Source organism: Desmodus rotundus, chromosome 7 (genome assembly GCF_022682495.2).
Source record: "Desmodus rotundus isolate HL8 chromosome 7, HLdesRot8A.1, whole genome shotgun sequence".
Lineage (NCBI taxonomy): Eukaryota > Metazoa > Chordata > Mammalia > Chiroptera > Phyllostomidae > Desmodus > Desmodus rotundus.
In genome coordinates, this window is record NC_071393.1 from 12,148,118 (window position 1) to 12,269,585 (window position 121,468).

The following is a 121,468-nucleotide window of genomic DNA, read 5'->3' on the forward strand; positions in this document are numbered from 1 at the left end:
AAAGCTTTCTCTCTTTTAGAAAGTAATCCATGCACGTTGTAGATGTTTTTTCCTCTGTTATTTTGCATTATGTTCTATTTATTTTTTATATAGTGGTTTTAATTTCAAATGATTACAAATGTTCTTTGGGGCTGTCTTCTAGGATGCTTATAGCTTCACTCTTGAAAAAAACATTTCAACCGGGATTTATTTTGGATATTATGTTATTCAAGCCTCACAGCAGCCGAGCCATTTGTTGCCATCTGGGTGGAAGACTGGGCCTTTGTCCCAGTTTGTTGAAGGAGAGAGAGAAGTCCTGGGAGGATGAGGGATTTGCCTTGGGCCATTTGATGAATTGAGAATTTGAACATGGCTGTTGCAGCCTCAGTTTGCGTCTGCATCTTAGGACCTTGAATTTGGGGTCTGTGAAATGCATTTTTTTAAAACCGTCACCCAAGAGCATGCTTATTGATTTTAGAGAGAGGGGAAGGAAGGGAGAAAGAGGAAGGGAAACATCAATGCAAGAAACATCGATCAGTTGCCTCTCAAAAGTGTCTGGATGGGGGACCAAACCTGCAACCTAGGCATGTGCCCTGACTGGTAATTGAACACATGACCTTCTGGTTTGTGGGTTTGTGGGATGATGCTCCAGCCAACTGAGCCACACCAGCCAGGGCTGTGCAATGCATTTTGATTTTTTAAAGCTGCTATGGTAGAAGAGGAAAAGGGGACCCAACTGTGACCCCGAGGACTTCCAAAATGCCCCCGCTTCCTTCTCAGCACGGGTCCTTCTCTTTGCCACCTGCTCTGTTTCGTGGTCTATTCCCATCTTAAATCTTTCTAACTGGGAGAGTCCGCAGTGTTTCAGCTCTTGTCCCCAGCGACCCGAAGTTGTAGGTCCCAGGATGTGCAGTGCAGTTGTTCCTAAAGGTGAGAAATGCAGAACGTGCCCCTGCTCATCAGTAAGAATCCACGACAAACGGAACGGCGAAAATCAGTCATCCAAGTGCTGTGAGTGTCGCTCAAGGGTGTGTTCGCTGTGTGTGGAGAAGCACGGAGCCGACCCTGTGAAGGCCACGTGGGCGGGGGAGAAACCCTCACCGAGGCTGCGGCAAGTGCAGAGGCCCTGCCTCCCTGCCAGGGGCAACCACCACCCCCCTCTGGCTGATTTTGCCCTGTTTCCACACGGGCCAGGTGTCGCCCCATCGTCCTGCTTTTTTCCAGAAGCCAGAAATCTGCTTTTTAACATGACGTCTCTGGAATTCAAAACTTTGGCCTCTGGGTAGATCCGAACGAAGAACATGACTTGAACTGAACAAAACACATCTGCAGGCTGGATCCTGCCAGGAGCTGCTGGTTTCTGACGGCGAGTTACAGCAGCTCTGATGACGGTGATGGTGGTGGTGATGCTGACAGCGATATTGTCTCAGAACTTTGGTATCTCAGGGCCTGTTCTAAGTGCTTTCTAAACATTAATCGTTTGTTCCTCAAGACCTCCCTCTCAGGTAGGTATTATCATCCTCATTTTTCAGATGAGGAAAGGCACAGAGAGGTGAAGTTATTTGCCTCAGGCCACACAGCTAGTAAGTGTGGAGCCAAGATCCACGCCCTGGAGTCTGGCCCTAGAGCCCACCCTCCTCCGCCTCCTCTGCCTCCTCCACCCGCCCCTGGCTCTCCATGTGGGATGGCTTGATTTTTGTTTAAACATAAGCACCAGGTCTGGCTGGAGATACCCAAGTATGCTGACTGCTTGTTTTATCTTTGGGTGATTTTTTTAGGAAAACATCTGCACTGAACCGTTTTTGTACACTGAACATAAACTGTGTAACAATGAAATAATCAAGGTCAAAGAAGGCCAAAGGACCTCGTTGTCTTCTTTCTCATCCCTGTTGCCGTGGAGTCCCCATTCCCATGCCTCTCCCCAGCTGTCCCCGAAGCTGTGTGGCTACTTGGTTTGGGACACCCCCAGAGGTGTGTGTCTCCATTCAGGCCGCAGGCTCTGCCTGGCTCTCACTCTACCAGGACCTGCGGTGGAAAACCAGCCTCGTTGTAGGACGTTCGTCTTCAAGGGGCCTTGGTCTTGGGCCAGGTTTCCCAGAAGAAGACCTTGAGGCAGGATTTACGAGGTCTGTCCAGAAGGTATCATGTAATATGAAAAATAGAGACGTTTATGGAAGAAAATAAGATACAAGAAACGTTGTACATAGGACAATGATGCTTCGGTCCCCTTTGAAGTAGGCACCTTGGGACCTCACACAGTTCTCCCAATCGCCATTAGCTGCCCCGTCATATTTCCCCGAATCTCATTGACTATCTGAAATCTCTTCCCTTTAAAAGGCAATTTTAGTTTTGGGAAAAGCCAGAAATTGCAAGTCACCAAATCTGGGCTGTAGAGGGGCTGAGTCACCTGGGTGATTTGAAGTTTTGCCAGAAAACTCGGCACGAGATGTGATGCGTGAGCGGGCACATTGTTGTGATGAAGCTGCCAATCACCAGCTGCCCGTAGCTGTGGCCTTTTGAATCATCTGAGTAGTTTCCATGGAGAGATGTTCAAACTTAACGCAAAATTTGATGCAGATTCCGTTGCTCTACTCGCTCAGTCACTTTGAATGCAATGGCATCTACCGTCCCCACTGACCAGTACAATGACGTTGTCATTGTTCGCACACGCTCACTCCAGTCCATCCTCCTTGGCTGCCAGGTTACGTGGATGTTGCACAAACTGTTCTCGTTATATTAACAATGCTGGACTCTTCCCGGACAGACCTCCTATGTGTCCCATGGGAGATGAGAAGGGAGCTGGGGAGGCAGGACAGGGAGGGTGAGGAGGCACAATTTCAGCCACATCCTGTCCCCTGGAGAGTAGCCTCAGCTGATCCTGTGGGCGTGGCCTGCCTGGAGGGTGTCACCTCCCAGAGTTACCCAGGCCTGGGAAAGGGCACTGGCTTCACACACAGGCACCCGGCAGCCATCAATGAAGGGCTGCCTGGGAGAAATGCCCAGGCATTTCTGGCCCTTCGAAAATGCCAGTGGATAGCTGCCAGCAGCCCTCCGTTGGAGGCTTGAAAGAAAAGTCCCCAGAGACTGCTGGGGGCGGTGAATGCCCAGAGGCCGTATTGTCCAGGGCAGCCTGGTTTAAGGTGGGAGACGCTGGGATGGGATGTCCCGGAAAGAATGCTCGAAAAATCCAGGATTGACCTGGGGCTTGTTCTCCTTCCCCAGGTGACCTCAGGCCAGGCTCTCAGCCTCTCTGAGCCCTGGTCTTCTCATTTGAGAAATCAGGCAAAGATTTGTCCCTGCACCCAGGGCTTGTAAACTGTAAAATAATACACAGTGTAATTGACTTTTCTCGGGGTTGCAGATTGATTTATGTCACGTCTTTCTCTGCATCTTAAATCGAATGGGACTGGGTACTGTATTAGTCAGCTGGAACAAAATGTCGCAGACTTGGGGGCTGAAAGAGCGGACTTTCATTTACTCACAGTTGTGGAGACAGAAGTTCAAGATCAAGGGACCACCAGGGTTGCTTTCCGGGGAGGCCTCTGTCCTTGGTTTGCGGATGGCACCTCCTGTCTTTGACATGGTCTTTCCTCTGGGCACACATCAGAGGACAGTGGGGCGGGTGGAGGGCTCAGGAGGGCTTTTTCTTTTTATGAGGATGCCAGTCCCATCTGATTAGGGCTCTCCCCTTATGACCTCATTCTACCTTAATTACCTCCTTAAAGGTCCCACCTCCAAATACAGTCATGTTGGGGCTTACGGCTTCAACATATGAATTTGAGGGGACAGAATTCATCCCACAGCATGGATATAAAATGCTCGCATACCACATAGCAGGTGCTCCCAAAATGTTAACCCCCCCCCAATCTCTTTTTCCCCTCGCCTTCACTCCCTTCTCTTCTTTCTAACGAGTATTAGTTCCAGACCCTGTCCTGGGCTGGGGGAAAAAGTGGTAAATAAGACAGACCCAGTTCCAGCCTGCATTTGCTCTGAAAATATCTGACCCCTCACCCATGGTGAAGCAAATGCATGAAGTTCAAGATTGGGCCTGAGATCCCTAATGCAGCGTTTGAAATCAGCTGGTACTCGCAGGCCTACAGCCAGGGAAGCCCCAGAATGTGCTTAAATTAAAAAAAAAAAAAAAAAATAGTACCTAACTTGGAAATATGACTTCACTTCAAAATGCCTATTTCCAGCTGCCCTTGAGATAATTAGCTGAGCCGGCAGCCCTGGGCCGGCACTCTTGGGAGGCCTTCGCCGGCTCAAGCTGAATGGCCGCCAAGCCGCCCCTGGGGAGACAGGGGGGGTGGTTTCTGGCTCATTCCACTCCCTGCCTGGTCTGGCTCAGTAATTATTACCTGCCTGTCTCCTGTAGGTATTAGGATTTGCAACTGCTGGCTTAAATAAATATGACTCTGATTGAAGAGCCTGACTTTGGGCCCTGACTTTTCCCAGAGGGAGAATGGGGTTCGTGGGGTTTTGTTTGCTCTTCTTTTTCCTTGAGCTAAAAGCCCATCGGATGTGGGGTGGGGCCTGGGGTGAGGTGGGGGCTGGCAGGAACTGGGAACCAATATTATGGGAAGCTGGTTGCATGGAAGGTCCCTGTATCCATGCCCTCCCTGTATCCATGCCCTTTGTCCTATAACTCCTAACCCCTCCTAATCTGGGCTTGACCATGTGACTTTCTTTGGCCAATAGGATAGTAGCAAACAATGCAAGCAGAGGCTGGAAAAAGTGCCTGCCTATTTCCACTTGCTTTCTTGGACTTCAGCAGTCACCATGAGGATGTGCCCGGGGTTGGCCAGAAAGCATGTCCAGACCCAATGTGAGAGACACAGGCATGTGGGAGAGAGTCCGGCTGACTCTCAGACATGTGAGCTCAGCTGAGGTTGACCTGCTGGCCAACCTGCTGGCCAACCTGCAAACTTGTGAGAAGTAATTAAAATAGTAGTTGTTTTAAGTCATTGAGTGTTTGGGGTCATTTGTTACATAGCATTTTTGTAGCAGTGGATAACTGATACATTTACATTCTATACAGACTCGCTTCCACCTTCCTTCCTGGTCTTCCTCCCTCCCTCTTCCCTGATATTTATTAAGCAATTACTCTGTGCCATGGATACAATGCTGAACAAAACTAATATGGTCCTTGTCCTTTGGCTGTTTACAACATTGCTCTATTTCTGTCGCTCACTTTGAAAGACTAAACTTCAACAAGAATGTGACCTTTCGTGGTCAGAACAACCCATTCTGCGCTAGGCTGGCGTGAGACGGGTTTCCTTCCCACAGGGTGCTTTGTTATAACCTCCCTCTTTCCTATTTCAGTTGCTCCAGCGGCCACTGCCAGGGCCGCTGCTGCTAGGAACCGTCCTTCCCAGAACAGAAGTCCTTTTGAAAGGGTGTGTGCAAGGGGGTATTCTTAAGTAATTTATGTAAAGGGTCAGCGATCCCTTGTATGTTATTATAAGGTAGGGAGAGTTTTATGTACTGTGAAGTTTGATGTATTGTGATAAATTATGCTTTGGTCTCAGGTCTATGCAGAAAAGCACAGTGTTTCTCGGAGTTCTGGGAAATATACCATAAATAAAAGTGGTGGCTTATTTCTTGGCTGGCCATTTTCTCTAATAATGTAAAGAGATGTCAACATCCATTTCTTAAGGGCAAAATACGAGGTTCCCGCCACAGAGAGGGAGTGGCTAGAGCTCGCTGGGTTTGTCAGACCCTTGAAGGAGAGGCGGGCAGTCTAGAGCCTGTGTCCTGGCCAGACGGTGGTTCCCCAGCTTCCAGCTGACCCAGCTGAGGTTGGGTGAGTCAGGGAAGTTGGCACCAGGTGACCCTAGGCTCGCCCCACCTCCCCCTGCCGTTTGGGTGTCCTCACCAGAGATGTGTCAGCTCTGAAAAATGCCTCTGTGGAACCGGAGAGGCCAGTCACGGTCCCGCTCCCAGCCTCAGTTTCCCCATCTGTTAAGTTACCCCATGGTAATTCACAGCCTCTTTAGCTGCACAGCTCTACCAAAAAACCTGGTGTCATTCCTTCCCAGGGCTTACGCTTTTGTTAGCATGTCTTCGAGGCAGAAGACAGTGAGGAATGGGTCCCTAATGGTGGCATTTCAGACAGTGTGATGGGGTGGAGAAGGTCACACTTGAGGGATGCTGCTCGATGCTCCTCCAGGGACATGAGGTGGCTGATGCTGTCATTGCTGGCCTGTGGAGGAAGGAACTCTGAACCAGGCACGGGTCCTGGTTTGGTCCTGTATTGTGTGGCCTTGGCAAAGTCAAGCCCACCCTCTTGGCCTCAGTTTAGCCCTCTGATATTGTGGTGCTCTCCCAGCTCTGGCGTCTGGAACCGATGGAAGCCAGTAACGTCCTTGCCTGTGTGTCTGAATGTGAGAGGGGATTTTCGTCTCGTCTTGGGAATAGAATCCAGAGTGTGAATCAGGATCATTTTGATTGAAAGCCTTAAAAACTGAGTTCAAATTGGCTGAACCAAGGTAATTTGCTGGCTGAAAATCCCAAGCACTGACTTTAGGCATGGCTGGATCCAGGTGTCCTTTAACTTATCATCTTAGTGACCCTGATAGAAAGGGAGAACCTTTTCCTCAGGTGTTCTAGCAGAAGTCCCATGGCTGAATTTCATTGGCTTAACTTCAGTCACAGTCCCACCCCTGAGCCACTCTGATTGGCCAGACTTGGGCCATGTGTTCAACTTGGAGTTGGGGGCAAGGTTAGCCCCATCTAAAACCACCAACGGAGAGAGGCCAAGGTTCCCCATAGGACGATGAGGCCCTGCAGGCAGACGAATGGGGAATGGGCGCTGAGCGGTGGACCCACCATCAGGGCCAGGCTGGGGTCTTCTAGACAGAATCTTTGCATTTTTTCTTCCGCGAGTCCTGGATGTCAGAGCTAGGTGAGAGGTCAGGTACTAGGCCACTCAACCCCCTCCTCACCAAGCCTGCATTTCACAGATGAGAAAACTGAGGCTCGAGGAGATGAGGCCATCGGCTGCACAGTCCCTGAGTGTGAAACACCCGATCGTCACAGCCTCAGAGGGCGGGTGGTCCCCATTCCAATATCTTCATGTGGCTCCCCCACAATGCCTGCTGGGAGGGTCCTCACCCAGCACTGACCCTTCCAAGCAAGCAGCACCCTAGCACAGGTTGCCTGCCGCCCCTTACTCAACATGTGGCCCAGAGATCAGCAGCCTTAGCGTGTGCCGAGCTGGGTAGAAAAGCAGGATTCTAGGCCCTGTCCCAGACTTGCCGAATCGGGGGCCTGCATGTGAACACGGTCCCCAGTGACAGGGTGACAGGGTTGGAGTGTGAGAGGTGCTGGTCTACAGCACGGAGCATGGTCTCCAGGGGACAGTGAGATGCTCCACTCTCGCACCTGGATTCCAGTCAACCCAGAAGAGGGCTCTCTCCTCTTCCAGAGGAGGAGGACGTAGTAGACAGTTGTTGATTATAGAATGCTCTAGAAGGTCCTCTTTGAACCTGACCTGCCTCCTTCCTGCTGCTGCCTGGGCACGGTTGCTGTCAGACTGGCCTTCCCAGCATCACCACCAATGGTGTGGGAGGGGACCAGGGGTCCCGAGATCTGGGGTCAGGATCTGGGGCTTCTGCAGGCTGCATGAGTTGGGAAGCTCCGCCTCTGGTCTCTGCTCTCCCCTTCCATCAACGAAGCGAGCAATCCTTGCTTTGCTCTGCTCCTAGACCCAGCACAAGGGCCAAGAGAGGTCAAGGACATGGATGCGGGTGAAAAGCCTGACGCACCGTGCAGATCCATGGTCACATCCCTTTACCCTGTAGTGTGGGTGAAGTTGCTTCTGCGGGTCTCCTCTCTCTCTTCCTCTCTGCACTGGACTCACCAGCAGCCTGGCCGGGTGCATGTCACTGTTACTGATATGGCCACAAAGAGCGCAGGCCATTAGGAAGAGCTCTGCTGAGCATGAATTACAAAGCTCGAGTCACATGTAGTGGGGGCCGAATGTGGATTCTTTCCTGGGCCCGGAACCGCTTCTGGGAAGCAGGAAGCCACGTGGTGTTTTATCACTTGTTTATGGCTATTGGTTTGGGGTGGTGGGGTGAGTTTACGAAGCCCCTGCAGGCTGAGCCCTGGGAAATTTAATTTCTTGTATTTGACTCAGTCCTCATCATGCCGCCAGCCATGGGATTTACGGGGCTGTAGAGTGTTGAGTACATTGCAGGCTGGAGGCTTTGCTTCTGGCTTCCAGCAGCCTCTGTCCTCCAGGAGCCCGGGGCTCCGCTGTCTGCTTGTGTCAGAGACGCAGGCCTCAGAGCCACCTGCAGCTGGAAGAGGCAGGCAGGGATTCCTTCCTAGAGCATCCAGAGCATGCAGTGTCCTACTAACACCTGGATTCTGGATGCCTGCCCGCGGGAAGAGTAAGAGAGTGCGTTTCTGTTGTTTGAAGCAGGGGGAGTGTCGGGGCCTAATGGGCACTTAGCTCTCAGGGTGGCCTGAAGACTAATCACGGGGGCTGGAGTGCAGGGGGTGGTACTGAGCCGTGTGTCCAGCACCTGCCGGACACAGCAGGGGACACAAAGAAATCAGAGGTCAGTGCCAACTCCAGAGACACTGGGGTCTCGCTGGGGCGACAAGACTTAACTTAGCCAGAGTTCAGAGTTGCGGTCCAACTAGCGGACAGAGATTCTGAGATGAGCTGAGGACATCAAGTCAAGGAGAGCTTCCTAGAGGAGGTGAATTACGTATGCTGAGCTTCCTGGTGTCTCGTCACTTGACCCGCTGTCTGACCGCAAGTTGGGCCGGAAGTTCCTCCCACAATCTCATAGTGGAGAATACATGCCATTCATCATCTCTCAAGAAATGATCTCTGTTTGCATTTTTCAAACTGGGCAAAGGAGTGTTCCCTCCAGAGAGGCGTGGGGCTGAGGCCGGCCCCTTCCATGGCGGAGGTGCTCTCTGCTGGCCCTGTTGTCCCTTATACAGAACACAGCAGGCGCTGATCAGCTGGCCTCGCAGTGGGCATTAGGGAAATTGTCTTTGGCTTGAGTACAGTCCCTGGCTGTCCCCAAAGAGGTGAGACAATAGACCCAAATCCCTCTGGCTTTGGGCCTCCCTGCCCCCACCCCCACGGGCATGCACCTTGCCCAAGCCCTTGTTCAGTCGGAGATGGCTGCTTAGAGCAGCTGCGGTGACGAAGGGTCGGCTGGGGAAATTCGTCACAGGGAGGACTGTGCCAGGGGACAGGAGGAGAGACACAGCTGAGCGCTGTAAGTATTCATCGACGTGACTAGGCGTCTTTGTAAAGGACCCGCCTTTGTAAAGGTTTCCAGGGGGTGAGGGCGAGAGGAGCCCTGCAGATAATCCTGGGGACCACAGGGCAAGGGTCATGTGGCAAAGGTCAGGTCAGCCTGGGATGTGTGACTCGCTGCTCCCACTGGCTGCCTTTCTTTGAAAGCTCAGAAGCTGGGTGCGGGTGCCCCTTCCGGCGGGATGTGCCCCAGCGTCGGTCCCAGTGCATGTGCCTGTGCCGTGCAGCGTGGTAGCCACTTGTCACGTGTGGCTCTTCACTGTCACATCAATAAAAATGCGAGGAAATGAAACATTCAGTCCTCCAGCCACACTAGCCACGTTTTAAGTGCTCAGTAGCTACATGCGGCTAGTGGCTGCTGTGCTGGGCAGCACAGGCTGGAACCTCCCGGGAAGGTCTGTTGGATGGCCCTGGTGTCACCCGCTGGGGAGACTTGAAGTGGAAGAGCTTCAAACCCAAAGGGGGGCCTTTACTGACTCTAGTGTAAGGCACCTGTATGCCCCCACCTCTGTCTCCCAGATCTCATTTACTCCCGGAGCCCCCACCTTTGATGTGGAACACAGATGCCCCGAGGCTGCTCTGCCGTGGCTCATTTTACTCAATAGTTCTTGGGTGGCCGAGCTGTGGAATTAATTGGCGAACTCTGACAAGTCACTGATTGAGGGGCGCTCCCCCGTAGGCAAAGGCGGCATGAAATCCAGGCCCTGCCCACCTGCCCCAAGCAGCCAGGGAAAGACCCGGGCAGGAGGGTGGGTGCTGGCAGAGCAGTTGGGGGTTAGACCAGGCCCCCGGGCCTGGCGCATGTGGGGGCATGAGGAGGGCACCCAGAGTGGCTGCTTCAGGTGGCAAGAGAGTCGGGGGGACACTGGACCTGCCACTTACTAGATATTTGGCCCCCGCATTTTCTCTTCTCGCCCCATTTATTCTCTCTCCACAGTTAGGGAGTCCCTGTAAAACATGAGCCAGGCCCTGGCCAGTGTGGCTCAGTTGGTTGGGCATCATTCCACAAACCAAGGGTCGTGGGTTTGGGTCCCGGTCAGGGCACAGGCCTAGGTTGTGGGTTTGGTTCCTGGTTGGTGTGCCTATAAAAGGCGACCAATCAGTGCCTCACTCCTTCTTTCTCTTTCCCTTCTCCTCCCTCTGAAATCAATGGGCATGTCCTTGGGTGAAGCTTTAAAGACAACGAACCAGACTCTCCTGTTTTAACCCCACTCATGATTTCCCATTGATTTAGAATCAGCTCCAAGTTCTGCTGAGGCCCACCAAAGCCCATGCTTCCTGGCTCAGCCCCGACACCCGACATCATCTTCCTTCAAAGCCTCTTGTTCGAGCCTTCCTGGCTCTCCTCACCACCTGCGGCCGTCTCGTTCCTTGTTCGCTTCCCTGGTACTGCCTAAGGCCCCCCTCCCTGCTCCCCAGCTGGAAACTCCATGAGGGTAGGGTATACTGACTGACTCCTCACTGTGTGCCCGGTGCCCGCACGGTCCCCAGAGATGTGAGAAAGCCTTGTAGAAGAGCAGAAGTAACGGCCTTGTGCACGACGCTTAGCCTCCTTGACCCCCAGTTTCCTCATCTGTAAAATGGGAATAAATTAGAAATACTTTGTGAGGTTACTTTTAGGATAGACATGGAGCTATGACAAGTGCACCTCACACAGGAGGCACTCCAGTTGGCAGTTGTTATTATTATTATAGAATAGTTGCAAGTTCAATACAAATAACTTTTTTCCTGAGTCATTTCGAAGAAAGTTGCCAACCGTCACCCCAGAATTTAGTGCAGTTGGCTCTCCATGCATTCAACCAGCCGTGCATCAAAAATATTTGGAAAAAATGTTACGTGGTCGCTGATGTATACCACACGGTCAGGCTTATGGTGGTTGCCTCCATAGCGAACACGTGCAGGCATTTTCTCCGCATCCTTATTTCCTACAGTATGCTACAACAACTATTCACATACCGTTACGTTGTATCAGCTGTTATACGTAGTCTAAGATGTGATTTAAAGTCCACGGGAAGATGTACATAGGTTACGTGCAAACACGGCGCTATTTTATAGTAAGAGATTTGGGCATCTGCAGACTTTGGTATTCATGGGGGTCCTGGAATCAGTCCTCTGTGGATACCCAGGGACAGCTGGGGAGTCGATGTCCTTAAAACAAAAAGGCTCCCAGATAATCGCAGCCGAACCGTTTGGGTCGGGACATTAGCTCTGATGCGTCGCCACCATCTAGCACTCGGGCCCCAGTGAAGGCCCGCCCTCCGTCCCAGCAGCGTCCTCTGCGGTGGGAAGGGTCAGTTCAGGATCACCTGCTGCGTGTAGTCGTCCCGTCTCCGAGTCTCCCTCAGTCTGGGACATTCCTTAGTCTTCCTTCCACTCTTGTGACCGGGACACTTTTGAGGGGGACGGGCTAGTTCCTTTGCAGAATGTCCCTCAGCTTGGGGTTGTCTGATGTTTCCTCGCGATTAGATTTGAGTCGTGTGTCTTTGGCAGGAATAGAGCAGGAGCGAGGCTGTGTCCCCACTGAATCCCATCAGGTGGCACATAATCGTCCCATCGCTGGAGATGGTCACTTTGGTCATGTGACTGAGGTGGTTCTGCCAAGCCATTCTACTGTGAAGTTCCTCTTTTTCTCTTCATAAAATACTCCATGAGTAAGCGTTTTTGTGGGAGGTTGCTTTGAAACTATTAAGTATCACCGTCAAACATTTACTTTTGTTGCTCATCTCTTCACATCAGCACGAACTCATTCTTTGCTGTTTTATTCAGTGGGTTGTAATCCATTACTATTACCATTTATTCCGATGCTCAGAGTGCCTCATTGTTGGCCAGTGGGAGCCCTTCACGCTGCCTGCTGTGTCCCTGGCTCTGGCCCCCGTTGTACTGTGAGCACTTCCTTGCTTTCTGGCACAAAATGTTCCAGGTTCGTCCTGTTCGCACCATCCCTGCACCAGCCCTGGATTCAACCATTCCTCAGAGGAGCCCTGATTCAGGTTAGTGGAGGATGCCTAGAAAAGAAGATCTGGGTGTGAGCTGTGTTTATTCCTATTGGGGTGTCACAGCTCCGAGGGCCCCTGATGGACAGAGCTAGGGCATATGTGTGCATATGTGTGCATGTACACACACTGGTACACATGTTTACACATGTACTTATTTCTAGATTTTTTTCTATATAATGAAAACCATGATAATTCTGATTCTAATCCATCACCATCGAGTTCCTTCTGGTTTTCTTTCTTTCCTCTTCAAAAGATTTTATTTATTTATTTTTGGAGAGAGGGGAAGGGAAGGAGACAGAGAGAATATCATTGTTTCAGTTGCCTCTTACACATGCCCCAACCGGGACCTGGCATGCAACCCAGGCATGTGCCCCGACTGGGAATCAAACCCATGACCCTTCTCTTTTTCAGGCTGGCGCTCAATCCACTGAGCCACACCATCGGGGCTGCTTTCCTTCTTTTCATGTTTGTAACTCCCATCTCTGATGGTGAGAAATATGGCCGCCGTTATTCTCAGTATATTTAATTGATTGATCAATGAAACAATCCCCCCGTTACTACTGTCATTTGTGTCTTGCATGGACACCCTGGTCACCCTGCCTCTGCTCTTATCCCGTCTTGGCAGCACCCTCGAGTGGGCCCTGGTAGCAATCATTATTGTTATTGTTGTCATTATTATTATCCTTGCTAGTTTGGGGGGGGGTGCCACGGAGGGCTGCTGCTCTCATTCAGACCACCTGCTTTTATGTAGCCAAAAGGGCCGATCCTGGAGTCTCGTGGGTGCGTTTTTATATTCATAAGATACTTCTCTGCAGCCCCCTTGAAGAGGTCAAAGCAATTAAAAACCCTTAATTATGACCCACCATTCAGCAACCGATGGCTGATTTCGAGTGCCGTGTCTCATCCTCTTTCGCACTCCCACCCCCCCGCAGAAATCTAAGGGAGCAGAAGTGAGCAGGGCTGACATGATCCACCCCCTGCACTCACGTTCTATAAAGAGGAAAATCAGCCGCTCTAATAATCATGAATATTAATGTATAGACAATTTCACTCAATTAAAGTGATGATCTGTAATTTTGCCTCGGAGCTTTATGGAGGCCATTTCAATGAGTACTGAGTGGAGTGGGGTGCTTTTCAAAGTTTATGGGTTTGGCTTAACTCCCTCACCTCCATCACTGGCCTCCCGGTAGGATGGACCTTGAGTTCTTCCCAGGCCAACTCGCTCAGTGCTCAGAGGATACGCTTCTTCTGCTTTCAGGGCCCAGGACGTAGCATTGTCATGGCCAGTTTATGAGACTCGGCCAGTTCACACTGATTCCCTATTTCCTGAAAATTCCGCTCCTCCCACCCTGTTCCTCTGGTGCACGTGGGCCCTGGCGTGCTACTCAGCGGCCATAGTTGTTCAGTGAAGTTCCTCTCCTCTTGGCCAGAGCTGATCAGCCAAAGGGGGAGATCGTAGCCCCAGATGGGCCAATTAGAGACTCTTCTCTGGGAATTTGGGATTGGGACTAGGAAGGACTCATGTCAGAGGGACGCCTTTGAGCAGACCTGGAAAACTCAGGAGCTATAGGCAGCTGTCATGTCTGCTGTCTCATACACTGGGTGGCCCGTGTGTAGAGAGGGAAACAGGCTGAGGGGCAGAGCTGTACAGGAAGCAGGTGTCCTGAGGGCCATCTGCCTGCTTGTCCGGGTCTCTCCTGAGTCCCGCCTTGTCCTCACCCTGGGCTCCTTGGAACACTTCTGCATCCTTATACCAGAGTCTCCTTTTAGAAGGCTTCTGTAACTTGTACCCAGAGAGTCCCAGTGAACCCAGAGTCAATGGACAATGTTCTTATTTCTGAGGCCTGAGCGTGTGTTCCTGCCAATCCTCGCTGCTCACAGCAGCTGTCTTACCCAGAAGAAAGACCCTGGCAGGCCAGGGAAGGGAGTCCTAGCTTCCAGCTCTCACATTCTATTTCTACCTACACACGGAGAGCTCTGCTTTAAGACGAACAAGATCGGTCCAGTGGAGAAAATCCCTCAGGAGGTTTGGTAGCTTTGATGACAAACAGCGGGTTGCCTGACATGTTATTTTGCAGCCAGTTGTTTGGGGCTCTTAGTGACACAGCTGCTGTGTGTCGTTGGCTTTCTTTGCTGTTTCCTAACAGATCCTGTCACTCTCCACCCCCTTACGCAGCTGTATTCTTCTTAGCACTCGTCACTGCCTAATACGGGAACACCTGTTCATTTGTTCATTGTTCTCTGATTGCCCCCACAACTTCAGCAGGGACCTCGTCTATTGTGTTCACTGCTGTGCTCTAGTATCTAGAATAGGGCTCGACACACACTAGGTGGCCAGCAAATATTTGCAGAATGAAGAAATGAATGAATGAATGAATGAATGAGTGAACTGAACCTTTTTTCGGTAATTCCCCAAGCAGAGGCTCTGGCTAGTAACCAACAACATCATAGGGGCATGAATGTCCTTTTGCCTAACCTACGTCCTAGCATACAGAGGCCATTCACAAGGACAAGTGCCTTTCCCTGGGTGCATCCAGAGCATGTGGCTTGGGGCTCACCCTTGGGAGTGAGCTTGCCTGGGTTGGAATCCCAGCTCTGCCACATGAGCCGCGTACCCTGTGGGCAAATTATTCAACCTGTCCCAGCTGCGTTTCTTCTTCTTTGAATTAAGGACGCTAGTAGTTTCTACTGTACCTGATTATTATTGAGCCAACAAATGTCAGTTTCTTAGCTAATAAATGTCAATTTCTTAGCCCTGTAAGTGGCATATGGTACTTGCTCAAGAAATGTGAGTTTTTATTTTAGTTCCGCTAAGAGACATCATTCTCCCTTGTTGAGGAACACTGGCTCGTTCATTCATTAGCACACGTTGATTAGTTAGTTCAGCCAGCATATATTGAGTGTCTGTGTGGGTTGCGTCCCAGGGTTGTGAATAGGGTGGTAAGATTTGCCTCTCCCAGGAAGAACTGGCCTCACAGAAGAGAACTCTCAGAATGATGACTAAGGTGTGATTACCTCACTCACTCTCCAGGGCACCAGCAGAGGCCCTTAGGGTAGGATTTGGAGCCAGGACCCAGAACAGAGCTGGGGGGGTTAGACAAACCTTGGAGTTGGGAGATATGGGGTTCTGGGTCCAACTTTGTCTTTAAACTTGGGAAATACATGTCACCCCTACTAGCCCACTTTCCCACCTGAAAGATGTGGGTGTAACACAAGATCCTTTAGCCTCCAGCACTGAGGTGCACCGGAATTATTTGGAGTGATGGGTCCCAGTACACACCAGGGCTCTGCCCTGCAGAGAAGGAGTCAGATGTCGGAAGGAACTGTGCTCCAGAACACATTCGAGCACCTGTGAGCTAAATGACACTTGAAATTTCCTCTCTGTGGTCTAGCACCCTTAAATACAACACAGTGCCCACCTTTAGGACTTGGCCTTCTGTAGAAGTCTGGGAGATGGAGTATCCTCCATTGCTCAACCCTTAACTCCATAGGGAGCTTTCCATGGTCCTGAAGTCAGTTCTAGGGCTCTGCAGAAACCCCCCTTCCCTTGTTGGCGTCTTCTGAGTGGCTGTTCCTTCACAAAGGGAGAAAAAAAATATCAACGGCAAGGTCTCTCACCTGCCCTGAAGTTGTTCCAGCCTTTCCTCTGCTTGGTGAAAGAAGAAAACTGTGTTCTTATTTCCACGCCAAGTTGCCAGTGAGCTGGTTTCCATGACAGCAGAGAGAGGGAATAAAAGCCAGGCTCTCACCTACAGAGGAATTAAAGCTGCCCTCTTGGAAAACAAACAATGATTGCAGAAGAGTGCTGGAAATTGTGGAGTGTTGGTTTTCAATCCATCCGGCCACATAACATGGGGCTCCTCAAAGGAGAAGGTGTGGGAGGCACTGAGGGAGAGCGGGGTTTTGTAAGGCCTTTCATGGGGAGATGGATACATAGCAATGACAATGGCAATGATTATATCTCACAAATCCACTGCACTTTAACTTTCTTGACTGCCACTTGAGACCCTCAATACATCCTATGTATTTTACTCAGACAGGAACGGGGACCTCAAGTGGAAAAGTGATTTATTCCCTACTTTCATGCTGTCTCTTCAGCGCCTGGGGCTTCTCATACTTGGCCAGGACTTCTCCAAGCACTGAGATGCCTCCTCCTCCTCCTCCTTGTCCAAATCCACTAGTCCCCTGTCCCATCCCCTCCCATCCCTGATTTCTGATGCACTTGAGAAGCCAGTCTTAGCTAGAGACCAACAGTGAATGGAAGGACTGTTCTCTCAGGTCCAGTTTATTTCTGGAGGCAGTATCCTAATCTAAACCAATGAGTATATTGGAAAAAGAACTGACACTTTGACAGATTAGGAAGGAAAAACAATTGAATACAGGTGCAATTCCCCATTCTGCTTCCATGAAGGGTTGCTCTCACATAACCTGGGTGGACCAGTTTCATGTTCTGTGTATTCTCAGGACAACGCTATGGTAGGAACTATCGTTGTCCACATTTTACAGGCGAGGAACACGAGGCCCAGAGAGGCTAAGGAACTTGTCCAAGTTCACTGGTAGGAAATGCCAGAGCTGGTGTTTGAACCCAGGTCACTGACGCAAGTGTGCAGTTCAACTGGGCAAGAGTCAGGATAAACCCCTCCAGGCGCCTTGCTTCTTGAGGCCAAGGGCACTTCTGGGGCTCTGCATTGGTTAATTTCAAAGTGCTTTCCTTAATCAGGAGGATTTTGGAACGTAGAAAGACATCTGGAGAGAAGGGTTTTGGGGTGGGTTCACTTTGGAACAGTTGCCCGCATAGGGTAGGTTGAGTCCTGAGGTGGGTGGTCAATGCAAAAGGCTCACAGTCCCAGGGAGACTTTATTTCATGCCTTGCCCTCCTGGGAGGGGCTGATGGCATCTTTGCACTTATCTCTTCAGACACCAGAGGGTTAGTGGCACCATCAGAATGAGATTTAAGCTTTGCAGAGACTCCTGTGATTTGGTCTGGCGAAAGCATTAGACTCATGAGACCATAAGAGGTCAGGATCTGCATGTCTCAGAGATGAATAGGACCTAGAAATAGTCAAGCCAGATGTATCCCAATGTGGAGATATAGATACAAATATAGATACAGATATAGATATAGATACAGATATAGATATATGGCCTCTCCAGAAAGTATCCAGCCATATAATATCAAAAACAGAGACACTTACTGAAGAAGATACAAGAAGCATTGTACACAGGACAATGAAGCCTCGGTCCTCTTCAAAGTAGGCGCCTTGGGACCTCACACAGTTCTCCCAATCCCCATCAGTTGCCCCACTGTATTTTTCTGAATCTCATCAATGGTCTGAAATCTCTTCCCTTGCAAAGGTGATTTTAGTTTTGGGAAAAGCCAGAAGTCACAGGGCACCAAATCTGGGCTGTAGTGGGGCTGAGTCACCTGGGTGATTTGATGTTTCACCAAAAAACTCTCTATGAAACATGGTGCATGAACAGGCGTGTTGTCAGGATGAAGCTGCCAATCAGCAGTTGCCCACACCTGCGGCCTTCCGATCATCCGAATAGTTTCCACGGAGGAATGTTCAAGCTTCACACAAAATATGATGCAGATTCGTTGCTCCAGATTACATCGATGTCGTGTAAACTGTTCTCGTTAAATTAGTGATGGTTGGACTTTTCCCAGACAGACCTCGTGCTGGATCAGTCAGGATAAGTTTCCTAATGCCGCAGTAATAAGCGAACCTAGAAGTCGTTGTGGCTTGTCACCACACAGCCTTATTTCTCCTACACAAATTCCGACGCAGGTCTGACCTTGTGGGATGGTGGCCCTCCGTGCAATGACTCGAGGACTCAGGCTGCTTTGGCTTTTGTCACGCTGCCATCTGACTGTGCAGCCTGCAGGCCATGACAGTGGAGGAAGAGAAAATTAAAGGGCTGCATGTGTTGCAGAAAAAATGATTACAGACACAGAATTTTAAAATCTTTGCTCTAAACCGGAACTGACTTGCAAGAAGAAAGGAGAGTGTTCTTCAGTTAGGGGCTTGGGACCACCACTCCCCTTTCCTCAGCTTATCACAACTGCAGACCTTCATTTATCTCTGCATGTAACCCAAGACCGCCTCCAGGACCGCATGGCTAACTCTCCAAAGGCTATTTGAAAGGATGCAGATATCATGTCTTTGAAAGATGCGGTCAGAGACAGAAACACAAAAGTGTGCACCCACAAAGGCACACAAATGTAGAGGCCAATGCACACAAAGACACATGACTTACACACACAGGCACACCCACAATGATACACTAACACTTGCTGCCTCTGCGCGTGTGACTAATGTCCCCAAGGCTAGGGGGAGAGGCCGAAAGTTCCCCAAGGTCCTGTGAGGGTTGTGAGCGAGGCCCAGAGCGCATAAATCAGGGGTTGGCAGAAGAGTGGGTTCACCCACCCCCATCTCTCTGTGCTGGCATCCCTTCAACCTCGGCCGGCCCAGGCCGCCCTTGCAGCAGCAATCTCGGCTGCCACCTCCCCCAGGTTTATTAGATTTAGGTGCCAGAGTGCTTTGTTTTGTCCCCAGCCGGCAGAGCCTGCCTGACAGGGGCCAGTTTACCAGCCCGGAGCCTGCAGAATCCATGCTGCTTTCTCCTCGTCCAGGGGAGAAGGTGGGATTTGGGGGCATCAGGCATGGTCGGTTTGACCTGGTCCCCTCTTCCTTGCAGAACAGGGGAAGGGGTTTCTGGTGCAAGGGGTGACCGACCCTCTCCCCAGCTCAGTGTGAGCGATCTGGCCACCCATATACCCCAGAGGCCTGGGGGTGAGGAAATGAAGATAGAATCCAGCTGGTAGACTTCTCCATGACATCTCTCGCCCCGCGGCATCCCCAGTGTGAGTAGAAACCCGTGTGAGGGTGAAGGCGCCGACTGTGTGCTCAGCCTGCGCCCGGCTCTCAGCCCAGCTGCTCCGCAGCTCTGCAACCATGGGCACTCTGCACCTCTGCTTCCCCTTCTGCAGAATGGGCCCCATAATGGTGCATCCCTCGCAGGACAGCTCGGGCCCGGTATGTGGCATGTAAAGCATTTTAGCCCAGGGCCACACACTGAGAGTCAGGCAAGGGCCACAGACAAGAAGTGTTCACAACGATATTACAAGCTTCAAAGAGAAAGTGGCGGATGAGTCCCCATCCTTCTCAGTAGAGGCTCTGGCCATTCTGAATACACCACAACCAGACTCCATGGGGCACCACCAACACCCATCACCCACTGCGGGTGTATCGACAGAGGGTGGGCGCGGCTTCAGGGGCTGCTGGCTTGCTGGTAGCAGTTCTCATTCGAGTGTTTGGTGCCTTCACCACCCCCCTTTCTGTCTTCTCAGATATTTATTGAGCACCTACTCTGTACTGGGTGCTTGAACAAAGTCGATCTGGCCCCTCTCCTGGTAGTGTGATTGTCTGGGAAGACAATCAACCAATAAACAGGTGACCATGTGAATTTCAGATTGTGGTAAATTCTTTGAAAGAGTAACCCAGCTCATGAGATGGGAATGGCTGAGGGGATTTAGATGAACCCAGGGAGGACTTCTTGGAGGAGGTGACATCTGAGTTGAGAACAGAAGGGGAGAGAAGGAGCCTGCTCTGCAGACACCCAAGGGGCTGAGAATTCCAGGGTGAGAGGACAGCAAGTGCGAAGGCCACGGGGTGGGGTGGGGTGGGGAGCTGGGCTTTTTCCAGCAATAGAAAGAAGGTCAGGGTTAGTGAGGGGACTGCTATAGGGGAAGAGGTCTGAAGTGCAGATGGGTCATGTCTGCCTTGTAGATCAGGGTGAGAAGCAGAGGTTTTATTTTGAGTACAGCCAGAACTCTGCTGGAGGCTCCAAGCCTGGGAGAGACACACGCTCCAGTTGCTCTTATAGAGAAGACTCTGGCTGCTTGGTGGGAACACCAGTGAAGGCACAAGAGCAGAAGCCAGGAAACCAGGGAGGGGCTGGCTGCAGAGACTCTGGTGCCTTGGGTGGGGGCAGCCTCAGTAAAAGAAAGATCTGGATCCCCAACATATTCTGAAGGAAGAGCTGATAGAACTTGCTGGCAGGTTGGATTGGGATAAGGGTGATAGACTTGAACTTGTCTGTCTCAATTTAGGTCCAGTTCTATTTTAATATTAACCTTCCTATGATGATTAATATTACTGTGCCTCAGATTCCTGGGAGGGCAGGAGAGATGAGCTGTAATAGAGACTCAGATGGAAGTGATGTCAGAGATCTGGGTCATCGCTGGTCTCTGCTACTGTCTGGTTAAGTGATGTTGGCCAAGTCACGCCCCCACCCCGCCCCTAAATATGCGTGATCACAGCGCCGGCGCGGAGGGGTCTTTGAGGAGAACACCCGGAGTGTAGAGAGCAGTAGAAATAGACATGTGTGTGTTAGGGTTTCATCAGCAAACATCCCTGTCTTTGCTGGCTGGCCTGCCCCTGCCCCCTACTGTCTCACTGTGGTTCTGAGGACACTCTGCTGCTCTGTCAGATGGCACCAAACCAGGGGGACGGATGACAGGAGGATGCTACATGGAGACATGGATGGGTGTCAGAGTCCCTGGGTGCTGCTGTGATTATTCAGCTCAGGCGGCTATGCAGGGAGTGATGCTACCCCAGACGGAACTTCTGAAACTTGGGAAGGGCCATGCTACCGATAAAACCTCTTCTACATGGGTTTCCTTTGCCTTTTAGCCAGCAGGTGGTTTATGCATTAGCCTTTGGCAGCTCTGATTGGGCCTCCAGGATCCCTCTGGTGTGTTGGGATGGTGGGGTAGGGTCTTCCCTCTTCTCACTGCTGGGCGAGTTGCTTGCTCCCCACTTCCCCTTGCTTGTCACCTTCCCTATCTGTCTGTGTCACTCTGAACCCAGGAGGACTCTCTACCTTCCAGAGCGACAGCTCATTTTTGGGTTCCCTTATTCATGTTTCTATTTCACAGGTGATCACGGTGCTATTTCTCTGAAGTATTTTAACAGGGAACACCGTGTTCAATCCAGTGAATGACTCTAATGGAGAAATACCAGGTATTCTGAGACACCAAGGGAGAGAATAAGTTAGAATTCGGTAGCTGTTCCGATTGATTGTTAAATAACATTTTTCTCCTATTTATAAGAGTTGTGCATGCTCCATGCATAACCCTTGGAAAACACAGGATGCAAAGAAAATTAAATAACAAATTCCTCTAGTCAACAATTACTACTAGCAAAACACACACACACTACATATAGGTATTTACCAAAAATAGCATACTTTGCATATTCTTCTGTAGTCAGTTCTTTTCATGGAGTAATATTATTGTGAGAATACACCACAATTTCAAACATTCTAGCCCATGCTTTTTTATTAAATGGAAAATTGTCAAACAACACCAAACATTAAAGAAACGATGGACTATTATCACAATTCTCAGTGTAACTGTGAGCACTTTAAATATTTTTTAGGCTTTTTTTCTATGCATATATGCACTTACGGAGCCTTGGCTGGCTTTCGCCACCCCTGTGTCCCTGCACCTGGAAGACTCTCTGGTATATATTAGGTGCTCAGTAAATATTGTTGAACAAATGAAAGAATAAAAATGCATATTTAATAAGGTGCCTGAAGTAGAGTCAATCTGCATGTTTTTTTCCCCAAAGCTTGGAAACCCTCATTTGGCCCTGACTGGGTGGCTCAGCTGGTTGGAGCATCAGCCGGTACACTGAGGGGCTGCGGGTTTGATCCCCAGTCAGGGCACATACTTGGGTTGCAGATTCGATGCCTGGGTTCGACCCCTTGTTGGGACATGTCCAAGAGGCAGCTGATTGATTTTTCTCCCTCTTTCTCCCTTTCCCTCTTTCTAAAATCAATAAAACATATCCTCAGGCAAGGATTTTTTAAAAGTAGTTTTGTTTTTAAAAAAGACCCTCATTCATTTATTTATTTTTATTTTTAAAGATTTTATTTTTTAGAGAGGGGAAGAGAGGGAGAAAGAGACGGAGAGAAACATGAAGGTGTGGTTGCCTCTCACATGCTCCCCACTGGGGACCTGGCCCGCAACCCAGGCATGTGTTCTAACTGGGAATCGAACCAGTGACTCTTTGCTTTACAGACTGGCACTCAATCCATTGAGCCACACCAGCCAGGGCTCAAAAGGCCCTCATTTAATACAATACATGCATTTTCTGCTTTCCAGGAGACTGGCACTTACCTTTGAGAAAGAGCATCCATTGATTGTGGGTGTGGGCACTTGGTGGGCAGAACGTAAGAAAAATATCTATCCACAGATCTTGGGGAGGCCCTGAAAGCTTGAGTGCTGAAGCCACAGATGGAGTGGTTAGATATTCTAAAGCAAACTGTGTGTGCTGGTGGGCCATGCCCTGCAGGGTTGGAGAAAAACCTGTTTCCAGACTTGGAGTTCGGTTGCTCTAGCCCTGAATGTGCTTGTTGGCTCGTGAGAGGTGGGGTGTGTCTTCTCCTCCAAGCATTGGCTCACCGGAGTTGGAGTCGGGAATCCAGGGCCAGAGGGTGGTGGTGTCAGGAGGTGGAGCCTAGGGGAGGTGATTAGGTCTGAGGGTGGAGCCCTCATGAATGAGATTAGTGCCCTTATAAGGGACCCCAGAGAGCTCCCTTGCACCTTTCTGCCAGGTGAGGGCACAGCAAAAAGTCTGCCATCTAGAACCAGGGAGTGAGCCCTGGCACCTTGTCCTTGGACTTCCCAGCCTCCAGAACAGTGAGAAACAAATGTTTGTTGTTTCATTCACCCAGTCTGTGGTATTCTTGCTATAGTAGCCCGAGCTGCCCAGGACAATCGGTGAGGCCTATGCAAGGTGGGAGAGGAGCACTCACAAGGGTGTGGACACCAGAGGTTCTCGGGAAGGCAGGAATCATGAGAGACTGTCCCGGAAGGTGGGTGCCACAGCCTGGCAGATTTGGGTTTCACAGGTGTGTGAAGGAGAGCTCAGGGGTCTGCCTTGTTAACAGGAGCCTCTGTGAACCCAGGTACCGGAGTGGGGTGGGGGTGGGGGCAGGGACACTGTTGCATTAGCCTAACACAGAATTACTGGCTCAGTGATCAGTTCCCCCTCCAGGTGGCTCCTGAAGTTTGCCTTCCCTGGGATGTGGGAGTAAGGGATGGGGAACTCTGCTTGAGTCCTTTGGTTTATGTATACAGTAGTCCCCCCAACCCCTTATCAGTGGGAGATACATTCCAAGACCCTGAGTGGGTACCTGAAACCACAGCTTGTACTGAACCCTACATCCACTATGCTGTTCCCTATATATATACACATATTTATGATAAAGTTTAATTTATAAATTAGGCACAGTAAGAGATTAACAACAGTAATAAAATAGAACAATTATAACAATATACTGTAATAAAAGTTATGCGAACACGGTCTCCCTCCCTCCCTCTCTCTCTCTGATAGCCAAGTGACTAGTGGGCAGTTGCTTGGAAATGCTGGACAAAGGGACAATTCACATCCCAGCGGGGACAGAGCAGGACAGAATGGGATTTCATAACACTACTCAGAACGGTGTACAATGTAAAACTTATGAATTGCTTATTTCTGGAACTTTCCATGTGATATTTTCAGACCATGGTTGACTATGGGCAATGAAGTCGCGCATAAGGGGGACTGCTGTACAGTAGAAGAGTTTGGACAAATCACCCCCGGGCCTGTAAATGCACTTTGTAAGAAGTACATTTGAGCGAGCAGATCTGCTCAGTGGTTTATGGGTCTCCCACTTTGGAGTTGAACAGATTGAAAATTTTGGTGTTACTTGACCCTTCTGAACCCCAGTTTCTTCCTCTATAAAATACAATCATTATTATGATGGGTGTGCATGACTTTGACATTAAAAAGAGTAACAAATCAAAATGATTATTTTCTGGGATCCCAGATCCCCTCGGAAATCAGAGAGATGCTATAGCTGGGGATCCTGCAGCCGCAGTGAGCTGTGCGTGCGGCCTGGCATACCGCTCCTCTATTTTGTAACAGCACTCTGAGCCAAAGGGGGTTGGATTAGCCCCATCCCCGCCTCCCCTGATAAGGTAACATTAGGCCTGGCCAATCAGAGCACTTACTGGATTCCCCGGCACAATGATTGGTTCAGGCAAGTCACATGAGTCCAGAGCTGGTCCAATCACAGTGAACTGCAGGACTTCTGAGAGAGATACTGATATAGGGGAATTCTTTTGCTGCTGGGGTCTCTAGTTGCTGGGATATGAGCAAGAAGCTGCTGTCTGTCACCTGGGGAAAACACCTGTTAGTGAAACCAACACAGAGATTTAAAAAATAAAGGAACCAAATCTCGAGGCATGTCAGGTGAGCACCTGGATCAAGCCACACTTGAACTTCCAACTCTTGTCAGTCAGTAAGTTCCCCTTTAGGCTTAGTCAGTTTGAGTTGGGTTTCTGATACTTGCAGAATCCTGTGTAACATAGCAACTGAGTGAAACCCTTTTGAAATGCTAAAAGCCCCAAATAGATGCAAAGTATCTGTATTAAATGCATTTTCATGCATTTGATACCTTTTATGGAGATGAGGCAAGGTGATATCTTCCTGGATCTCTTTCCTCTGCCCTGGGGAAAAGAAATTATTTTGGTTATTTTGAGAGGCCAGACATCTGGCCACTGCTGGAAAAATAACACAAGCGTTTCTGAAAGTATGGCTGTGTCTTTAGAATGGCATGTCTGCGCTGTCGTGCCGAACATGCGCGTACCCAGCACTTTCTGTATACGAGACACCCCTCTGTAGAAATTAACTTGTTTCCAATTCACAGGGGGAAAAACCCCAATCATAACCCAAATCAATAGAATGTATAGTTTTGGCTCTTTCCCCCCATTCTTTTCCTGCTAGATCATTGGCTCTTGCTACTGGCTTATATCAGAATTTGGTATGAGATGATAACTGATTTAGCACAGAATTTTGTGTCAGGACAATTCATCAGGATACTCATTTGTGTTTGGTTTTGCTACAGGAAAAGAATCAGAATGGATGGGAGTTATTTGTAAATTCTTCCCTGTACTGGACCCGGTTAGGAAACGGGAAAAGAAAATGGACATTAATTCAGGAGACGTGATGTCTCCTACTCTTGGCACTCAATAAATGTTTGTTTCCATCTCTCTCTCCCCTTCTGGCCTGGAAGACATCACGACAAACCTCAAGAGCAGTCGTCTGCAGGCAGAACTCCCCCAGGGAGAGGCAAAACCTGCTTTGTGTCCAGTGGCCTGCAGACAAAGCCTGTGAGTTTATAGCCGGCAGAGGACTGGGCTGGTGAGAGTTTTCAGGGATGCTGTAGGAGAGGGCAGGGCCCTGATTCCATGGTCTGTCACAGAAGGTCAATGACAGGCAGCCCAGACGACACTGGCAGCCCAGGATCTCAGAGCCCCATTCCAAGAAGGCCCTGTGTTGTCTCAGGGAGGATGCTTGGTCCATTCTCTTTGTCCTTGAGTTTACAGCCGTGGCCGATGTCTCGAAGGGGAAGAGAGGGAGATGAGTGACTTTGAATGGGGCAAAGGCAGCAGCAGGGGGAGTGGGGGGAGATGCCTTAACGCCAGAAGGAAGTTGGAACTCGGTGGGTGCCAGGTGCCACGGGATCCTGGGGAGATGGACGGTGGCTGCGATGGGGAGGCATCGGAAACGGATGGGGTACACTGAACCTCAGACATTGGGGCTCAGCCTCCACAAAGATTGCTGTGGCCAAACTCAGATGATTCTGCAGAGCTGGGTGAGGGTCCCCTGGGGAGGTCACGAGAGACTGAAGACCAGAGGCCCACCCTGAGTCCCACATTAAGCCTCTCAGATTCCAATGGGACCTTAGAGAAGTGGAAGGACTACCCCAAAGTATGGAGACTGAATTTCTTGCCAACTCCACAGGATGGGGAGCATGGTATTTAATTGCATAATTGATTCTGTAGGCTGGGGCTTTCAAACAGGGCTGTCATTTATTGGATGCTTACTAGTGCCAGGAACTGTGCTGAATATTTTAACTTATGGTATTGTCTTTACCCCTCAAAGCAACCCCATGATGTCAGATGTTGTTATATTTTATACGTGAGGAAACTGAGTCTCAGAGAGGTTAGGTTGCTCGCTCTAGGGAATGTTGTTGGTGCCCCGCCTCACTTACCTATTGGATCTTAGAATTTTGGGGTCTGTGGGCTGGACTTCCAACCCCCAAAGCTGCAGCTTTTTGCCTGAGTGCTCTCACTGACCACCAGGCCAGACGTACCAGGGAGTTAATGGCTTCGGGGGCAGCCCTCAAATAATGACTTATAGGAGTTGGTGTCCTTGGATGAGTTGCCACCGTCAGCCAGTTCAACACTGGCTGCCAGGGGGCTCCAGCAGATTTCAACTATCTCGGCAGCCCCTTGGATGCGTACCCTGCACTGGTTCCTTCTCTTTCCCAGCTCCCTGCTGGGGCTTCAGCAGGTCACTTTCTGAATCAGCTACTTGCACTAGAACTTTGTCTTAGAGTAATTGTCTGAGGGAATTCAAGCTGAGACACTTGCTCTTGATAAGTAGTGAATTGGGGAGCCAGGATTTGAACCCTGTTCTGCCTCTCTCAGATGCCTGGGTATTAGTGGCTGCTCTAGAGTTTTCCTTTTAAGCTTGACACATCAACATTCGAGTGTCTGCAAGGACACCATGGTGTTCAAGTTCACTGTCCCTCAACATGCTTGCAAGCAGTGATCCCCCTGGACGTGCACTTGTAAGGTGAGCATGTTCAGCAGACCCCTAGTCTTTGGGATGAAAGTAGCAGGGAACGAGGCTTCCACAGGCCAGCCCCAGGGTGGGGTTCTGCTCTTGGGTGGGAAGGAGGAGGGAGACTGTTCTGCTGCGAGGAAGGGGGGCCTGTGTGCTGGTGCTCACTCTAGTTAGCATGCTGCCTGAGTACCGTTCCTCCAAGCTGGCCATCTCTCAGTTGGGCGATAAAGTAATTTAACTAGGGCTGTCTTCCAGGCTGGAGCTCCTGGAGATTGCTCCCCATTTATCACAGAGGGAAAAATCTGGATCCGCAGCCCCTTGGCTGCCGACATCATCAAGGCTGCATGTCATTGATCTTTGAATGGTGAAGTTCTGCTGTGGGTAATGGAGTCAGAGCCCTTACGCTCCAGCAGCCGTGAAAGCTCTTCTCCACCCGGTCCTCTGCCTGATTCACAGGCTTCGTGTCTTGTCCTCGGCACTGGCGTGAATGGGGGTTGATGGGCCTTGGGAAGATTCTTCTGCCTACAGATGCCGGCTCTGCTGCTTTGTCATGAAGTCACTCAGCAGAGAAGGGATGGTGGGGGGAAAGAAGTATGTTTTGAATACTACTGCAATGGAGATTACATGTTTGCCTACCTGCAGGGGTTTGCAAGTTTTTCCTGTAAAGAACCCAAGAATAGATATTTTAGGCTTTGCAGGCCAGATGGTCTCTGTGGCAACTGCTCAACCTCACTGTTGTAACATAAAAGCAGTCTTAGACACTATGTAGATCAATGAGTGTGGGTGTTCCAATAAAACTTTATAAAAACAGGGCTGGATTGGGTAGGCCAGCAGATCCCGGTGTATAGCATCCTTTCTTCCTTACTCTCTTTTCTATGATACCTGATTTTCATTCCACCTTCATCGTGCTCCTGGGAGACTGACTCCACCCCCAACCATTGGGGATGGATTCTGATTGGCTTAATCCAATCAGCCTATTTCATTTCTCTGACACTGTTTGGTTCAGGGGTGGGCATGTGACCTAAGTCAGTCCAATCAGAGTGAATGCGAGGACTGTTGCTTGTAAAGTTGGGGGGAAGATATTTTTTTTTTGTGGATTGTGTGGGTTTCAAACATGAGGTCTGGAACTTCTGCAACTATTTTCTGCCTTTATGAGGAAAGCCTTTTTGTGGATGAAGTCGACCACAGTGAGGAAGTAAGGACCAAGAGAATTAGAAATGAAGAGTGGGCCCTGAGACTTTCCAATTAGATTACTTTTTAAAATGCCAGTTTGAGATGAGTTTTATGAGGTCTGTCCAGAAAAAGTCTAGTCATTTTTAACATAAGAATGGTTTGTGCGACATTGATGTAACCTGGCAGCCAAGGAGAGTAGGCTGCAGTGTGCATGCATGAACAGTGACGACTTCACTGTACTATACTCAGTGGGCGCCACAGACTCCGCTGAGTGAGCCTGTGTACTGTGCTGCCATTGATTCAAAAAGACTGAGCAAGTAGAGCCACAAATCTGCATCAAATTTTGTGTTAAGCTTGAACATTCCTCCGTGGAAACTATTTGGATAATTCAGAATGCTTTTGGGGATGACGCAATGAGTGCAGCACAAATAAAAATGTGGTCAAGAATCTGTTGAAAGTGATCCAAATTCTGGAAGGCCTGCAACAAGCAGAACACCTGAGAATGTCGAACGTGTACAGGTTGCAATCAACGAAGATCGGTGACTGACAAGTGCGAGAACTAGAAGCTGCTCTGGGGATTCAAGAAACTACTGTGTTTGAGATTTTAACACAGGATCTTGACATGAAACACATCGTAGCAAAAATCATTCCGCAGCTTCTGCTACCGGAGCAGAAAGAACATCATGCTGCAGTTGCTAATGACTTGATTCAAACTGCTACCAATGAACCAGATTTCCTCAAGGTCATAACAGAGGATGAATTGTGGGTCTAAGGCCATGACCCAGAAATGAAGGCCCAGTCTTTCCAACGGAAGTGGCCTGGTTCTCCACGCCTGAAGGAGGCACAGCAAGAACAAGACCATGTTAACTGTGTTTTTTGATGGGGAAGGTGTTGTCCATCATGAGTACGCCCCTCCAGGCCAAACAATTAATAAGGAGCACTACCTCAGTGTTCTTTGTCGGTTGAGAGATGCAACACAACAAAAACGGCCACAGCTATGAGCAACTGGTAACTGACAGCTTCATCACGACAACGCACCCACTTGTGTATCATGGCTCATGCAGAATCTGTCGGTGAAACATCACATCACCCAGGTGACTCACCGCCCTCCCTATAGCCCAGATTTGGCACCCTGAGACTTCTGGCTTTTCCCAAAACTATGAGTAAAATCACCTTTGAGAGGGAAGATTTCAGACTATCGATGAGATTCAGGAATATCTGACAAGACAGCTGATGGCGATTCCAACAAAGGATTTTGCAGAGTATTTTGAACAGTGGAAGAGACACTGGGAGAACTGTGTGAGGTTCCAAGGTGCTGAGGCATCATTGTCCTATGTACAATGTTTCTTGTATCTTCTTCAATAACATCTCTATTTTTCTAGACAGACCTCATAGGTACTTGTGCCAGTAAGGATCTTAATAGACTTTTATGTGGGTGAACATCATGCTTTACAGATGTCATCTAATTTCGTAATCCTAACAACTCTGTTCAGAAGGCCTTCTAACCCCTGTTTAAGAAAAACTAGGACATAGAAAGAGTAAGTGGCTTGTCTAAAGTCACAGAGCACCGACCCTATCCTGCACGATGCAGAAACTATTATTTTTATGACCAGTCTCAGAAGTCACATGTCATTGTTCTATTTATTAAAAGCAAGGTACTAAGTCCAGCCCACATGCAGGGGGTTGGAAACTAGTCTCTACCTTTTGAAACGAGTATCAAAGAACTTGTGAGTATGTATTTAAACCACCCACAGGACTGATTCTTGGGTCAGGTTTTCACCCATTTTTATCAACTGTGACCAGAAGCAGGTTCATGTTATAACATGGCTGTTTCCTCACAATCTTGTGGAAATGGGGAAAAATTTGTAGAAAGGGGAACTGCAGAGAGAAGAAAGGGCTCTTTTCCTCCAGTTCCAGAGAGAAAAATCCCAGGGAAGGATTCTGATTGGTTCAGCTTGTATCACATGACCCTCACAAGAGCCATCAATCACAGGGGCAGGGTCTGGTGGTAGAATAAGAATGGAGAATGAGGTTCCAGGAGGTCATGCACAAAAATTATTTACTTATGCTTCTGATAGATGTTACAAAGCAAAAAAAAGTGGGGGAGGGTGGAGAATATATAATAAACTCTCCAAGGAGGATACAATAAAACAGAGACTCAAAGGATGAGTAAGACTTTGTAAGTAGAAGTGTGGGAGGAAGGGCTTTCCAGGCAGAGGGAACAGCAAATGCAAAGGCTCTGAGGCAGAAAGGAGCCTTCTGAGAAACAGAAGGCCAGTGTGGCTGCAGTGGGGTGAGCAAGGCTGGGGGGAGGGGACAGGGAACAATGCAAAGCAGGAAAGATGGATAGAACCAGACCTTTTTTTTACTTTATGAAGTGTAAAGAATTTGTCTTTAACTCAAAATCAATGGAAAGCCATTGAAGGATTTTAAAATATAGATGCAACATAATCAGATATGTGGTTTGGGAAGGTCCCTTGGGCTGGCATGGAGCGCAGCTGGTAATGGAGATGGGAAGAGGTGGATGAAGTCCAGAAAGATTTTGGAAGGCGGGTGGAGAGGGGGACTTGGCTGTGGATGGGGTGTGGGGGAGGCAGAGGAACTGTTGAACTCCAGGCATTGAGGGGTGTATGGAGACAGGGAGGGAAGCACATTGAGCGGGGAGGTCCGGAGTGGGGCTGAAGATGATCAGTTTAGCTTTGAGGCGTCTGGGAAGCATCCAAGCACTGTGGCTGCCATCAACCGACAGGTTGTCCGTCCCCCTGCAGGGTGAGCGATTGACAACAACCGAGGCTGACTTTATTACGGCCATCAGGGAGCTTATGGGGGAAAAGGCAGACAACCCCGACTGTGCTGTGGACACTCAGTTTTGTTCAACTCTAGCCGCCCTGGTAGAGACTTGTCAGGAAAACACTCCCGCACCAGTCCCATTCTTCAAAGTCTCTAGGGGAGCAGTCACCGGGTTCAAGGCAATTTAACTGAAGTCTACAACGCTATTGAGTCCCTGTTTGATGGCAGGCTTCATGGCGTACATCCGGTCCTGTCTTTGTCTTCGTGCCTCCCTGGAGAAGACTCGGAAGCCATCTCTACGTGGCCTGGACTGGAGAGAACTTATGTTTGAATAGAGGCAAAAACAAACAAACAAAAAAGTAATCAGAACAAGTAATCAAAAGTAAATTAAATCCACATGTCTGAAGCTCCGCCAGCTCTGCCAAGTGATTAGAATTAAATAGAAATATCTGTTTTCTTTTGCTCTCCCCCCACAACCAACCTTTTCCCAGAGTTGGTTTTATCCCCCTTGGAAAGTAAAGAGAAGTCTTAACAAGCACCTCGGTGAATGATGCGGAGTTCTCTCAGAGTTTTCAATTTGGCTGTATTGATTTATAAGGTCGTTTCAATTACTGAATTCTTCTTGGTGGCGGTGCGTACGTGACAATCATGCTCTATTGATCCCAGGTACTTCGAAAGGGGGCATTTAGGTGTCTGCTTTAGATTGATGAAGTTGCAAATAATGAAGCCTCCCACGCAACATTTATTAAATGAAAATCTAGGATTCATTAACACGAGAACTTGTCTTATATTAGAAAAGAAGGGGGGGGGCTTGAAAAAAATAAGGACTACAGTAGTTATTGTGAACATAATATATGAAGCAATTTGAATTCAAGGGAAGGCAATTTGGAATCTTATTAAATTTTCTTCTCTCCTTTTATTGTGTGAGCATGGTTGGGTGGCTCCTGGGGAGTCATCGATCAAAACACAGGTCCATGGGGAAGCGGGGACTGGAAAAGAGACCAGTTCCCAAATCCTTGCTGTAGTTAAAATGGGAGTGCTTTCCATTGCCTTATATCCTGCCCCCATTAGGAACACAATAAATATGGATGATAGATAATGAATGAATACATGGATGGATGAGGATTGGAAGAGACCGTTGAACATTAGCCGTGGTTGCCAAAGAGGCTGACACGACTATTTAGCTTAGCTTTGTCAGTCTCTGTTTCCAGTTCATTTCATTCATTCATTCACTCATTCTCTCACTCACTCAACACCATTTGTTGAGAACTGACCACGTGCGTTGTACTATGTTGGTCACTCTCACTTTCCCAGGCCTCTCCTAACAACTTACCACACACTGCCGGTAGGTGGCTTAGAACAACAGAAATTTCGTTTTTGACAGTCTAGGGGCTGGAAGTCCAACATCAAGGTGCGGATAGGACTGTACCCCTCCGAAGGCTCGAGGGAAGAATTCTCCCTTGCCTCTTCCTGCTTCTGGTGGTGCCGGGGGTCCCTCGGTTTGTGACAGCATCACCCCCCTCTTCGTCTGTGTCTCCACACGACCGTCCTTCCTGTGTGTCTGTGTCTCGAGATCTCCCTCTCCCTTTCCCTGTAAGGACGCTGGCCATTGGATTTGGGGCCCACTCTAATCCAGGGGTGCCTCCTCTTAACTTGGTAACATCTGCAAAGAGCCTATTTCCAAATACGGCCACATTCCCGGGCCCCAGGTGAGCATGTCCGGGGCTAAGATGAACGGGGGGGACAAGAGACACACAGGCGCTGGGCCATCGCTCTCTGTGTCCAGTACCTATTAAGATACTTCAATTAATACCACATGCCATTCTAGACATGTGACCACTGATTGCATTCATTCAAGAGGCCCCTGACAAGATCCTGATTCAGGTGTCCTGTTCCATGTGAGTGACTCAGTGGAGAGGGGAGTGCCAGGTGGCTTAGAAGTATCCTCGTCCCTCAAGTGGTGGCTGTGTGGGTAAGAATAACTGCTGTTGATTGAACACTTCTTATGTGCCAGGCACCGTGCCAGACATGGTCCGTGCATTCTCACAGGAAGCTCGAAGCTGCCCAGTGAAAAAGTGCTGTTACTCATTTCCGTTTCATCGATGAATGAACTGAGCCTTATAAAGGTTGAAGAACTTGCCCACGGTCATCCATCTGGTGGCGACAGAGCTGGGATTTCCTCCCGAGCGTGTTAGACACCAAAATCTGAGCACCTGCCCTATATATACCACATTGCCCAGAGATGGTGAAAGACTCACCAAAGTCACACAGCACGCAGCGATGCAGCCAGCCACTTCCTTCAGTTCTGCCTACTCTGCACCTCGGCCCTCTCGCGGGCAGACTGAAGCCCACTGCACTGTGCCTGGAACCCTTTCAAAGCCCCAGGGAAAGACAGAATGCAGGAGTGGGGTTGGGAGGTTTCAGCTGTTCCCCTCATACCCCCACTGTGGTTGAGGGGCTTTCTAGGTTGAGTCCAATTTCCAGTCAGAGCTGAAGTGTGTCAGGCATTTAGCAGTGACCAGCCAAGCTGGGCCATGTGTGGTGGGAATGGAGGGGGCTAATGATTTGCCAGTGTGTCCAATTACTAGCAAATTGTCAGGACATGTCAGCCAGAAAGATGGCGTCAGCGATGGCTCCAGGTCTGGGCCAGATGATGGGAGAGGAGTGAGGCGGGGGCGTGCATTCCCCTGGAGCCTCGGTGGTTGCCCCGAGAGGGGGCTGGCAGGCCCTTCCATCTTGGACATGGAAGGCAGCAAAGGAAATGGGGGGAAAGTGTATTTGGAACAGAATCATCACATGTGCACGGGAGGCAGGATGAGGTCGTGGTTCAAAGAGATCTTTGGAGACAGGGCTGGGCTGGCCTAGCTGGGTGACCTTGAGCTTACATGCTTTGACTCAGTTTGTTGTTTTTTTTTTTAGAGGCCCTAATGAAGCAATAAGTTGCAATAAGTGCTTTTCTGTTTAACCACATTTTCCCAGCTTTATTGAGGTGTGATTGACATACGATTAATTGCCCATACATAAAGTATGTGAGTTTGTGAATGTTGACACATGTTTACACTATGAAATCATCACTACAATCAAGACAGCATGTCCATCACCCCAAGGTGTCCTCCTGTCCCTTTCTTTGTCATCTCTCCCCACCCTCCCTGTGCCAGTTCTTCCCAAGGAAACACTGGCTTTCTTTCTGCCACTGTAGACTAGCTTGCATTTTCTAGACTTCTGTGTAAATGGAATGATAGGGTGACGCCTCTTTTGTTTGCCTTTCTACAAGCCGCATAATTGTTTTGAGACTCATTCATACTATTGAGTGTAAGAAGCCAGCTCCGACTCCTTCGTGGGTTTTATTTTGGGAGGCTCAACTAAGGTAACGGGTGGGCAAAATAACGTTTTAAATAATACAGCCACGTAGCAGTTACATGATTCTTAAGTCACTCTCTGCCTAAAATATCTAATCCCCCTCCCACTTCTTTGCCTGGCGATCCCATTTTCATCGCCTCCCCCGGTACACTCATCCCCGCCGATGCAACTGCTGGCGGCTGATGGCTCACAGCTACCCCGAGCTCGGCTGAGTTGCCTTTGTTGAGCGAGAGCTGCCTCCCCCAGCTCCCCCACCCACAGAGGTGGCTGGCAGCCAATCACTGATCAAGGTAGGACACTGTTGCTATCTCCCGTGTATGGCATCATCCTTGAGCTGAGCAACCGCATCACTTGGTGACAGAGATTATTATATCAGACCCTTCCTGACATGCTGGACATCCTGACTGAGACTGACGTACATTCCAGGTAGGTATGCGTTTGCCTTCCCTGCTCTCAGGGCCTCCCCCAGCACCACCATTGGAGGGTTTATACACACATCATCGTGAGATGCTGCAAAACATAACTTTGGGTAAAGTGCTGCCGCCGTGGGCACACGGCCATGGGGTCCACTGGTCCTGCCCTGTCCTTCCCTCTCCGGAAGTGGTTGAAGGAACAGCTGATATGTTAGCTTGGAAATGACCCTCTTGAGGTTGGCATGCTATCTTTAAGGAAGCAGAATATTCCTTAAATCAATGGCCATTGTGTGTGGCTGTGTCCTTGAGCCTCAGAACCAAGAGATGCAAAGGAGAAATTGCTCCACTCTCTGTAACTCACCGTGGTCTACTTGGAGGATTTCTGTGGTGTCCCCAGGCTCTGTGAATCTTAAAGTCCAGTTTCCATCAGGGGGCACAGTAAGAGTCTCAGTAAACATAAAACTGTGCCTGCCGGCTTGGCATTTTGGGCAGACCAGAAGGCCGAGTCACCGTTCTGGCAGAGACTGTTGACCCTGAGCATCATGGGAGGTAGGGCTGCAGCCACAGGGTGAGAACAGTGGGTCATATTCTTGGCGTGCAGGTGAATCGCCTAGTGCCCCATGCCTAATTATAACTGAAAGTGGACGGGGGTCTGTGCCGCCCCATCAGGCCGGCCACCTAGCGCAGCAGAAGTGCTAACGGGGAGGGCAATCTGGGATGCGTGGTGGAGGAAGCAGATGATGCCTCTTCATTTGGCCACGAGACTGACTGCAGTCGTGGGGCTCTGGTTCATCCCTCTAGTCTTATTCTTTTTTTAAAAAAGGTTTTATTTATTTATCTTTAGAGAGAGAGAGAGAGAGAGAGGGACAGAAACATCAATCAGTTGCCTCTTGCACATGCCTCAACCGGGGACCAAATCGACAACCCAATGCCCTGAGTGGGAATCGAACCAGCGACCTTTTGCTTTGCAGGACAATGCCCAACCAACTGAGCCACATCGGTCAGGGCCCACTAATCTTCCTCTTGTTAAAATTTCCCCAAATTGTGACCAACCAGAGTTCTGTAGAAGCTGTGCCTTCATGGAGTGAACTCAATGTGAGAAGTAGTGAACCCAAGTGGTTCAAGGGGTAGACTGTAATAGATACTGTTGGTGTCCATCTTGATTCCTTTACTGGGCAGCTGGACCCGTCTTCCAGGTCCTGTGGGTGCTGGCGCACGGCTCACGGCTGCCTTGCTCTCTGGGGAATTTACTTCAGCCAATGGGAGTCCCTCTGTTACCTGAGATGGTGACAGCCAGTGATAGGCTGACACAAGGGGACAAAATCCAGACCCCTTGCCTGGACAGATTGTTTCTGGGACGATATTCATACCCCAGCACATCCTGTGGGATCTCAGCCTCCAGCTGAGACCACGCCCTGGCTTAGCTGTTACTCCCCGCCCTGCCTGGTCCCCTCCCCCCTTTCTTTTAAGAGTATTCACTTGCATAAAAGACAGCACCAAAACCCATGAAACACAGAAATTAATCTACCTAAAGATGGAAATACTACCATCACATCAGGTAATTTCTTGGAATTATCAAATAATTCCTTAATCTCCTATAATTTCCTAAAATCATCAAATGTTGATGATTATAATTTTTAAAATATGGTTTGCTTGTTTGGATCTGTATTCATTTTCTAGTGCTGCTGTAACAAATTACCATGAACTTGGTGGTCCCACAGTACAAATATATCATCTTACAATTCTGCAGGTCGGAAGTCGGTCATGGCTTTAGCTGGGGTCAAGGCAATGCCAACATTCCTTCCTGGAGGCTCTGGGGGAGAATTCCTTTCCTTGCCTGTTTCTAAGGCCTTTCTTGTGTCTCTTTCTGATGACAGCCAGAAAAGACTCCACTTTTATTTAATTATTTTTTAGAGAGAAGGGAAGGGAGGGAGAAAGAGAGGGAGAGAAACATCAATGTGTGGTTGCCTCTCGTGCGCCTCCCACTGGGGGTCCGGCCTGCAACCCAGGCATGTGCCCTGACTGGGAATTGAACCAGTGACCCTTTGGTTCACGGGCCAGCACTCAATCCACTGAGCCACACCAGCCAGGCAGGGCAGGACTCCACTTTTAAAGGCCCACCTGGATGATCCAGAATAATCCTGCCATCTCACAGTCCTTAGCCTTAGCCATGTCTACAAAGGCTCTTTGTCATGGAGGGGAACACAGTCACAGGTTCCAGGCCTGAGAAATGGACACCTTAGGAGGCTGTGATTCTGAAGTCCATATATTGTGTTTGCTTGATATATTTCTTCAGTCTTTCAAAATCCATAGATATCCTCTATAACTCCAGGTTCTTTTTTTCTATGGGGCCCTCCAATCTTGACTTTGCTCTATGGCCTTCTGGTGTTTCAAAAGTGTTCTTCCGTTCTGTTTTCTCCTGTAAATTGGCAATTGGGTGTAGAACTTTTATGGGAGTTATGTTCATTTCTTTCCGTAAGACTACATCATAGCAGGTATTTTGTATTTTTTTTTGTAATAATAGTAGTCTATAGATACTCAGTACACACATTTATTGCTTCTATAGGGGTTTCAAAAGAGTGATATTCTAATTCTACAATCCTGCATTTATTCATTAGTTGGAATAAATCTACAAAGTGTCCTCTGCTCTTTGGTTAGCCTGAGATAGAGTTCTTTTAGGAGAGGCAAGATAGAAGCTGCTTCTTTCCCTTTATTTTTTATTTTTTCACAATAAAGAGTTGGTTCACTAGCATCCTCCATCCATGACCAGTGAGCTTCGTTTTGAATCATTACGAAGTCAAGGACTTAAGCATGTCTGATGTCAAACCCAGACCTCTATTTTGGTAGGAGAACAAGGGTACCTAAACTTCCTCTCGCCAAGAATCCAGCTATTCTATCCCCAAGACTCCTTGACTGACAATGTTTGGCTCATTAAATCTACTGCCTAAAATAAGAATGAATTAGTTGATTAAATGTCGGTAAATTAAGACATAAGCAAGAGTCACATAAGGTTAGGAGTGATAGGCGAGTCTCCACGTGGTTGTACTGGGTTGCCACTACTCCATTCAAAATAAAAGATTCACGAATCAGCGTGGCCTTCTCTCGTGCTGTTAGCCTCTCTATACTGAAAGCACCTGGAATCCCCTCACTCCCATTATTGGCTCCCCAAATCCGTTGTTTAAAACCGTCTACTTAATAATACCAGCCAATATTATTGAGTTCTTACTGTGGGAGAGGCAGGGTTCTAAGTACTTCAGTATATCGATTCATTTAATTTTCACAATCAACCTAAGAGGTAGACATTATTTTTTTATCTCCATTTGTGAATGAAGAAATTGAGTCTCAGAGAGGTAAGGTGACTAGGCTGTGGTCACACAGCTGATAAGTGACGGAGCTGGGACGGGCAACCCTGGGCGCCTGCTCCCATGTGGCAATTATTGGCTGAGTAGTAGCTGCCTCCTTGAGACCTGGCATGTGCCCTGCATTTCACCCTGGTACGTGCCTGGCCCTCTTTACTCACTGATGTTGCTTGCCTGTCCTCTGCAGGCATTTGAGTTTGAGATCTCTGACATGCCTCACCACCCCTTTCCAAGTCTTGCGATTCTAGGGAGCTTTAAGTGGGTTAGTAATAAGAATGCATGCCTCATCGGAACCTGTCCAGGGACTAGTTTTATTTGTCCTGGATCCCATGCTGGGCTGGATTTATCAGCGCAGAATCCCAGTGCCAAATTCAGCAGAGTAAATTGTTTCCCAAATGTAGGCCAAAGGGTCTAATTTGAGCTGTAACTTAGTAACTGTGTGTGCAATTACCCAGCGAAGTGATGGGTGAGGGACGCATTCAAGATGGGATCTGAGAGCCCTGGACTAAATAAATTCTTTCCTCTTTTTTTCTTTCTCCTGCCACAAGAAACAATTGTCTTTCTCGTTGACTGTCTTGGTGGATTCAGCTCTTCCTTTGGTCACTGGAGACAACATTGAAGGGGAAGCTCGAAGACCAGACATCTGTCAGGAGACTATGAAACACAAGCCCTGCACCACAGTGCTTGCTGTGTGACTCTGGGTTACTCTGTAAGGCTCTCTGGGCCTGTATTCTTAGTAACATAAAAAGCCAGACATATTTCCCTCATCAAAGAACTTTGGTTCTATGAAATAAGTGGGGGCTTGGGGACTGGGTGGATTTCATTTCCATACAAGTTATGGCAATGCCCTTTAATTGTGCACTTACTATGTGCAAAGTATTTTTCATACATTCTCTTGTTTGGAATGCAGGATGATGGAACACCCACCAGCTGAGGCTCGGAAGAGTTCAGAGATCAGTCCAAAATCGCACAGCTAGTGAGTGGCAGAGCTGGTCAAAGACCACTGAAGCACGTTCATTGGGAGGTAGAGGACTTCCCAATTAAAGGTGGGACAGTGACTTGGCTGGGATAACAAGGGTTTTAGCCAGTCAGCAGAGAGTCGTTTGGTTAAATCCCCTCTCATTCCAATATTCTATAAACTCAAACTCCTGTGATAATGGAAGCAAAGCCTTTTTGGCCAGGCTGTGGATTATGAAATATTGAATACAGTTTCTTTAAGCTCCTGGATAAATTGGGCAAAAATGAATTGATAGGAAGAACTGGTAGAACTAAAGAATAGCTGAATAACAAGTCCCAGAAATGGAAAGGACTTTGGTGCCCTGGGGGTCCAGGCAGCAATAGGAACCAAAGGCTTCAGGGCTAGGTAATGAATGTATTACCAGGTAATGAATGTATTAGCTCCACCTCCTTCTAATCTGTCTTCACTGTGCTTAACATCCAGATTCCTAGGAGAGAGTGATTGGTTCAGATCAGGTCATGGGCTCGCCTCATCAGCCAAGAGGTGATGGGCACTTTGATTGACAGCTCCTGGATGTCTGCATACAATGGGGATGGATGGGCAGGAATAGGTCCGTATGCAAATCAAGGTGCTCAGGCAGGCAAAACTCAGCAGAGGCCTGCAGTAGAGGCCTTCTTGGGGATGGACGGGGTGCTGCGGGGTCTGGGGCAGCTCTTAGGGAGCTGGGATAGTGATTGCCGGTCTCGCCATCTGCAGAATGACCATGTCGGGGTGCACAGGCCCTAAGGGTTTCTCTGTCCCATCCCCCTCTGTTGCCACTTAAGACTCTCTGGCTCCTTCACTTGGTTTCCTGGCCTCCTGCCTGGGTGCAGTCCTGTCTCCTAGGTCTTCCCCCTCCCTTTGATGATTAAACACCTTGGTGAGAGGTGGGAAAAGGATCTTTAACATTGGATATTTAGTGCCCATAGAAATTCTCCCCCTGCCCCCCACTGCATGACTGTGTGCCCAGTTTAACCCTCACCGGGCTTCACTGTCCAAGGGTGATGAAGCAAGGTTGGAATTATAAAGTGATAACGTTCAGGAGTGGGCTGAGTGGTTTCTGGACTCAGGCCGGGGTGGGCAGTGCCTTCTTGGCCACATAAGAGCTTATTTATTGGCTGCCTTGCTGCTCAGTCCTTTGCCTCGTTCAATTCTACCTCCCTCTTAGTGTGGTCAGAGCTCAGGTTCTAAACCAACCGTTCTCTTCCTTGGCTGCAAGTTGGGAAAACTTCGGGGAGCTTACCGTATTGAGATCTGGGGTCCCAGCCCCCAGAGAGTCTGATTTAATTTATGTCCGTGGTCACCTTTAACCCTGTGGAGGTTGTGGCTGATGTGAGATACAAACAAACTCTTTTCTTAAATATTGCTACATATATTGGGTGCATAGGTTCAAGGTCATGACTAGCTGTGCCTTTGTATGTGACTGATGTTAAGCCGTAATGTTTAAGCCGTCAGTTTAGCTATCACATGTGTATGTATCTCTCAGATACATGTGACCTACACTGTGACTTTTTTGACCGCCAACTCCGAGTTCGTGTGTTTCAGCCTCCCCAGGTGTTTCTACGTGCAGACAGGAATGAGGACCCCTGACAGGTTAGGGGCCAGAACTCCAGGCCACTGGGTCTCCCTCCCCTGCTGAAATGAGGATTCTGGGACGGTAGCCTTGGGTCATGGGCCTTTGGAAGTACTTCCTGGTGAGAGTCATTCTCTGCCACAGTCTCAAACCAAAGTGAAGAAGTTGCAGGCACTGCGGTAGGGAGATATTTCTGATCAAAAGAGCTTAAAAAATCATCCTGTAGGGCTGCTGGGGGGCTCATGTTGACTTCTCTCTTTGGGACTACGCCCACTGTCACACTGAAAGTCTCAAACAACTCTATGTGACAGGTACTTGACAGGTACTATCACTTTGCACATAACGAAATTGAGATTCAGAGAGGGTAAGGAACTCGCCTACGGTCACACAGCTTCTGCAGAACAGAGTCTTCTGAAGCCTGCTCCAGGGCTCTGACTCCTCTGCTTTTAGCTGACTTGGACCCAGGAAGTAACCCCCAGATAATTCCTATTCCCACTGCAGGGGACGAGAGGGAGGCCACTTTGCACGCCCCCCCCACCCCTTCATTCTATACTCCTTCCAGCTGGAGTGGGGGCATGTCCACTAGGGGCGCTCCCAGGGGCTGCACGCCATGTGGCTGTACATAAACACTCGGTGGTGATGCTCTTCTCTCCTCCCTGTACAGTTCATTGGTATTCACACGCAGGCTGGGTCCTCGAGTGCGTGGGCTGAGTGGGGGAGACCAGACGAGAGCACACAGCGGAGATGCAACAGGAGTGCTCCCCAAAGCCTGGGCGCCGAGCGCTCGCATAGAACCTCACGTAAGCAAAGAATGAAAACCTCACGCCATCTCAGTGAAAGGGCTGAAGGGTTCTTTACGATACAAAGAGTATATCGTGAATAGTCCCCGCTCCTCCCAAGGGCCTCACCTTACTTGACTCAAGGGGGATTCAAGGAGTTGGGGTGAGAGAGAAGCAAAACCCACATCAGATGAAAACAGTGGAAGAAGTTGAAAAAATGGGCAACAATGGTTCAGTGGTGGGAGGAGCTAGGTGAGGAGGACCAGTGTCTTACCCCCTGGCCATTGGGGACACGCCAGAGTGGTCCTGAGCAAGGGGGTGAAGTAGGAGGATGGGGATGCTGATGATGAGGGTTCGTCCACATTGAGAGCTGTTCTGTTCTATGCTGCACACCGTGTGAGTTCTTCCTAAGCAGCGTCCCCTTAAATCCTCTAGCTGTGCCCCACGAGTCCATCTTTTTTAGAGTTAGGTGCATATGAACTAAAATTAAAATTCAGTTCTGTAATTGCAGCCGTCACATGGCAAGTTTCTGATAGCCACACGTGGATGCTGGCTGCCACGTTGGAGGGGGAGATACAGCACCGTCTCGCGCCACATTCTGTGGAGCGGAGCACTGCTGGTGCCGATGCTGTCCGCTTGGAGTGCGGTCCGCCAGTGTCCCCGAGATGCTTGTCAGGGAGCCAGATGCTAAGCTCTTTCCATCTTTCCACAAATCTATGGAATAGCTAATTTGGGAAGATTTTGGACATTATTTCTTCAAATGTGTTCTTTTTTTCTGCCTCATTTTCTTTCTGGAATTCTAATTACTCTTATTTTAGACCTTTTAATATTGTCCCACAGCCCTCCGAAGCTCTGTTCATTTTATTTCTCAATCTTTTTTTTTTTTCCTCTTTTTAAGAATAGACCATTTCTATTGGTCTGACTTCAAGTTCCCAACTTTCTTTCCTTGGACAGCCTATTTCTAAAACTTCCACTTGGTTGTTTTTCACGTTTTCTCTCTTTCTGCTGAGATTCCCCATTTTTGACTCGCGATGAGCATCTTTTTTTGTCACACGACCAGACGTAGGTGTGAGCGGTTTTGAACCCTTATCTCATAGCTTCAGTATCTGGGCGACCCGAAGATTGGCTTCCCTTGAATGTCTTCTGCTTCAAAATGGGTCGCCTCTCCTGTCATCTGCATGTTGAATCCTCTTGGATGTTACCCGGGATGTCGTGAATGTTTTGTTTTGGAGACTATGAATTCTCTTATATTGCCCCAAAGAGTGTTGACTTTTTTTTTTTCAGCAGCCAATTACATTTGTTAGGTTGCCAACTCTGTCTCACCTTTGTGCACAGAAGTTAAAATCTTAGTTGAGATCTTTACTCCTTTAACATTTCAGGCCATTTATTTTACAGAATGTCCCTCAGGGTGGATGTGTCTGCTGTCTCCTTGTGATGAGACTGGAGTTGTACATTTTGGGGGGAAATGGCACAGAAGGACGTCGTGTCCGTCCCGGTGTGTGGCAGCCAGAGGTGCGTGGTGTTGATTTGTCCCAACGTGAATGCCGATCACTTGGTGTCTGCCAAGGATGTGGGAGCTCTCGGTGATGTGTTTGCTATTGTTCTGTATGTCTGAAATAACTCTAACAACTTAAGACAATAATGTAATAATCAAAAAGGACTTGCCTTGGCTGGCTGGTGTGGCTCCGTGGACTGAGCGCTGGCCTGTGAGCTAAAGGGTGGCCTGTTCGATTCCCTGTGGAGGCACATGCCTGGGTTACACAACAGGTCCCCACTTGGGGGCGAACAAGAGGCAACCAATTGATGTTTTGCTCCCTCTCTTTCTCTCTCCCTTCTCCTTTCTCTGAAAATAAATAAAATTTAAAAAACCCCTTAAATTCTCAGTCATAGCTAGGCTGTATTTTCTTTGTAAAAACTATCTTTTTTTAATTCTTATTACATTCCAGGTGCTGGGCCAGCACAGTCTGTGAGTCCTGTCTTCCTCTTCCCCTGAGTCCTCGCAGGGGTCCCTTGAGGGAGGCAGAGTTGTCCTGTCTGACAGACAAAGAGACCAAGGACTTCGTGAATTTGTGGGGAGTCACTCAGTGAGCCGGTAGCAGACCCAGGATCCCACCTGGCATCCAAGGGGGTCACTCCTTCCTCGGGGGGAGGTGGGGCCAGCAGTGGTGGGTTAGAGTGGTAGTTCTCAAAATGTGGTCGGCCCCAGACCAGCAGCAGGAGCAGCGCCACCTGGGAACTGATTATAGGAGTGATTTCTTGGGTGTCACCCCAGGTGTCCTGAATGGGCACCCTGAGGCCATCATCACAGGAAACTGAGAGGCAGGACAGGCAGGAGAAAAGCCAGGTGATGAAGGGAGGTGCTGTGCCTACCTTGAAATACAAGCCTTCGTCATCTGCCTTGTTCTCAACTCGCCTACAAGTTGCCTGGTTTGTGGGACCTCTGAGCCCATGGGTCCTTAGTCTCTCTGTCTGTGGGATGGGACAGCAGGACCTGCCTCAAGGGGCCGTTGTGAGGACTGAAGATGATGCTCCTGAAGTGCTCGGAGCCACGCCCATTGGGCGATTCTGATACAATTGCAGTTTCCTGGCTTAAAAGGCTGGCGCTTGCTGCCTGGTGGCAAGTTATCAACTCTGTTTGTCATCTTCTGCATTATTTATGAGGTTTTATTAATATGCAAATTTCTGCCAATTGACTGGCTTGCCTGGCATGGTTCCATGCATGCCATAAATCAGAAGCTGCTGTGCTTTGTCATTTAGTAATTCTCTAACTGTGGACCATTCTGTAGCTGCAGTGGGATCCATAAACTCTCTGCTCAGACGGGAATGGCCCAGGCTGGCTTCCATTTGCCCAGAATTTCCACTGCCTCGAAGATCCTCTGGGGCCCACGGAATCGCCAAGGGGCCCCTGGAGTCAGTGAATCGAGGTCCGCCTTTCAGTTCTGCCAATACTGTCTGTGCGAGGAGAGCGAGCCACTTCCTTCTCTGCGAGCTGGCGGTGGTAGCATCTTAGGACTGACTAGTATAAAAATGATTGGTCCTTGCTTTCTCCCAGGTGCACCTCTGAGGCGTCCAGTGACTTGCCCAAGGTCACACACAGCTCTCTCGTGGTGGAATCAGGCTAGAAGACAGGTGCCTGGGTCCTAGTCCAGCTTCCCCTCTCCCGTACAAGGTTCTCCGGGCCCTCCGTGGTCCACCCAGAGGCCGGTGTTGTCAGGACAGCTCAGTTGTTCTGCTGCTGCCACTGACTGTGGGGGACAGAGGGGTCGGCTCCTGGAGACTGGGCTACCTTTGGAAACTGAGAGGCAGGACAGGCAGGAGAAAAGCCAGGTGATGAAGGGAGGTGCTGTCCCTACCTTGAAATACAAACCTTCGTCATTTGCCTTGTTCTCAACTCGCCTGCAAGCTGCCTGGTTTGTGGGACCCCCGAGCCCATGGGTCCTTAGTCTCTCTGTCTGTAGGATGGGACAACAGGACCTGCCTCAAGGGGCTGCTGTGAGGACTGAAGATGATGCTCAAAAAGTGCTCCGAGCCACACACATCAGGGGACATATCCTCCCTGACTCTCCCTGGTCTCATCTGTGAAACAGGGGCCACAACAGAACCCGTGTCAAAGGGGTTGCTGCGATTCTTGCTGTTGTTACTGCTACTCCATTGTTTGGGTGTGTCCTGAGCCAGTCCCCTAAGCGGGGGACTTCCAGGTTGTCACCACTCTTCGCTAGTACAGGCCCACTATCCCTTATCCAAACCCTTGGGGGCGCCTGTGTTGGGGACTAATTTTTTTCCCTGAAGGCCAAGTGCACATTTTATTTACTTGTATTTTTTAAATAACTTTAAATTTTATTTTTCAATTACACTTTACATTTAGTATTGTTTTGTATTAGTTCCAGCGTAGTGCTTAAACAGGTATACACTTTACAAAGTGTTTCCCGCAATATTTCTAGTACCCCCGTTATCGAAATAGTATTGACTGCATTCCCTGTGCTCCCCCTGTATCACCACGACCACTCTGTCACCCCCAGTTTGTACTTAACCCCTTCACCGCTTTTGCCCAGTGTCCTGATCCCCTCCCCTCTGGCAACCAGCAGTCTGCTCCCTGTGTCTACGGGGACTCAGCATTTGGGGACGTCAGGCGGGTCATAGGGCACATAAATCATCACCCTGTAACACCACTGCAGGAGGGGGTCGGGGGCAGCCCCCTAAAATCAAATGCGCTAACAAGTTCCCCAGGGAAACCCCGGAGTACTCCCACCAAACGGGATACGTGAAGGCAACGGGCAGCCTCGCGCTGGTTCAGGGCCGGTTTTACTGACGGGTGAGCGTTGGCTCCAAACGTAGGGAAACACCTTCAGTTTCCGGAGCCTCTCGGATTTTCGAATGACTGACAAACGCCTGACTATGTACTTGGGCAAATATTTCTATGAAATGAATTTCTGGAAAAGATGATGCAGGCTTGAGGAGTCTGTCCATTTTAAAACTTTTTATAATTGTTTAGAAATTCCCGATTGTCCTCTGAGCAGCGTTGGTTCTGAGCTGGGAGCACTATGGATGGAGGCGGAGGCCCGGGCGCTTGGACCCTGGGGTGAATGGCGGTCTGTGGGGGGTGGGGAGGGTAGCAGGGCCTTGCCCACCCCCTGAAGTCCGTGTAGAGAGAGCTGAGTGGAGGCTGCCCTGTGCATCTGCCAGGAAGGTGGGACTGTGCCAGCGGAAGGAAGAGCTGGGCCTGGAGCAACTGGAGCTCCAGGAAATTAATCTGAGCTTCCTGTGGCTTGTAGGAGAAGCAGGGACAGGCCCGGGGGTGCTGGCCTCAGTGCCCAGGACCTGGCCAGCTGGTGTTGGAATTAGCTCTGGCCCTGTGCCTGTCCCAGTGCCGAGAGCCCCAAGGCAGGGGCTGGGCTGTGTGTCCCTCCCAGTCTCTCCCTCTGTTCTTCTCACAGGGGAAATATTCCTGAGTGGAGACTGAAGGCCTGTTGGGCCACTGCTGCTGGAGTGGGTGGCCTGGGCCTGGTGTCAGGTGGGAGTCCTGGGTGACCTGGGAGGGTGCTGGGTGCCCCCTGTCCCGGGGAAACAATGCGGGGACATGGAAGAAGCAGGGATGGTCTGTGATCTCCTTCCCATGGTGGGGCTGGAGCCGGCACAGTGCCCAGCTCTTAGTGGGGACTTTAAATGTGAATAGACGGGAGGAAGAACAGAAAGAATAAAACAGGAAGCCAAGTGGTTTTAGCAGGTCAGAGCTAAAATGGTCTTTGATCATCACGCCACGTCCCCATTTGACAGGTAGGGAAGTGGAGGCCCAGGGGTGTCCAGGGGCTTGCCCAAGGTCACCCAGCTGGTGCGCCCCTCCAAGCCCTTCCCAGCCTCTTCTGTTGAGTCACCTCACCTCTTGGCTTCAGCTTCCTCATCAGTCATATGTGTGTCCCGCTCCTGACCCGCTCTGTCTGCTGGGTGGGGTAAGACTCAGAGTTGATCACATCCCCCCCTTGGATAAAACCCTTCTGTGGCTCCCCATTGCCCTCAAAATAAAGACACGCGTCCTTGATGTGACCAACACGTCCTGTGTGGCTCGGCCCCGGCGGCTCCCACCCACTCTCCTTTTAACATCGGCTGTGCCTCACCCCCTCCCACCTCTGCCTCCAGCCCCCTGCCTCCGGGCAGGCCCCCCACCACCCACACTCCTTCCCCCCACAGGGCCTTTGCACAGCCCTCTGCCCAGTGGCTGGGCAGCTGTGTGCTGGAGCTTCCATCCCACCTCCGTGCTTCCCTGCTGGGTGGCCTTGGCAAAGTGTCTAATTAGTTCCACCAATTCCCCACTCCCTAAACAGGAAAGCTGGAGATGTTCTGAGCTTCCCTGTGGGAGGAAAGGGCCCTGGTGGGCTCTGAACGTGCTGAAGTGGTTGACTTTTGAAGGACAGTTGGGGGAGAGACAACGATTCAGGCATGAAAACTAAATTACTTGGTCATAAATCCTTGGAAAGTGGCTATTTTCTCTCTCCTTCCTCTCCCCCCGACATCTTACCAAGTCACAAGATGCTCTTCAAAGCTTAGTAACACTACAGGATCCAGGGCAAGACACGTGCTGAAGGGAGGGCAACCCTTGTTCCCTAGATGCTGTAAAATGTGCTGATCGTCCTTGATCTGGACCTTGAGTTAGAAGTATGGGGACTTCTCATGAACTGCACAAAACCGTTGGGTTTTGGAAAAGACGAGGGCACAAGCCTTGAGACCCGCCCTACAGGCCCCAGCCTCCCCTCCAGCTGTAAATGCGGGTCAGGCCTGCAGCTTCCGGAGCTGCCCACCACGGACAAGCCTTGAGGGTTGTGCCTGTGAGTTTGGAAGAGAACTTTTCAGGAGCACCTTTTCTCCAAGGATTTCATTTAAAATAACACAACCTGCTTGCCAAGACCCTGAGCGGCCAGCTCCCTGTCCCCCGCTCACGTCCCACCTCCTCCGTTCTCTTTCACTCCGCTCCAGCCTCGCTGGCCTCCGCGCGAGTCCTCAGGCATCACGGGCCCTTCCCAATGTCAGAGCTCCAGGGCTTTCGGTTTCCTCTGCCCCAGGCGCGTCCCCACACGTTCCCACCAGTAGTTCCTTCTCTTCCTTCAGCTGTCCGCTCCGCTGTCACCGCCCCAGAGAGGCCCTCCCCAACCGCCTCATTTGGGGTGATGCGTGTTCTCCCATTACCTTTTTTTCTTACGAGGACTTGAAAGGCCTAGTGTCTTAGCAACTTTCAAACACGCAACGCCTCCTTGGTCACTGTGGTCACTGTGCTGCATGTTACCCGGACCCCTTTCCCCCCACCCCGCGCCCCCGCCCCGTCCCCCCCCCCCACCACCAGGACTTACTTATTGTAAAGTTGGCAACCTTCACCCACTTCTCCCAGCCCCCCTTCTGCCACCTCTGGCAAACACCGATCTGTTCTTTGTATCTATGAGCTTGGTGTTTTTGTTTTTTTGATTCCACATATAAGTGAGAGCATATGGGATCTTTTCTCTGTCTAACGTATTTCGTTCGGCAAAATACCCTCGAGGTCCCTCCATGTTGTCACACATTTCCAGCTTTCATTCCTGTTGGTGGCCGAATGATGTCCCACTGAACAAATACCCACCACATCTTCTGTGTCCATTCATCCACGGACGGGCACTTAGGCTGCTTTCGAGGCCCGGCCGCTGTGAGTAATGTCGCGTGAACAGTGGGGTGCATGTGTCTTTGCAAGTCAGTGTCTTCATTTGCTTCGGAGAAGTTCCCCCAGGCAGAGCGGCTGGGTCACACGGTGCTTCTGGTTTGGACTTTGTGAGGAATCGCCACACCGTTTCCCACAGTGGCTGCACCGCTGTGCTGTCCTGCCGACGGGCACAGGGTTCCCTCGTCCTCTGCACGTTGATTTTCGATCACACCCCCTGTTTTTCCCCTCGCAGCATTTATGGCAGCCTTTAATTAATTAATTAATTAATTTCACTTGTTACCTTTTTTTTTTTTTCCTTTCTCTGTGTTTTTATCCTGGTTACTACTGCCTGACAGAAGAGAGAAGAGAGGTGTGGCTGTGGACTCTTTAAGTCGAGACAGACAGTTTCAGGATGGGGACTCCCGGGGTGGCGTCCTCCGGGCACCGGGCAGCCCCAGCGAGTGTGTTCACGTAGATCAGTGGTTCTTACGAGGGGATGATTTTGTCCCCACCCCCGGGGGACGTCTGGCAGCGGCTAAAGATATTTTTTATTGTCACAACTTGGGTTAGGGTGGGTAGAGCCCAGAAATGCTGCTAACCCTCCTATGATGCACAGGACACCACCCTAAAACGTCAGTAGTGCCGAGGCTGAGAGAGCGTGGCTTAGACTACAAGGTGAGTGTTACCTGTGTGTGTATGTGCCTGGCCTTCGGGTGGATTCGAGCACTGCCCCCGCCCCACTCTGCCCAGCTGCTGGGCGCTGTCTGTGGTGCTGATGGGAAGCTGACCTCCTAACCCCAGCGTTTCCGGACCCCGATTCCACCCCAGACTCTCGTAAGTAGAAATATACCGTATCAGAGTGGGGAGGGTCTTTGAAGTCAGCTAGTCTAACTCCCCTCTGTTGCAGTGAAAGAAACCGAGGCCCAGAGTCCAGATTGGCCATTGCAATGGAAGGTGACGTGGAAACAGAACACCGTTTACCTGCAGCTTATGAAATGCAGGTGTCATTTCCCTGCCCCGCCCCCACCCTGCGCCGAGCACAATGTGGCCAGTGACATCGTGCCATCTGAGGACTGTTAATGGAGTTAGCCCTGATTGCGAAACTCTATGAAGTGTCTTGTCGCTGAGTCACATCAGGACCGGAGAGAAAATGACTCAGCAGATCTGCCCCTGCGGGACAGCCGGGGTGGGCCGGCCGTTGCTCGGTGCCCCGGTATCAATGTCCTGTCTTCCAGGGAGCTAACTGATTCTTTAGGTGAGCATGTTCTGTGTGTGCGCACAAATCCGGGCATCCGTTCTGCTTAGGGTGACCCCGGGTGTCCCCATGAGCTTAGCCCCAGGCCTTCGCTGCTGACTTCAGGGAACTTTGTGAAACCGTCTGTTCCCCCGCCCAATAGAAAACTGACTTCCAGGAGGCTCTTTTGTTGGTGGTGGTCTTTACTGAAGGGATTACTTTTATGCATCTTGAGGGAACGATCACCTAAAGCTGCCTTCAGTTGAGGGCCTACTAAGTGTCAAGCGCTTTATATATTATTGCCTCTGACCTTAGTAACCCTGTGCAGTGGATGTTATTTGCCCCATTTTAGGATGAAAAAACTGGGTCTCAGAGAGGCCAGGTAGCTTGATGAAGATCACACAGAAAGAAAATGGTAGGGTTGCAATCGTCACTCCATCTTTCCTGCCTTTGCCCAGATTTGTTGTCTGCACAGTGTGGTCTCTGGGCCAGCGGCATCGCCAATACTGGGAACTGGTTAGAGAAGCAGGTTTTCAGCCCCCACCCCGCACCCGATGAGTCGGAACTGTGAATGGGGACCCGGCAACCTGTGTTGTACGAAGCCTTTCGGTGATTCTGATGCTTATTCAAATGTGAGAGCCCCTTCTTTAGAGCTTCCTTCCTTTTCCTCCCCACCAGTACTTTCTCCTAGAAAGAGAGAGGAGCCTCGAATGAGGAATTAGCTGGTATTTTCCGAGGCAGGAGCATTGAAACACCCAGAGCCCATGTTCCCAGGAGCAGGTCATTGGGCATCCCCGGGTTTGGTGTTATTGGGGAAAATTCTCCACCTTGTCCTGAGAGGAAAGCCTTATAGCCATGCGGCTGCCTCCGTTTCCCTGGTGTGGCTGGCTTCTGAGAACCAAAGAAGCCCTTGCCTGAGCTCCCTGGTCGCTGGGAGCTTCCTTGTCTGACTTGCCCGCCGCTGGGTCTGGCTCACCCTCCACGCTCAGTAAATAGCTGAAGGATGCAGGTGGGGCAGACCAGCCTGGGGGCTTGGGGGGACGCAGCCACAAGGGCATTTGTCCCCTCTCAGGATGGCCTCTGGCTCCGAAATCCTGGAGGTGCCCTGGCCCACCCTGCTCCTCATTGGCCCATGTGACACATCACCAGGCTTCCAGGGAGCGTCGTTCAGGGCATCACGATGTCACATAAATCAAGGAGTCTTCCCCTTTCTCCTTCCTGCAAAGAGCCCAGAGGCTTCGTGGTGGCAGCGCACCCCTTCCTGGCAGTCACAAATCTTTCCTGGGTTGGGGCAAGTGTGGCTGGCAGGGTCTCCTGTCTCTTGGGCGAGCTCTGCGTGTTCCAAGGTCTTTTTGCCGATGGGAATTTCTACGGCAATTGCTAATAACATCCACTTGCTCAGGGCCTGGTCCTGGGCTCCTGGGCCCCGCAGCACCGCCCTACAAGGTGGGGATTATGGCGCTCCACTTTCCAGGTGAGGAGACAGAGGCTCAGGGGAGTCAGCTTGTCCGAGGCCCTGGTAAGTGGCTGGGCTGGGGACCAAGCCCTGGTCGCTGTCACCCAAGTCTGCTGTGGGTCTCTGTGAAAGCGACTATGTTGTCCTGTTTCACAGACAAGGAACCTGAGGCAAAGGGCCCTCTACTCACACAGCTGGGGAGTGACAGATGCAGGATCTGAATTCAGGCCTTTCTTTTAGAAGCAAAAAAGGTCTGTGTTTTGGGGTCTGTTTGGCCTACAAAACCTGGGGCTCAGTCACAACAGATCTCTAAAGGGAGCCTAGGTGGGTCGGAAGACAGGGCAGTGTCTTTAGGGTAGTGGGTATGTCTTGAGCAAGCCATTTCACCTTGCTTTCTGCCTCAGTTTCCCCGTCTCCAGTTACACAATTACGTTCACCTCCGGTGCTTTCATTATAAGCCACCAAAATTTTAACGGCCCTGAGTGACATTTTCGTAGCAACAGTAGCAGTGGTTCTGCTTTACGGAGGACCTACTGTGTGCAGGCATGACGTCTGGAGATGTGTGAGCTGTGTCTCCTATAATCCTCGCCCTGTGAGACAGGTGCCTTGGCTCCTCGGGGTGAGCTCCCGGCCTCAGTTCCTTCATCTGCCCAATGGGGATGATGCTGCAACTGCCACACGGGGTTGTTTGGCCATTAAGTGAGTCCATGTATATAAGCGACTAGAACGGGCCCTGGCACACAGCAGGCTCTATATAAGTGTCTCATCACCACGTGCATCTTGCATCTGGGGAAACCGAGGCTCAGAAAACTAAACCACTTGCTCAGTCTGAGAAGTGGCTGACCCAGGTCTTAAACCTGTGCGTTGGGATGCCAGCGCCCACTCTTTCACCTTCTGTTTGGGGGCCCCCGCCTGGCAGGGAGCCTGGTTTGCGAGGGCCTGCTTCTGCCCTGGACAGCGGCGTGGGATACCCCACTCTCTACGGCTTTGGCCTGTCCTCTCTTAGGCCATGGAAGCTCCGTTCCCACTCTCTGAGCCTCCGGGGCCCTGGAAATAAACTGCAGAGCCTGGGAAATAAATAAAAAATTAGCTCCACACTCCCAGTGTCCAGGGGCTACGGCAGGCGTTGCATTATTCAGGCTGTTTGGGTGTGAGCTGTTAGTTTTCTGCTGTTCTCGCCTTGATGGCCGCCCCGACAGATTGATGAATGAGCCAGTAAAACACTCAGGGGCCAGGAGGAAAATTCTTAATCATAACTCCCTGATGGTTGCGAGTGTTTTTTGTCTGCCCTGGCAGCTCCGGAGACTCGGCCTGGCCTGGGACCTCCCTCGCCTTCCTCTAATGAGGCTGGAGGTGCCAAGGGCAGAGTCATCCTAGCAACCGGCTGAGGGCCTGAAGCGGGGCTCTTAAGCATGGAGCTCTTCCTTCATTTTGTTTTTATGCTTTTATTATTAAAAATGAAGGTATAATTGATATAAAAGGCACACAATCTTCACTGTGTAGTCCGATGCATTTTTACATTCACGGACCTGGTATAACTGTTATCAGACTAAAGGGGTCTGTTTTCCTGCAGGCGTCAGAGCCAATCAGACGTGCACGGGGGTTTGCAGCAAAGAAAGTAAGGGCTCACTAGCTGAGGACGTGGCCCAGGCCCAGAGACACAGGTGAGCTAACGCCCGAAGACCTGGCTCCCCCACGGCTTCCAGGGGATGAGTTACACAGGGGACAAATCATTCATCATGGTGACTAAAGGAGTTGGGGTCAGGGTCAGGGTCGTGGTCTCTACTGATTGGTCAGTGCGAGCATAGCGGGTAGCTGGTCGACGCATCTGGTCCTGATGTCAGCGGTGGTGGCGCTTCATCTGGCTTCTCCGCTTGCCTGGGTCTGGAGCTAAAACACAACCGAGGCCTGGGTGTTATTTCAGTTTGACCGAAACTGCCTCTGGGGTCCACAGACATGAGGCTTTGTTCCTGCGATGGGCTGATGTGGGTCAGAACCTCATGTCCCGAGGCCTTAATGACGAAGGCAGTGGTCTGCAAGGGAGCGGGGGCACGTAGGCTAGGGAGCTGGCTGCGGCCAGTTTGAATAAAAAGGAAAGAAAGGCAAAAAGGTCATATTAAAGACGTAAAGTTTCTGTGTGGTTACATAACCAACCACTCAGCTCAAGACAGGAAACATTCCTATTCTTCCAGAAGGTTCCCTAATACCATCTCTTCCCCAGGCTTCTTTCACTAGCATTTGTTGTTTTAGGTTCATACATGTCATTGCATGTACTGATAATTGTTCATGTTTACTGTTGAGTAGTATCCCACTGTATGAATATGCCACCATTTTTAATCCATTTGTCCTATCGGTGGACATGTGGGACGTCTCCAGACTTTGTCTGTTATAGATAAAACTGCTAGAAACATTGGCACGCAGTCTCTGGGTGGGTGTGTGCTTTTATTCCTCCCGGGTGAATCCCTGGGAGAGAGATGGCTGTGTCTTAGAATAAGTGCCTGCTCAGTTTTATGAGAAACAGCCAGACATTCTTTCGAAGTGGCTGTACCTCTTAAAATTCCCACCAGGAGTATAGGAGAGTTCTTGCTGTCCCACATCCTCAGCAGCACTTGACATTATCGGGCTTTTCAGTTGCAGCCCTTCCGTGGGTACAAGTGTTGTCTCGTGGTGGTCTTATTCTTCCCATGTCCTTATTGGTCATTTGCCGATCTGCTTTTGTGCGGTATGTTGTCAACTCCACTTCAAGCCCCTGCAGCTCTGGCCTCTGCTTGAAGCGCCACCCCCGCGCCAACTTGGGAGCTGGCTGGCTGGTCTGGAGGTGCAAGAGTTAACACCTGGTGGGTAGGAGGGGAAACAGTGGAGATGGAATTTAGTACGGAAATGACACAGCTTCTCATTCCTCCTGGGGGCTGACTCAGAGGTCTGCTTCCCATTAATTCTCAGAAGGGCCCCAGTGGCACTGAGCCCAGTTGTCCATCAAGGTCACCAGCTCATTAACACACCCTTTATTTTGTTTCCCTTCCCCGTCTTACTATCCCTCTCCCTCACTTGTTCTTTCTGAGATGCCTGCAAACACTCTGTCTTCACTCAAGTGTTTGTTTCAGGATCTGCTTTGAGTGCAACCCAAACTAAGCTGAGAGACATCTCAGAGTTAACAAAGCAGGAAGTCCTTGGGACCAGAGGGAGGGGTGGTGTCACTGGTACCCAGGGGGTGGGAGCACCTGGATGAAGCTGGAATTACAGTGGGTTTGTCCTGGAGAAACCGATGCTGCCAAGAAGTCCAGCACTGTCAGACTCATGCTTAGAGCAGAGAAGGAAGGGGAGAAGCGCCCTGGCTCCCCCCCCCCACCCTTCTCAAATCTCCTGCCTGAGTTTCCCATTGGTGGATCCAGGCAGAACCCAGCTGGGGCAGGAGCCTGGGAGATGCAGAGCTGAGCTAAGGAAGGGCCAGGCCCCCACTACAAAGAAACAGGCCCAGACACCGTGGGAAGCAAGGGGCTTCTTCCTGGGGGCCTCCGATGACCCACTGTGCTTTCCCGGTGGGCTCTCAGACCACATGCAGGAACCACCCTCTCTGCTGCCCACCCAGCCCCACAAGGCTTTGTACAGGATTCTTGGTCTCTCAGCCACTGGCATCCTGAGCAAGGCATCTGTCCCTTTGTGTCTGGGCCTGGAGCCCCTTGTTCCTGGGCTTTGAGCTTTTGCTTTGCCAGGGTGGTGGGACACTTAGGTGTCAGTTGTCTGCGAGATTAAAACCTGCCCAGGTGGAAAATGGCAGGCGGAGTGCCAAGCAAAAGGATGCCTTCCCTCCGCAGCGGTAAGGCAGCCCTCTGAGCCGGTGCCAGGGACGCAGGATGTCTCTGCAGGCCAGGCCCCTGCCGGCAGATGGCATTGAGAGACCCCAGTGCCCTGCGAGGGAACGCAGGAGGAAGAAATGCAGACTGGGGTCTGCGTGCCCATCTGAGCCCACCCACTAGCGGGCCAAGTGACTCAGTGTGAATCATCTCAACTCCCCCCTCCCCCCACCCCAGCTTTGCTGTCTGTCAAATGGGATCAGGATGCCCTCCCTGTTCACTCTTCTCAGGGGGCGTGGAGCAGACTCGCGTGTAAAGACAGGGTCTGTTCACAGGGCGGTAAAAAACTTTAACTCTGGCCCCTGTCCGTTCTCCTAATCAGAAAGGTATCTTGGTGAGAAGGTGTGGCAGGATGTCCAATTTGTCTTTAGCACATTCGTGTGGTGGCAAAAGTCTGAAGTGGCCTCTTATGATTAACGATCGGTCATGAAGGTGCTTAATAAATGTTCGCTGGATGCATGAATACATCAACACCAGCCCCTTACCACTTATTCAATCAGATCTAAATTAATGTTAGGTAGCCCAAGCTGCTATGTCTTGTCCCAGCCCTTCCTACCTAGCTTCCTTGCCCCCTGCTCCCAGCATGCCGCGGGTACCTCCTGATGCCTGTCATCGTGCTGTCCGGCTGCGCTGTGGCGGGGCACAGTCCCCTGAAGGCCACACAGTCCTGTGTTCTGTAACTGGTTCCCCCACGGCCCCCAGGCCTTGCCCGGGCCAGCTCCTGCCTCTGAGCCACTCCCTCCCTCCTACCTCAGTGCCTGAGAGTTGGGGAGGGTCAGGCTAAGTGGAAGGATTGAGGGGAGCATTCTGGAAAGGGGGCGCTGCATAAAGGAGGGCCCAGGGGTGGGGACAAATAGGGACAAGATGGGTCTGATGGAAGCGGTGGTTAGTGATGGAGTGCCAGTTTGGGGCCAGGCACGGTGCCAAGCTCATCCCACACAGTCCCACATGAGCCGCTGTTTTGTCTGACGGTGACCCCTGGTCCTGGCTCATCCCAGTGGCACGACCTTGTAAGGACTTGACCTCGCTGCCCTGCAGTTTCTCTGGAGGGAGAACTGGGATTATAGTACCTACTCAGGGGCTTCTGCGGAGAATTAGGAGTTAATACGTGGGACGTGCTTAGAACAGGGCCTGCCACACAGAGCCTTCACTCAAGAGATGCTAGCTCCTGTTCGAGTCTCTGGGCTGGCACTGTCCAACCTGGGAACCACGGCCACGTGTGACTCTTTAAACGAATTAAAGTCCAGTAAAATTCACCATTCAGTTCCTCATCGCATGAAACACATTTCGCATGCTAGGTAAGCAGTGTTTCGGGGCGTGCAGCTGTGGAATGCATGCCTCCGGCTCTGGAAAGTTCTACGGGACGGAGGTGCTGGAGGGGAGGCTGGAATGGTGGGGACATCTGGGGCAGAACCTGGGAGATGGTGGGGGTGGAGCTGGCGGCAGGACTCTTTCTTTTGTGCATTTGGACATTTTTTAAAAAATTACGAGCATTTATAACTTAGCAAAACCCCAAAATGTACCTTACAGCAAACCTTTTTCTAGAGGAGACACTGAGGCTCAGGGAAGGTCCAAGGCCGCGTAGATTGAGAAAGTGGAGCTGCCGAGGCTGGAACCTCCTGTCTGATCTAGAACTTGAGCTCTCAACCACCAGACAGCTAGGCGGGGATCTGAACGGAAATGGAGATGCCCAAAGGCAGGCGAGGTTCAGCTCTGGAGACTCCCAGGACCTCCCTCCCTCCAGGAGTCCTGACCAGGGACCACCTCGAGAAGCCCCCAAGGGAAGCCCCCAGTCAGATGCTTGGAGTGCACATGGTGTGGGCTGTAGGGAAGAGCTCAGGCTGTGGGGGCAGATGGCGCTGGTTCAAGTCTGGGCTCCTGCACTTAATGTTCATGAGGTCTTGTGCCTCGGTCTTCTCATCTGCCAAATGGGGGAAAGAACCGTTCCACACTTACAGGGCTTCCGCAGGGCAACGCGAAGTGTTTGGCTCACAGTGAGCCTGTAATATTGCCGAGCTAATGTATTGTTCTTCTTACCATTTTATTAAACCTTCCAGAGAGCTGGTCCCTGAAGGAGGGATATGTGAGGGGAAGCCGTTTATGCTCCCCCACACCCCCGCCCCACCCCTTCAGACTTTTCTCTTCCCACAGCCCTGGGAAGGGTGAATGAAGAGGGGGGCAGGGAGGAGGAGGCCTGAAATTCCTCTCAATTATCGAATAGCACCCATCCCTGGCATGTCCCCCTTGGCCTTGCAAAGCGTGGACAGAAACACTCTGGTTCTGATAACAAAGGGTGTGACAAAACGCGGGAGTGGCCTCGAGGAATATTTATGGGCCTGTCACATGGGCAGTCTCCAGATTTCCCTGATAGTCCCAAGGTGAAGAGGCAATTTTGTGTCCACCATTAATCTTGCAAATACCGTATTTTTCAGACTATAAATACACACTTACCCCCTCCCCTGCAAATTTGGGAGGAAAACGGGGGTGCATCTTACAGTCTGAATGTAGCTTACCTGGCTCCCTGGGGGTGGGGGTACGGCAGTGGAGCGGGTTTCTGCCCCCTATTTTCCTCCTCTAAAACCTAGGTGCGTCTTAGGTTTTAGAGGAGGAAAATAGTCTGAAAAACACAGTAAGTGCACGAAGTGGCTGAAGCTGGGAGTTTTCATATTAACTGACTGGCTTTGGAACCGAGTTCAAATCAGACAGGGCTGGGAGCGGTGGGCCCACTGTGCTCACTTGGCAGTCGTGGTTGCTGTGTGGCGCGTGCCACTGCTGTGGCCCTGGACTGTTACTGCTGACGGTTGCTGCTGGGGCTCCCCACTGGGGCCAGGACTGGCATCCAGCACCCCAAATGGAAGGAGAAGGGGCTCCGGGGTCAGAGAACGGCAAGCTGTGGAGGACCTGGTGTGGCTCCTACGCCTGAACGATCTCAAGGCCGTAAAAGAGGGTGAAGCTTATACTTGGGGGACTAGGTTCAGGTTGGGGCCCCCGACTCTCCAGCTGTGGGACCTTGGGTCACTGCTCCTCTCTGAGTCTCAGGCTTGTCATCTTTTAGATGGAGATTATACCAATGCCTAGCACAGACGGTGATTGTGAGGGTTACATGAACTGCACCCTTAAATGCAGGCCAGAGTAGATTCTGCTCATGGGATGTGGTTACTGGGACCACAGCAATCTTGCCTTCAAACCCCAACCCTTCTGCAGTAGGATGATGGAAATGCACCCACTGACGCCCCACCCCTTAATTATACATATATTTGCATGCACATAAATGGCGTGTCATCTGTCCCTGACACCAGGGTGGGTAAAGGACTGAAGAGCAGGGCTGTTTGGGGGCAGGGGTGGGAGGACCCAGGAGGCACAGGGAACCTCGAGGGAGTGGGAGAGGACCGCTGGCACGTGCATCGGGCTTTACAGTGTGTCCAGGACACTCATGTCCATCATCTCGTGTGTCCACCTCCCAAGAGAAGAAGTGAACGAGCAGGGTCTGGCGACAATTGCTTTGCTACGTTTCCTGCCTTCACTTTTACTGACATCTCTGAAAGGCCGTCACCTCTCCCGCTGTCTCTCAGGCCATCTGCTCGGTGCCTCTTCCATCGCAGGCTTACTTCACATCTCGGGGCCTTTTCCGAAGCACAGTGTTTGCAACCACTCACTCAGCTGGTCACTCACGTTCGACCAGCCAGTTAAGTCGTCACACAATGAATCAGCCCATCATCTAATCAACCAGCTAGCCAATCAATCAACGAACTGACCATCTGACCAGCTAACTAACCATGAAATCGAGGAATTGAAGAACCAGCTAGCAATCAACCAACTGACTGACCAACCAACCAACTAATCAATGAACTAGTCAACCAGACAACCAGCTACTCAACCATTCAATGAGCAACTAATACATCGTTTAACCAACCCACAGACCAATTAACCAATCAAATAACTGCTAACTAACAAATCCACCAAAATATACCAGTTTGGGGCAAACGCCCACCACAAGACTCTGGCTTGACACAGGAGAGGGCCAGCTGCCTCCTGTCTGGGCCTCCAGCAGCCCTCCGGGAGGGGCCTCACTCTTGCACTGCCTCCCTGAGTAGCCCTGGGCCAGGCATTTTCTCTGTGGACCGCACTATCGCGGTGGTTTGCAAACTGCATTGCCTGGGGCTGGGGGACGCCTTGGGGGCAGGGGGCAGCCAGGTGGGCAGGTACTGAGATTGTCTTCCCTGTTTTCTACATTGGGATTTTGAGTAAGACTTTGTTTGAAGAAAAGTTAGATGTCTTTAAAAAGTATTTTTTATAAATGTTTTAGCCCTAAAGGCCAATGACGGTGTCTTTGTGGGTGTGGGGGAGTCATGAAGAGACCCTGGGCTCTGCACCTGGAGTTCCCAGTGGGCAGGACATGCTGAAGGACAGAGGCAGCCACCGCAGCCTCCCCAGGATGTGGGCCCTCTGAGTTCCGAGGCAGGGTGGCTGGGAGCCGCATGCATTGTACTTACAAAATATAACCAGAGACATTGAAGTTAAGAACAATCTAACAATAGCCAGGGGGGAGTGGGGTGGGGACAGTGGGTAGAGGGGATTACAGGAACTACTATAAAGGACACATGGACAAAATCAAGGGGGAGGGTGGAGGTGGGGGAGGGAAGTGGGTTCAGCTGGGGTGGGATGGAGGGATGGGGAGAAAAGGCAGACAACTGTAATTGAATAACAATAAAAATTAAAAAAAAAACAAAACTCTTAGAGACTTCCTATGTCAGTGAGGGGCTGGTACAAGTCACCCCTGACTGCATCTCCTCACCTGTTTCCAAGCACAGCCTGCTTCCCACCATCCAGGGCCAGCTGGAATGTCCAAACAGCTCCTGGCTGGACATGAGATGACCTTGGAAGCAGCACCCACTCTGAATTGATGCCCAAGGATCTTCGGCCCCAGCAGGGGCCGCCTATCTGCCTGTTTCTCAGTCACTGCAGCTGATGGAATAGAGTAGGAATGTGTAGGGAGACTGTTCATAAACTGCCAGACTCCTGGGCAGGGTGGGACTTCCATGGGGTTTCAGCTCCTAATAGCAGAAAAGCAGCCAGATAGGGCCCAGGGTTCTCCCGTCGGGGAGAAGGCCCGGCATTGGCGGTCAGGCGCTGGACTGAATCCCGCCTTGCTGTGAGACCTCAGGCAAGTCACTTCACCTTCCTGAGCCTCTGTTCCCTCCTCTGTAAGATGGGATCGGTCAGTGGTCACAGCTGAAAAATACAAGACCAAGAGTAGGGCACGTCTCTGGTGGGACCCCCCTATTCCCACTCCGTACTTCACAAATGGAGAAACTGGCCAAGCAGGGGATTTTTGGAAAAACTGGGATTATAATTGAGATTTGAGTTGATGTCTTTTTTCTTAACCCTGAGACATCTTTTCCTCTCTTTTCAGAGGCCGTTTCCCCCAGCAAGTTAGAACGCAGCCCTGCCTGGGAAAGCTGCTGGATCTGTCCAAGCCCCCAGGCCTGACTCCGGCAGCCTCTTGATCTCTCTAGCTCCCTGTCTTCTTAGCAATGCCCGCCCCACCCGCCATCAGGGCGTGGGTTTAGATCTCTCCCAGGCTGCACTGAACATCCCCAGATGGCCTGCCTGCTGATCCGAGGGGCTATCATTTATTCAGACGCGACACCCCCCTTCCTGATTTATTGGTGACAGGTCAGCTGTGTTCTGTAGGCAGCTACGGCTGTGCCATTAATTTTTCAGAGATTAAGAGCATGATGGGGAAGATAAATTTAGTGATTCTGGGCATCGTGGGAGAGCGGCTCCTAGGAGGGGCCCCCTCACCCCTTCAGGCTCACCTGGCAAGAAGTGAGTCCCTTTCTGCTGCTTTTCAGGGTGAGAAGTGCCTTGTAAGGAGGGGCTTTGCTCCCCGACTGGATGAGGGTCCTTCTGGGGTCACAGGGCAGCCTCACATGGGAATCACGGGCTGTCTGACCTGAGAGTCACAGGTGGTCAGAGCCGATGAGTCCTTAAAATTACTCGGTCAGCCCTTTCGTTTTACTGATGGAGAAACTGAGGCCCAGGTGGGGAAGCGACCTCGCTGCGGACAGACAACCGGACAGACAACCAGAGGGTGCACCCCGACTGCCCCTTGGTGCTCCCTTGGCGAGGCCTTTCTCCTGGGGGTGGGGCTTAGCCGCACGGTGGAGGAAGGGGATTTCTGAGGGGAGCTTACCTTTTTCTGAGCACCCCCACTTAGGGAAAAAGAAGCCAAAGTCCAGAGAGGACCTTTGACCTCTTGATTGTAAATTGCACAGGCATCCCTGATTTTGTGCTGCTTTCCTCACACCCACCTCAGTGCTTAGAACATAGCAGGTGCCACAAATGCTTGGGAGAAGAATGAATGTCAGCATTTCTGGAACCAGAGCCTGCACTGGGTCTTGGTGGCCAGTCTCGGCAACAGCGGCCTGGTGGCCCCACTGTCTGTCCTGTTTCCTGCCTGTTTTTCCCACGTCGTGATGAGCAGTGGGCGGGGAAACGAAATTCCCACAGGTGGGAGCTCCACCTTCCAGAGAGTGGGAATTTTCACCTAGGGCTTAGCTTTGGGCAGGTAACCTGCTCCTCCTGTTTCAGGGGGAGCCCACTGCTTGAGAAGTTACTCCGGATGCTCCATTGAGTAAGACAGGCTTCTGGGGACACATCTGAAATAAATCCCAGGAGGGGGGCCTGCGAGTTGGAGTGGGTGGTGGGGGAGGAGCGGCAGCCGGCTGGGTGGGGGGCAGTGAGACATAAGTAAGAGGCTGCAGAGGCTGTAAGGGTGGCAAAGGGAGGCCGGGGGGCTCCTTCTGTTTGCAGACGGTGCCTGGGTGATTTAGCACCAACTGAATGAAACGATGAGGACATTCCCCCTGGCGAGGACCCTGCCCCAGCAGAAACCGTGAGCCAGTTCTTGCAAGAGAAGCATAAGGTTGGTTAAAATGATAGCAACCAATTCTAGTAGAGCCAATTCACAAAGACTTAGTTGCAACGTAACAGACATTTCCTGAGCACCTACTGTGTGCTCAGCTCTGTGGGAATTAAAGAGACACAGGGCTGTGAATAGTTATGAGAATGGATTCTGTCTGGAGCCAGGCCATCCAGGTCTGAATCCCAGCTCTCCCATTTAATAGCTGTGTGACCTTGGGTAAGTCACTTAACTGAGCCTCAGTTTCCTCATCTGTAAAGTGGGGAGAATAGTAACAGGGTTGTTGTGAGGATTAGACAAGGTAGTACCACATATAGAACTTGTACATGTCAGCACGCAGCATGTGCTCAATAGTATTGTTCTATTATTACATAAATGATAGTGAATGTCCTGGGTGTTATGCAAATGAGGCTATAGGGACAGTTAAGGCCAAATTACAAGGGCTCTCAGCCCCTACTCGCAGGACCTCACTTGCCCTCAGTGTCTCCCCCGGGGTTTCCGGAGGTCTTTAGGGGCACTTCCCTTGTGTTCAGGAAACTGCCCACCCCCATTCTGCAGCTCTGAGCATCCTGAGGAAGTCCTGGCCCACAGGCCGTTTCATTTTCCAGGTAATGCCCATGGCCCGGTCTCTGCTGCAGAGGTTACGCATGGGCAGTCTGCGTGCCATCTGGGGCCCTCAGACGTATTTTGGTGGATGGCATGGTGTTATAATTTGAGCCAGCTTCCACAAGCCAGGAGATTTTGTATTTAAAGAAACTATATTTTTAGATATTTTCAAAAACGAAAGGAAGGTCTGGCAAATCTTCCCCAAATGCACAAATGGGTCTGCATTTCTGCCCGGCCACGAGGGGCTGAGCTGCGCAGCCACCACTCTACCCTGTTTGTTAGGGTGGTCGGGGACGTGGCTGTGACTGGGTTGGGGACCACAGGCTCCACTTGGCCCCAGTCCCGGGGCTCCCTCTGTTCACCTCCACCCTAGGTCCACCCGTTCCTGTGAGTAGCCTGGCCTCTGTAAGTATTCTGCACCCCCATCCATTCCTGCCTGGCCCTGCTGACCCCTCTGTCCCTTCCCCAAGAATTCACTCCTGCTTCTGACTTCAGCCCCATCCCTCACCCTTGGAGTGCAGATTCTAAAACAAATGCAAATGACTTGCTGAGGACAAGTGATTAATCAGACACAAAGTCTCAATCGCTGCAGGAGAGCCTCCCAGCCGCTTTGATCTCCGAGGCCCTTGAATTTCACTGCCTTTGGGGCTGCGGTGGGCAGATGGTCTACTAGTAACGACAACCCAGCAGCCCTCTCCCACCCCACCCTCCTCTCTTTCTTCCTAAAATTTGCCCCATACTCTGGGATGTGTGGGGGGTGGGTGCTGGGGGCTGTGACAGGATTTTGGAGCCTGGGGGACCCGCGTCCACATCGGGCAGGCTGCATTTGGTCCTTTCCCCATGCTCGGTTACGCCTCCGGGGGCTGCACAGGACCGTCAGAGGGGTGGAGAAGCGGTGGGGAGAAGACACAGGGCCTCCTGACCAGGAAACCTTGCCGCCCACAGGCAGTTCTTGGCCCAGCAGAGATGGGAGGGGGCTGTAAGAAGGGCAGACTCTTGGGCCCCAACGCAGACCTGCTGAGTCAGAACCTGCATTTTAACTGAACCCCCCAGGGGATTCGTGTGCCCAGAGCACTGTTTGGCTGGATCTGGGCTCCGGCACACATCTGTTGAAAGTGGGTGAAGCCTTCTGTAGTGATTCTTAAATGACGGTGGGATCTGATTCTTACCACCCCCGTCCCCCCCTGCCCAGTGCCTGGCTTATAGTAGGTGCTCAGTAAGTTTTTGTAGATTTGAATCTTCTACAGGAGTCAGGTTTCCATGCAGTTCTCAGCCTTGGCCACACACCTGGACTGCCCTGGGGAGATTTAAACATTAGTGGTCTCAGGCCCCGCCTCCAGGGAGTCTAATCGAGTGACCCGGCATGGCCTGGGCGTGACCTGGTCATGGAGAGTTGGAAGCTCTCCAGAGCCCCAAGTGCAGCCCCTGTTGGGAACTGCTATGTTGGTGCCTATGATAAAAATTCTGAGTGGTCAAAATCACTCTTTCAGCCCTGATTGGTGTGGCTCAGTGGGTTGGGCATCGTCCCACAAACCAAAAGGTCACCAGTTCAATTCCTGGTCAGGGCGCATGTCTGGGTTCCTGGCCAGGCCTCTCACACATTTCTCTCCCACTCTTTCTCCTCTCTCCCTCTTTCTCTAAAAGTTAATAAATAAAATCTCACAAAGAAAGTATCTTTAAAAGAAAATCCCTCTTTCAGATCCCACAGGGAGGCTGATGTTGGAGACCCCACTCACCATCTCTATTTTTCCTCGGTGTTGGGATTGGATATCCATGTCCCCACTAAAGACCCCACCTGGCTCGAATTTAGGGGCCGAGACACGGGGAACACATGTCTTTGAACGCAGGGATCACTCTTGGGTGATGCCCCGGGAGAGATGCTTGCGGGGTGAGGGGTCGCCCAGGGCGTGAGAGCTCGTCCTCTTAGATGGATGCCCTGCCCTTTTAGCTTTCCCTCTTCTCCCACCCCTTCTGCTTAATTCCTATTCCTGCTTTAGGTCTCAACTTGGTCACTTTCTCCAGGAAGCCTTCTGTGACTAACCCAGGGTTGGCAGGTTTCTCTGTTATATGTTTGCAAAGAATGGCGCTCTTTTTCACAACGCAGTTGGCAGACACTCAGACGTGTGAGGTTGGGTGCGATGTCTAGCGCCCCCTTCTGGACAGGAGGCTCACTGGGGTCCTTCATTGTATCTGCAGGGCACATGGTGGTCTCAGTTAAAATGGCAGTGAAATGATTGCTCATATGACTAAATGAGTGGATGAATGAGTAAGAGCGGTTCTGCGTGCACAGGTGGTTGAAGGTGTCGCAATTGAGGAAAGGGTTCTTCCTTTCCATATGGCTTCTGTGTAGATGTATTTTGTCCCGTTTCCATGAGGGACCCTGTGGTGTGCAGTGAGGCATGGCTGTGCTTCTTAGTTCCATAATTTTCCAATAATTAGGCTTTCAGGCATGTATGTCTTGTGGTTTGAATATGATTCAGTTATAGCTCTGTTGCTAAAGTAACCGCATACGTAAGCCCTCAAAAATGCGCTTTAATAGTGATGGGCTACTGTGAATTTGTGCTATTTAGGTAACTTGCAATATACTTTCAGGGCAATATAATTACATGGCTGGGTTACTTTTAATTTCATGGGGCAGCGTTGCTCAAGCCTTCGTCATTCCAGTGCCACCTTTTGGATTTTTGCCCTGCTTATGTACCGCCTCTACGGTGTCATGAATTTAATATATATATATATTTAAAATCTCATTTAAAATGTCAGTAAAGGTACTCACAAAAAATATCAGTAAATGTGGCTCAAAAGGAAATTTTAGAGGACTACAGTAAATAGAAAACCAGTTATGTTATTGCTTTTTCTCCAAGAGCAGGTGACCATACACTAGCTCCCACCCGGTCAACAAGGAAAATGAAACAATGTTATTAAATGTTAGCTAGATGCAGTTGCCTGCCCACGGCTCTGAGGCTAATAATGCCTGTTCTTTGTGTCAGAAAGGGAGATTGGGAAGTGTTGGAGAGGGTGTCAAAGGCCTGTTAGCACTAAATTGAGACTTTTTCCTAGGCGCAATGAGAAGGAGTGGGAAAGAATCGAAAGAGTATGATTTCTGCTATGATTCAATATTTATTTAGTATCTTGTTCGTATTCCAGGGCATTACTCTAGCATAAGAAGTCATCTGTATGAGCTCATAGTTTGCTCTTAGAAAGCCAACAGCAAGCTTGGTGTTTCCGCATCACGTTGGTTTCCTCCGGTTCTTTCTTCCAGCCAAATCAAAAGGGTTGAGGTTGAGTGAGTCTTAATTAAGGTCTTCTTTTCCCCCCCACCTAAACTGTAAAGTGAAGAACTCCTGACAAATCACAGGTACCTTTGAGGGGCAACTGACCAGGGTGGGAACCCTGGTTCCGCTACTTGTTTGCTCTGTGAACTGGGGCAAAGCTCGTCACTTCTCTTAAGTCTCCATTTTCTCCTCTGGGAAATGTGCATAATAGTACCGGTCTCAAAGGACTGACAGAGGCTTATGAAAACAGTATTATATGTGAATCCCCCACTCGAACAGGACAGGTGGTCTGTAATTGGTAGTCGTTGTCCATCTTGTAAGCCTGAGAGAGCGGGACAGGGTCTGTCTGACTCACGGCTGCGGCATCAGTGGCTGGCACCTGCTCGATGCTCAATAAACACCCTCATGCTTGACCTGGTGTGGGGTCTCAGCGGGTGGGGATGCTGTTGGCTCACTCTGCCACCTTCAGAAAGTCTTCTCTGATTAGGGGGTTTGAAAAGTGTCACCTGTCAATTTAGACAATCTGCCCCTTTGCCCCTTGAGGTTCTGGGGGCAGGGGCTGTGCGGGGCAGGCAGTATAAAGGGCTTCGAACTGTTTGTTTACGTGGATGGTGGAAACAAAGCAGATGTGCGACCACAAAATCTTAAGCCATCAGGACTAGAAGGACCGAATACCCTTGTTTTCCAGAGGGGGAAACTGAGGCCTGGAGAGAGCAGGTGACTTGACTACGATCATCCAGCCAGTCGGAAGCAAAGGGGAAGCTTGCAACCATGTCTCCTGATACCCACCCGGTCCAGAGCTCTGCCCTCGACATCACGTCCAGGGCTGATTTGCCTCCTCCAGCTGTTGTCGTGTAATGGTGATCTGCTTGTCTTTCTTCCTGGAACTCGGCAAAGCCTCTGGCCTCATCTCTCCTCTGGGAATACATCCACACTCTGCGCCAGCACCTGCAGAGAGCAGGGGGTGCTGGGAGCCTCCATGTGTACTCATGCCGTTCTACTTAGGGCCCAGCTGCGATCCCTGGGGGTGTGCGCATGCGCACGCCAGAGCGCGGGCTTGCCAAGCCATCTCAAGAAAGACATTGCCTCATGTCTTCCCTTCTGTGTCTCATCTGTTGGACTAAAACATTTTTGTTCTTTAATACTATGCAACCAACCTTCATGAAGAATATGGAAAAGGAAAAAAATATTAAGAAGTTAAAAAAATCGCAATCCCACCATCCAGAGAGAACCACTGCTAACACCTTGGCACATTTCCTTCCAGTCTTTTTTCTCTTAATATATATGTATTCTCCCCCCCCCAGGACACTCCCATCCTATAAACAGAGCTTTATACCTGCTTTCCCCCCACCCCCACCTTTATGTTATGATCTTTTCCTGATGTTACTAACTATTTGTCCTTTTTTCCCTTCTTTTCTAAATATTTCTTCTTTTTCCCTAGAGGATCAAGGATTTGTATTCATGGACTTGGAGAAAATAAATTACTTTTCTATTAAAATGAGCATGGCCACATTTTGAAGTGGAAGACCAAATGTGCCTGAATTTCGTACCTGAAACACAAGGCTTCAACGAAAAAGGAGGGGATGAGCTTAGGCCCTCAGAGCTGCGCGCCCACGCTTCTCCGACGTTTGATGGGCAAGGGCGAGCGGGGTCAGTCTCCTTCAAGGCTTTTCAAGAGGACTTTTGTGAGTTTATTGGAGCCAGACTGATGACGTATGCTGGGGAACAAGATCTCAGATGCTCCTCCAGACATTTTTAAACATAGTACTCACCAAGTGTCATTTACTTAATATGTGTTACATATTCCAAACATATAATGTACTTAATAGATACTTACACATTGTGTAGTATATACAATATACTTCAGCTATAACATGTATCACATAATTATATACAAAATAACTTTATTTAGATATAATTTACATGTCATACAATTCACCCATTTAAAATGTATGTTTCCATGGTTTTTAATATGTTCATAAAAGTGTGTAACTATCACCACAATCAGTTTTAGAACATTCTCGTTGCCTCAAAAAGAAACCCTTTACGCATTAGCAATTATTATCTGTTTCTCTCCAACTCTGACAACCACGAACCTATTTTTGTCGCTATGGATTTGCTTACTCTTGACATTTCATATAAATGGAATTGTGCAATATGTGGCATTTGCTGTCTGGCTCCTTTCATTTCTATAATGCTGTCAAGGTTCATCCTAGTTGTAGCAAATATCAGTATTTCCTTTTACTGTAGCTGAACAACAGTCTGTTGTATGGATATACCACATTGTGTTGACTCCACTTTTAGCCGTTGCGACTCACGCTGCTGTGAACACTTGTGTACAAGTTTTTGCAGGGACGTATGTTTTTACTTCTCTTGGTGTCTATCCAGGGGTGGAGCTGCTGGGTCACGTGGTAACTCTGTTTCTCCTTTTGAGGAACTGCCAGCGTGTTTTCCACAGTGGCTGAGCCATTTTCCTTCCCACCAGCCGTGAGTGAGAACTACCTTTCCCACTGTGCCCAACACTCGTTATTACAGTCATCCTCGCGGGTGCGATTGGTTTTTCACTGTAGTCTGGATGTGTGTTTCCCTAATGACTAAGGTCGCTGAGCACCTTTTCATGGGCTCATCGGCCATTTGTGTATCTCCTCCAGAGAAATGTCTCTTTAGATCATTTTCTCATTTTTAAGTTGGCTGTGGAGTTATGTTTTTGTAGTGAGTTGGAAAAGTTCTTTTATGTTCGAGATCCAAGTGCCTTCGATATATGGTCAGATATACGGTTTGCAAATATCTTCCCCCTCCCTGCGGGTTTTCCTTCCACTGTCTTGGTGATATCCTTTGAAGCACAAAAGTTGTTTTGGTTTTTATGAAGTTTCAAGAATATTTTCAAGACACGATTTTATGAGCTAGTTTAATGTCTCATATGGGTATGCCAGAATTTAACGCATGTGTTCCCAGTTGATTTATTATTATTATTAACTGTGTTCCCACCACCCACCCTGGCAGTGCATTCGGGAGCCTGTTCGCTGCATCCTCTGCTGCTGTTATTTACAAGGAAAACTTCCTCTCTGGATTCACCGAAAACTTACTGAATTTCACTGAATTGTAAGATGAGCGTCTAGCTGGTCTGGGTTCCGCTGTGCAAGAACCTTGTCTGGGAAAGAAAATTTGAGCTCCATCAGAGGTAAGTCCAGGTAGAAAGGATGGCTAACCAGATTCCAGAATACCTTTCAAGAGACGCAGTCTTATTTATTTATTTATCCTCATCAAGGATATGTTTATTGATTTTTAGAAAGAGAGAGAGAAACACGAATCGGTTGCCTCCCATATGCGCCCGCACTGGCAATCGAACCCACAACCCAAGTATGTGCTCTGATCAGGAATCGAACCCAAAACTTTCAGTTTCCAGGAAGGCGCTCCAACCACGCAGCCAGGGCCAAGAGATGCAGTTTTATTCCTTTCCTGTGCAGACAACAGCTCTCTGGGAAGAGAAACCATTTCTTCTGGAAAGTTTTTGTGGGGAGGCTTTTGCAAAGCACGGGGCAGGAAACAGAAACTCCGAGAACATTTTGCTGGCCAGCGGTGGGCTTCATTTCACATCAGTCACCACTCATTCTTCTTGGCACCATTAATTCACCCCTTCCTTCCTGGTGTCAAAAAAGAGTCCATTCAGGTTATTCCAGATTGGCGGGGTTTGACTGTACCAGGAAGTGTGTGGCTTTCAACAGTCATTCGGTGATCGATTTACCCCACGAACATCTCCTAGGAATCCATTATGCACCCGCCACGGAACTAGAGGCATCACCTTGGATCAGGTTTGTGGTCTCGTGTGTTTACCCATTTAAGGTTCCGGAACCCTTTTCAACTGTTGGACCTGCCTGTTCAGAAAACCTTGTGCCACGCGCCCGCGCGCACACACACACACACACACACACACACACACACACACACACACCTATACCTATGTAAGTTTTACATGTTTATGGCCCCTTTGGAGACCTTCAGTAGATTTCCTGGGGCGGGGGGAGGGGTGAGCACGGGTGCCAGGCTCAGGGTCAGGGTTATATTCTAATAAATGGATGTCTAATAAATAAGAGATGTCATTGTCATAGTTGTGTCATTATAATGACATAACCCCTTGAAGCTTGACCCATAATCAAGGATTTCCACTCGCAGACTTTGACATTTGAGCAGCAGCTGCAGCAGAGAGTCCAACAGATGTGGTCCCAGGCCTCACGGAGCCCGCAGTTCTGGAAGAAGTCCTTTCCTGTCCCGGACTGCCCCAGGGACATCTGCTGAATCTCAGCAGGGCATTTGTCCCCTGGCTCTTGCCAACAGTGTGTTGGGAAGGAATAGGGGTGAATGAGCAGAAGAGGGGAGGCCTCAGGGAGCCTGGATCTCACCCGGCTTGGCGACCTCCCGTCAAGACTGGGGCTACGGGTGGCTGGCTGTGTGGAGCTTGGTCTCGGATGATGTCAGAGCCCCATTAGGGTTTTGGGAACCCAGCGGCCTCAAACAGCGAAAACCAAGGTAGACATCTGTGGGCAGGAAATGAAGCCAAGAGCGTGGCCACCCATGATCGTCAGATCGGGGAGGTCTGCACACCGCATGTGACTGCTTGTGCAGTTTTCCGTGACACACGACCCCAGGCCTATTCAACCAATGGAGACGGGCAGATCCTCCCCGCCTGCCTCCTGCAGGGGTGTATCACCTGAGGTAGGAAGATGTCCTTCAGGGTGAATGATTCACAGGCTCCCTTTGCTGAGTTCTGGATGAGCCCTTGGGCCCTCGTCTCCTCTCTCTCTCTCTCTCTCTCTCTCTTCTCTCTCTCTCCCCAACACCATACACAGGGCACTTGCGGAGGATGCAACCAGGAGGCCGCCAGCTGCTTCGGGACAGGCAGGAGAGTGGCACGGAGGGAAATCTGATTTATGAACCCTCCACGTCCTGGCGCCTCGGAGGGGGCCTGTCTGGGAAGGGACACGCCCAGGAAAATGGAGAGTCTCGGAGTGCTGCAAAGGATCGGAGACAGGAAATGACTGAGTCTGCTGTGTCCCAGGGACTGTGCTACGTGCCTTCTGTGGGCTAACACAAGTCATCCCCCCACCACTCGCTGTTACTATTATTGCCTCTGGGCCCTCTATGATAACCTCTGTGGGGCACAGAGAGGTTAAGCCACTTGCCTTAGGTCACACAGCTAGTGGTAAGTGGTGGGGCAGGATTGGAACTTCCACTGTGCTCTCGGCCTCCCCCAGTCGCTACCTTGAAGCTCTCAGGCTGGGAATAATTTCTTGATCATCCGATAGGACCTGGGCCCTCATCAAGTGAAGGGGAGCCCTGAGGCAGGACCCAAGGCCCCCTGCTTGACACTTGTTGCCTCTCTAGCTCCGGGACCATGGGGTGGTCCTAGGAGAGAGGGTCCTCTGTGCCTGGGGTTGACCAGCTGCTCAGGAAGTATTTTCCTGTTTACAGAACCGGTACCAGTCCTCAGCTGTGTGCTGCACGCTGGGGCTGTTCTGAGGAGGCAGGCCAGGCTGGAAGCACGCGGATGACCCAGCGTGCCCGGAGGCAGGCCCGGATGGTGACCAGACACCCAGGGGCACCTGCGTGCCTGGAGGACGTGCCAGTTGAGTGGGCTGTGAGGTCGGAGACCCCCGGACGTCACCCACCCAGACCCAGGGCCAGGGCCCCCACCCTCCCGTCTCCTCCTCGGTGGCAGACTGAGCTCCGAGCTTGTCTCTGAGTCAGAGGCCCCAGCAGGAAAATAAACTTTCTGTACTAAGAGGAGGAGGGAGAAGCTCTCTTTTCAAAAATAGGAGAGGCAGCCCTGTTGCTATGACGAATTTCTCGTGTTGCTCCGTGTTTTTTAAGTTTTTTTATTTTTTTAATGACCCACATAAAAAGGTACATACGGCCTCCTTATAAAAATCCATGGAAAAACCTCCCTCTGACGCCCGATTTGAGGGGGGCTCCAGGAGACGGGGGCCGGGAGAGCAGGTTTTCAGGCCTTTGAAGGCCCTGGCATCCTGACATTTTGGGGACCCCACCCCACATCATGGCAAACCTCGAGATGTCCCTACAAATCCCAGTACACATACGCACTTCTTACAAAAATATCTGGAAAGCTTCTAAAATAATTCATACTACATAGTTTTACGGAGACTAAATTATTCATCGTGTTCTTGCGATCTGGGCTGTTCTATTTCTAAAGGCGCAAGTGCTGTGGACAAGCAGTTGACTCGCTAATGTGTTGTAGGCATTTAATCAGACACTTATTAACTTCAAGTTTTCAGTCACCTTTTGGTGTCCTGGGGCCGACTTGCTTGTGAATGCGGGTGTCAGATCTCCCCGTGGGCCCTTGATAAGCTGGTGGGCTTCGGGCTCTGGGCTTCCTGTGGGGGCCGAGGTGCGGGGCTCAGGAGTAGGTGTGCAGAGAGATAGAGAGGGGAGGGAGGCTGGGAGAAAATGAGGAGATGGGGCAAAATATAAAGAATCCATGACTTAGGGTGAAGGCGTATAGGAGTTCTTGATACTTTTTTGTGAGTTTAAATAAAATGAAAAAATGAAATGATATCCAAATAAAAAATGAAAATGTGCCCGCACCCAAGGTGATTCTGGCGAGGGTGGATGGGAGGGGTCAATGACTTAATTGGAAGATTTTGGGGCAAGGAGGGGCAGAGGGGTGTGGCTTCTGGTTCTCTTACCCTCTAGCCAAGCTTGTCCCTTTTCATGTGCCTTGTATTTTGGGGATCCATACAGATTCTTCTGGAAGAAAGGGGCAGGTCTGAGGAGCTGAAGATTCTAGGTCCAGCCATCTGGGAGGCCGTGGGCTTTTCTAATAGTGACGGGGGAAGACGCTGAGTCACTGGTTGTAGGTTGCTGGAGGGGGGGTGGGGGCGGGGGGGGAGGGCAGACAGGGAGGAGAAAGAAGTGGCACCCATGGTGAATTCAAGTCTGCAGACTAGCACCTCATCGGCCTAGTAGGACGCTGGGCGCTGCTCTGGGGGCTTTGCGAGCACCCAACCCCTTTAATTCTCACAACACCCTGTCAGGCAGCCCCATGTTAGAGAGGAAACTCAGGAGGCTCAGTGAGGTGGCATCACTTCCTCGAGTTCACACAGCGGGGGTCTAGAAGAGCCAGGATGAACGCTTATAGCACAGCGAGAGCGAAGACTTTGGTAGGTGCTGCAAGGCCAGAGGCAGGAGGGAGGGTGGGAGAGATGGGCTTCCAGCAATGACCCACAGCGTTGACGCAACGCCGTGTATTAAGCGCTTGCTGTGAGCCCCACTCCATACCTACATCACACATCCTCTCGGCAAATGGCCCCCCCAGCCTCTAGCAGTGCCCCGGGAGAGGAGAGGGCTGCGTTTGCAAGTGGGGCCTTTCTAATGCCTACGAGAAGGGGGGAAATCCAACATTCATTGAGTACTGTGTGCCAGGTTCTGTTCTAAGCATGCTGTTTGTATCGACTCACTTCCTCTTCCCAACGGGGGTGGGAGGCGGGTGGTTTGTTACTCCCGTCTGAAGAGAAGAAAGCTGAGATTCAGAGAGCTTTGGGATTTGTCCTGGGTCATGCAGCGAGCAAGCGGAGGACCCTTGGATTGGTCCCACCTGGATAATCCAGGATAATCTCCCCATCTCAAGATTCACAACTTAATCACAGCTATAATTTAGTCATGTGAGCATCGAACGAACCAGATGGCTTGCCCAAGGCCACACGGCCAGTCACGGCTGAAGTGGTCCTCATTCCAGCGTGGCCTGTCTCCACCTTCAAGAAAGTCCAAAACAGGCACAGTTTGGAGTTACAGAGAATCCTCGTGCCACAGAAAGGGTCTCTGAAGACTTCCTATGATTCGAGAGCCTCTCTGGCTAGCCTAGTTTAGCCACCGATGATTAGGGAGACAGAGGAAACCATTTAGCTTTAACTAGTGTGAGGAACCCATGAACACCAAAGATCAATCAGAAACACCAAGGGCAGTGGGAATTAAGATAATCTACACTAGGGTTGGCCAGTACATGGGGCGGGATGGGGCAGGCAGGAACCAGCCCCCTGGCCTCTGAGACCAGTGGGGTGGACTTTTGTTGGAGGTCAGAGCGGGATGAGGAAGGCAAAGCGCCCTGCCCCAGGTCCAGGGCAGGCATTGCTAATCAATCATCGTGTGCTTTCCAGCCAGGCCTGGATGTGGTCCCCTGATCCTTGAACACAGAGCCCCAGGATTCCAGGCGCTGAGCATCAAGGTGAAGCTTGATCCACCGTCTTGGAACTACCTAGTCTCCAAGGGAATAGACCGAGGCCTCTTTCAATACTCTGTAGGCCGCTGACTCTCAGGCCCAGGGTCCTGTAGATTTCAAAATCCTATTAAAAAAAACACCCCCACCACCCCACCCTCCCCAACCCTTTTTAACTGCAAGGGGGGAAAAAAAAAAAGCCAAACTTAGCCATGTTCAGAATGGTGGCCAAGGACCTGTGGCTTCTGATTGTCTTCAGTGTAGCCCAGCTCCACCTGTTCCTTCCTGGGGGCTGGTGGGGCTGTATGCTTCAGCCCCACCTCTGGCATCCAGAGACCTGCTTGTCCTGGAGCCCAGGGTCCTCCTTCTGCCAGATGCGGCTCCCAGCTGATAAAACCCAAACCTCCTTTCAGCCTCAGCTTGGCTTGGGAGGCAAGGGGCCTCCAGGAGGCCTGTGGTAGCAGCGCATGCTGAAGGCGGGAGAGGCAATTTCCACAAGTCCGTCCAGAGACTGGATTCACCTGGCCCCCTTCCTGGGTCCCCACGAGTGCTTGATCTTCCTGGAACGCTGCCTCCCCCGCTCCCCCGACTTCCCCTCTCCCTTCCACTCGTTGCTCTGCTCTTCCTCTTCCCCCTTCTGGTCTCCTCCCCTCTCCTCCTCCCCACCCCACCCCTCCTTACCCACAGTAGATAAGGAAAGTGAGGTTCAAGGTGGAAGGACTTGCTGCGGTCACAAGGCTCACAGCGGTGGTGACAGGGATTCCATGAGATCAGGTGGGTCTGATCGCAAAGCCTCCCTTCTGCACCGCTATTCTGTGGGTTGACTAAGCAGCTTGTTCTGGGACCCAGAAGGTTTTCCTAACGGAAATATCTCTATCAGTGGTTTTCAAACTTGAGTGAACTCTAGAACCTGCCAGCAGCTTGCTAACCTGCAGCTGGTTGGGTGCGGCCCCCCGAGGGTCAGATTCTGCCGTCTGCAGTGAGGTCTGAGCGTCTGCAGTTCTAACAAGCCCCCAGGCAAGGCTGCTGCTGGCCGCTTTGAGACCACTGGTCTCTGTTTATAACGACCTTTAGATGGAGATGTTCGGGAGCCCCGTGGCGTTGTGGAAATGCCCTCTCCTTTTGGACCAGGAGACTCCGAGGCTGCTGCTCTGCTGCCAACTGCTGGGTGACCTTGGGCGAGTCCCTCGCCTTCTCTGGACCCGATGTTCACATCTGTACAATTAAGGCAGGTGCCGATGCTCTCAGTCCCCTGGGCAAGCATGGCAGGGCAGCGGGGAGAGGGCTTTGGAGTCAGGCTGGGTCTGACTTTTGACTCTGGGGAGTTGTGTGACCTTGGGCAAATGACTTAACCTCTCTGTGCTTCCACTTATCTTGGAAACAAATGAGTTAGACTAGACAGTGTTAAGTGTACATTTCACTGAATAGTTGAGGATGGTGGGGAGAGAAAGATGAAGTTCTAAGGCTGGTCTGATGGTAAAGGACACGTTCCCCCAGCTGCCCAAGCTTTTAGGCCCCAAAGAGAGCAGGAGAACCTCCTCCCTCCTTTCTCCCCTGGGTCCTTCCTTCCTTCCCTCCTTCCTTCCTTCTCCCTTCTCTTTTTTCCTCCTCTCTCTCTCTCTCTCTCTCTCTCCCTCTCTCTCTCTCCCCCTCTCCCCTCCCTGCCCCTCTCCTCTCCTCCCCTTCTCTTTTCCTTTCCACACAAGTTATTTTCTGCAGCCTTAGCTTTGGAATCAGACCTCGGTTCAATCAGATCTGTGGGCATGAGCTGGACACCCTTGGCAAGACGACTTCCCTCCGTGGCCACGGCGCCCTCATCTGAAAATGGACACGTGACCCCTCCCCCGGTGTTGGTGGCGGTCCGCACGATTGATTCCATGGGAAGTGCCTGGTCCAGGACAAGCACTCAGTAGGTCCTTCTGTCAGTGCCTTAGTGTGGGGGCGAAGGGCTGGTCCCTGAGCCAGACAGCCGGGTTGGAATCCCAGCTGTCCCCCGACCAGCTGTTGGCCTTGCACAAGTCACTTAACCTTTCTGCGTCCCAATTTCCTCATTGGTAAAATGGGGACAGAAGTAATAACTGCTTCCCAGGGTTGCAGTCTGGGTAGGTGGCAAGTGCCTAGCATGCTGCCCGGCTGTCAGCTACTTTGATGATTCCTCTGATGCGGATGTGACGATGGGGTGATGCAGACGATAAGCCAGGTGCTTAGATGGGGACAGAACAGGGGACAAAACACATCCCTTCCCCAAGGAGTTCCCAGTGCCAGGGAGAGACACCCTAACAGGCAGGGACAATGTCCCATTGGTTCCCCAAGGGGCCCAGGGGAACCCGGAGCAGCCCCCAAGGGGTAGGGAAGGCTTCCCAGGAGGTGGTCCCCAAGCTGAGACCTGAAGAGGAAGCAGAAGACCTTTGAATAATAAATATGTTCTTAAGAGTTTTTAAAAAGAAGATAATTGGGCAAATGTGGTTATTATAGCTACAAAGTTGAAAATAATCTAATTGGCCACCAAGAAATATTGAGCAAATAAGCTATGGTACCTGGCTCATGAAATAATTAGCAGCTATCGAAACAGGGTTATATGTATTATTTATTTATATATATTGATTATTTATATGTATCTACATATTATTTATATATACAATTATTTATACTATATATTTATATATTTTATAAATATAATTATATATGTATATTATATATAATTATTTATATATTTATATTATATATATTCATGCATTTATATTATATAATTATACATATTTATATATACATATATATTTATGTAAAATCATTGAATGAAAAAGGTTACAACATGGTCCATAGGGGCTCACTGAGTCATTTTATATTTATATATAAAATATATGTACGTGTATGTTCATACCAGAGTGTTGATAATATTATTTACCTTGGGGATCAGGGTTTGGGATGAAAGCAGAATTTATGTTTAAACGATACAGGGTCTGAACATAGTTAAAGGTTCCGATGCATTTTGTCGGGCGGCTCTCCAGAATGGCACATCAGTGCATAATCCAATTATGCATGTCATTTTTGCTCCTGTATAACATTTTCTAAAGTCAAACATTATGAGACATTGTAATCTTTGTTCATTAGATACTTTAAAAAGAACCCTCATTGTTGTTTTAATATACAAAAGTAAAAGAAAAGGAGGGAGCCTATTCAGCAGGAAAGGCGTCACAGGGGAGGGAACAGCGTGCACGGAGGCCTGGGGTGAGGAGGCAGCCCAGAGTGGTTGGCTCTCCTCCTTACTCTGTTCGCGCTCCTGCGGCCAGTCGTCTGGAGCTCCTGGGGCCCGTGTGGGGGGCACAGCCGCCCCAGCCGCTTGTGCTCCTGGTTTGTCCTCAGACAGTGGGCAGGGCTCCCAGCTGGGCTCGGCCACTGGGGTGGGGGGTGCGGGTCGTCCCCAGCAGGCATTGCCACTAGCCACCGCCCACCAGCCCGGTCCCTGGCTGGCAGGGACGGCCCCCCCTGGCAGCTCCTTCTCCATGCAGCTGGCCACCCCCACCCTCACTAGGTCCAGTTTCCTGCCCCTCCCTCCTGCTCTCCTCCCTCCAGCTGTTTCTCTGGCAGAGTCTGCTCCCATTCAGAACCACAGCCCCAACCAGCAAGGAGCTCAGGACAGACTGAGGTCTCCCCAGGAGCCTCTTCAGGGATGAGGGTGTCTTAGGGGTCAAGCTGGGGCTGTGCTCTGTGGGATTCGAGGAAACAGAGGAACTGCTTTCTGGGCAAACAGCCACAGCCGAAGACCGGTGTGATCGGGAGAAAGAAGTCAGGAAGCACAGGTCTCCTGCACAGCCCTGTGTGGCCTGAAGTATTGGGGAACCTTCCGGAAGACCTAGGCAGATACCAGCCTCAAGGTACCACGCTTGGCTTTGGCACCATCCGGAGGGACCGGGGAAGGGGAATACTAGTTCAAGAGAGTGGTTCCCTGGCTCTTCTTAAAATTTAATTTTTATCAAAGTGGACGTAATTCTATGATGATTTTCAGATTTCCAAAGTAAGGCGTGCTAATTGTTTTAAAAAAGTGAGGTCTCCAGAAGTCTAAAAGCAGTGAGCTCAGCATTTTCCTTGTTTCTCTGCTCCTGCTCACAGCAGTCCCACAAGGGAGGCAGGGCTCCCAGCCCCCATCCCCAGGTGAAGAAACTGAGGCTCAGAGAGGGGAGGGCACTGGCTCAGGGCTGGGGGGCTCGAGATCGGGGTGACGTGAGGTTCTGCAGAGCCTACCTTCTTTGCCACTAGCTATACTTACTCTCAGGGCAGAGGCCAAAGAAGGGCCCTCACCCAGAGGTGGCATTTCAGGTGCCCCTCTCCCTCCCCAACTCACTGACTCGTCATGTTTGCTGGGTGCCTGTGCCGTGCCCAGCGCGTGTGTATGTAAATGTGGATACACACCTCCACTTGTCTCCCCAGCGCTTTAAATTGAATGTATTGGGGTGGGACAGGTTAACGAGACCCTGCAGGTGCACGCCCTCTGAGTAGGGCATTGCGCCTCCCTCCGCGGGGAGCTTCCGAGCCCATCAGCCCGTCCCTCCACTGCACCAGCACCCGCAGGGAAAACCTGTCGTGGGACTTGTTCAGTCATCTCTCGGAGTGGCTGTTTCCTTCTTTTTCTCCCCCAGGATTATACATAGTACAGAACTGCAATAGTATAGACCCGCAGTGACCATGCTAGTACGTCATCGTCGGGCGTGTGTTCTCTGGACACCTTTCCAGGGGTGACGTTGCTGGGTCCAAGGTTGGCCTGTTTTTAAGGCAGTGGAGGCTTTTGGCCACATCGTTCCCCAAGGCTGCGCCGCCTTGCGCTCTCCCAGCGCTGTCCTGGGATGAGGTATTCTCCCAGCGTCACCCCTGCTGGTTGCTATCCAGCTCTTAAAACTTCCCTGATAAGCCCTGGCCGGGTTTCCCAATGGTTTGGTGCGTCAACCCAGTCAGGACACATACCTAGCTCGGGAAGAAACTGATAGGTGTCTGTCTCTCTCACATTGATGTTTCTCTCTGTCTCCGCCCCCCTGCCCCCCTCTCTAAAATCAACGAACAAAGCCTCCCCCCACCATGAGAAAGGTGAGGGAACACCTGGGGCCTCACTTTACATTTCTTTTTAATGCTGATTTGCCTTTATACTCATATTGTTCAGTTTTCTTTTATGATTACCTTGTTTAAGTCCATTTCCGTTTTTTTTCCCTGTTGGCTTGTTTATCTTTTTCTTGTTGAGTTCTTTGTATATGAAGGATATGAGCCCTTTACCCGTATTCTCTGTTGAAAATATTCCACTCCCCCCTCTGTTTTCAGACTAGCAAGTTTAAATGGGTTCGCCATAAAGACCAGCTTTGCGCAAAATTACAAGCAAACAACACTTAATAATGAAGTACAGTCAGCCCTCTGTATCGCAAGTTCTGCATCTGCAGATTCAACCAACTGCGGATCAAAAATCTTTGCCCCCCCAAAAAAGAAAGTTTTGTTATTGTTGACACGAACTCTGTAGTTAGACCGACGATGGCTGTGTCTGTACTGACCATGTAAGCATATGTTCTTGTCGTTACTCCCTAGACAATACAGGACAACACTATTTATAAGACGTACCATTTACGTTGTGTTGGGTATTATAAGTAATCTAGAGATGATTTGAAGGACATGCAAGGATGTGTGAAGGTTATATGCAAATACTTCACCGTTTTGTGTAAGGGACGGGAGCATTTGGGGTTTTCCTGTCCGTGGGGGCCATGGAACCCAGTCCCCGTGGACACGGAAGGGTGGCTGGAGCTGCTCTTTGATGTACGTCTGTTCACTCTGACCTGTGTGGTTCGGAGAGGGCGGTGAGACAGTGGTCAGGCGCTGAATCTGCTGTCTCTTCATGCAGGGCCTGGCCCTAGTGTCCCTTTTGGAATCCCCTACTTCCTTTTCAAGACCATCCTCCTTGTAGCTCTTGCTGTCTCTCCTGCTTCCTCCAACTTTCTCAAAGGAAAAACTTCTCTAAATGCCCCTGCTGCTGAAATGAACAGGATGGGTTAATTTGGGCCTCTGCCAGCAGGAGGTGGGTGGCTTGGCATTTTCTTAAGAAAGAGGTTTAACTTAAGCTGTTGACACACAAGTGGTGGGGCATCAGACACTGGGAAGCCCACGGGAAGGATTATTTATCTCTTGGTACACAGGGGCCTTCTCTGGACTCCTCCATACTTCAGAAATAGGTATACTTGACTTTGGGTAAGTACTTCCCTCTTGGGCTGAGCCCTTCTGAGAAGTCCCCCTGCAACTGGGCCAAAGCCTATCTGCATGAGACCCTCCCAGTGCCTGAATTTCCCCCGTCATAGTGCCCATCACACTGTTGTAATTGCTGGCTCTACTGTCTGTCTCTCCTGCTGGCCTGCGGGGCTCCTTGAGGCCTGAATGGGGTATTATTCTCTCTGAATCCTCAGTCTCCAGCACGAGACCTAGGATGCTCAGTGAATGGTCATCAAATAAACAAAGTAGCCAGGCCTCAGTTTCACCATCTGTAAAATGGGATGAGGGAGATATACTGAAGTTTCATCTCTTAAATGTTTACTTAGTAACTCCTGTCAGTTTGCACACCATTTATTGTGATGATTTCTTGAATCTTCACATGGCTATATGATAAAGGTACTATTAATATGTCTGTTTGACAGATTAGAAAACTGAGTCCTGGAGGGGGTTCTGATGCTAGACCCCAAAAGAGGCAATAGAGCACTGTGGCTATGGGGTTCAGTTCTGTGGAGAGGGCTTGATCCTGGTCTGCCACCTGCCAGCTTAGGGACACAGAACCAGTTATTTCTTATCTTTACACCTCAGATTTCTCATCTATAAAATGGGAGTGTGAATAGTAACTACCTCCTAGGATTATTAAAAGGTTAAACGAGATGATACATGAGGGGCACTTAGCAGAGGGCTTGTCATGTAGAAAGGGCTCTGTAAACATAGCTGTTATTCTGTTACCATTTCTATACCACCAATATGTCTATACCTGTGACACCCATCTGACCCCAGCAGAAATTATTATTGCTTTCTTTACCAGTGGATTATCAATGCCCAAGTTCCTTCCTGCTGGGGTACAAGAAAACCAAAGGCTGATTTCATTCTCTTTGAGCTATGCTGCACAGGTGCAGCTATCACTGCCAGTGTTGAGGCTATGAAGTAGACTCAAGACTTCTCAGAGTGTAACCCTGGAATTACTGCCCTTATGATCGATAACCACGAGTATTTCTTAAAGCTCCAGTTTTCTGACTCAGAATATCTGAGGATGAGCCGCAGTGGGAGTCTGCATGGTGAACCTGCTCCCCAGATGAGTCTGATGCACCCCAAAACTTAAGAGTCCTCGAATGTGTCCTCTTTTTGCCTTTGCCAAGGTCTCTGGGCTCTTTGCTGCACATCGAGGTTGGTTTTTTGTCCTTTCTAAGCAAATGTCTATGTACTTCTTGCAAGTCTACAAGTCCTGAGTCAGCAATTGAAGCCAGGAGGCAGGACGGAGAAGAAGTGAAACTGTGCTGTGTTGTACCACAGAAAGTCAGCTCGTGTTAGCAGTCGTCCAGTGTGCAGACTTGGAAAGTGTTTCAAACCACAGAAAACACATGAAGAAGTACAACTCGCAGACAGATAGAAGTGGTGTTGGTCTAGTTGAAACAGAGGTGGAGGAGGACCCCAGACCACAGCGCACTGGACCTCACCCCCTTAAAGGGCCTCCAAGAATCGTCAGAGCTCTGCGGGCCAGGCTGAAAATTGCAAATCTACTCCAAATTGTCATGAGACCAAAGTTCTTGACCTTTGCTGCGTGTGCTCTGTGACCTTAGGCATGGTACTCTCACTCCCCGGCTGTAGTCATTTGTAAATAATGAGGCTGAATGTTGTTTTGTCTGGGTAGTAGCTGTAGGAACAGACAGACCAAAGACATGTATAATGGCTCAATAAGACAGATGTTTATTGTAAGGCAAGTATCTCTGAATGGAGGGGGTCCTCTTCCACCCAGCGATTCAGTGTCCCATCTCATGTCCCTACTATCCCTTTGGACAGCATCACTGATGAAAGCAAGCACGGAGGTGGCATTTTTGCTTCTAAACTGCCTTTAACCACATGTAAGAACTAATCATGTGACCAATCTGGTTGCACAGGGGTCTGGGAAGTGGAGTTCTTGGCCAGGGTGGCTTCTTCCCAGCTACAGCTGTGCAGTGTAGCGGGGAGGATAGAGTCTTGTGGACAGCTGGCTGTCTCTGCCACAGATATGGTGGTTCCTTGGGTCTCCCATTCTCTGATTTGAAGTCTACATTTTCATTAGTCCATCTTAAAGTTAACATGGTAATGATGAACCCACAAATACTTCTCTTTCTTTGAGATAATCCCCATCAAATATAACAAGTAAATTCCTACAGTCCAGGCCCCTAAACACGGATTTCCCTGGAACTTGGACAACTGCCATTCTCTTTCCCTTCTAGAAAAAGGAAACAAGAATCACAGTTTTATTGAGTGCAACACATTTATTGAGCCAAAGGTTTTCATATCCAGTGTCTCACTTCATCTCCTTACAAACCTATATTGAAAGGCTTTAGGATCATCGTCCCGCATTTTTAGATGAAGAAAGTAAGGCTCAGAGGGGTAAAGGGATTTGCCCAAGGTCACATAGCTCATGAGCAAAAGAACTGGGATTTGAAGGAAGGAAACCCTACTCCTGCCATAGGGTCCCATTGTGTGTGTGTGTGTGTGTGTGTGTGTGTGTGTGTCTAAGGTAGGGTTTTCTTGGGCTGAACTCCCCCAGCGCTGGGGATAGGGCAGTGGAAGTGCAGTAATCATTGTCCAAGTCCCTAGCAGGGCTCAAACTTATTGACTACAAGGCAGCTGGGTGGTTGTCCTGGCCTGAGAAAGCCCAGTGTGAGTAAATACAACAGCCACTGCCCAGAAAAAAGGAAGGAGATGGCGTATGAGGACATACACTTGGTGCCCGCGGGTCCTGGGTGACTCTGAGGTCTTGACTAAGCCACGTAGCGGGTGCTCGGGACCAATTTCCCATATGAAGAAACCTGTGGGGGAGTGAAAGCTGTATTAACGTGAGAACTTAGATGAATCAGGCCCAGTTCCTGTTCTTAAGGTCTCCGAAGGAGGGGAAGTGACCTTGGAACACATACTTTCATTCATTCACTCAAAAAAACCCATTTATTTGCACCATCTGTGTGGCTGGCATTCCACAAAGCAGAATGATGAGAAGGATAGGAGTGTTTGCCCCGATTTTAGAGATAAGGGAAGTGAGGCCCTGACTGGTTAAGTGACATTTCCAAGGCCACCTGGTGGGACTCGTACTTGGGGCTCCTGGTTGCCAATCTAGGACTCTTTGTTTTCTTCTGGGTGAGGGGAAGGCCCTACACCAGACCTGGGATGCAAGGAAGGAGGGTTGGCAGCCACTTTGTGCCACTTCTGGACTCCAGGACACGTTAGTTTCAGGCAGAACTAGGAAATTTAGCGAAGTCACTTATCTTTTGGAATCTCTCTATTTTTGCAGTGATGGGCACAAGCGTGGTAGAGAAAGAGTGGAATTTCTTGCCCTGCTGGGTGAAACCAAGTGGCAGAATTCTACAGGGTGCTGTTAAAGAGAGAGATGCCAGTGCTTGGTTGGCCTCTGTTGACAGCCGAACATGGTCACAGACCTCACAGCCAGCTGCTCTAGAGTTCTGACCCCAGCTCTGCCCCTTACCCTCCAGGGGCCTCAGTGTCCCCATCTGCAAGGGGGGGGACAGAATTAGTGTCACAGGGTCCTTGTGGGATTAAATGTCTTAATGTACGTAAAGTACTGAGTACAGCTCATAGTCAGCTCAATGAAAGCCTTTCTGTTTTTTTTTTTTTAAAAAAGATCATTATTTATTTATTTTTAGAGAAAATGGGGAGGGGAATGAGAAAGAGGGAGAGAAACATCAATGTGTGGCTGCCTCTCATGTGCCCCATGCTGGGGACCCAGCCCACAACCCAGGCATGTGCCCCGACTGGAAATTGAACTGGCGACCCATTGGTTCACAGTCTGGCACTCAATCCACTGAGCCACACCAGCCAGGGCAGCATTTCTGTTTTTGTGCTCAGGAAAGCAAGCATTGAAATTCGCCTTTGCACATCTGAGGTGCTGTGGGCATCTGGTACCTGTGACCTTGGGTTCCTAGGCTAGAAAAGGTCATTTTGGCCAGTCTCCTGGCTTCATGCCTCGCTCTGGGGAGAAGTCTTGGACTCCGGGGGTGGGAGGTGAAGCACCACCCACCATAGACACCCTCTGGTAATCTTGGAAGTACCAGCAGCTGACTCAGTAGGGTGGTCAACTGCTACTCAGGCAGAATGTTGGAATCGGTTCTGCTTTCTTGGGGTACATGACTTGGGTCCTCTGATCCCCAGCTCTGGGCTCGTGCTGAGGGCAGCTCTTGTGCAAGGAGGTGGGTGAGTGGGCAGCTGATGCAATACTCAACAGCTAGCATATTCGATTTTTCCTTCTGCAAATCATGGGTCAGAGAGACAGGAGGCGAGAGAGGGTGTGATGTCACCAGGCAGGCCTGGGGTCTCGTCCTGGGCGTGGCACCCACCCCCAGGGTGAGCTCCGGCAAGTCGCATCGCCTTTGTGAGCCTTAGTTTCCTGTCCAGTTGTTCAGAGAGTGTCTGCAGGGTGCCGTCAATGGTCTGGGACAGTGACTAAGGGCAGGGGACATTCAAGATAAGTGCGTCCCTTGTCATATGAATGTGTTGGAATAGTGCTCAGAATCTATGAACTTGTGGATGTGAGATGAGGTTGAGAACTCAGATCGCCAGTGTATGAGTGTCTGGTCACTGCTATACCAATCACCACGGACTCTGTGGCTTAAAACAACACAAATGTATCATCTTAACGTCCTGGAGGTCAGAAGTCCAAGGACATTTCACTGGGATAAAAGCAAGATGCCAGCAAGGCTGAGTTCCTTCTGGAGGCTCCAGGGGGCAATCCAGTCCCTTGCCGTTTTTAGTTTCTAGGGGCCGCTCACATTGGTTGATTCCTGGTCCCTTTCTCCATCTTCAAAGCCAGCAGTGGCAGGAGGAGTCCTCTCGCACCGAATGACTCCGACTCTCCTGCCTCCCTCTTCCATTTATAAGGACCCGTGTGATGACGTGGGCCCACCTGGAGAACCCAAGCTGCTCTCCCCATCTCAAAAACCCTTAACCCGATCACATCTGCGAAGCCCCTTTTGCGTTGCAGGTGATATATTCTCAGGTATCCAGGGTTAGGACGATGATATCTTGGTGGGGGGCGGGGGCCATTGTCCTTCCCACCCCAGTGAAGCATGTCACAAACACTGACCTGCCTGCATTGATTGGGTTCCTGACTTTGGACACTAAGAGTTCACATGGCCCGTCTCGTACGTACAGTTGGCTCCGCAGGGAACTGACCAATCAGAACAGACATGGATGTAAACAACCAATGAGGCCGTGCCAGGGTGTGCAGGGTGATTGTCAAGCGCGACAAAGGCCCCATCTTTGGCATCATTGAGGCTGGATTGAAATCCCTGCTCCATTCCTTACAAACCCTGTGGCTCTGGGCAAGGGAGTTTTCTCATCGGTGTAACAGGATGACAATGGTGATGTGCCTTCCACAGGCTGGTGGTTAGAGGAAACGGGTGTGCCCGAGTTGAGTGCCGAGCAGGGTGCCTGGCATCTGGTGGGGGCTCCACGTGAACTGGTGATCCCGGCACAGTTTTGTTTTCCAGGCTGGGCCTCTCTGTGGGGATTTATAGATGTGAGAACCCTCTGTTTGTGCTCCAGGCTGGGGAGAAGTTCTAGCCTGGCTCATGGGAGGCAAGGAGAAGAGCAACTTCCTGTTCCCTGGAAGGAAGGGGGCTCATTGTGGAGGAAGTGTGCCTCCTGGAGGGGTGGCTGTACCAGCTGTCCAGGCAGGCTTGTGTTCAACTGGAAAGTTCTCATGATCTGAGGTGGCTCCAGGGACGGTTACTTCAATTCCCACAGCTGTAAGAACCTGGAGCCCTTTGTTGTGCTGTTCAGCGTGGCTCAGTTTCCTCCAATTCTGTCTCTTTCTGAGTTTCTCTTTCCACGTCTGGCCTTGCGGCTGAATGCTCCACCCTCCCTCTGAGTTGCCTATTTAAACACCCCAGAGGGACGACATTATTGGTTCATTTAGTCTTGTCAGAGTTCCCGTTGGGTCCCTAATGAGGTTCAGGTTTCCCTCTGATGAGGAGATAATCCCCTCTCAATCTGCAATCTTCATTTCCTGCAGGTCCAAGAAAGCTCTTGAATTGACATTGAATTAAGTTGACATTGACCTTGGCGTTATCTAGTCCAGGGATAGAGTTCTATACTCCTCACTCATGAGCCATGGCAGACATCACCGATTCGATCATGTCTCTAGCTGAAACCGAATGTTTCTGTAATTTCCCCCCTGTGTTTCAAATCATCCCAAAATGTAGTAGTTTGAGACAACATGCTTGTTTATGATTCTGTAATCGGACGGAGTTCACAGGGATGGCCCATCTTTGTTCCAGGAGGTAGCGCAGGGTCGATCGGGGGCTGTATTCAGCTGGGAGCTTGACCGGGGCCGGGATGTTCAGGGTGGCCTCACATCCTGCGGGGGCTCGTGCTGTGTCTGTCCGTGTGGCAGGGCTGCTTAGACCTCTCTGCCTGGAGGCTCAGGGCTCTGGGGCAGTGCAAGTAGAAGCTGCCAGGCTCCCTGAGATGCAGGACTGGGACCAGCACTGCCTCACTTCTGCCACATTATGTTGGTCACTGCAGGTCCCCAGGCCAGCCCAGATTCAAGGGGAGGAGACCTAGAGCCCACCCTCTCGATGTGTTTATTTAAAGGGGGTGGAGGATGACATGAGTGTCCATCTTTAAAGATAATCTACCAACCAGACGTGGCCTTAAAATCTGATGGATGACAAGGGTCATCTGAGATAATTGTTTGTCATCCCTGAGTGTCTTTGTCCATTCGGGCTGCTGTAATAAAATATGGCAGCCTGGGTGGATTCTAAACAGCAGAAATTTGTCTCTGACAGTTTTGGAGGCTGGAAGTCCAAGATCGGGGTGCTGGCATGGTTGGGTCTAGTGAAGGTCCTTTTCAGGGTTGCACATCACTGATTTCTTGCTGTGTCCTTGTGTGGTGGGAGGGGCTAGAGATCTCTCTGGAGTCTCTTTTATAAAAGTCTCTTTTATAATCCCATGAATAAGGCCTCCACCCTTACAACCTAATCACCCTCCAAAGGCCCCACCCCTTAACACCGTCACATTGGGGGTCAGGACTTCAATACATGAATTTGGGGGAGGGCACAAGCCTTCAACCATAGCGCTGAGCCTGCTCCCACCTCCATTTTCCAGATGGAAAAACTGAGGCTCAGGAGGTGAGAGGGACTCATCTAAAGGAGCCGAGGAAGATGGCAAGGGAGCTGGGACACAGCCTCCATTTACTCTGCCAGCATTTGCTGAGCACCTACTGTGTGCCAGGAGCTTGGGATACAGGGAGCCATGAGCCCTGCCCTCAGGGGGCTCCCAGTTGAGCTCAAAGACAGGTGTGCAAACAGAGTGGGGTTCATCGAGCCAGAAGCATGGCTATGGCTTCAATACACGCAGGGCCCGCTCCTGGCTCACAGGCATGCATGGCAATTCCATCCATCATCCACTCAGGTGAACTCTGGGCCATTTGGACTTCAGGCCGGCTGTTAAATGCACTTGAGTTAGTGCCTGCCTGGTGCATTCAGGACGCAAGGTGCTACATGAACAAAGAATGGGTAGCGTCGATCGGGGAAGCCAGGAAATAATCGGGGAGTGTGGATTTGAGCTGCTTCCAAGGACGAGTTGTCCCTGAGTGCTTGGAAGAGAAGTTGGCCAGAAATAAAAGATATTTCAGGCGGGGAGAGCAGCATGAGCAACGATCTTGAGGCTGGACGAGGAAGGGGTGTCTGCTGTGGTGGGTGGAAGCAGGGAGGGGCCGGAGGGAGTCTGGGCAGTCTGCAGGGCCTTGAATGTCCCACCCAATTTTCCGGGTGGCCCAAGGCACCCCGTCTCACCAGAACAGCATCCTATTGTCCCCAGGCCTCGTCCTCTCCAAACTCGGTGCTTAAACTCGAACATTTGGACAATGGAGGATTTCAGACAATCTCAAGCTAATTGCATTGGAAATTCCAACTTGGCAGAGGGCATGTGGCTTTGTGGCTTTATCTCCTGGGTTGTCTGTCCGTGAAACAGCTGGGAGAAGAGGGTATTTCTTTGCAATGGTGGCTTTTTATTTTTTGACTGAACAATGGGTCCCTTCCCCTACCACGCCCAGGCCTTGCTGATGGAGGCTGGGAGGAAACGAGGGGTCTCTTTGGGGGTGAAAGAGAATTGATGCAGGACGGCACCTGTGGTCGGCCTGTGGCGTGTTTGCAAGAGGGAGACAGACTCCCTGACTGCCTACTGAGCCAGGCTGGGCGGGGAAGCGCCCACGGCCTCCCTGCAGTGGCTGGGGTTGTGGGGGGGAGTTGGGGGAGTGCTTCAGGGAGTGCAGACATTCTTCCGTCTCTTTTCCAACAGACTGAACTCCCAGGGGCCTCTCTGACTGTCAGGATTTGGGTCATGAAGAAACGGGGTGCCCCTTGAGGGAGGATGGAACGGCCACCCGATGCGGGGAAGCAGTCTGCTGCCTCACAGACCCGTTTTGAAACCCATTTCTGCGGCCTGCTTGCCGGCTGGGAGACCTCAGAGAGGTCGCTGACCCACTCCGAGCCTCAGTTTCCTCCGCTGTAACCTGGGGGTCGTGAGAGGGCTTTCCTCCTCGGGGCAGTGTTGTGTGGCTCCCGTGGGAGCACGTGAAATGGGGCTGAAACCCACAATGTGGGGGGGCTGGCTCCAGCAGGGGGGCAATGGTGGGCACCGGACATCCTGAGCCACGAGGGGCAGAGAAGTGCCAGTTGTAGGTGGTGCCAGAGTCACAGCTTCGCCCAAGCCTGCCCCTCTGTTTCTTGCATCTGGGCGGAGGCCTCGATCCATCGCCAGCCTTGCTTCTCCTGGGGGAAGCAGGGCCCGTCTGGCCTAAATGGACCTGACCTTTCTTCTGCTGTTTTGCTCTCCCTGCCTGTGAAAAGCCTCAGCCATGAAGGAAATCAGAAACAGGGCTCTGGGGAAGGGCAGGGGTGGATTCCCGGGGCCTGGCTGGGCGATGCCTCCCACCTCCCTGTTGCCAATTCCTGGCAGGCCTGGGAAAGCACATTCGTCAGGTTGGGGCCCTGGGCCTCCTCCCTGTCCTGCTGGGTGGCCTCTGATCCAGGAGCTCTTTCTTTCTTTTTTTTTTTTTTTCATTTACTTTCTGGGGGTGACACTAGTTAATAAAATTACCTAGGTGTCCAGGCTTTCTGGCCGCTTCCCATCCTTGGCGTTCTCCCAGCTCCAGTGTCTCACATTTTCCAGTGGTCCGATGTGGGGGGGGTGGGGCCTGCGGTGTCCCAGGGCTCCTCCTCCAAGAGCTTTTTGTGCTGATCCCACAGCCTGAAGGAACAGGTAGTTTCCACTCACAGGTCCTGGCTCCTGCCCAGTCTCACTTCCTGCCACTGTCAAAACTGTCTTCGAGGGCCAGGAGACGTGGGAAGTGGGGTCAATGGTCCTGCCTCACGGCCAAGGGCGCTGGGGCCCAGAGCCAGCCTCCCAGTGTGCCTTTGAAATGCCCCCTTGCCCCAGTGCCGCCAGCGTTTAGCTCTTCCGCGGGGACTGCAGCCCAAGGATTCGGTTTGGAGTCGTACAGACCTGGGCTCAAGGCCTGTGTCCCTTGGTGAGCAGCTGGGTGATCCGCAGTCAGCCACTCCCTCTTGGCCTCAGTTTCCCCACTTGTAAATGCTGTGGGTGGGGATCGTCCCTGCATGGTGCAGTGGGGAATACATGCAGTAATGGTTAGAAAGGGCGTCAGGTCACAGGCCCCTGTAAAGGGAGTGGGCCTTAGGTTTCTGGGCACTTAAGACGGGGTGTGAGCGAGGGCCTTGGTAAAAAAAATTTCTGAAGTGAGATTGAATTTTTCTTTTTCAATCTTCATCCAAGGGTACATTTCTTGATTTTAGAGAGAAAGAGAGGGAGGAAGAGGGGGAGAGAGAAACATGGGTCAGTTGCCTCGTATGTGCCCTGAGCAGGGATCAAACCCTCAACCTTTTGGTGTATGAGATGATGCTCCAACTACCTGAGCCACATGGCCAGGGCGAGACAAAAGTCTTCAAACGCCCCTTTTCTGCTCAGCCTCCTGCGTGTTAGCAGCCATATTTTCCTGTCCAGGATGGGGCTCAGAGAGGTTAGTTGCCTGCCTGAGGCCACACAGCTTGTAAGAGGGAAGGGAAGACAGACTCTTGACACCAGGCTCTAGGCTCATCTGTCCACTACTCTGGGCTGTTCCTATTCTCCCGGCCCCTTTGTCTGGAGCCCACCCACCCTCCTCCTCTGTGATTTCCGGGCCCTCTCCTCCTCACCGACAGCGGATGCGCCCTGCCCCAGTGAGGGCTGGCTTGTGCACCTTGGACAGCTTGATCAAAACAGACCGGTCTCGCGCCCCATCCCCTGGGCAGCCTGTCCTCATCCCGTGGTCCTGCCGAAAACCCATCAGTCAACTCTTTCACACCAAGGCACTTACGACTGGTGAGCGCTCACAGGTGTGGGGGTTGGTGAGCAGGAAGTGTCCATGATGGTGACCGCTCAGCCACTGTGGACGTGAGGTGCAGGAAGCCCTTTGGTCAGGGATCTTCCTGGAGGCCTGCGAGCTGCAGCCTCCCCTGCGGCAGGACCTGAGGGCAGAGTCACTGAGTCAATTCGGTAGGAGAAGCACGCAGTGCCGACTTCCTCATACCTCCAGCGGGGCCTTGCAGCTCCTCCCTTTTCTTGTAGATAAAGTGGCTGGAATTGGGTGGACTTTTTTCTTTAATGTGACAAAGCTGTACATCAGCAGAGCTGAGACAGACAGGGCAGATTGTGGAGGCAAGTGCCACGGCCTCAGCACACCCTGCATCTGCACGGCCTGCCCGCTAGCCTGCCACTTTCTCACGAAGCTTGGGAGCAGAGGTGACTACCCTGGCTGTGTGCCCTTGGCCCTGGATGAGGAGCGGGGTCCAGGTACCCTCAGCTGAAAGGGTAAAACTGTCATTTCACTCAGGGGAGGTCTCTTCCTTCCTCGTGCGGGGTCGGGGGCTGAAGGGGGTGCTGGGAGAGGATGGGGCATGCCGGCTGGGTTGGTGTCCGGGAAAGTGTTTCCCATCAAGATGGGAGACCGGCTGGTGTGCTGCTCGGAGCTTCTGGAATCTGACTCCTTGGCTTCACATCCCTTGACTTGCGAGCTGGGCAGCCCCAGTTTCCTCATCCGTAAAGTGAGGGTGAGGATTACAGCGCCTCACAGGGTGTGGTGGGGGAGGGGACAGAGGGACCCAGGGGACGGCACGTTCCATTTGATGTTTTATCTCTAGGTTTCTGGTGCTCAGCACAGCCGGTTGTTCCAAGGAAAGAATCTAGAACTGGGGACGCTGGACTCGGGCATTCACAAGGGGCATGTGCTCAGCTCGGGCCCAGCACTCAGTAACTGCGTGGTGTTTGCCGTCTGTCACCTGTTGTCCCTGTCCCTAGGAATAGGGTGGGTTGAGTGGGAAGTTCTACCTCTTCGTGCCTGCGCTGTGGGGCTTTGGGCAAATGGCTTCACCTTGTTGGGAGGTGTGGTTTCTAAACTGCGGCTGCATCGGCTCCCTCTGGGGTGGTTGCAACTATGTAGGGGTGACATCCACGGCACCCCTGGCCCCAGGCCAGTGGTAACATTCTGGAACCTTCTGAAAGGCTCTTCTGGGTGTCCTGTGGCTCCTGCATGGGTGATGGTGGCCAGCTCCTTTCCCCCCTTTGGTGTCACATGGAGATGCTGGGGGGTTCTGGGTGTGCCCCCAGACCTGGGGTGCAGAGCAAGGCCACTGTAAGGAGCTGGGTCCGAGGCTGGCTGCCTGGCCCCAGTCTTCTCCATGCACCTCCTGACCCCGTGACCCTTCCTCGATCTCTCCCTCCATCCTGCTTTCTTCCGCAGTGGCCGGCGCTCTGAGCCCTCCTCTGGCTTCCAGACCTTGAGTGGAGCACCTTTAGGCTAAACCAGGCACCTCCCTCCCCCCGGGGGGAGGGTCCTCGAGGCCCCATGTGCCAGCCAGGTTCTTGGTGGCTTCTTCCCTGGGCACCAGCTGTGGTGGGAGGCGATTCCTCAGCTGGGCTGGGGGGCTGATAATCAGGGCTGTGGCGTGTCTGGGACAAAATGAGGGAAAGGAAGGACCCTGAGGGCTGACGGTGACGGTTCCCATGAGTCGGCATTTCTGTGGTTGCCGGGGTCTCTGCTCTGGCTTCACCCCATGGCGGGCAGGGAAGGGGGCTCAGAAACCTGCACCAGCAGAGAAGCAGGGAGGAGGGAGACAAAGGCTCCTCTGTCAGCTCCTCCTCAGGGAGGTGGCCGGGGAGGGGTGAGTGCTGCGAAGAGGCAGATGAGGACTCGTGCCTGGCACCTTGTCACCGGCTAGATTGATTCTTCGTGAGCCATGGGTGGAAAATTACTTTGGATCCTTTCCTGAGGGGCCAGGAAGGCTAGAGCCAGTTCACGTAGGGGAGAGGTTTCTCCACATCCCAGGAATGCGATCACTGCTTTATTTTAAAACAGAATAAAAGCAGAAAGCAGCCTCAAGGGGTGGCTGCTCGGGGCCACTCAAGGCTGCCACGCCAGCTCCAGAACACGGCTTGGGCTCCGGCCTCTGAGATCCGGAATGACACCAGACACCTGCTGGCTGGCCAGTCACTGGCTTCTTCTCTTTGATCCCAGGGGTTCTGGATCTACCCTTTGGGGTTGACGAGGGGCCCTCGGGCAGAAGTCTGCCTCCTTCACACTGTAAATGGCTTCATAGAGCCGCAGAATCCGCCCCGATTCTTGATCCCCACAAGGGCCCGGGAATGGCCGTTAGCTTCCTTTGATAAACATGGAAGCCGAGGACCGGGAGTTGGAATGGCTAGGACAGCTGGGATGAGAACCAAGTTTCCCCGACTTCCTGTGAAACTTTGCACCCTGGACGTGCCCTGGCTCTGTGGGAACAGACAGCCTAAGTGGCTCTGAAGCATTTTTTTTTTTTTTTGATAAAACCAGAATAGCTAGTGCAAAGGGAGGGCTTGTTTGCTCGTCATAAAGGACAAGGGTGTGAGTGCCCTGGATGCTGTTTAGAATGAATGGGAAATGATACACAGAATGGTTGCTTCTGACAACACACAATGCTGTAACACACACACAATGCTGATGAAAGCAACAGGAAGACACTAGCAACAAGCCAAATGCCCATCCCCAAAGGAACTGAAGGCAGACCCAGCATGGAATACCACACAGCTGTCAAAAAGGACGGGCGCTATTTTTATATGCCGATAGGAAACCATCTCTAAGGTGTATTGGTAGGTAAGAAAGATAAGTTGCAAAATAGTGTGTATAATTTGTTGCCTTGCGTGCAAAGCCGGAGAGAAATTAGGATGTGCATTTGTATTTGCCTAAAGAAAGTTTGGAGGGAGGCACGAGAAACTAGTAAAGGGGGATGGGTGTCGGGGATGGGGTGGGGGTGGCAGAGCAGAAGCAAAGGTTGGCACTGTAACCTCTTCATGATTTTAGATGGTCGTGAACGTCACCAGTTAGATGGAGTTACGTTGCCTAGTCAGACGTTCAAATTCAAAAGGCCACATTAGAAGTGTGAACGGATGCTCGTAAGTGTCATTGTGAAGGATTATTATAAACTCGCGTGTCTACGGCTTCCGATGCCATTATGCACTTGACCATCACTCGAACACATCTGGGATTTTACACCCGGATTTGCCCGACTCCAGCTTCCTCGGTGCCCCAGGGAGAAGGTTCCTTCTGATCCACTTTGAGCCAGCCTGGGACTCGGGGCCTCCCTCCTATGACCTTGTCCTCTTGGTTGCGCTCCTGGGGTCCCCTGTGGGTGGCCCAGCCACTGTTTCAGAGTCAACTTGCCGTCTCGTTCCGAGAGAGCCCTTGATGAAGCATCTGTGGGAAAACAACGTGCTCTCGTGGGCTCCCCGTGAGGCTGACACCCCATGGGCAGAGAGACACTTTAGAGAAGGTAACGGCTAACACCTAACAGGACTTGTAGTCTGCCTCTCTCTGCTAGGACCTGCCCCCACCGCACCACCGAACAGTCTGTGTGCTAAATAACACTTATCATTTCCTGTTAAAATTAACCAAAGGCACCTGCATATTCTGGTCAGGTCGTGGTCACCAGTTGCCACGTGGCTCTGTCCTTCCATCCCAGAGTGAGGGCCCCTCCCATTTCCACGGGGGTCACACCGGGGCCCTCATTCTCTGCTCTTTCAGAGTTTTGCAAACACCCTAAGGCTGCCGTTCCTATGCTCCTAAACGCACGGAAATGCAACGGAGAGCACTTCCCCTCTCCAGGCTGCTGTGGGCCTCCCGGGAAGGATGGTCACTCGTGGGCTCACCCCGCTGCCCACCCCCGGGGTGCATCCCTCAGGTCTTCCTGACCTTTCTTGGAAATTGAGGGAAAAGGGCCTTTCAGCCTCCTCCCCTCCCTCTCCTCCGTCTCCCTGTCTATCTCGGAGACTTTGTTTTGCTCTGTCTGCCTTTGTCCTTCTTCTTCCCTCTTAAAGTTTGCTGCTCGTCATTCTCTGTCATTGTGTCTCTGTCGCTGTCGGTCTTTCTCTTCTGCGCTCCTGTCTCTCGTGGCCCCTCTTCCCCCACGTTTCTCCATCTCCTCTTTCCTCTGTTCTCCACCACCCTCCCATCCTCCCACCTTGTTCAGTCTGTACCTCAGAGGGACAGCCTCTCTTCCTTCCCTGCTCCCTCCTCCCCCACCAAACTTGCCCTTCTGGGCTCATGGTGGAGAGGGCCCTTCTCCCAAACCCCCCAGGCCTGAGGGGCAGGGCCAGCTTCCTGGACATGAAACCAGGGCAGCCACGTGGCCCTCAGAAGGGCCTGCCCTGGGCTTGATGCTGTGCAGTTACCATCTTGAAATTCTTAATACTTTCCAGATAAGGAACCTGCCTATTCCCTCCATACCAGGCCCCACCAAGGACGTGGCAGGTTCCCTGAGGGCAGTGAACTTCCTGGGAGGGACCACACTGGGGCTGAGGTGCAGGGACCATGTTCCAGCCCTGTTCCTGCTTCTCGTCCACCTGACAGTGGCCACCGCCCGGACATGCCTCCAGCCCCGCAAGGCACTCGCTCCCACTAGAGGGTCGTCCTTCAGCAGCAGAAGGTGGTGGCCAGATTCGCTCCCGTTTTGCAGATGAGGCAGAACAAAGTGCAGAGAGACCAGGGTACTTGCTCGCAGCTGGGGCGCCCAGGTGGCAGCAGGCCCCCTTCTATCTGGGAGCTAAGGTCAGTCTTTACATCTGTGAAGTAGAAGCAATGAGAGAAGCTGTCCCCGTGCAGAGCCAAGGATGCCCACGTCCCAGAGAGCTCCTGATACCAGTGCCTGGCACGTGGCTACTTTGTAACTAGTAGCCCGGCCTCGGTGAGCCTCGGTTTCCGCATCTGCCAAATGGGGACCGCTGCCTCATGGATATTTAATGACACAGGCGAGTGCCCAGCACAAGGCCCAATGTAGGTGGGTGGGCAAGGTCAATATCAGGAGCTTCTATCCCTCTGCCCCACCCCCCTGGGGCAGAGGAAGGAGTGACCTGTCAGTAGCAAAACCGTGTGGTTTATTGTCCCATCGGGGCCCTTGCAGAGGAAAAGGGGCACTGTTACTACACATGTTGGGACAAGAGGTGCAGACCGGAGGTAGGCTTGCTCTACGTGTGGGTCATGCGTGTCTGTGTTGGCATCAGAACATGGAAACAGATGAGCGGGTGTCAGGGAGTGAGCACCTCGACACCCCAGGCCCCCGCCCCCCAGCTGGTGGGTGGTGCGGCTGCATTCTAGCATTTGCCATAGGGAGTTGCATCCCGCTGGCCACGGCTAACAGACCCGAGACGCCACGCCAGGGAGCACGTCATGACAGCCACCTGGTCTAGGCCCTCCGCCAGATGTTCTGGAAATGTGTTCAGATTAAGCCAGCAATGCATCCACCTGGATGTCTAGACTGAAATGCATAGTCACTCCTTCCCTGGCACGTCTAGGAACAGTGGGGACAGTGCCACTAGCTTGTTGGGACAGGTGTTGTGTTTGGGCCGCCAGTGTCTGGTCGCCTCTTCAAACATCCAGAACCTTGAGGCTGCGTCCACAACCAGGACGTCACTGGGGATGCCGGTCACCACATCACGCCGCTTCCCCCTCCATAAACCTCTGCCGAAAGTTCTGCTCCGGGCTGCAGGAAGGCTCGCCGCTCCCCGGACTGGGTTTGTTTCTAGCCGGTAAATGGCTTCTCTCTTCCAGGCTAGGAGTCTGGAAGTTTGCGGTGTGGCCCACCCAGGCCACATATTTAGGGCATTTCTGATTGTCTGCATTTCTCCCCTCTTCCTTGGCTCCGCGTCCCGTCCCCACCCGTGTTTCCCTTCCTCCTCTCTCTCTCTTAATCTTTGTTCCCCTGGATACATGAACCTCTTTTGAGATTTGTTTTTCCTCCCTCCTGGCCCAAGCCAATATAGACACAGCTGCAAGCAAAAACATTGTGTAGCACCCCACCCCCTGCCCAGGGAGGGCCATCCCACCTGGGAAGGGGCCAGAAGGCAAGGGGTTAAGACTGGTGCAGAGGAAGTGCTGGCCGAGGTTATAGTGAGGAAGTAACCCCAGCTGCCTGGGGAAGGAGGTGACTGCTTGCTTATCCTGTGTGACTCCAGGCAGCTGAGCCAGGCTTGAGGTGAATGTAGGAGGTTTGCTCGAGTTCAGTTTAGCAAAAAAAAAAAAGGGAAGAGCTTTCTAATGACTTTATAGGTTTTTCTACAAGTTCTGCTGGTGGGGGTGGGGGAGGAGGAAGAGGGGTGACCTGCTCTGGGAAAATGGCCAAACCTAGGGGGAGTTTGTTTCTGATTATTGTATTTCTGAGCAATGATCTGAGGGCTCAGGGGACACCTGAGTGGAGGTCCCGGATAGAGGGGGCCCCTACCCCCCATTTCGAGGTGGAACTGGACTCAGAAAGGCAAAGTGACTCACCAAAGGGCAGCCCCCACGGTGCCGGAGTGATGCTGTCTCGTGCTTGTCTCCGCCCGCACGGAACTGAGCCCCACCAGGCACGGGGTTTTGCCCACAGCGCCTGGCACACCTCAGACATTTGTCAAGTTAATCAAATGAAAACACACACACACACACAAAGTTTGTGATGGCATAGCTCGATGTTACCTGACTCAAGAAGCAGCTCTCTTTATTCTGAACCAATTTCATTTGTGTATCCTTAGAGAGAGGGAAGGGAGGGAAACATTGATGTGCGAGAGAAACACCAGTCGTCTGCCTCTGCCCCTCATACGCACCCCGACTGGGGACCCGCAACCCGGGCGTGGGCCCTGACTTGGAATCGAACCAGCGACCTTTCGCTGCGATGCTGCCCAACCAGCGGAGACACACCAGTCAGGACGAGATGTAGCTCTCTTTAAACACAACAATCAAGGGGTGCTATTGCTGGGGCCAGGGTACCCACCTGCTCTGATTTGCCTAGAATGTTCTGGCTTGCTCATTGAAGATCCCCCCCCCCCCTCAGGACACCCCAGACCGGGCCATCCCCTATGGCCTGCAGATGCAGGCTCTTGTAATCTTTTCGTCGACCCGCTTTGCAGGTGGGGAGACTGATTCCGTGGCCCAGGGTTGCATGGTGTGCCCTGGGCCAGGCTGGAGCCAGTGCCTGGCTTTGCCCTTAGTTACGCTCAGCTGCCCTCCTCCATCTGTGCCACGAGGGTGCCAGAACCTTCCATTCCACAGCCCCTCCCGCAACAGCTTTCAGCATTCTGGACTTCCCTCTGGGCTTTTGCTGGCTGTGTTTTCTCTTGAGAGCCAGGGGACAATTTTCTCAGCAGACCCTTCCTGGGGCGAGGCCTGAGCTGTGCCTTGGGAAAGGTGACGGTTCAGGGATAGGGTGGAGGGAGAGGGCGGCCTGTCCCTCCTCCGCAGTGCCTGGGAACAGGGTGGGATCTCACATTCCCACCGACCTGGTTGCTGGCAGCTGAGCCAGCCCTTTCCTTAACCGCCTGGGCTGGAGCCAGGGAATTCCAAGGGGCCAGGACCTGCCTGTGTGCCCGAGGGTGCTCATGCCCGGGGCTGCCTCCTGGGCAGGGTGCAGCTGGGGTGGCTCAGGGCTCCACCTGGATAGAGTGCCCCTGTGGCCCCCTGCTTGTCCCAGAGCTCAGCGCGTGGTGACCGCCCTGTCCAGGGACACGTGTGTCGGGTCGCTGAGGCCTGTCTGAGGCGGGACTGTGAATGTGTGCTACCCTGCCAGCCCCGTGCATGGGGGCGGGGGGCGTGGGCGCAAGAACGCAGGGCTCTGCCTCTAGTGGGGTCCCTCGTGGACAAGTCACAGAATGTCAAGGGCAGTCACGGTGATGGAAGATGTGGGCCCTGGTGTCAGAACAGCCCAGGTTCAGTGTCACCTCTGTCCCTTCCTAGCTGTGGGATCTAGGGCCAGTGGCTCTGCTTCTTTGTGCCTCAGTTTCCACATCTGTAAAATGGGAATGAAAATACCCATCTTGAAGGTTGTTCTGAGTACAGGCCCTGGGTACCCTGCGAATGCCTGAGGAGTTGGGGTCCATGCCATCACCCCCAGCCTCTCGGTTTCTTACCTCTCACGCAGGGCTGCACCCCAGGACCCTGGGGTGGCCGAGGGCTTCTGGGTCCCCACAGAGGAGCCTTGCTGCTGAGACGTAGGGCCACCTCAGGGAGAGGAGGGGTGCCGCTTGTAGTGAGAGGGACCATCAGCCCATTTAAGCAGCTGGGTCCCCTGGGACCGCGGGCCCTGGACCGCCTCAGATCCGAGTCCTGCCCCCACCTGTTAAGTGAGGACACCCACCATGTCATCCTGGAGTGGGGGCTCCTCAGGACACAGGGACGTGAGGCAGGCCAAGCACCCAGCCAGACACCCGGCACGTGGCAGCGGGATCATCTTCTTTCTTCTGGCTGGTATCGCTGGGCTGCCAGCTCTCCCTGGATTTGTGTGGCATGCACAGTGATGCTGGGGAGGAGAGGGGACCAGATAGGACCCCCCAGCAGAGGGACCTGCAGGAACCAAGGCTCAGAGGCCTCGAGCCACTGGGCTACGGAAGCACAAGGGAGTGGGTTGGTTTGGAAGCACTTGAGCTCTGAGGTTCCTCCTCCGTGACCCCTCCCTGACCCCAGTGGGGGGCTTCCTGTGAGTCCTGCAGCCCGTCCTGGGTCAGTGACCCCAGGTTGCTGACCTCACTCGAGTTGGCTAAAGGAAAAGGAGACCAGTGTTCACACCCAAGGGCCCTCCCTTCCTCTCTGAAGCTTATCTCCACCCTGTCCACACCCTGTGCTGCCTCCTCCTCCACCCCCACCCCAGCACCCGCCCCTGGAGCTCTGTAGTGGCAGGGTCACCCCCACAGCCCACAGACAGGCTTGTAGACTTTCTTTTTCATCAATAGTGAGATAGCAAGAACCAGGATCTAGTCTAAACACTGTATGTATATCATTATTTAACCCCAGCACAGTTCTGTGTAAGAGGTACTCCTGTATCCCCCACATTTCAGATGGGGAAACTGAGGCACGGGGTGGCTAAATGATCCTCCCCAGATCTCACAGTGAGCTGAGATTAAACCCAGGCAGCCTGGCTCCCAAGCTGGATGCTTAGTTCCATTTAGCAAAGGCTTTGCACCCACCAAGGCTCAGCTCAAATATCACCTCCTCCAAGAAGCTTCCCTGATTTCCCCAGCCACTGTCTCTTTGCTTTGTGCAGATCCAGGGCCACAAACTCAGCAACTCACAGGGCCAGGCAGGAGACACCAGTGGCTAACAGGGACATTACTCGCCTGCCCAAAGAACTGCATTCCCTCCCATGAAAGCTGAAAGTGAGACCCCCGGGGTTCATCTTTCTGTCGCCGGTATGCTCCTGTTTCTACAGCAGCGGAGGCCCAGGGCAAGCTCTACAGCAGCTGGCAGCCGATATACTGAGCCTGTGTGACAGTGGAGAGGGGGCCACCTCACCCCAACGGCATCTAGCAAAGAAGGGTGTGGCACCCAGCAGGTATCCACTAGCTGCTTTTTAATTTGATGTTTGAATGTACAGACCCATGCGGCTTCCAGAACCTGCCAAACCTGCTCCTGCCTCAGGGCCTTTGCACTGGCAGCTCCCATCAGCTGGAGCACCCAGGTCTCCGCCCGAGGTCGCCTTTCCTGAGCACTCTGCCTAAAACAGCACCCCCTTCCGCATCACTGTGCCCCATTTCTCTCAACATTTTCCTGGCAGCACATATTGTCACCTGTCGTTATATACATTTCATTTTTCAGCATTTACAGAGTTCTTTAATCCTCCAGCTGTGCCTCAAAACTTTAGCAACGCAACCTCCGTTAACCCTCGCAACAACCCTGTGAGGGGAGAGCTGCCATCCCCCCTATTTTTCAGGTGAGGAAACTGAGGCACAGAGTGGCATGGTGACCTGCCTAAGATGGCACCGCTGGTGAGGGGCAGAGTAGGGATTCAACCCAGAGGGCCCTGCTCCAGAGGGGCGCACCCCCTCTGTCAGCGTTTGTTACACATTCTTCCCCAGGAGCACTCCGGCCCCTCCAGGGAGGTGACCTGTTCTTTTGTTCCCTGCTGTGTCCCCAGGGCCCAGCCCTGGGCCTGGTGTGTAATAGGTGTTTCATAAACATTTCTTGGAAGGATGGAGGAGGAAGGGAGACAGGAGGCTCAGAGAATCAGAGGGCAGAATCCTTGGCTTTCCAGCTTCCCACTAGCCGGGTGTCAAGGCCGCCTTATTGGAATTCTGTCAGCTTCCCCAAGGGTTTGAGTCAGCCTGTCTGAGAGAGGCCCTGTCCCACTCCCCATCCCCCTCCCTCGCCCTCCAATAGGGCCTCTGTTCTCTGACCTCTCCCTGGCAAAGGTGCCAAACCACACTCCTGGAGCCCCCAGCCCACGCTGCGCACACTTCCTCCCATGACAGGGCTGTGGGGGAGAATGTTCCAGGCTGGAGGCAGGAAGTCTGCAGAGCAAGATGGCCTGGGTGGGGCTGCTCTTGGTCAGAGGTGCTCAGGGCCTCAGCAACGATCCAGACAGGAGCAGGTGGGACAGAAGAGGGCTGGGAAAGCGGGCCCGATGCTGCGGAGCCCCTGCATTTCCGGTTTAGCCAACGTTCCCTGACATCAGACCCTGTTTTGAGCAGCCCCGGAGAAGCCGGTGTCCCGCTGAGCCCTCCTTGGACCCTGCAAAGTGGTCCACCCAGAGGGAGCAGTGGGAACACGTCTCCCAGTTTCTCCTTTCCTAACATAATGGATAAGTGATCGCGACCGTGACGGGCACGATGTCAAGCACTTTGCTGGCCTTGTTTTCTTGAATCCTCACAACTCTTGGGGACAGATGCTTCTGATGAGGGGTCCGAGGCTCAGAGAGGTGGAGCGACCTGTGTGAGGTCACACAGCCCGCATGTGCTGGAGCTGGGATTACAACCTAGCCCTAAGTAGTGACAGTGACATGATTCTAGGGAAATGGGGACAGGGGGCAGGGGGCAGTCAGAAGCCCAGCTGGGAGCTCCGGGTTCTACTCACGGCTCCCTTGCTGGGGAACTTTGGGAAAGATCACAAAACTTGTTTGAGTCAGTTTGCTCACCTGGGAAATGGGAATAAGAGGGAAGCAGCATCGTTTGAGACCCTGCAGGGGGCGGGCTGCTTTGCTGGGTGCGTTCCATCAGTCACTTTCCTTCATCATCACCGTGTGTCGGGCCATCTCTGTGTCCCAGAAAGGCTATCTCCTCATTACACTTCAATGCCAGGGGCTGACAGAAGTGAGACAATAGCTTGATTTCAACGACTGGCTGTGCTCAAGTTAAAAAATGCCTCACAGAGGCTCTGGCAGAGGATGTGGGGATGCCAGGAAGGGGGACTGGGCTGCGCTGAGGCGCGGCAGTGGCCACTGCTTCCTTATCCGGTCAGGGCAGCGTGTGGTCAGGGAGGAGGAGGCTGAGGGGCTGCCAGCTGTGGCCAGGTTCCCAAGCCTGCTCGGCTTCCAGATTCGTCTTTGAGCTCCGGTGGTTTCTGGAAGCACAGCCCTTTGCTTTGGTTCAGAATCTGCAAACTAGTTGCAACCTGGCTTTCTTCCCACCGTGGGGCAGAAATGCTGCTGGTTCTCACAGACGCCTCTCTGATTTTTCCATGAAAACATTTGCTGGGAACCTACTGTGTGCCGGGCACCGTGTCCATATCTCTGTTGTCGGACACACGATAACGCTGGAAGTGAGGAATAACATCAGCTCCATTTTTCAGATGAGGCTTGGAAAACAGGTAAATTGTCCATGCTCACTGGACTCCCACGTGGGGGCTCCTTTGGCCACTAGGTAGCTTGGAGAGGGGACAAGTCTGAAACAACCTCGTCACAACAAGGATCCTGGACCTGCTGGTGGCATGGTGGTGGGGAGACTTGTAAGTTAACCTTGAACCTTTAGCCTGGAGGTCTTAGACCTGCAAGTGGTTCCAAGAGACCTTTTCATCCAGACCCCCTGGCGTGCAGAAAGGAAGGCTTTTTAGTTGCCAATTTATAGGGGACTTAACTACAGCTCAGAGAGGTCAAGCAACTTGCCTGGGGTCACAGAGCGCCAAGCTGAGCCATGCTCTCTTTTTCTTGGCTCAAGGCAGGGAATAGGCAGACCCTTGGCCCATTTGACCCTAGCATTTTTTTAAAGCTGGAAGGGGGCCTTTGCGACCATCACCTCCAACCTACTTGTTTTACAGATGGGGAAACTGAGGCCCCAAAGGATCAGGAATTGATCTAAGAGCATTTGCCAAATACAGCCTATAAGATATAAAAGAAAAAGCACTCCATTCTTAATCTGGACTCAAATCCCACCTTTGCCTCTCAGTAGCCTCTCAGTGACCTTGGGGAAGACTCAACCTCGCTGGGCCTCAGCTTCCTCAACTCTAAAGTGGGCAAGATAATACCACCATCCCACGGGGTGTGTGTGAGGTGATGTGCAGAAAGTGCTTCTCAGCATCCTGGCACACATAGTAGGTGCTCAATAAAATGCTATTTTGCTGGCTATTATTAATATTAGTTAACCCTGACATTCTGGAACTTGAAGCTTCTTACAGGATGTCTGGCTGGGTCTCACGTACTGATCTGGGGCTCTGGTGTGAGTTTCAGGGGCTTGGTGAGCAAGAGAGAGGGAAGGAGGGAGGGAGCAAAGCCTAGGGGTGAAAAGCAAGGGCTCCCGAAGCCGATGAGCCCGCAGATGAGCCTGGCCCTCAGCTTTCTTACTCTTCTTCTCCCTCACAGCAGGTGGGGGCCCTGTTGATGGGGTAGCTGCTCTGGCTGCCACCTCCCAGGCGTCTCCAGGTGCCAGGGGGAAAAGCCACACTCTGGGCCTGTATCCGATGCAGCCTGGCCCTCGGGGCTGCCGGTGGGCTGTGCTGGCCTGGATTTGGGGGCAGGATCTAAGACGATGACTTCTTGAGGGACACACAGGAGCCCTTTGGAATCTGGCTCCATGCAAGCCCCCGCTGGGAGCAGGGCACCCAGCGTGTGTCGTGGGCTGGCTCCTGGCTCCGGGACACAGCTACTCTCAGCCGACTCCGACCACATCCCGAGCGGCTCATGTGAACGCCGGAGCCTGCTGCCGTCCAGACAAGCGCTGTGCACGCAGCTCGGGATTATTTGCGTGAGTGGCCTCAAAGCTGACTTCAGGGGGTTAACAAATGGGGTCCCGGGCCTCCCAGGCCTGTAGGGAACAAGAAAGGGGGGTATTTGTTTCCAGGCTACCTCCAGGGGCTGAGGCAGTGTTTGCAGGGAGAGGCGCAGGCTTGTCTGTATGATGGCCTGGGACACACTTGGGACACAAACTGAGTGGCCAAGAGGACTCAGTGTTTGTACATGGGACCCATTGTCGGGGGCCCCAGTGGCTTTCTGGCCTGGAAGGAGCGACATCTTCACAAACAGTCTTGCGGGGGGCCTTTGGTGGCTGGGAACGGGCGCTGCATCTGGGAACGGGGGCTGCATACCATAGAGGGGTCAGGTTTGCAGAGAGGTGTTCGCATGGCGCCTGGGTCTGGAAGGGGCCGGGGCTGGGGCCAGCCTCGGCTCAGTGTCCGAGTGGGCAGGGGCCCGATTGCTTGGGCCTAAAGGCTTTGGAAAGGGAGTTGGTGTTATTCTAAGGGTAAGAGGAGCAGCTGAGAACTCTTAAGCAGGAAGTAATGCGATGTGATTTGCATTTTTAAAAGATCTCTCCAGCTACGAGGTGGGAAATGAAATCCTAATTGACGTGAGAGACAGGTGAGGGCCCTGTCCCAGTCATCCATGGAGACAGATGTGAGGGACGAGGTTTGTGAGCTGTTTAGGGCAGAATGCGTAGGATTTGAAAGACAGGGGGTGGCAGGGACTGTCTGGGCTCTCCCTCAGGGTCGCAGCAAGGGGGATTGATGAGAGCTTAGGCAAGTGAGGACTTAGAAAGGGATGGGAGGTGTAAGGGATAGACCGTGATTTAAGGTCTAAGACACAAGGACAGCTTCCTGCCGCAGGCTGAGGGCTGGAGGACTGAGTGGTCACTGCCACCCAGGGAGCATAGCTGTGACCAAGTGGTGGAGACCCTGCAGGGAGGCAGCCCAGGGAATCAGCCCTGGACCTCGCTCTCCTGCTGTCCTGAAACGCTCCCTGCTAGAGGTCAGAGGGCAAGGAGCCTATTGCTGTCCCTCCTCTCTGTCCCTGTAGGGCACAGAGCAGCAGGGAGTGGGTTTGGGGACAGCACACAGGGGAGGAAGGGATGTCCTTCTCCTGGGGAGATGCCAGGCATTGGTGTAGATATCAGGGTCTCGTGCTTCTGCGTTCCCACTAGCTGCTCGAGGTTTCTGGGGCCTCTGCCCCTGCGCAGGGGGCTGTCCGGGTCCAGGGGCATTAGCTCCTGGCTTCATCCACCCCTGCAGAGACCTCTGCTCCCATGCGGCCCCATCTCATCCAAAAGAAAGTGGGACAGCCCGTGAGGCAGCCAGAGGCTTCTCGCCCCACCACCGTGACTCAGTGTGAGCTGCGGAGTGTGGGCGTGAGACCAGGGAGGAAATTCTCTCCCAATATAGCTAATTCTGTCCTGGGGCTGGCTGCCAGGCCTGCCGCTGGAACATCAGCAGGCGCTGTGTGGTTTTGAGGTCTCTGAGTCTCTCAGAGGAGGGGATCCAGGGGCCGGACCCCCCCCCCCCCCCGCCCCGGTATCTCCTGGAGCCATCTGTGGGGGCTGGGAGGCCCCTTTCCTCTGTCCTGAAGGGTGAGAGGCTGGTGGGTGGGACCAGTCCGAGAATCTGGCAGCACGCAAAGACATCGGGACCACAGTCAGTGGCCGGGCCTGGGGGAGGAAGGGGCAGTGCTGAGGAGGGAGGGACAGTTGTGACCTGGATGGTGTCTGGAAGGCCCCATTATGCTGGCTGAGGCTGTGATTTTGGACGAGTGGAAATAGCAAAGGTTTTAGGGGCAGAGAGTCTGGTTCACATCCTGAGCTGACGCTCAGGGGCTGCGGGAGCCGAGGCTGCCACCGCACCTCTAGGAGCTCCCACGTGCAAACACGCGTAGGCAGGACCCGGAGCGGTGAGGCATAGGTGTGGGCAGTGCCAGGCTGAGTTCTGGGCTCCAGGGATATGCCCACCAGACCCCAAACAGCCCAGGGTCCTCTTCTGTGTGGCTTCTGGAGGTTCACTTGCTCTCTAGACTTCAGTTTCCCCAGCTACAGAATGGAATGCCCTCGGAGAGGCCTCCCAGGCCCTAATAGCCTTTCGGAGGCCAAGACAGATGGAGGGGAGGCGTCTGGAGCTGCCTGTCAGGGTGGGCTGTGGGGGAGGTGGGAGATGGGGACAGGAGCCAGGCTGGACACTAGGGACTAGCCTCCGGTTTCCCTGATGGGCTCCCACGCCCACTGCTGGCCTGATAAGGCGCCTGCGCTGGGCCTGGGGCCGCAACCAGGAAAGGGATAGCAGCCATCTGTGACCGGAGTGGGAAGGCCAGTGAGTGGCTGCTGGCAGCTTGGGCTGGCTGGGTACGCAGGTGAGTGATGTGGGCGGGTGAGGGGCTGCGGAGCTGCTCAGAGGGGAGGATGGGGACAGGGACAGGGTGACAGAGAAGACATACAGGAGACTGATGGAGAAGAGAGAGGTAGAGAGTGAGGCACAGAGACAGGGAGAGGGAGAGACATGGACAGGCGGAGACACAGACGGGCATGGGCAGACAGACATGATCACAAGTCCTTTGCAGACTCAGGGTGCCCCCTTGGCTGAGGGGCCTGGGCAGCGACCCAGAGGGGAAGCAGAAGGCACACTTGTGCTACCCAGGTGCCCCTCAGCCCTGCTGTCCCCAGAGCCTGTGGGGACATGGGGACACGGGGACACAGGCAGGCCAGCCATCAGCGGCTGAAGGAGGTGGGACCCTGCACTGCCACTAACCAGGCGTGTGGCCCTAGGCCAGTGAGCCTCCTTCCCCTGGTAAATCAGTACTGACCACCGGCCCTGCAGGGTTAGGGGAAGCCCTGGCCCAGAGCTGTGGGCTCCACACACCCTCGAAGGATGGATGACTGAGCTCTGCTTCCAAAGGACTTTTCCCAGAGCTCCCGGGACCATGGCACGTTCCCATTCGGGCCTCTAACTAGAGGCAGAGGGACTTGGGGGGAAAGCCCAGGGAGCCTCGTCTTGCCCCATCTGTAACAGGCACACCCAGAACCCTGCCAGGATGGCCTCCTGGGAGCCCCTGGGAGGTCCCCCTGGGGCAAAGACCAGAGGATTCTGGAACGTTCTGAGGAGGCAAGGCAGTGGACAAGGAGAGAGAGTCGGCTTGGCGGTTCAGCAGGTTCTGAGCTTCCTCCTCTTCATAACAACTAATTTGCTCTTCCGTGCTTACCTGTGCCCTTGGGCCCCTTGTTGACTCTCTCTGGCCTCAGTTTTCTCATCTGTAACAGTGCCCAGGGCTGTGCCAGGAATGCAGTCTGGGCTGTAGACATGGTTGTTTAGCAAAAATTGAGCAAAGCCCTGACCGGCGTGGCTCAGTTGGTGGGCATCGTCCCACAAAGCAAAAGGACCCTGGTTTGATCCCCGGTCGGGGCACAGGCCTGGGTTGCAGGCTTGGTCCCCCAGTTGGGGGGCGTGCAAGAGGTAGCCAATTGATGTGTCTCTCTCTTCCTTCTTCCCTTCCTCTCTCTCTGAAACTACATAAAATCTTTTTAAAAAAGTTAAGCAAAGAACATCTGCCTGAAGTTTTGGCTTTCTGTGGTGGGAGGAACCAGATGTGACCTTGGCCCCAGCCCACCCTCTCCCAGCAAGGGCCTGTGGTGGTGTGGGCCCAGTGGCCATCCGGTCCCTGGCCGCTGCATAGCCACCTCGCACTGGGCTGATGCTGAGACTTCCTTGGCTCCTCCAAGTTCACTCCCTGCCTGAAAAGGGAGGCTGTGGGGGTGGGACTCTGGAGGCCCCTGAGGCAAGGTCAAGGCTGCTTGTTTGGCCCTTGGCCTGCCCAGTGTGGCTTCATCAGGGATTCAGTGACCCAAGCACTGTCTAACCATAAACCCCAGGCAGGGGTTGGGGTGTCTGTTCATTTGCTTGGGTTTTTCTGGACCTCAAGAGAGGACAGAGGGCTGACATAATGGCACCCCTCTGTTGACGTCCATCTGCATCACCACCGGCCTCTGGAAGCCCCCACACTTGTCTTATTTTCCCTCTCACTGCATTCATTTCCTGGCAGCCCCATTCCCCACCCCCAGAGCCCTTCTAATGTGTTCGGTGTGGGTCTTGCAATTGGGCCACGTTCTCGCAAAACGTGCGTCACTGTTCTGTGCCTGCTTCCAGTGCACTTAGGGGCGGCTAGGGTGGGCAGCTTCAAGATGCTTCGAGTCCCACTGCTGCGTTTTCACCAGATAATCTGCTGCTTCTGACAGCTGCGCGGCATCCTCCCATCCGTCCCACTTTCCCAGCCATCGGCAGCCGCTGCCTGAGTTTCCTGGCTCCCTGGCCATTTTGTGCGCAATGTCCCAGGTAGCCTAAACCTGGACTCTCTGCTGGAGGAGCTCACACCCCCAGGACAAGGGGGAGGGATATAAATGCTCCGCCTCCTGACATGTGACCTCCATGGTTCCCGAGCCCCCAGCCTGAGCCAAGGCCACATTCCGAGCCCTCCAGCAGCCTCGTCCCCTTTCCAATCCTGCTTTTCTACTCCCTTCCCGATTTCCCCCGGAACATCTCCTTAATAGATCGCTTTTGCTGCAGGAGTCCACAGGTGAGACTGGTTTCTTAGAGGGCCGAAGCCAAGGGATACCCCGAAAATGCTGTACCGGAGCACCCTAGTGTGTGTTCCTTGGGGGGTGGGTGCTGTGGGGAGCACAGGGGTGCTCAGGTCCCCCCAGGGCGCATGAGAGCCTGTGCCTCAGCTCGCTGAGCCTTGGGGTATCCTTGCCTGCGTTCTAGTCCTCGCCCCAGTCTGGTAGCGACAAAGGTGTCACTGGTTGCCATTCTCATTTGCTGTCTTTGAGCATCACCTGTCACATGTCTGGGTTTGGGGGTTTCCCTTCTACAAATTAACGGTGTATGTCATTTGCCCATTTTTTTCTGTGGGGATTTTCTGTTTGGATGGGCGGGAAAGAGCTCCGTATACTTTCTAGATGGCAGTTCCTTGTTGGGTTTAGAGATGGTTTCCTTCGTGTGTGTGTGTGTGTGTGTGTGCGTGTGTAGCTCATTATCAAGATCAGGTGTGGCTCCGATGTGGCCAGGCCTTGGGGCAGAGAGCTGGGCCGAGACGCCCCAGCACCGAGCAAGCACTCTGGGGGAACCACAGAGAACACGCGAAGTTAGAACAGTAACGGCAGCGACATAGCCGTTATGGGTGAAACCGTGTCCCCCCCAGACGTATATGCCGGCACCCTGACCTCTGGGATTTCAGAATGTGGCTGTATTTGGAGCCAGAGCCTTTAAAGAGGTGATTAGGGTAAAATGAGGTCTCTAGGGTGGGTCCTAATCCAGTCTGACGAGCGTCCTTGCAGGAAGAGGAGATTAGGTCACACACACACGGAGGGACAAAGGTGTGAGGGTACAGGGAGAGGACGGCCAGCTACAGGCCCAGGAGAGAGGCCTTAGGGGAAACCCATGCTTCCGACCCCTTGGTCTTCGTTGTTCAGTCCGCAGGAACAGGAGGGAAAAGTCTGCCCTTCAAGGCTCCCAGTCTGCAGACTTCGTTACGCGGCAGCCCGAGCTCACTGATAACAGCAGCCGTCAATCAAGCTCTATGTTTCTGAAACCTCAGAGAGAAGGATGCCACCCCCTTGCAGGGCTGTTTGGGGACAGCCTGTGACAACGTTTCTAATGGGCTTGGCACCTGCCACGTAGTAAGTGCCCACTAAATTACGATGCTTATTCAGGGCTTGCTCTGTGCCAGGCCCTGAGCCGGGGCCGCTGAAGAACGAAGCTGTTATCTAGCGGGGGTGGGGGGGAGGGCGGAAAGGTTGTAGAGAAGGTGACCTGGGCAGGTAGGTAGGTCATGGTTAGCTTCAGAGAGAGGGGGGGCCTGCGGAGCTGGACAGTGTGGAGATGAAGGGGCAGGAAGGGTCAGCGCCGGGTGCTAGTAGAAAAAAGAATTATAAAAGAGAGGCATCTGGAGACTCTCCCTCCCAGCAGCCCTGAGAAGTAGGCAGGGCTCACATACTACTATTCCCATTTTATAGACTGCACAGCTGAGATCCAGGGAGGGGAAGTGACTTGCTCAGGTGCCACAGCAGGCCTCCTGCCTTCTGGACCATCTCCTCCCCTGCATCTCCCCCGGAGCCCTATGGGAACTGTCCCAAGGAAAGGATGGCCACGGCCGGTCCGGGGAGTCTAGCCCGGGAGCCTTGGAGCAGCCCGCTCTAGGCCCTGGTTCCAAACGGGGTGTGAGTTCAGGGTCACAGGAGGAACCAGGAGCCGGGCCAGGACAGCCCCTCTGCCCCCTGGGGCTGTCTGGAGAGCTGAGGGCAGAGAGGGTGGCAAGCCAGCCACAGGCTCACCTACCCGTTGGGCTGGGATGGACGATGTTGCCTTTGGCAGGTGATTCTCCTGTGTGCCCCAGACCTCAGCCAGATCGTCCTGAAAACTGGAGAAGGCGGATTCCTTAAGGGGCTAGAAAAGAGACTTGAACGAGGAGGTGTCTGTAGAGGTGGGAGCCGGGGACTGCGGTGTCCGGAGGGGTGTGAACAGACACGGCAGCAAGGTAGTTGAGAGCAGGGCTCGGGGTCAGAGCCACCGGGGGCGTGCGTTGGCGACCAGCCGACCTCGTGATGTCGGCCTCACCGCCTCACCTTTACATGGGGGATAATCCTACCAGCGCTGGGTGGCGTCAGTGGTGTGTGAACCAATGCAATTAAAGCACTGGGTGTAGGGTTCGGGCTACCGAGGGCCCCGATCAATTGTTATTTATCGTGAGGAACTAAAACCAATATCCAGTACAATTAGATGGCGACCTAAGGACCAACCAAAACCAATTCAGAAGCCTGCAGACCAGCAGGTTTAATGGAGTTGCTGCTCTTCACCTGCAAATGTGATTCAGAAGTTCCTTGAGGCCATATCAAAAAGGAAAATGTGACCGGTTGCAGAACGTGAATCATCAAGAATGAGGAAGCAGCCCCGTTCCTCAGGGGGAAGCCACGGCGCGTCTCCCTGGGCAGGGGGCTTCGTCAGGGCGCCCCGGCAGAGACAGGGCGCAGCGTCACAGCCCAGGGCTCACGCGGCACTGCAGGTGTGACTTGCCTGTAGCCTTTAAGGACAGGAGGAGGGACACCAGGAAGGGGGCTCAGGGAAGGCAGCTCTGTGGAGGGTCAGGAATGCGATGAAGGTCAGGGCTCCCAGAGTTCAAGGTGGAGGCTTAGGGGACTCAGAGCGGCGGGATTGGGGACTGTCGATCCATCAGGAAGTATAAGAAATACGAATAACATGAATTTTATCGTTCTTGACAATTTAAAATTGGCAAAGGATTCATTCTCATTTCACACGACCCTCCCGACAACATGAGAGAGGGTTTCTTACTCCCTTTGGATTGATGGGGAGACTGGAGCTGAGAGAATCAAAATCCTCGCCTGTGTTGCCTTTGACCTGCCCTTGAACCCAGAGCTGGGAGACCAGTGGGCAGAATGCATGGCTCCTCTGGCCTTCTTGGCCCCTCCCACCTTCGCAGGCAAAGGCCATTTTAGGAGGGAATGGCGGGTGGAAGGCTGAGAAATAGTGATGATGATGATGATGATGATGATAAGAATGAGAGCAGTGGTAATAATGACCTAGTGCTCACCCAGGGAGAGCACTGTTCTCAGTACTTGGCATGTGACGTTCAGTCCTCTCAACCGGCCCACTTTATAGATAAGACAACTGAGGTGCTGAGAAGGTAACCGGCTTGCTCAAGGTCATAGGAAGTTTGTACAGACTGAGGATTTGGATGCTGGCCGCCTGGCTGGGCTGCAGAACCTGTGTCCTCGACTTACGACCTGGCCTGGGGGCAGAAACGAACTCAGGACAGGAGGGTGGTGTGTGGAGACAGAACAGAGGCCAAAAGCAAACCTGTGACTGGGCCCCCTCCAGGGAGAACTGAGGGACTCGGGTTGGGGGAGGACACATGCCAACTGGGGACGCTGACTCACTCGGTTCTCAGGGTGAGGGGTGACGGGGAATGGGCAGCTGTGCCCAGAAGATGTCAGCGCCACCCTGTGCGGGCCCAGCCTGGCTCTGAGTCAAGGACGCAAAGAAGTGGCCTCTGCCCCTGAGTGGCTCCCAGCCCAGCTGCAGAGCAGACATGACGTGACCTGTGTCCCCAGAGCATCACTGCAGACAGACACCATGTGCCAAGTTCCTGGTCCCGAGTCTGCTCCTCTTCACCCTCCTCCAGGGCCTCACACACTCCCCGCCCGCCGCCACTGCCGAAAAGGGGTCCATGCTGGAGGGTGGGGCCCTCCTACCCCCTCCTTCCACCAGCTTAGCTTAAAGTTGTCCTTTAAAACTCAGCCAGTGGGTTAAAACTTTATCCTTGCGGGGCTCTAGGGAAGCTTGCCCCAGGAAGCCTCAGACTCCCGGGCTGTCAAATACCACTCCTTGGTCTCAGAGCACTTCCTCTGACTCATGCCTTACAACTGATGGCAGCTCCTGTGGAGCTCCCTTCCTTCATCTTTCCCCTTCTTCCAGCCTGGAACATGGGTGTGATGACTGGAGCTCAGGCAGCTTTTTTTGTCCCTGGGGCCTGTATAGCCCAGCGCAGGGAATGTGGACAAGGTCATTTCTTCCTCAAGCATACGCTCAGTGGTAGTGAACAAATCATGACTTTAGGGCAGCATGGAGTGATGGGAAGAGCCCTGGTTCTGCAGACCTGGATCAAACCCCGGCTCTGCCACCTCTTGCCTGGATGCCTTGGTTGCCCTCAGCCTCCTCCGTGCTCCTCACGTGCTAAAGTGAGACCGCTTGTCCACGTGCCCAGCACAGTCCCTGGCATGTAGTAGTACCGTGAACACCAGTCACGTTTCCCTCAGGTAAGGGAGGGCAGCTGCGATGTCCCCATCTTCCCTCCTCTTTCCGGTGCCCCAGGAGTGCCCTTTATCGGGCACCTCTGGGATTTGCTCCCAGCCTGCTACAGAGTGCGATGACACCCAAGCTTCATTCTAAGTCCCTGGAGCCCAGAGTCTTCAGTGGAATTTTACAAGTAGATCTTATTTAATAAAAGCAAAAGATGACTTTCATGCACTAAAATAGAACCTCCCATCCATTAAGGACCAGCAGTGAATTTAGGTGGAGGAGAGCTGGGGTTACTGGTAAAGAAGTGTCGCTCAGCAGCATCTCCTGGCTAAGACATCCGCTTGGAGCCCCTGTGTCAAGGTGGGGAGAGCTTTGGTGGTAGAAGCTGCATGGGTTCCAGGGTGTCAGAGCCCTGGGCTCAAATTCCAGCTCAGTTGCGCATCAACTGAGGAACCTTGGGCACGCTGCTTCGCCTCTGCTTTCTTTTCTGTGCGTCTACCTGGCGCTGTGGCTCTCAGACCTGGAGCCAACCGCTGCCTCCTTGTTCTTCCCTGCAGGCATTTCCAGCATTGCACAGAGACTGACTGGCCGAGGACCCCCCCAGCGGAGGTTTGGACACCGGCCCAGTGAGTGGTGAGGGGCTGTTGTGGTCTGAACTCCTACCTCTAAAGGGCACCAGTGGGGTCCACTGACAATGTGGGAACTCTGCAAAGCTGTCCCCCAGGTCTTGGGAACATGATTGGGACCAAGTTAATGGCACTACACACCCCTCCTTCATTGCCCTTAGCATCGTTGAGATTTTTCCGTGATAAAGGAAACTTTTGGTGAATATTTATCTCCCCCACTAGACTGTAAGGGGAAAGGGAGGGTCCCAGACAGGCAGCAAAACATGGTTGTCCAGAGGACAGGTTCTGACGTTAAGGTGACTTTCAGCTCTGTGACCTTGGATGAGTGGCTTAGATGCTCTGCCTCAGTTTCCTCATCTGTAAAATGGGGTTCTTCACCTACCTGCCTCGCTGAGCTTTTGCAAGGATGAAGAGAGTTTATATATGTCAAGGCTTCAGAATAGTACCTGGTATGGAAGAGGTGCTGGGAAGCTTTTGTTAAATAAATAAAATAGCAAAGCAGGAAGTAGTGAAACTATAGAACTGGCCTGCGCGTGGCCGGGGAGAACCACGTTGGTCTTGCTGGTGTCGGTTAACCTCTCAAAGCCAGTTCCAATCAAGATTCCTCTAACACCCCTGTCTCCCCTTGCAGAGAATGGGGGACCAGGATTATAACAACTCTTTGCTCTACGATGAAGACTATCTGGAAGACCCTGACATCATGGTTGTGGAGGACTTTCACCCCCCAGAAAGCAGGGTGATCACCATCTTCCTGGTGGTGGTCTACAGCATCGTCTGTTTCCTCGGCATCCTGGGCAATGGCTTGGTGATCTTCATCACCACCTTCAAGATGAAGAAGACGGTGAACACCGTCTGGTTCCTCAACCTGGCCATCGCAGATTTCCTGTTCAATGTCTTCCTCCCGATCCACATCGCCTACGCCGCCATGGACTACCACTGGGTTTTCGGGACGGTCATGTGCAAGGTCAGCAACTTCCTGCTCATCCACAACATGTACGCCAGTGTCTTCCTGTTGACTGTCATCAGCTGCGACCGCTGCATCTCTGTGCTGCTCCCGGTCTGGTCCCAGAACCACCGCAGCCTGCGGCTGGCCTACGTGGCCTGCGTGGTTGTCTGGGTCCTGGCTTTCTTCTTGAGTTCCCCCTCCCTCGTGTTCCGGGACACGGCCAACGTGCATGGGAAGATATCCTGCTTCAACAACTTCAGCCTGTCCGCGGCCAGCTCTTCCCCGTGGCCCACATACCCCCGACTGGACTCTGTGGGGTCCCGCCGGTACATGGCGGTGACCTTCACGCGTTTCCTCTGTGGCTTTCTGATCCCGGTCCTCGTCATCACAGCCTGCTACTTCACCATCGTCTGCAAGCTACGGCGCAACCGGCTGGCCAAGACCAAGAAGCCCTTCAAAATCATCGTGACCATCATCATCACCTTCTTCTTCTGCTGGTGCCCCTACCACACCCTCTACCTCCTGGAGCTCTACCACACCGCCGTGCCTGGCGCCGTCTTCAGCTTGGGTGTGCCTCTGGCCACTGCCATTGCCATCGCCAACAGCTGCATGAACCCCATTCTGTATGTCTTCATGGGTCAGGACTTCAAGAAGTTCAAGGTGGCCCTCTTCTCCCGCCTGGTCAATGCTCTGAGTGAAGACACAGGCCACTCTTCCTTCCCCAGCCACAGGAGCTTTACCAGGATGTCCTCGTTAAATGAGAGGTCCTCGATGAACGAGAAGGAGACCAACATGATCTAGCCTGGCCTGGGGAGCCCTGTAGACACCCCCAACCTTGGTGTCCAATTATAAGGCTTCTTCAGACCATGGCGGGAACTTCTTCAGCACCCGCCAATGCCCACTGTGTTTTGCACGGGGCTGAACAGTGTTTTGAGTGGGGTGTCCAGGGCTTGGAAGCCCTTCCTTCCAGTGGTATGGGGGACCTGGCATGACACGTGGCTCCCAGCCTTGGACCGGCATCCCATGCTTCTTGGGATGCCAGCCTTGACCGACAAAAAGCAAAAAAGGGAGAATTCTCACAAGCACTGCCCTGAACTGTGATCACAGTAGGGAGCACAGTAGGAAGATTGTGCTACCTACTATGCGCTCCCTGGTAATGACATGCATACTCTGTGCCGCAGGGGTGTCAAACTCTCATTTTCACCGGGGACCACATCAGCCTCGTGGTTGCCTTCAAAGGGTCGAATGTAATTTTAGGACTGTGTACATGTAACTACTCCTTAACAGTTAAGCGAGAGCTCGGTGCTGCCACTGGGTAGAAACAAGGTGCTGGGTGGATAAAACAGGGTGGGCCCGCGGGCCTTGTGTTTGCTGCCTGTGCTCTACAGGGTCCATTCCTGGTGTGAGAGAGGAGGCCAGTGTGACGCAGATCATGGCTTTCCTGCATGCCTATGCCACAGCCAGCCAGAATCCACCAGGCACGCCATTCCTCTGGGTGCGGGCACGTGGAAACGCACAGGTTACCCGGGAGAGGAAGGTGACATGAGCCCATGAACTCCCAGGACAGTGCAATGGGCTTTCAGATCCCCTGGGAAGACAAAGAATGGGTCCTGAGGGTCACGTGGGCTCTTCGTGAGGGCAACGCGCCCAGGTTGCAGTGAGGAGTCTGGGAAGGAATGGAGAGAGAAGAGGAAAGGACTTTCAATGGGTGTGGCATGAAGCAGCTCACCTAGACCTTCCCAGGGTGATGGTGCTCTGTGCTGGAGTTATTCTGGGGGTGGGAGTGGTGCTAGCCCTTCCCCCAACCCCAGTTCTCACTTTGCACTTGCTCCTGGGGGAGCGGGGCAGGGTTGAGGATGCAGCTTCACCAGCAGCCCCCACCCCACTCCAGGGATCCCTCTCTCCTTCCCTAACCCATTGGCTCTGGCTGGAGCCACTCAGAATGAAACAGTCCTGGGCGAGGAGGTGAGTAAGGAAGGCTTCAAGCTCCTCTTCATCCTCAACTTCCTCACAGCCTTGGCAGAGACTAGTCCAAAGTCAATATCAGGAAGCAACCTGGGAGTGCCTGCTGAGCGCCCAAGGGCTCAGTCAAGGTCACAGAGCAGAGTCTGGAGCCTGACTCCTGGAGCTGTGCTTCTGGGATGCGGGTCCTGGGGCATCAGAGGCCCCGAGCTCCTGCAGGCAGCCCTGTGGCCTTTCCTCACCCAGCACAACACCTTCCTGTGCCACAGAGCCCTTCTCCCTCTTACGACGACAGAGCTGCGGCTCCGAGGAGGCAGGCAACTCGCCCAGCAGCACGCAGCCGGCCAGGGGCTCTGCCGGCCCTGTAGAGGGTGTGTCTACCGAGAACATCCTGGACTCTAACAACAGCTGACATGTATTCAGCACTTCCTGTGATAAGCACTTTACTTCTGTCTGCTCATCGGTCCCTCACAGCTGCCCCGAGTTAGGTACAATTACGTGTTACTTCCCTTTTCTGCATGAGTGTCTGAGGCCTGGCAGGAGGTTAAGCCACTTAATGGAGGGCCCAGCTGGTCTCTGCCAGAGCCTGGATTTGAACCTAGAATTCTGTCTGGCTCAAATAAGGCTGCAGAGTCTTAAGGTTTTGAGAGGGGCCAGGGGATCGACCATCGATATCTATTCCTCGGCAGATTAGTATAAATGTCTTAATGGCCCTTAAGTCAGCTTGGCGAATCGTTTTGGAAAATGACCCAGCATGGCAGAGAAAATGCGGCTGGCCTCCAGCTTCCTGGACACCCACCCGCACGCACCCACGTGGCTCCCCCTCCTGCACCCCTGAGGCCTCAGGGAGGGCAGTGGGGACGGAGGCCTGGCTGGAGGCAGCCCCTCGCGTGCCCGAGGCCCTTGGGTGCCCCCGGGTCTGTGTTCTATTCTCTTCCAGGTCCCTTCACCGCGAAGCTGGCCTCCACCAGATGCAATGAAGCAGATGTAACGTCTGCATAGCACAGGCCGGCTCCAAGGCCACGGGCTGTTTGGACTCACACCTCGTTAAGAGACAAACTGTTCCTTCACTTCTTGGGTTGTTGTGCTTGTGACGAGCCAGCTCGGAACTGATCCCGAGCTGCAGCCTCCGACTGCTTCCAGCAGAATGTACTCGGGCAGTCTGAGAGCAGACAGGGGCTTTCAGCGTCGCCCAGCGCCCCCATCCGCCTCCACCTCCAACTTCACAGGGCTGCAGCAAGCAAGGCACAAGATGGTGTGGGACCTGTTCCAGGTCCCAGAGACAGTCAGCAGCCAGGTGGGCCTCTGACCCCCAGGATGGGGCCACTTCCTCCGCGTGGCTCCCTGCCAGGCCAGGCCTGGGGAGCCAGGAAATCATTGGGTCGTTGGAAAAGATGATGAACAGGAGCGAAATCCAAACCAGCTGTTTTCCTCCTTCGGGTCAGGCCTCCTTTCTCCGGCTTCCCCAGCAGTCCTCCTGTTCTGACTGTAGCATCCCCTCGAATGCTTAAATGTCACCGTGACAGCCTCTTCAATCTAGTCCCTGTAGCTTCTTCTGAGGGTTGCCACTGGGCACACATACAAAGTCCCTGCTGTTCAGAGTATGTTCACCTGCGTTACCCCACAGGCAGCAAGCTTGCCTTGTGTCCCTGAGCCCACGCTCGGGGGCCAGGACCCGGCCCATGGGGTCTCAGTGCTGGCTCCCAGGTGTGGTGGGCAGGCCAGGGGTGCTGAGAAGCAGGCAGAGGGACAGGACGGGGAGTGGGGCCGGGGAGCTGGAGGGCAGCACAATGGAAATGGAGAATAACGACGAAGGAAAGGGATCCGGCATCACTGAGCATCTGCCGCGTGAGGGGTCCCATCTCGTCACGCCCCCGAAGCGTCCCGTGAGAGGAGGACCGTCAGACCCACGTCAGGGATGCAGGGGGCGAGGTTCAGAGTGCGGACCTCACTTGTTCAGGGTCACTCGGCTAATTAATGATAGAGCTGAGCTTTGAAACAGGTCTGCTGCCTGAGCTCCCAGCTTCTTCAGCCCTTTGGAGGAAGGAGCTGGAGGGTGGGGGGATTGGCGGGGGACATGGACTGGGTGCTGGCCAAGGGAGAAGTTGGGCTTAAACCTGAGCCCAGAGTCAGCTCTGGGCCAAGGCAGGGGGGCTTCAGGGGCCTGGATGGGTGGGAGAGGATAGAATCCAACAGTGAGAGCCCGAGGGCCCTCCCAACTCCTCTCGCTCAGCCTTCCCCATTTCACTGACCAGGGAGCTGAGGTTTTGAGAGCCTCCCTCTGAGAAATCTGCAAAAGGACACGGTACTTGGCTTGAATAAAAGTGGTCAGTGATTTCCCAGCCCCCTCCACCGCCTCCCCTCTCTCCTGCACCTTCCTAACATGAGGTGCTCTGGTTGGACCTGGGGTGCCCTGGGCCTGTGGTTGCCAAACCCTGGCCTTGGAAATTTGTGGCTGGGACTGGTACCCAGGACCAGGAAGAACCAGGAAACCACTTGCCCTGCTGTGAAATAATTCAGCAGGGGACTCGCTTGCTTCCTCTCTTTGAAGACAAAGTTTCTCTTGAAGAAAGAGACTGAGGCTAGACTGGGGCTAGTGCCAGAGGTTCCTGCCACAAACGCTTCCTTGCCTTCCCCAGCCACCTTGTGGAGTAGCAGCTGAAGCCCAGAGAGGCCAAGCAACCTATCCAAAGTCACACAGCTGTGTTACAAGACAGCAGGTGAAACCCTGAAATTCCCAGCTTGCCATCCCCCAAATTTGGGACTTCAAAATGTAGGCATCTTGGAAAAATTTCCCTCTACTCATTTAATTTCCCTGGTAATCAAGGATATGGGACAAGTAGCGACTTACCCAGGATAACGCAGTAAGCATGGCAGGTGCGAGCCTGAAATCCGGAACAACTTCCTCCCTCCTCTGTACTCTTTGACACCACGTCGGGCCACCCAAGGACAGTTGAATATCTACACATTTACCCAGCCATCCTTTACCTGCCTATCCACCCACCTGTCCACTCATCTACCCATTCATCTATTCACACATCCAGCCACCCACCAACCACTTATATAACCACATATATATATATATATATATATATATATATATATATATATATATATATATCTCCACCCATTCACCCATTCCATAAAAATCTATCGCATGCCTACTGTTTGCCAGTCCTTGTGGCGGGGATGATCAGACATGTGCCCTCTCTGTCCTTACCAGCGCATTCATTGGCTAGTGAGAGAGACAGCCAATAATTTGCGAAAACACCCCCTGAGTGGAAAGCAGCCTCAGCAAGAGCAACACACGTTGCAAAGGGACTTGACCTTGTCCAAAGGCCAAGGTCACTTTCTCGGGGAAGAGACACTTGAGATGTGAAGGAGAGGCAGGTGTTGCTTTGGTGGGAGGTGCAGGAGAGGGTGCTGCAGCTGGGGGGCGAGCATGGGAGCAGTGTTGACGTGGGAGGGAGCAGAGTGAGTCTGAGGGCCTGAAAGGGGAGGGGCCTGCAGCAGAGTGAGTAGACTGCATATGGAAATGATGCCCCATGCCCGGGGCATTCTGGGGAGGACAGGTTGAAGAAGGTTGGGGGCTTGGGGGCTGCTGCAGTCTCTAAATGACTCTGGTGGTGCCTGGACTCTGGAAGCAAAGGTAGGCCTTGAGGGAAGTGGATGGTTGGAGAAAGATTTAAAAGCTCCCCAAGCCTTTCTCGGGAGAGTGGTTAGTGGGAAACCAACCCAGGGGCCATTTCAGCTCTACAGAGGCCTCGGTGTGTGGCTTTATTGACGGAACTTAATTGTAAATATTATTCAAATTTACCTCCCAAAGCACAATTATATGTCTCAGGGGAGCCCTCTGAGCACGTAATAAAGCCCTATAAATAATACATATATTAACCTACGAGGAACACAGGGATGTTAATGCTGCAATCACCGGTGATGGCTGCCAGGGATTTATGCAGATGAAACTCCACGCGCTTGGACTTGGGGTTTAACCTTGGAGGTTACTTGGTTCTGTCCTGGGGTGTCTTCCAGAAGTCTCTCCCCCCAGGAGATGGGGATACACCCAGGCATGTCCCGCAGCCCCTGCCCTAGAGACCTGGCCGATGGGCCGTGGGTTCGAGGGCAGCGCTGGTGAAGGGGGAGGAAGCACAGGTCTAAGGGACAGCTTACCTTGTCTCAAAGTTTCAACAACAGCGACAACAGTAACAGTAGGTCATCTTAATGAGGCATGTCCGAAGTTGGGGCAGCCGCCAGCCACTTCACTCTCATCACCTCACTGGACCCTGCAGCAGCCTTTCTGGAAGGGTCTGTTGCTGTGTCCACACACAGATGAGGGAGTGGGGGCTCGGAGAGGTGAAGCAACGGGCCCAGTGTCACACAGCTAATAAGTGACAGACCCCAGTACGTTTGACTGTAAAGCAACTTGCAAGCGGGAGCTGTCCCCTGAGGAACATCAATCGGTTGCCTCTCATATGCTCCCTGACCGGAATCAAACCCGTAACCTAGGCATGTGCCCTGACTGGGAATTGAACCTGTGACCATTCAGTTTTCGGGACGATGCTCAGCTAACTGAGCCACACCGGCCAGGGCCATGGCTGTCTTCATATGTAAAACCCATTTGTCTGTATGTATATGATGAACACACTTGCAGAGCAAGCTCTGCATCAATAAAAGGACTTTTAAGAGTAAAACGATGTCTGGGGAAGGACTTCTCACTTCCAATGGTGCTCTGGACAGAATCAGGGCTGGGCGCTTCTCTCTGATTCAAAAGAGCATCATGCAGGGATGGGGTACTTGCGGGGTCCATCCAACAAGTCTCAGGAAGGACTGAATTCTCCCAGGGGCCATCCCAGCCCTGTCCCCTGACTCAAAGGGCCTTTGATGACTTTGACACGGGATCACATGCCCTCAGAAGTCAGACCACCTGGGCTCGAATCCCAGCTCCACCACTTACATAAGCTGCGGTTAGGGCTAGGTTAGGCTCTATGACCTCGGTAAGCCATGCAACCTCTCCAAAGCCTCAGTTTTCTCATCTGTAAAATGGGTTTAATAAGAATTTGCCGCTCACGGTGAGGATTGAATGAGATGCCACGTGTAACTATTCATCAGATGCCGGGCTCCCACGCACCGCCCTCTTTCATCTAGACTCAGCCTCTCACCGGTCTCCCCACCTCCAGCCTTGCCAACTACGGCCCACTCTCTGCGAAGCAGCCCGAGCGAGCTTCCATCGTAGAGCACTCTGGGCTACGACT

At 52.1% G+C, this 121,468-nt stretch overlaps 1 protein-coding gene across 11 annotated transcripts; it reads left to right on the forward strand.

Annotated features, from left to right (window-relative positions):
- Nucleotides 1–74,791: 74,791 nt before the first annotated feature.
- On the forward strand, nt 74,792–119,293 carry CMKLR1 (chemerin chemokine-like receptor 1). Of its 11 annotated transcripts, none has more exons than XM_045200917.2 (4): nt 74,820–74,899; nt 75,200–75,353; nt 113,240–113,315; nt 113,940–119,293. In XM_045200917.2, exon 4 carries the CDS (start codon nt 113,943–113,945, stop codon nt 115,053–115,055), a length of 1,113 nt encoding a protein of 370 aa, XP_045056852.1. In that variant the 5' UTR covers nt 74,820–74,899; nt 75,200–75,353; nt 113,240–113,315; nt 113,940–113,942; the 3' UTR covers nt 115,056–119,293. The 11 variants fall into 11 exon arrangements, with proteins under 11 accessions (XP_045056850.1, XP_045056851.1, XP_045056852.1 ...); XM_045200919.2 differs by having other exon boundaries at nt 113,240–113,308; XM_045200915.2 differs by lacking the exon at nt 75,200–75,353 and having other exon boundaries at nt 74,792–74,899.
- Nucleotides 119,294–121,468: the final 2,175 nt, after the last annotated feature.

Bases quoted from the DNA above. Each gene is read 5' to 3' on its own strand.
- CMKLR1 (XM_045200915.2), top strand. From the start codon at position 113,943: ATGGGGGACCAGGATTATAACAACTCTTTGCTCTACGATGAAGACTAT.